Here is a 116,148-nt window from a genome sequence, read left to right as displayed (position 1 = left end):
TTTAGCCTCCACACTGTGGCTGGCATTTCCTGTGCTTCTGTTTGATTCCTGATTGGTTACAGCACCCGCGTCTTCCTGGCATTTCAAAGCATGGAAAGAGAACATTTGCCATATTTAGTGACACTTTCTCTGTAACTTTAGAGAATCTAATTTCAGAAGATTCGCCCTTTTAAAAAGGCAAATGTGAAACTATCCAAAAAGGGAATAAAACTCAGGGTAGATGCTGAAGAATAAGAGGTTGCAACTGTTGAGATGAAAATTTAGAGATCAATGCTAAGCTTGGAAGTGGGGACATAAAAAACAATGAAAATTGCAGTAAAATAGTGTCAACTGCTACAGCTTCAGATGAACAGAGGTTTGCAGGGAAGTAAAGCTCAAAACAGTGAAAAGGGCTACTATCTGAACTAAAATCAGGGAAGCCACATCCTACTTGCTAGGGCAAGATAACATCCTTATAACAATATTAACAAAAGGAAAAGGATCTCCAGGCTTATTGGAAAGGATTTTCTTTTGAAGAAGGTACAGGTTGAGTATTTCTTATCTGAAATGCTTGAGAACAGAAGTGTTTGGGATTTCTGATATTTTTGGATTTTGGAATATTTGCATTATGTCCTTACCAGTTGAGAGTCCCTAATATGAAAGTCCAATATCTGAAATGCTCCAGTGAGCATTTCCTTTGAGCATTGTGTTGGTGCTTAAAAGTTGCAGATTTTCAGATTTCAGATGCTCAACCTGTATTTGTTTAGGTGAAAAAATGCTTCAGAAACTCTGAACCTGTTTCACTGAGCTCGTATACCTATGATCAGATATATTCCTTAGGATAGCCACTGTCAATAACTGGGGAAACTATAGAAAATATAAGAGTTGCCAAAAGAATGGGGAATGGGCAAACACTGTAATTTTGAAGAGTAAATTCTGGGATGTTTGACAACAACCCTTATAATACTAGATGTTGATAATATTTGGGGGACAATGTAATGGGCAGCTGGACCACTTAGGTTCCTAAGAAGAAGTCATATCAAAATAGCTGCATTCCTTTATTTTGATACAAATGGGGAATTCTAAGATATAATTAATATCTTGCTTTCTGCACAATATCAATTTGACAAGATTTCTCATTTTTGTAAGATGGTGACAGCATTATAGTAGAATAGGAGCTTGTGACAAGCCGATTTAGTAAACCTGGAATCTCATCCCTGAAGAGTGTCTTGTGGAGAATATGTGTATGTTTGTTATCAACCATAATAAAATAAACATATCACCCAACTAAAATAGAAAATTACCATCTCCTCCTCCAGAGGTAACTATTATCTCGAATCTTGGGTTTATTGTTTTGTTTATAGTTTTAGCACATGAGTATTTTTTTCCTAAACCTGATTACCTTCCTTGGTTTTGAGCTAAGGATGGTGTCTATAAAGATGCTTTGTATGAGTGGGTCTGATATTCAGCTATTGCATTCTGATGTGTAATGAATGCTAAATACTGAAATGTTTCCATACTGGTTGGTAAGTAGTAACTAGGAAAAGTAGTTAAAAAAAAAAAAAAAAACCCTAGTTAATCATACAAGTTCCAGTACATGTTATTTCTCCCAGAAACCACACATGACACTCTGATACCAATGCATTTCTGGTGTGGGCTCTGGGGACAAAGCTTTAAGAAAGGCTTACTGTTATATAATAATTTACTATTATTTATTTCAGGTGTTGGTGAATCCTCTGGTTTTATAAATTCTTGGGTGGGAGAGGCCCCTGGCAATCAAACTGAGGGAGACATACTCTGTCTCCCCCCAAAAAATGCCTCACCCTGCTCAAGGGTCGGGGGGCAAAGCCGGGTCTGGGCTCTGGAAGTGGCTGGGGAGACTGGAAGGGGGCATGGGCCCTGGGCCCTTCAGTGGTTTTCAATTTTTTCAATTTTTTTAAAGAGACAGGGTCTTGCTCTGTCACCCACGCTGGAGTGCAGTGGTTTGATCATAGCTCCCTGCAGCCTCAAACTCTTGGGCTCAAGTGATCCTCTTGCCTCAGTCTCCTGAGTAGCTGGGACTACAGGCATGCACTACCAGGCCCAGGTAAGTTATTTTTATTTTTTGTAGAGACAGAGTCTCACTATGTTGCCCAGGCTGATCTTGAACTCCTGGCTTCAAGCAATCCTCCCACCTTGGTGCTGGGATTAGAGGTATGAGCCACTGCACCTGGCCCCAAGTTTTGCTTTTTGGGGGTAACTTATTCTGTGGTGGAGAGTGGTCTGCCTTGTGTATTTGAAGAGGTGTGAGGAAAGGGACTTTACCCAGAAGAGAATGTTCTCCTGCAAGTGATAGCACAACTCGTGCTATGTTCTCCCCCTTCGCTTGGGTGGTCTCCAGACAGGAGTATCACATTAGTCTGCCCTCTTCACCTCCACAAGTCCACCTTTCCCCTCACTTACCTGGGCAGACCAAGCCACTTTGACTCAGGGCGAGCAGAAGCCCTGGCAGACTTGTCTAGTGTTTCTATTCTCTCCTCTTTCCCCTTCTGCCTTGTCCTGCATCATAACTGGCATCCAGCCAGTCAGTGGTGGTTTCCTCATTGGCCAGTGTGGGGGACACAGTGTGGGTGTGGAATGAGACAGACAAAAACCATAAGCTCGCTCCCAGTTCTGGCAAACCAAGATCAGCAATCCTCACCCATCTCACTCCCTCTTCCTCCCTTCCTCCACTCTTTTCTGTGGCTGGGAGCACCTGCCACTGGTCTTGGCATGTAGCCAGCACCCAGATGGTGCAGTGTTGTCTGATGAGGCTAAGAGGTGAGATGGGGATCAGCTGCATGTCCACTCTGTTCAGGTGCCAGACAGCACCTTAGTAAGCTAATAACTATGTATCGAAAGGGGGAGTCATTGGAAGAGTTTGCAGTTCCCTGTGTTGAATATAGGGGTGTCATTTACCTGGTGACAGGCCATACCTAACAAAAGTTATACCAACCTATTTGTTTAAATAAATGATTTGAAAATTATTAGCAATTGATGAATGACTTATGCTTTTATCACTTGATAAGTTTTTATTACATAGTTTAAAGAATAAAAGGAATTTTACCTGTTCATTTGTACATTGATTTATATATTTATGTATTTATATTTAGTAACATCCCACTTATCAAACATTTTGAATATTCCATTGTGTTTTGATTGCTTTTTCATTCAACGTTGTTTCTAAGCTTTATCCATGTCTATGCATAGTTCATTTTACTGCATCTAATAGTCCATTAAGTATATAATTTATCCATCCTCTTGATGGATTATTTCCTGAGTTTTGCTGGTAAAAACAATGCTGCTTATGCACATCCATGTGCATGTGTACTGATATGAGTGTTTCTCTAAAGTCTGTACCTACCAGTGGAGTTGGTAGGTTATGAGTTATATTACTTTTCAATTTTAAAAGATAATGCCACATCTTCCTCCCAAAATTATTGTAATATTTTTACATACCTATAAGCATTGTATAAGGGTTACTCATATTCCAAATCCTAGCCGACATTTAGGAGTCAGATTTCAATCTTTGTCAGGTCAAAGGATATATAATAAAAGAGCATTTCATTGTAGTCTTAATTTGTGTTGCCCTGATTATTATGTTGAGCCTCTTTTCATGTTTACGGTATGTTTTTCCTTCTTGTGGAAAGCCTGTTTTTGTCTTTATCCATTTTCTTTTTTGGTTAGTTGTCTTTCCATTTTAATTCATGGGAATTCTTGTGAATGGGATGTTAATTGTGTTAGTTATCTCTTACTGTGTAATAGAGCAGGCTGATATTGGTTCAGAGTTTCTCATGAGGTTGCATTCATCTCAAGGCTCTGACTGGGGCTGGAGATCCACTTCCAAGATCATTCAAGTGGTTGTTGGGAAGCCCCAGTTCCTTGCTGGCTGTTGACCAGAGGCTTCAGTTCCTTGGCATGTGGACCTCTCCATTAGGGTGCTCACAAGGTGGCATCTTGCTTCCCCCAGGACTCAAGGGGCAAGCTGCAGTCTTTTAACTTAGTCTCACACATGACATATGTAACGTACCAATACTTCTGCCCTGTGCTCTTGGTTGCAGACCAACTGTGGTACAATGTGGGAAGGGACAACATGAATGTGAGCAGCAGGAGGCAGGGAACGTTGGTGGCTATCTTGGAAGCTGCCCTACCATACTAATCCTTTATCAACAGTTTTGCATGTTGCTAATATCTCTGTTTTTTCAGTTTGTCTGTTGTTTTTTGATGAATAGAAGTTCATTTTAATGCAGATTAATCATTTCATAATTAATACTTTTTCTAAGAAATTCTTAATTGAGTCAAAGAAAAAAAGGTATTCTGTTTTTTCTTCTAAAAGTATTAGAGTTTTGCCTTTCACACAGGTTCTTAATTCATTTAGATTTTATTTTGGTGTATGATACGAGATAAAGAACCATTTTTTTCTCTTTCATTTGCTTAACCAAATGTTTAAGAATTATTTATTTTAAAAAGTCATCCTTTCTCCCATGATTAGCAGTATCACTGTTATATATTAAGTTTCTATTGACAGTTTAATTACTGTAGCTTAATAATGAGCTTTTATATCTGGTAGGAACCACCAACCTGGGACCACTGTAAATCAATTTCTTGGTTTGGGGTTTTATAAATTTTACTCCAGACCTATATGAGGACAGGCCTGTGACTGCAGATCCTCACCAAAGACTATCATCGTGACATTTATTTTCTTCTTGGTGCTGTATGTGAAGACAGGCATGTTTCCTGGCAACCTCCATTTGCTGGCTGGCAGATTTTTTTCCTGCCTGTTCTCAGGGACCCTTTAAGGGTTCCTGCTTAAGAGAGGCATTTCATGTTCAGCTCCCCCAAGACAGCAGAGTCTCTCATTCACTGAGGTGATATCAGTATTTGTCTCTAGGTCTACCCAGGTTTCTAAGTTCTTGCACAGAGTTGATTTAAATTTTCTGTACCTTTGGTGGTGGGGGGGGGAGGATTTCCCTCCTTTCATTCTATCAAGATTGTGCATTGAAAGATATGTTTATTAAAATTTATTCAGGATTTAGTTATAGTGAGAGGGCTTTCTAAGAGGATTTGAACCACTGTTATTGCCAGACGTAGAAGTGTGCTTTGGGTCTTCTCAACAAATAAAAAATAACAATGTGATGGTGCCTTTAAAAATTGGGCAGGGGCCTTGTGATTCTAGGCCACATTAATGGAAATACAGCGTCCAGAATTTGAAACTAGTATTATTTCCGTTGTATTAAACAACTGCAGTGAGAGTCTCATACTTAGTTCTAGTAGGCATATTAAAGATGACAACAGTAGGGTGATGGTTAGGATATAGTGGGACTTCTATAACCAATAAGTTGCATTTTTTCAAAGGCTATTTAACATTGTGGAGAAATTTTTGCAGCCTGTATGAGAAAAGATGGATATAAAATTTGGCATGGTCCCAATATTAATATTTAAAAGAAGAATAAACAAATTGCTAAGTGTTTGACAGTTGGTGGCAGGGTGATAGAATATTTTAAAGTCTTCCATGTTTTCTATAACAGGAAAAAATTGAGGAGGATATTGATAAACTGGAAGTATCCCCTTTGCTAAGTCGGAAACCTAGAAAGCTTGTTGTTATGCTTATCAGCTAGAAAACAGGTGATTAATTTGAAATACATGAAGCGATGTCAGGAAATATAATAGTGACTAACATCTGGGTGCTCAGTTTTGTACAAGGTGCTGTGCTGCACATGGGACTCAGTGAGGTGAACTTAGCCAGAGCCCAGCTGCTGGTAGGCTCCATAGCTTGAGTCGGATCCCAGGTCCTCTGGAGCCATTACGATCTTGTATCACCATTCTGTCTCCTAAACTAGAAACCTTTTCATACCACTTTCATTCGTTTTGGTTTACTATCAGGATATAGTAGTGGCTAGGGAAGAGCGTGCCTGTCTTAGGAAGCTAGGAGGTAGAATTATTGTACTTTTCAATGAGTTTTATATTAAAGAGACTGGCTACAACTGTTTGACAAAAAAAGATATATTTTCATTCATGACTATTTACATTTTTCATATTTATTTGAAGAATATCATACAACTGATACCTTCTGAAATGTTTCATGCTTTTCTTTTAAACTCTTCTATTTACACTTATCTGACATGGAATTAAAACTAAAATGGTCAAATGCCATAATAGAAAGCAACCAGCCAACACAGCTAGGTCTTCTCTTAAATTAGCTGATCAACATTAGCAACTGTTACCTTAATAATAAATTATCATTCATTTAAAAATCAGTAGTAATTTTAAACAATCCATAAATAAGTATGCTCTGTGCAATTTACATGTTTAATATCCTGTGGATACTAAAAGCTTGTATGTTGTCAGATTTGTACGTTATTACTTTATCAAATGATAAGCTTTCCCAGAGAAGAAACGGGAGACGCTTGAAATAATATCCTAAGGTTCTTTGGCGAGTCATCAAAGCTCTGCCTGCTTTACAGGAGGAGGTTCCAGTTTACGTGAGAGCGCAGTTAAAATCTGGTTGAATTTCTCATATCTCTCTGTCTGATTGACTTGTGCACCTTTGCTGCCCCATAGCAATCGCATTTGAAATTCAGTCTTGAAGATTTCACTCATTTCTTCATCTGGTTGAAAACCTAATCAAAACAAAACCACCAAAAAAGTTAACTTCAGTTCTGCCTAAAAACATAGTGTTAAAAATGTGCTTGTTTAAAGTCAGATCAAAATGAACTTCATCTTCTCTCAGAACTTTGAAAACTGCCTCCAAAGAAAAATGCAGGATCTCCTCTATATAAGGGAGGGCAGAGCCCCACCCTCAAGGACCTGAGCACCTTCAGTGAACAGGTACACTCACTAAAACATGACAGGGTGAAATTCCTGTGTACAAGCCATTCTGGGCGGTAGTGCTGCAGGAAGGAAGGAGTGTTCATGTTACCTTGTTTTTTTCATTTGTTTTTAACAACTTTACATGCCATATGATTCACCTACTTTAGCTGTGTAGTTTATAATAGAAAATTTGTACAGTTGCCCAACCAGTTTTTGAACACTTCCATCACCCTAGTACCTCTTTGCAGTCAATCCTGGCTCCTACCCCAGACCCCAGCCAACTACTGATCTGCTTTCTGTTGCTACTATTTTGCCTTTTCTAGAAATCTGACATAAACGGAATCATCCAATATGGACTTTAAATGTCTGACTTCTTTTCACTTAGCATGTTTTTGAGATGGTTCCGTATATTGCATGTTATCAATGATTCATTTTTATTGCTGAGTAGTCAGTTAATGGACATACCACCTTTTGTTTATTCACTCACCAATGGATGGACATTTGGATTGTTTCCAGTTTCTGGCTACTATGAATAATGTTGTGAACATTTATGTGGACATGTTTTTATTTCTCTAGGAGTAGAACCATTGGATCATATGGTAAGTATATGTTTGCTTTTAAAGAAACCATCAAACTCTACTCCAAAATGGCTGTATCATTTTATATTCACACCAGCAATATACAAAGATTCCAATTTCACCACATGCTGCCAACCTTTAGTTTTGTCATTCTTGTTAAATGTAGCCATTTCTAGATAGTATGTGGTAGTATCTCATGGTGGTTTAAGTTTACAATTTCCTAATGATTGATGCTTTGAACATCTTTTCATGTAGTTGTCATTTGTATATCTTCTATGATGTGTCTGTTTAGATTTCTCTATTTAGTCTCTTGAGTTGTAAGAGAGTTCCTTATATATTCTAGATATAAATCCTTAGACATATGTTTAGCAAATATTTTCGCCTACTCTGTCTTGCCTTTTCACTGTCTTACTGGTATATTTTTGAAGAGCAAAAGTTTAAAATTTTATCAGTGTTCTCTGTTATGGTTCATGCTTTTTGTGTCCTAATCTTAACTCAAGGGCACAAAGAAGTTTTCTTGTATTTTCTTATAGGAGCTTTATACTTTAGCTCTTAACATTTTGGGTCTGTGATCCATTTTTGGATTACTAATTGTGTGTAGTATGTATGAGAAGGATCAAGATTCATTTTTTTTGTATAAGGATATCCAACAGTTCCAGAACCATTTGTTCAAAGACTATACTTTATTCAGTAAATTACCTTGGCACCTTTTTCAAAAATCAGTTGACAGCCATATGTCACAGCCTATTTCTTGACTCTCATCTGGTCTACTTAAGTCCAAAGATGCTTATCAGAGAAGGGGGAAGCCTCTAGGCCTGCAGTCCCCAACTGGGCCACACAGCAGGAGGTGAGTGGCAGGAGAGGGAAGCTTCATCTGTATTTACAGCCGCTCCCCATCACTGGCATCACCGCCTGAGCTCTGCCTCCTGTCAGATCAGCCGCAGCATTAGATTCTCATAGGAGTGTGAACCCTACTGTAAAATGCACATGTGAGGGATCTAGGTTGCACGCTCCTTATGAGAATCTAATGCCTGATGATCTGAGGTGGAGCTGAGGCGGTGATGTTAGTGCTGAAGACCGGCTGCAAATATAGGTTATCATTAGAGAGGTTTGACTGCACAGCAACCATCATAAATCAATTGCTTGCAGACTCATATCAACACCCTTATCCGTGAGTGGCAAGTAACAATTAAGGTGCATCTGGTGGCAGGCTTTAAGTCAGAATCTGACACTTATTTCAGTCTGTATGTGGCCCGCCTGTTATTTACCACTTCTGTCCATGCCTCTTTCCCACACTGCGCGTTTGTCTCAGTCACAGTGTTGGTAAGCCCACAAGCTAACCCTAGTAAAAATGAGTAAAAAACAAACATTGCTGGAGAGCCTCTTTGAAAAGGGGGAAGGATCCACTGATGAGACAGCAGAAGACTCTAAGACTGCCAACAAAATTAAAGCTGCATTTAAAAGAAAATACCAACAGTCCTACTTAAATTTACAGGTTCATTGCAACAGATGATTCACGTTCTCCAAGCCCACTTTGCATAATATGTGGCAACCAGCTATCAACAAAGCCCTGAAATCTTCAAAACTGCCTCACCACTTGGAGACCAAGCACCCTGCATTGAAAGACAAGCCTTTGGAGTTTTTCAAAAGAAAAAAACATGAACATGAAGAACAGAAGCAATTACTGAAGGCCACCACTTCATCAAATGTGTCTGCACTGAGAGCATCACTCGTAGTGGCTCACGGCATTGCCAACGCTAAGAAGCCCTTTGCTATTGGTGAAGAGTTGATCCTGCCTGCTGCTAAGGACATTTGCTGTGAACTTTTAGGAGAGGCTGCAGTTCAAAAGGAGACACATGTGAGCCACAGTTGTTAGGATTAATGAGTCACTGTGGTGCACAATCCAGGTTGATGCGTCTACCTTTGTTGACAACAAGGCAACAATGCTTGTTTTTGTGCGATGTATTTTTCACGAGGATATGTGATGTGCGCTTTTGTTGCCAACTGACACCACAGTTGCAGAACTACTCAAGTCCTTGAATGATTACATATCAGGAAAACTGAATTGGTCATTTTGTATCAGTATATGCACAGACGAGTGGCTGCCATGACTGGACAGCTTTCTGGTTTCACTACTAGGGTCAAGGAGGTCGATTCTGAACGTCAGTCTATGCACCGTGACATCCATAGAGAAATGCTGGCTAGCCAAAGAATGTCACCTGAACTAAACATTTTACAGGATGTGACGAAAATTATCAGCCACATTAAAATACATGCCCTTAACTCACATCTCTTCGCGTAGCTCTGTGAGGAGATGGACATGGGACACACGTCTTCTTCTATACGCAGAAGTGAGATGCTTTCTAAAGCTAGATCACTAGTTTTTGATTTATGAGAGCCACTCCAGAGATTTCTTTTAGAAAACCAGTCACCACTGGCAGCACATTTCAGTGACACAAAATATGTTGCAAAACTTGCTTAGTTGCGTGATGTATTCAACCAGCTCAACAAACTCAATTTGTCACTTCAAGGGAGAACAACTGTGTTCCTGTCAGCAAAGTGGCTGCATTCAAAGCCAAACTGGACTTATGGGGGTGATGAATGAACACTGGGATTTTTGATATGTTTCAAACATTAGCAGAGATTTTGAAAGAGACTGAGCCAGGGCCTTCTTTCTCCCAGCTGGTGCATGATCACCTATCTCAGCTTTCAAAAGAGTTGGAGCATTACTGCCCAACCACTAAAGACCCCCAACCTGGGAATGCATGGATCTGTGACCCATTTGAACTGACTTTGTTGGTGCTAGAAGAGGATCAACTGCTTGAGATCGCAAATGATGGTGGCCTTAAAAGTATGCTTGAGACAATTTTAAATCTCTATACATTCTGGATTAAAGTCAAGGTGGAAGATCCTGAGATTGCTACAAAGATACTGAAAAGCCTGCTTCCATTTCTAACATCCTATTTTTGTGAAGCAGGGTTTTCTCCAGTGACAGCAACCAAAATGATATTATGGAGTAGACTGGACATAAGCAACACACTCCCATCACTCCCAGATGGGACCATCTAGTTGCAGGAAAATAACCTCAGGGTTCCCACTGATTCTGCATTACATTATGTATTATAATGTAATAATAGAAATAAAGTACACAATAAATGTAATACACTTGAATCATCCTGAAACCTCCAGCCCCCATCCGTGGAAAAAGTGCCTTCCATAAAACCAGTCCCTGGTGCCAAAAAGGTGGGCTCTGCTGCTGTAGGCAAAGAGTCATGTGGTTTTCATCCTTTATTATTGCTGGAGTGATTGGCTTTGTCATTTAATATATTCCTACCATCTAGATCACAGGATCCTGGTTGTGGAAAGGACAATAGAAGTCTTTTCTTCCTAATGATGTCAGAATATCCTTGATGATGGATAAACCAAAGGCCAATTAATGACTTTCATTCACTCAGGTAACCTGCTTTGAGCCTGTGCCCTGGGCTGGGCACTGGTGAAAACGCTGGTGTAGTCACTGTCACTTTTAGCAGTGGGAACTTGCTATGTACACTTGTGGCAGGATCAACTGAAAAATTCCATCGGCTACCTTTAAAGTGATTTGCTGTAGAACAGCTTAAGGCACACTTTCCTCAAAACCCATCCTGATATATTGGCTTATGCAACATCCAGCGTAATATAGTCATTGGCTTTGCATAAGTACATACTCTAATATCTGTTGAACTGTGTGTTTTTATTGTTTGCGTCCCACATTGCCATCGCTGGGGACCTTTTTTGAAGGAAAAAGGAAATAGGTATGTGGTGCATAGACCTACAGCAGACACAGTGCCAACCATTCGGTCCCACAGTCTGGTTCTGAAGCGGCAAATTTCTTCTAGAATGAAATGAATAGGCCTCTCCCGCCCCACATAGTTGTTAACCTTGTGGATCAAACTGTGGGCCCTTGAAGAATTTTTTAAATTATCTAGTGAGTAAGAGAAAACAGTCATCCCTAATGACTGCATTGGCAAAGCCCTGTCTGGCACTTGCTTCCTAAATGGTCCTTCTGCCAGCAAGCCTCCCAGCCTTCCAGCACACGGACACCAGGTAGTTTACTTCAAAACATAAATCTGACCCTGTGATGCCCTTCCCTGGTTAAACTCTTCACTGGCTCTTCCTCAGCCACGGGCCGACATGGGAGCCCTGCAGCTGTGCCCACTTCCCTCTGCAGCCTAGGTGGCCGTTCCTTAGGTCATAATTTGCACTAATCCAAACCCAAGTCCTTGTATTTCCCACTTTTCTTAAGCTCTTTCAGTGGCTTTGCTTGTGTCGTACCTTCTGAGTGTAATTTCCATCCCTTTCCATCTCTGTTTTCTGGGTAACTACTATTGTTCCTTAACAATCAGTGGAGGTGTTTTCTGGGAAATTGTCCCTCGTAGCTTCCTCTTTCCCTGCATCTCTGACCAATTCAGTTCCTTAAGTGCTTCCATGGTACGTGCTGCACTAACACCGTGTGCTGAAACACCTGAAACAGCCTCTAAGCGCCGTGAGGACATCCAGTTCGCATGGTTCTGTGCTCACCACGTCTGTGATAAATGTTCATGAAACTAACTGAAGCAGCTGCTCTCTGTTACCACAGTCCTGACACAAAAGGTCAGTTTACGCAACACTCTGCCCAACACTCCGCAGAATGTGTCTGAGACTAAAAGCAGGGCGCTTACTTCCCAGTGTGACTGGGAAGGAACAGGACCGCAGGTAAATGAAGTCTAGATAAAACTCCACCTCCTCATCTCAGCCCACCACCTTTCCTAATCTTGCCAATTAGAGGTACTAATTTTATTCCATACCACTGACACAACAGAACACTTAAGAAAGGAGAAACAGGACACTTGAGTCATTTTTGCATTTAGAGGGAGTAAGGATCAGTCATACAAAATGGAATTCCTAAGCATTATTCTTTCCTCCTTGGTCTTTTTTTAATTAAGGACATCCATGGTCTTTCATGCCTTCATTTCAGTTACTACACAGAGTAGACAGCTTCCCAAACCCAGTCCTCACCTGCCAGGATCCTCTCGGCATTCACCCGGTAGCTGTCCGCAGCCTCCGCCATGAATCGGGCTGTTGCCAGATGGTTCAGCATGATTTCACAGCTTTGGTCATTTTTTTCCCACATGTCAGTTCCTTCAAAAGTGACATCCTGGCGCTCCATTAAGGTCACAAGGGGCATCAGCAGTGGGACTGACACATTGCTTGGGGGAACACATGCGGACTCTGAAGAACAAGGAGTAAAATTTTCCATAACCTATTTTTTTCAAAGTTAAGCACACGGTGGTGACTTGTAGCCTGCATCTTGTTGTAGCTACTGTAGACCTTCTACAAGCGATGCTGTCATCTGATAAAAGTCCTGAGAACATCAGCACTTCTGCAGATAACTCAGGGCCTCATAATCTGCCCTGTTAAATGCTTGACAAAAGGGCCAGATAGGACCTAGTCACTTACCGCCCCCCACGGGCACCCCGGGCTCGCCCTGCCTGCCATGCTCACCTCTGCCTTCGTGCAGGAGTTTGCTGAAGGGCTTGAGCTGTTTCTCGTAGAGGATGGCGGTCTGGGTGTACTGGTGCCGCAGGGCAGTCCACGTTTTTTCTAACCTTGTGATCTGGAAGAAAGAAAAGTATTATCTTTTTGGAAAAGACTTTTTAAATTACCTTTTTGCAGCCACGCACGGTGGCTCATGCCTATAATCCTAGCACTTTGAGATTGCTTGAGGCCAGGAGTTCAAGACCAGCCTGAGCAAGAGTGAGACCCCATCTCCACTAAAAATAGAAAAACCACCCAGGCATGGTGGTGTGCACCTATAGTCCCACTACTAGGGAGGCTGAGGCAGGAGAATTGCTCGAGCCCAGAAGTTTGAGGTTGCTGTGAGCTATGATGACACCACTGTGCTCTAGGCAGGGTCTCCAAAAAGAAAAAAAAATTACCATTTCGCTTAAATTTTGGAACAGGTAATAGATGCACATGGCAAAAGAGAATACCAAGAAAAGGTAATCTCCCAGCGTACCCCTTTCTGTACTGCTCTCATGGCTCCTCCCAGTGACAACCCTTTGTGTGTGTGTGTATGTGTGTATGTGTGTGTGTGTATGCACACACCCCTTTTAAAAATAAATACATGCATATATACAACATATATTTTTCAGTTCCTTGCTTGGAAATCATTCCATATAGAACAGCCTTATTTTGTTAAACCTCTGCATAATATTCTACCATACAGAGACACTATAATTTAACTGGTCTGTAGATAAGAGTTTTAAATATATTTTGCTATTACTAAATTACCTCATAAGGATTTTGTAAATGTATATAAGTGTGAAAATATCTGGAGGATAAATTTCCAGAAGTGGAACTTCTGGGCCAAAGAGTACACATATTTTAATTTTGACAGGTGTTGGCAACTCTGCAGCACAGAGGTGGCACCAGCGTGAGGATGTAGGAACGTGATGTAAAGCATTTTAACGTTGTTTGTACAAAATGCCTGAGACACACAGAGGATTGCCCAGACCATATGATGCCATTACTCATTTCTATTCATTTCTTTTGGAATAAGTTAGGCAACACCAGCATATGCCGCTGACTGACTGTCCTAGGATAAATGGTCCCCCACTCACACCACAGCACCAGAAGCCTATGTGTCAAATTTTCTACATGAAACAAGGAAGCGCACTAGTATTTAGGGAATGAGAGCCAACTTTGTGTCAAGCATTTGAAGGATTTCATTTAATCTTCACAAAGCCCCAAAAGGCAAGTATTTTGGCCTCATTTTACAGATCAGAAAACAGAAGAGATTATGTAACCTGCCTGAGGTTTCCCATCCCAGCTGGTAAGTGACAGAGCTGAGATTCATTTCCTTGGCCTCTAAGAGCTCCCATGGATTCCAAGAGGAAGGCAAGAAGGGTCAGCTCCAGCGGGTTTGCTGGGAAGAAAAGGCTGTGGCTGGTCGTCCTCTGGCCACCCGCATGCTGCCCTCTCTTCTCAGAAAACCCTTCTTCCCTCCCCCTCCCTGGAGCATCCGCCCTTCTGGAGGAAGCCCTGCGTCTGGGTTAGGTTCACCTCCTGGGTGCTTCTCTCTGGAGACTAGAAGCTGAGAAGAACAGGTGGCATACGTGGCTGTGGGATCAGCACAGGTTTGGATGGCGACACAGTGACGTGTGACTGTCCTCTGGGGTTTTCCCCAGGTATGCCACTCCCCGCCCCTCGCCCCCTGCTCACCTCGAGGCCCTGAATACCCCAGAGGACTGTGTCACCTCACTGCTGAGACTCCAGAAGGGAACAGTCTGGCCCTGCTGGTGGGCCAGACCAGGCACGTGGAGGGGGTGGTCTGGGATAAGTCCCTAAACGCTGAGTTCGACGTCACAGCAACCACGTGATCCCACAGAACGTCCCCTTTATCATTCTCAGAGGGAGCTCTGGGCTGGGGGCTTTACACACAGCCTGGCCTGTTGGCTCAGCTGTCCAAATTCTAGGCAGTATTAGATGAGAGGAAATAAACATGATGCAGTTAAAAACACCCAAATGAAAAAATAGCAGGATGCTTTGCTCTGTGAGGCCTGCTGGATTGAAAATCCAGGTTTTCAGGTTTGACACCCTGAAAAACCCCTGTCAAAGCAGATAAATTCAAATGCCCAGTTTCAGAAACTCTAATGAGGGGGTTATATGGCAGGTGGGTCAGGAATTTGTTAACAGGAGTCTGTTTTAGGTGACCTGTGATAAACTAATCTAAGGATTCTCTGAGATAAGCTCCCCAAATGTCTCATTTTCCCAGTCATTATCCCAAACTGCCCACATTCCTGGTGGCCCAGGTGGAAGCAGTCTCCTATACACATATTTTAGCCAGATGTCTCACCTCGATTGGTTCTCCAGGAACACTGATTGTTCGTGAGGACGACACTTATTATTGTACATCAAAGAGAAAACACGGACTGTCAGCAATTATCCACTCTTTTTAAAAGCAGAGCCAAAATACTTAGGACCCTGCTCTTGGTTGCCCCTTCATCGAAGCAGCTTTCACTAAGATTCAGTTTACTTTCGAGACTGACTAAAATGGCCTGTGACTTGCTAAGCATGGTATGTGGATCCCTTTGCAGAACATCAAGTACACGCAGGTCCGAGGGGCTGTACAAAGCAAGTGGAAATTTACCTGTGGCATCTCCAGGGCTTTCATGACTGCTGAGAAAGAATAGAGGTCCCCCATGGAATCTTTCAGTTCCACTGCCACCTGGACGATCCTGTTGAGTGTGGCCGCTCGGTCCTCCAAAGTGCCCGTGCAGCCCAGGACGTCCACTGCAATGCCGATGGCCATCGTGTTGTGTCTGAGAGGGAGGAGATCAGTGGTCAGGCCCAGGGCCAACGGGACTAGAAGAAAATGAAACCAAATTGGCCAGAACAGGACTGGTTTTGCATGATTTGTTGCTTGCTCTGAAATGTGCTGGCCGCAGACACTCCGGATGGCCAATCTCAACAGAGAGACTACCCCTAGCAGCTGACTGCGGCAGGGGCCAGGCTAGGCCGCAGAGGGTGCACTATGCAGTCAAAAAACAAGATGTCCCAGGACAGGGCCAAGTTCAACCATGCACAGAGAGGTGTGAAGAGAGCCCTGGGATTGAGATGCTCAGAGGTTCATGTAGCTCCTTGTACTCCCCACCATGAGAGGGCCAAGGAGACAGCAGATGACCCCAACACACACCCTGGGAATCCCTTCCTCAGGGAAGCCTGGGACCACCTCCAGTGAGCCCCCTGGACTTGGGAATGGAAGGGGCAGAAAAGTGGGAGGATATGTTTGATCCAAGAAGATGACACAGGCATCAGAACAAAGGAAGGAAAGAGGAGCTAAGAATGGTGTTTTGCAGCCCCAGTCAAGAGGCCAGGGAGGAACAGAGATGTGGACAAGACTGAACAGCTGATAATGGGCAAGAATTAGCCCATAAAGGTCAGACTCTAAATAAAATCTTATTTCCCCCAACAATCGTCCCTTTTGTCATCCTGAGCTACATGGGTCAACCCCAGACCCAGAACAGGAAGCAGGGTGATCTTATCCCCCCACGACAATGGGACTAACATGAATGGGGTCAATATGGCAGGAAGCACAGACTGTGACCTCCTTTCCTTCCCTCCGTAAATCAGGGCCCAGGAGTTGACTGCAATGGACCAGAAATGCCTCTGTTACATTGCATCCAGCTCTGGTACAAGTGCTGGAGGCGAAGCCCCCAGTTCATGGCTAGGGTTGATAAAATACAACAAGCTTTGGAAGTCCAGGGCCATGTTGTCCTGGACGTTCAGAGCTCAGGATGCGACTCCGTGGCCGCGGTCTCCCTGTGCCCAGGTGTGTTGGTCTTTCCCTTGCTCTCCTTGAGCAAAGGGCAGCAGTGATTCAGCTAGTGCCCAGCGTGACTCATTGCTCTAATGTTTGTTAAATAAGTAACGAGCTCTGCGTCTGAGAGTGATTGTACATATACGTATGCATGGTGTTCACTTGCAGTGTTATTTAAGGCTCCACTCCTTAGTTTCTTCATCTGTCAAAGGAGAGCAAGTGTGAGAAACAGACTGTGTATGGGCGTAAAAATAACTCAAGTGTCTGGCGCAGGCAGGCACCCACTACATAGTAGTTGTTGCCACAGTCTCTGCGTACATCTCTTCCTCTGTGCCTTGGTCCATTTGAGGCATTTGTTTATATCTATTTCCCATTTCTCCATTTGTCTCCTTTCTCTGATTTCTTGTTTTTCTCAATTAATGTATCTAAACATAGACCTAAAGTATATTCTTATTATTTGCATCTTTAAAGAGTTTTGTTGATCTGCAAAGTGTTAACATTGAGTAGAACATTTTAGATGTTTCTTTTATTTATTTTTTTTAGACAGAGTGTCGCTTTGTTGCCCAGGCTAGAGTGAGTGCCGTGGCATCAGCCTAACTCACAGCAACCTCAAACTCCTGGGCTTAAGCGATCCTACTGCCTCAGCCTCCTGTGTAGCTGGGACTACAGGCATGCGCCACCATGCCCAGCTAATTTTTTCTATATATATTTTTAGTTGGCCAGATAATTTTTCTATTTTTAGTAGAGACAGGGTCTCGCTCTTGCTCAGGCTGGTCTTGAACTCCTGACCTCGAGCGATCCACCTGCCTTGGCCTCCCAGAGTGCTAGGATTACAGGCGTGAGCCACCGCGCCCGGCCTAGATGTTTCTTTTAACTAGTAAACTAACTTCCCACACTGTATTCAATTGATTGTTTATTCAGTGTTTTCTTCCCCTGTGTTTTAGTTTTACTGGCCCTTAATAGCCAGTAATAAAAGGCAGGTTCTCTACCCCTTTAAGACCTAGTGTTGTATCAGTGGTTATCTAATGGTTACATCCACTCACGCAGCCAACATTTGCCTGAAACCTCCGGGGGACACCACTGCGGGAAGAACTCGGGATGGCAAGTGTGTAGCAAGAGCTCCAGGGGTTGGCAACCAGAGACGCTCAAATGTTACATGAAGGACATTTCCAGCTTGGTAGGCCTGGAATGGGTGAAGTGGTAAATTAAAAACTAAGGGTAATTTTGTATTTGATTCCTAAATGCAAAAAGGTGATATCATTTGACACTTCAGGACCCCTATAACCTTGGCCTTAATTTAGTAAATACATTGTAATTAATAAAAGTACTCCCCAGGCTCTAGTAGGCAGATCGCACAAGGCAGCCTTGGACAAGAAGCAAGCTAAGGAGCAAGATCCTAGCCGAGTGGCAATCAAGAGGAGAAAGAAATGGATGTTGACAGGAGTGAAAATAGCCAAGAGAGACGCCCCAAACCTGCTGCCCCACCTAGGCCCAGGACGCACGTCCCAGCACACCTAGTGATGCTCATGAAATAAGGCTCAGATTCATTAGGCCTGGAACCCGGGGAGTTTTCAGGCTTAGACGTCTCACATGAGAAATGGAAGTGTGGCAGCACAGCTCACCTCTGTGCACAGGGGAAGCGAGTGGAACTGCAAGGCCAGGCCCTGGGGGAGAAGGGGACACCCAGAGAGCGAGGCTTGAACCTACAAAAGTCTCTCCAGGAAAAGCAGAGAAATTCAGAAGTGGGATCTATAATCTCCCAAAGGCCTCCAACAATGGCTGTGCCTGAACAAAGCCAGCACAGGCCACTTGTCCACCTCCTGCCCCACACGCTTCAACCCAGCACCCTGGGTGTGCTCTATGGGATGCAGCTCGAGGCCGGTAACCTCGAGAGCAGCTGCCTCTGTCCCTCCAAGATCATTTGAAATGCTTTCCAGGGCTGACATTTTAGGACTGCACTGTCCACTCGCCACATGTGGCTATTTACACTTAAAATAGTAAATACTAACTAAAAAACGTCCCTCAATTACACTGGCCACATTGCAGGTGCCCATGAGCCACAGGTGGCTGGTGGCCACTGCAATGGCCAGCGCAGACAGGAACATTTCTGTCATCACAGGAAGTTGTGCTGAACACACAGTGACCTAGGACACTATGGAAAGCCACACACAGGCAGTCAGGGCAACCGGGACATTAGTTGGAAAAAAACAGAAAATTTAAGATAACAAGATAGTTGTACCCCAATCAACTTTTTTTATGCATCAACAAGGCTAGTTTTTGTGGTGATATGAGAATCTAGTCTAGCACTTCTTTTCTTAAAAGCATGCCTGACTCTTGTTTCTAATGTCCAAACATCCCACGTTCACGCCTGTGCATTCCAGTGGACTCCCAGGCCCTGGCTTTTCACGAGAAGAGGGCAGCGGGCCGGGTGCCGTCATCCCCTGGCCTCTGCCTCCCCATTTGTCCAATCCTCAAAGAAAACATTGTTTAGACTCTGTTCTTTCCCACAAACTCCCACTTAGTTCCTCAACTGTAAACTCCAGAGAGACAAACCAGCGGCTCACTGAGGCAGGGCTGTAGGAGTAGGAGACCCGGGGACATCCCAGGTGCCCTGGCTGCCTGCAGCGCCCAGCTCCACCCCGAGCCGGCAGGACCTGTGACTTCCCCTCGCACAGGTCAACCAAGCCAGTGGCTTCAGGCAAGTCTGCTCTCCCCATCCGCCCCTCCAGGCGCAGGGACAGGAACGTGTTCTTCGTGCCTGACTTGGGCTGCGCTGTTCCCTGTGCGGCCCAGGAACTCTGGCTCAGGCTTCTGGGCAGAGTGGCCTGGGCCGCACACCCTGAGGCCAGGCTACTTGCGGCTGCTCTGACCCCGCAAGCAGTGGGAAGGGTCAGAAACGCAGAGGGCAGCACTGCTCACCTTTCGATGATGTCCAGACGCAGCTGGTGTCCGTGAGGCAAGGTGATGAGCTCCAGCCCCGAGCTCACGCCCATGTTCCTCCTCATCTCTTCAGAGACTTCAAGTATCCTAGCAACCTGTCGGAACCAAAGGCGAAACACACCAGATGAGGAGGTGGGCTTGCCTGAACCAAGGCAGCCCGCGAAAGGAAATGCACTCAGCCGGGGCAGCGTGGATGTGCTTTACTTGCCGCATTTCCCCAGGAGCAGCAGCAGCCGACAATATGGTTCTTACGCGATATCCAGGACGTGTGAACACACACACTAGAATATAAAACCTAGGGTAAAAGGAGGACTGGGGGGAAACACCTAGACTGGTCTGCAGAACCTGCAGATTTGTTAAGTGTTTCTGCTTGGCCAGAGAACAGTTCAGTCCTTTGAGCTTTTGCCTGACACCGGCGGGACCCCGCAGTGACATTTTGCTGCCAACAGCAGGGCTGCGTGTGTGCGGAGCCAACCGATCCCCTACAGCGGAGAGGCAGAGTCTCGTCCAAGCTCCCTCTGCTGTGGGCTTTGCCATTCATGTTCTCACTTAACAGCCCCAGCTGGCGGCTGGTCCCCCTAATTACACCTCCCCAGGGCTCAGTAAATGCCACTGTATGTCTGGAAACTATTAAAAACGTGTATAGTGACTTGAAACCTGAGGTCTCAAACACACCCACTTCTCCTCCTGAGAGGTTTGCCTTAAAGAAAATCTTTCTTTGTCCCAGGCCAGCTCTCATCCCATCTCAATTTTAGTATATAGTCACAGTTTCTTGGAATCAGGGATTACTTGACCATTTATAGTTACTTATTACTTGTTATGTAGAAATGTGACAACTGAGTCAGTGTGTCTCTAAAATGGGGCTGACGACGCCTCACAGCACAATGACGTACCAACAGTGCAACCAGCAGGTACGGTGGGTCCAGCCAAGCCTGACCGCATGGCAGGCATGGGACAGTTCCTGCTCTGGTGGACTTGTCCTTGACCACAATTATCCCAGGCATGTGAGCTGTGCAGATGTCTTCATAATAGGCCACGAGAAACATCCGGAAGTTTAGCCTATATTATTAACCCCTTGACTTCAGTGGTGAGCAAAGGAACTACTGTCAACCCTGAGAGGACGAGCCTGTGGCCCCGGCTATCCGCCACCAGATGCCAGAGCAGGACGCAGGGTTCATGCTGTGCTCACACAGGCGCCCCAGGATGAGGCGTTCCAGCACGTTTGCAGTCCACATCTTGGCTATCCCAGCTCTGCTGGATCTCCGGACTCGCCCATCCCTCCTCACCCTACCCCCTCAGAAGGTGCTGTGCTGACCCACGGGAGCTCCTCCCAGCTGCCAAGGGACCTTCCAAACTGCAGTGAGAACGCCTGGCTACATTGCTGGTTCTGCTGCCCTTAGCACAGAGGACTCAGGCCTGCACCTCATTTGACTATAAAGGGCTCCAGAGGCAGGAACCTGCCTAGAAGCAGAGACTTAAACAAACACTAGAGGAAAGACCTGCCAGGCCCTCCCACACCCCACCCCGACCCCACCTTCCACGCACACGGTCTGAATCTTCTGTGAACCTACCCACTCCCTGTGGCTTCTGACATCTGAGTCTCTGTGCCTGTGTGCTGCCTTCCAAGTGCTTTCTTCGGCCTTCATCTGGCCAAACAGCTTCCAAACTCATCTGAGGGGCCCCCACCCCCTCTCCACCTTCCCCTCCAGCTCCTGTGCCTTCCCCTGCAGGGCATGTCCCAGCCGTTCCAGTGCCTTGTCCCTCCCCACCCGCCCCCACCAGACACAGGCACCTCCAGGGCAGATACCATGAGCCGGCCTGGCATACAGTAGGCACTCGATCAAGGCCAAATACAGAATGCTAGTAAACACTCGGGGCTCACTCTGGACCAGGCAAGGTGCCCAGGCCTTTTCACATATTATCTCATTTAGTCCTCTTTGACCACCTGGGTGGTCAGAATTCCTCAGAGATTCCTTATAGATGGGGGGAGGGGGAGAGAGAGGCCAGGCAGCTCGAGTGGCAGGGCCAGGCCTTCACTGCTGGGCCCCACGTCCAGCTACGGGCAAAGACAAGCAGGTGGGAGGACAGCCATACTCCAGACGCTGCAAGTGAGGCCAGGGCAGCGCCCATTTGCAGGGTGGGAGGGGCTCAGGGGCTCCTAACCGGGCTTTGGGGGCGGGGGCTGGACACTGCTGGGCAGGCCGTCTGGAGGGCTCTCAGGACCACCCGCTGTCCTGATGGCGTTCCTGGGTGCCAGCCCGCAGGGGTGGGAACCAGCACGTGGGGCCCAGATGCTACCCAGCGCCTGCTCTCAGCTCCTGGGTGGCCCCGTCCGGGCTGCCCCTGCTTTTGGGGCAGGAAACAACAGGTCTTGTCTTATTTTGCTCTTATAGGCACCGGTTGTACCTACTTGGAAGTCAGTGGTTCCAGGAGGAGAATAAGGAAATGGTGGAAGACTTGGGAGGGAAGAAAGAGGGAGGGCTAAACGCAGCCCTGCCCTGGGGCTGGGTGGGCAGAGTCCAGGCTGGCTCCTGCTTCTGGCTCTGCCTGGGTGCCTGGGACGCCATCCAGCCCTGGCCCAGGGGTGTCTGAAGGCAGATGTGGGAGTGAGGCCCCACCAGGAGGTCGACACGCACCACAGCAAGAAGGAGGGCAGACTGCACATTCTTCGTGTGAGAACAGACTCGGGGTTTAGTTTCATGGCTACCAAAGGTGGTGGGAAGGTTCTAGGCCTCCTGCAGAGAGTGGCAGGCATCTCTCCTCCTTCTAGACGATTGGTCAAGGCCATAGGAAGACGGATCCATCCCCCCTGGGAATTGGGCTGTTCTGTAAACCCAGGCCCCTGGGCGCTTCCTCTATGGAGAAGCCAGGCAGGTTCATGCCAGGCCAGAAGCCCACTCCTGGCCTGTGGGACATGGTTCCACTCTCACATCCAGCGCCCAGTGTGGCTGACTTACTAGAACAGAAATCCTCAATCCTCTTACCTCCCAAACAGGTTTAGCTCGCTTTAAAGTGAGTTAAGGATTTAACTCAGCAAATCATCTGGCCACCTACCAGCGAGCACTGCCCAAGGACCTCCAGCCAAATTGTGAACACGCCCTTTTTCTCCCAGTGCACCTGCTTCCTGGCTCTCCTCTCATGGCCTGCCCAGCCGAGGTGTGGCGGTGTGGATGTCCCCTCCCCCCAGGCCTGAGCAGTGAGGGACATTAGTTACTGAGTCATCTCTCAAGCCCTGTTTTCAGCAAGGGCCTTGTTTACCCCTAAGATGGCCAGCAACAGGGCTGTTTTGAGGAAACTTTGATTAACTTCCCTACTCCCCAGAGTACTCAGAGACTGGATTTCTTGCCTCAAATTCATGACTCAGGAAGGAAAAGCCAGTTCCTAAATAAGCCCTAACCTTTGAAGCTAACTGACTTTACTGAGCTATGAATGAAAAAGAGCTTCAAATCTGTCATTCAAATGCCCAGGTACCAGCCTCTTTCTGCTGAGGAGAGCAGCTAAGTCCAGCCCAGCCTAAGATACCTGTTGTCTAGAATGCAGTTGACCCTGCTTATCTGTGGGTTCAGAAACTGTGGGTTCAACCAACCCTGGCTTGAAAATATTTCAAAAAAATTACGTCAGTACTGAACATGTACACTTTTTCCTTGTCATTCATTATTCCCTAAACAATGTGGTATAACGACTATTTACAAAGCACTTACCCTGTATCAGTATCATAGGTAATCCAGAGATGATTTAAAGTATATGAGAAGATATGCATAGGTTATATGCAAATACTGCACCATTTTATCTAAGGCACTTGAGCATTGTGGATGTTGGTATCTGCTGGAGGTCCTACCACGAATCCCCCATGGATACCGAGGGACAGTGTTTCTCTCTGAAGGGTGAGGTGGTTGGGGACCACCAGTGAACAAAAGCCACCCGTATCTAAAAGAGATACTTCCTATCAAAAATGATGATGATGTAAACATATTTATTTAGTCACATGAAAAAACAGTCATGAAATGTTTAATCAAAGATTCAGGGTTTGGAATAGTCTGTATAGACTAGTGCCATTTCTGTAAAACAAACATTATACATGCAATTATTTACATGTATCTATTTGCAGAGCAAATGATAATGTAATGTTTTTGCATACACTAAATGTTGACAATGGTGATCACCAGGACACTGGATTTTGTGTGATTTTTTTTTCTTTTAATTTGTGTTTTATATTTTTTTAAATTAAGAAAGTATTATAAAAAAATCAAGGTAACTTTAAAAATGTTTATTTGTACTAAGGACCATTTTAGTAACAAAATAACTATATAATGTATGTAAGTATGATGTATAGTGCATAATGAAATAAAAATAACCAAGGTTCTGCTGCTCTAGAAACTACGTTTTCATCTACGCCCTCCTCTCCTGTGGCTTTGGCGCTACCAGTTCTCAGGGAGTTGAGGCCAGGGGAGGAGGAGGATTCTGTAGCAGCTGCTGACACAGCGGGGGTGGGGGTGGCCCCGGCAGCAGCTGCCACCCTCTGTCCAAGGTGAGTTTTACAAGCTTCCTGCCCGGGCAAAGGTTGCCCTGACTTGTGGTTCCCACCCCTTCAATAAATCCCCACACCAGTGTTATCATCAGACTTTTCCCATGAGCAAAGCACTTAAAGGGTAAGGCAGAATGAGGCCAGACAGGACCCCCCTTCCAAAACTTCAAAAGCCAGAATAAAACCCGCCTCCCGAGCTCTTACCTTGCAGTCCGTGCTCAGCATGTGCTGGGCAATGACCCTGGGGTCGCTGTTGGTGAACAGTTCTTTTGCACGTTTCAGCATTGCTGTTTCCAGGGGCTTGTTCTCAGCAGGAAGGAGCTTTGACTCAAAGTCGTTGGGCCTGAACGAGGAGACAGTCTCCAGGACGGGCTTCATGAACTTGCCCTCGTTCTCCTTGTCTGTCTGTGCTGCCCAAGGTTCCCACGGTCTCGCCCCGTCATCGCCATCAAGGATCGAGTAGTTGATGCCAGAGTTCCGGGGGCCCGGCGCCCCGTTCTGCTTGGCCGTCAGCAGTTCGGGATGGCTGCCCTGGGCACACGAGGGCAGCCTTGCTCCCCGGTCACAGCCTGCGGCAAAGGCTGGGTTCAGTTCACAGTAGTTGGCCTCCGAGTTGAGCCAGGCGGGCGGAGACGAGGGAGCTTTGAGGAAGGGCACCTTGCAGGGCTTTGGGGGTGGCTTCGGGCACAGCTGGCTGTCCGATCCCCGCAGTGCCTCCCCCGGCCTGGCATCCGAGGAGACCCTCCGAACCACCGCCGGGCTCAGAGTGGGCTCGCTGCCCGTCCTGAACACGGGCGAGCTAGGGCAGGGGCTTGCGTCCACGCCCGGGGACTGCGAGGGCAGCTTACAGCCTGTGGGGAATAAGAGAAGGTCAGAGAGAGCACAGCTGTGTGGAGAACACAAAACAAACAAAACTAGAGTGACAGCTCCCCAGCCCTCCATTCATGCCCTTGGGTTTCAATTTTCATTCCCAAAAGAAAACTCAGTGTGACTGCCCCACACCCAATCTCGGTGAGGGCGAGGCGGCCCACCCCACACTTCTGGGGGCAATTCTCAATCCCAGGGATTGCCCACAGCTCGGAGGGCAGTGAGTAAAGTAATCTTGCCCTAAGAAACAGAAATCATTAGCCACACAGCATAAAGGGCCCTGAGTCACTCTCAAGCCAGGGTGGAGCCCAGCCAGCTTTAAACGAAGAGCTAGGGACACAGGAAAGGACAAGAGGACGTTGCAATAACCCACATCGAAGCAGTTTACAAAGGGGTATTAGGAAAATCACTTTGTGGTCCCAAGAAAGGTTATGAAAATAATGACAAACAATGCCATGTCCTACTAATGTAAGCGCGTACTAGGTTTCCCTACACCCCGGGCCTTGTCACTCTTCTGGCCTCGAAAGGAGAATGGAGAAGATCTGCCAAAAGCCCTGGGATTGACGCCCGCCAGCCTCTGCCCAGGAAGGGGACTAAGGGAGTGGGCTCATTTGTCATGAAGGCCCCAGTTATCGAATGGGCTTAAAATCAGAAAGCCTGGACTCAAATGCTAGGCGTCTCTGGACATTAGCCTCTCTGTGCCTCAGCTTCCTCAGCTGCAAAACGGGGATAATCCTGCCCACCTTGAAAGCTTGCTATGAGGCGTAGCAGCCAGCATCCATAAAGCATTTGGCTCAGTGCTTTGCAACTGGCTCTTGTCCTGCAAACCACTTCCCCTCCAGGCTGCAGGCACGGAGCCTCATGTCAGCTTCAAGTTAGACAGATGACTAGACTGAGCAGGGCAACCCCTTGAAGGAAATCGGGATCATGAGCCACCCTCCTCCCTGAAAGTCCCCAGGGACATACCGATCGGCAGGTAACTTTCCGACTGGTGGGCTTTGAGGGATAAGGCTCGTCGGTCCTGCATGTGATCCAGGCAGGCTGGCTGGCTCCCGCTCTTCTCTTTATTTCTGAAGCAACAGACAAATGGGACAGAAAAATCATTAAATCATAAAACCTTTAGATAACATCATGGAAAGAAGAAAGAAAGAAAGAAAAGAAAGAAAGAGAACTGCTCAGAATGAGAGCGCTCCAGCATACCCTAACAGCAACGGAACGTCGGCTGGAGGAGGACATTACTGAGGGGGCGTGTGCGCCAGCCCCGTGCCCATGCCCAGTGCAGCAAGTCCTAGGATGCCTCCTCTGAGCCTTCCCATCCTGTTTAACAGAGCAGGGTAAAAGTTTTACTGTACCCTTGGGAAAATCTGAGGAATTGGAATGTGTACTTTTAACAGAGCCTAAAATTACTTACAGACCCAGGGGAATGACTTGTTTAACTAACATGCATTTTCCACATGCTTTTCAGTGTCACGGTTAGGAAGGAAGCTGTGGGGCAGCTTCTATTTCAGTGCAAATCTCAGCATCTCCCAAATAATCGGCAGGACAGCCGGGGAGGCTGCCATCCCCATCCTCCTGGCAGCGCAGGGGGTCCCCACAGACAGCCCCTGCTGCTGAGCTTGCAGAAGGCACCAGCTGGTCACCAAGCGGCACCTGGGAGGCCCCGTGCGCAGCCACCCAGGGAAGAGGCACAAGGTAATCTTCATACCCTCGCCGTTCCTCCTTCTGTCCCTTTCCAACGCAAACTGAGAATGTCTCTCACCAGCACTGAGCAGCAGAAACTTGTGCTAGAGGAGAAGGCACTGCACCAGCCAAGCTGTAATGAACTTTAATGGCCCTCCCACAAGCACAAAACATTCTTATGTTACAGAAATCACAAAGTTCCTTCCTACCTTTGCAAGCACCAAAGAAAAGACAGATTAAAAAAAACCAAACTCCCAGCAACAGGGAAATTCCAGCAACCTCTCAGAGATAAGGCAAGACAGAGGGCAAATTCCAAAAGGAAATGGCTTCCAAGAAGTGGTATTTAAGCGGTGACCACAGCAATTGATCGGTCAGACTCCAGGAGCCCAGAGCAGCAGGGCCTGGAGCAACCTGGCTGGGAGCACACCTTTGCCCAGGGCCGGCCCAGCCCACCAACCAGCCGGCCCCACGTCAGCGTGGGTGGAGCCGGGCCAGGGCTGACGTCCCTGAGCCACTGAAGGGCAGCGGGGCAGGGCGGTGGGCCGTGGGGTCACCTTTCCTGTTTGGTCCTTCCCCCCACTTAGGCATTCCTGGGCCTGCGGCCGAAGCAGTGACAAGACTCAGGAGGTTCTGCATTCCAAAGGGGAAACAGAAAAGTGGCTCTGTTCCGTCTGTCTTGTTGACTTAGAGACTTTCTTCATCCTTTTTTCATTTCTTATCTTAAAAAAAAAATTAGTTTCTAAACCAGGATCACTGAGGGCAGACTAGGAGGCCTTCCTCCCAGCGGCTCTGCAGGGCTGCCAGCTGCGCTGTCACTCTGTTCATGACGACAACTCCCTGCTTCGAGCCTTCAGGAGCCAACCCCACTCCCCGAGCAAACAGAGGAAAGGTGCCCCTTTGATGTTTTAAGGGATCTTATGTCCAATGTTATTACTACGGAAATGAGGATTGCTAAATATCGGGTCTTGCCGACTGCCCTGAGTCTCATGTTCTCCTCCCCTCCGATGACAACTGTGACTCTTAGCACTTACCTAGCACCCACTAGGTGCTTGCACCATCCTGAGCACTTTGCACATATTAAATCATTTTACTCTCACAAGCCCCGGCCCGGAAAGGTTAAATTGCTTGCTCGTGGTCAAACAGTCGGCCGCCCCGGCCTCCAGGTCCACACCCCGATGCTGATGCGAGCCGCAGCCCCCAGGTACCACACAGCTGCCATCTGCATCACTCACTGAGTCCTGCATTTCGCTTCTGAATTTTTGCAGTATAGAAATTACAGTTTATGACATTTCCTTATGGTCCAGAAAGAAAACCAATGAGTGGATAAAACACATTGGTTTATGCATATAAGCCCAGAAGCCGGGGAGCCGGAGAGGGGCTGGGGCTGGTCTATGCCCCCCATGCCTGTCTCCTCCCTGCTGTCCCTTCCCGGCACAGCAGGTAATACACACATGGACTCTGAGCTCCACGAGAGGCAGGTCCTATACACCACAGGACGCCAACCCTGACGTTTGACAGCAGGGCACCTCGGCTCAGTGGTGTTTTGAGCCCCTGATTTTCCATCTAGTTCTCTGAGTTCTTCTCCCCCCTTTCCTGAGGTTCAGACTACAGCTGCCACACTCTCTGCGTCTCCTGTCTTAGAAACTCACCTGTTCTCACTGAGTCAACTACTCTTTCCACGTGGACCACACCCTAATCTAAGACTTTAGCCCTAAACCCCTCCTGGGCTCCCACACGGCTGCTGAATGCCGGCACTCAGCAAGCCCTCAGTCACATCTCAGGTGGAACAATTGGTTTTTCCTCCAAAGTCCCCTGTCCTAGTCACTCTGTGGTCTCCGACTTGCCCACACAGAGGAGTCTCTGCTTCCCGATCTCTGGACTCTGGCTCCGCCCCACTCTCGCCTCCTGGTCTCTCTTCTCCCTCCCTGCTCACCCCTTGCTCATCGCTGTCCAGTTCAGTTCTTAGGACACCCTGCTCACTACATCGAGTCTCTGCAGCTCCCTCAAAGCCCTTAGCCTGGCATTAAGGCCGCCCTGTGGTCTGGCTAGGGCTACTCTGGAAGCCTCCGCAGCCGGCTGCTTGTACAGAGCCTCTGCTCCAGCCCAACTTACTCATTCCCAGCTCTTCTGCCCTTGTCTGTCTCACGCTTCTGCCCACACTGTGACTCCGGCCTGCAACACCCTCCCCTTTGCAGCATCGACCCAAATTTCCCCCCCGAATCCTAGCCCTGCAGCCCTCTCCGTCAGCCCGGCCTGTCCCCTCCCTCGGCTCCTGCACCATTTGTTCCTGGCACAACCCAGTTGGGATCTAACTGTGACAGCCACCCCACTAACGGTAGGCATCCCTACAAACATCTTTTATTTCTCTGTTCCAGGGTGAACCCCTCACCTGCCTAGCTAAGCTTGGGCACCCCCAAGCACCTCTCGTGGGCCTGACACCACCTGCGGAGCTCCCGACCCACCTGAGGAGGTTTCCCCTGGGCAAGCTCTGCTCTCGGGCCTGGGCACTGCCCATGGTGAAGCTCAGCCTCTTGGTCACATCTGGCCTTCCCTCGGCGAGGCTGCCCTCCCAGGCCCGGCCCGGGGAGGTGCCGTAACGCTCCTCCAGGCACCGCAGGGGCACCGTCCTGTTGATGGGCTGGAAGATGATGGCGCCGCTCTGCTGGGAGATGGGCCGGCGGTTGCCCACGTAGCAGCGCACCAGGCCGGGGATGGAGTCGAAGCTCTCCATCTCGAACTGGTACTGCACGCGGCTGTAGGCCTCGCTGAGCCGCAGAACCGTGCGGTGGATCTTGAAGTGCTGAGCGAGGTTCTTCCACTGACAGGTCAGGACAAAGTTCCCAGGGCTGGACAGAGAGTCTCGCACCAGAAAGTCGCCATCTCGCTGCACGAGGTTTTCGGACACCTTTGGGACAAAATGGTGAGTGAGGAGCAGAAAACGAAAACTCAAGCTCCTTTTAAAGGCTTATTGCTGCCAACAGAAGACAATGCTATTACGGCTCTTCTTCAGTAGGCTCTTTAGTTTTTCAAAGGTCAACTTGGTAGCAGATCTAATCGTTCATTCAAGAACTACTCACTGACCCCCCACGACGTGCCAGGCGCCACTGCAGGCACTGCAGGCCACAGTGACCTCATGGAGCTCCCATTTTTAGTGGAAAGCTTCTATTTTAGTGAAGATAAACAAACAATAGCTATAGTGTGTCCGACGTTGTAAAGTTAAGGAAAAACTAAATCAGGAAGAGAGATCGTGTTTGGGAGGGGATGAGGGCTGGCCTTTAAAATAGCATGGTCAGGGAGGTGTCCAGAGAAGATGATGTTTATACAGACTTGAAGGATGTAAAGTGACAGAAAATAAGAGATGAGAAAATGTGTACCTGGAGGGTCTGAGTTTCCTCCCCAAGAAGTGGAGTGAGAAGGAAGGTGTTTGTTGGTAGGATGCCAGAAGGCACCCTCGGAGCCCCCTCCAGGCCCAGCCAGTGGGAAGGAGGAGCCCCATGCAAGACTGTGGAACCAGAGACGTGTGTGGATTCTGGACACACCAATTCCTGTATAGAAGGACTAAAACAAAGGCAGGCTGGAGTGCCTCATCTCACAGTTAATATATTTGCAAAGCACTAGTACAGTGCCTGGAATGCAGTAGATGCTCAAAAACAGTTAACTGTGATGATGGTGATGCTTATAGTAAAAGGAGAATTCAGGCCAGGCTTGGTGGCTCACGCCTGTAATCTTAGCACTTTGGGAGGCTGAGGCAGGAGGATTGCTTGAGGCCAGGAGTTCAAGACCAGCCTGAGCAAGAGTGAGATCCTATCTCTACAAAAAGTAGAAAAATTAGCTGGGTGTGGTGGTGCTCACCTGTAGTCCCAACTAGTTGGGAGGCTGAGGCAGGAGGATCACTTGAGCCCAGGAGTTTGAGGTTGCAGTGAGCTATGATGACATCACTGCACTCTTAGCTGGGACAACAGAGTGAGCCTCTGTCTCAAAAAACAAACAAACAAAAACCCTAAACTACCCCCCACTTCCCGCCAAGAAAAAGAAAAAAAAAAGGAGAATTTACACCGTGGTGTAGCCTAGTGGTTCCTGGGGCCGGCCTGGGTTTGCATCCTGGCTCAGCCGTCTGACTTTGCACAAGTTACATAATCTCTTTGCAGCTCAGTTACACCATCTGTAAAACGGGGATAATATTACCTACAGAGTGGCTATAAAGATTTAAGGGGGTAAAGTGTGAGCTGTAACTATCATTATTATGGTTACAGTGTTCAGTTATCCAGTCTGGAGTGATTTATTGCTGAAAATTTATACTCAGGGCAAATGGTAAACAAATTTTATGATCACATTAAGGAGAAGGATGGTAGTGACAGTCATCAGTTTTATAATCTCTTACAATTTTTTCTGGGACCTTCCAATATTTGACCAATAGTATACTTCTGTTAGCTTAAAATAGAAGGCTATCATAGTTACTTTAAAATTATATCTTTGCTTTAACAATGTTTTCACACAGAAATTCCATTTCTTGGAGTTGAGCCTGTGAAAACAATTATAGGCATGAACATAATAGTTATCTTAAAGGATGCTGGTCAGAGTGTTAGAAACACCCTCACATGTCCAATAAATTGTGGTGCATGGATACCATGGGCATATGTACAATGCAGGCTGGCACAGAAGAATACTTTATAGCAGGTGAAAACTCCCAGGACATATTAAATGAATAGAGTAGGCTACAGAAAAAGTACATGCAGTACGGGCCACACTTGATTTAGGAAACTCTGGGAGGAAACACGTATTAACATGTTCACAGTGGTTATCTCCAGGAGGCAGAATTACGGATGAAAGTTTAATTTTCTTCTTTTTGTTCTCTATATTTTCTACAATCAATTTTAAACTTAAAAAAAAGTCAGAATAAGAATTATTTCTTTGAACACATGGAGAAATCTGCTACACTGAAGAAATAATAATAATAATTCACAACATGATGCCCTTCCCCTCACCCCCTGCCCACACACTTCCTGTCATGTTGTCCTTGGTTAATGATTGGCCAGATCAGGTTTATGATAAAAATCCAAGGGAAATTCTTTACCTCAATTCTGTAGATTTATTCTATTTTTCAATTTTTATAGTATTAAGTAAAAAAACATTATTCCTGGCAATCACCCAAATGGCAATCACACAGAGTATATGCCAGGCCACGAGTCTCTGGGTCACAGGCCCTGGTGGGGAAAGGACGGATGGAGTGAGTGACTGCGGCCCATGAGGGCAGAGGCAGCCTTGCTGGTCGGGGCCACCTGCCCCTGTGACACCCTGTCTTCTCCCGAAGTTAAGCCACTGCCTTAAAAGGGACGCCAGTTCCAAAGGTATGAGGCTGCAGGCAGCTGGCCAAGAGTTCAATTACCTGAACCACAGCCTGACCTCGTACTTCAGGTCGCTGCTGCCTCCTGCCGACTGCGGGACACTGGCTTTCCCTCCACCCACTTACGGGGCACGCGGAAGCACTGAGTTCCTGACCTCAGTTCTTCCAAAGGTCTCCTTAGAGACGGTCTACGTTAAGTCACTTCATAGTATTTGTTTTTGGCTAAACAGGAGCTCAGAGTGGGACCGTGCAGGGTCATCAGTCTGGGCACTGCCTGAGGGCAGGCGGGTGTGTGCTGCAGGGGACGAGACCAGTACCTGTCGGGGGATGCGGCCATGGTACCAGGCGTGGCTGCGCAGGTCCTCGCCGCTCAGCAGCAGCTCCTCCTCCAGCTCCTTCTTCAGCCTCTCAGGGGTCCTGTCCATGACGTGCCTCTCCTTGGAGAACTGCAACACAGGGTGGACAGTGAGCTCACCCTGCGGGCCCGGCCAGGCCATGCCAGCGGGAGACACGCCCGCCTTGCCGCTTTGCTCTAATCGAACCAGTGCATGCCGAAAGCTGCGCTCAGATAGGGGAGCCTGGATAATGATTACAATTAGCTGTGACCTTTCATTTCTCTGGCTACAAGTACATAATACAATTTTCACCTGCACATGGGGACCCTGATAGGAGAGTCTACTCAGGAAGCAGTTACCTGGGCAAGAGGGGCCGGGGAGAGATGTGCGAGGCAGTGAGACCCATAGGGAAGGCTGCTCTTCCCGGGGGAAGTGGGGGGAGCTTCCCCATTCTGCTCCGTAACTGCCCCAGCACAGAGCCGGGAAGGGCAGAGTTCCTGCCTGGCCTTAGATCCTGGGCCTCTGCGGCAGGGAGGCCCTGGGTACAGTCCTTGGGCTGGTAGCAGTGGCCCTGAGTTCTTTGCTGCTAGCAAACTCAAATTCAGGAATTGAGTTAGTCTGTAGAAAGCTTTAGAGCAATTAGAGCAATTTTACGTCTCTTGAATCTAAAAATACAAGTCTGAGTTTGCATTTTCCATGTCTTCCTTATTTCATTTTTCTAATATTTCATTTTTATGACAGATTGGAAATTGAAACTGAACAACAAAAAAACCCAACTGGTCCTTCTCCCAAGATAGTTTGAGAATCACTGGTCTAGAGCATTACACAGTGGCCATGGCGGGGCATTCTGGGTGGGCATAACCCAGGCCCACTTACGACACGTGAACTGAAGCTGGACACCTGCCCAGTCCCCAGCACACACCAGGCTCAGGGACTGCTCGCTGAAGGTCACATGAGCAGGAGAAGGCTGTGTTCTTGTGGTTTTCCCAGTTCCCCAGCTTGCCCTCCAAACGCCCACAGGAGCCACAAAAGTACTCCTTATCAGACTGCTTTGCACCTCAGCAAGGAAAAAGCCCCAAATCCTTCACCAAAGAAAACAAAAACAGACTTGGGATTTTAGGGCGGGATTCTTACCCTCTAGTGTCCCTGCACACATTGGCCCATGAGGGGCCCTGGCTGAAGAATGACTCTGGGGCTGATCTCTAGGTGGGGCTCCAGCTTACTGTTTGCTTGTCCCCGCTCCTCTTCCCATCCCTCTCCTTGCTGGGCAGGTGCTCAGGAGTGTTTGAAGAACGGAATTTGCATCAAAGAGACGCTGGTGCTGGCTGTCATGACATCCGGGGGCTTTAGATGGGGATGTCCAACACGCCTGCTCCCACCATTACTTACGTACAGCCACACCTGAATGTGGGCTGTCAACCCAGTCACACTCATTGTCCATGTCTTGTCCGTTTGCCTCCCTCTAGACTCTAAGTTTCATGAGAACAGAAATCCATCTACCTTTTTCCCCACTGCCCTCAATCAGTGCCTGAAAATATTAGTATCAGGCACTTCGTATTTACTAAGTGAACAAATACCCCAGGATGCGGAAGGTCGATGACTTCTCTTAGCTGTGGAGGTTCTCCCCTTCTCTGTCAAATCATCTGAAGCCCTGCGTTGGCTGGGCGTGTGGCCACATGACTAAATTCTGGCCAGGAAGGGTAAACTGCAGTGTCGGTGAGACTTCTGAGGGGAGATGTGATGGCTGGAGCTTCGGTACCGTCCTGGACCTCGAGGAGGAAGCCACACCCGAGGAGGGGCGGGCGGGAGGCGGGAACCAGGCTGGGTCCCTGAGCACTGTGGGGCCAGCACAGCCCTGGATCGCTGGCCTCCAGGCCTTCTATGCGATCTCCTTTCTCACTGAAGCCTGTGATTTGGGGTGTTCCTGCCAGAGGCGGCTGAGCTGATCTTAGCCGAAACTGTGGCCAGAGCCCCTGTGTAGCCGCCCTGGCAGGTGGTCTGTGTGCCCCGCCTATGCCCCTCGTGCTGCCCCCTGGGCCCACTTCTTGGTCTGAGCTTTGAAAACGTAGAGGTCTTAAAACATACAGCAGGTCTTATGTAATTCTTCACTGAAAATGCATTTGCTCTTATCCAAGAAGCCATTTCCATATTTACGTTTTCTTTCCTCCTGATGCCCCGATGCCAGACCACACCTTCCCCTTCCCCACCCCTTGCTCAGCACTGCTCATGACAACAAGGGGTATTTTTTTTTTTTTAGCGTTTTATATGCATGAATCTTTCATTTCAGGTTTGGAGATAATACTGTTTTATACTCGATACTGAAAATATAAAATCAGCTATCTTGTTACTTCTGTCCTAACTCCTTAGATAAAACAGGAAAATCCTGAATAGTTGCTCTTTCACGCTGCAGACCTGGCGAGGGGCTGTTGGGGAGTCGGGGTACTGACTGTAGGGAGGCACCCAGGGAGGGGAGGAAAGGAGGTTAGTAAGAGCTAGCGAGGCTTCCAGATAATCTGGGACGGAAGACCAGACTTCAGAGAACATGCCCTTAAGGTCTTGCATAATTTGTGAAGAGCCTGGAGGTTACACAACTGCCTAGACTTGTATTTTAAAAGGGAAGGAGGGAGAGAGGAAGGGAGAGAAAGAGGGAGGGAGGAGTGGAAGGGAGGGAAGAAGATTCGGTGAAAAAGTGATGGCCAAAGGGCTTTCTACTTCCAGCCAGTGAGGGCTGGTCTTGGCACAGTGAAAGGAGTGAGGCGTGTGACATGGGCAACATCTTCCAACAATAAAGACAGCAATTCAAGAGAGTCACAAAGGGTCACCTCATGATTCAATAGTGGCTATTTTGGGTGTGGGTGCCTCCTAGAACTTTCGCATACTGTTTTAATCACATATATTAACACAAGTTCTGTTTTTCCCAGCTGCCTGTATTTTATGAGACCTTGACCTTATAACAACTATCATTTTGCCTCTATGGATAAGTATTTGGATGAGCTGTAAACCTCATGGTTGGTGAGAAGTGACCATATAAGAAACTGTGGCAAAATGTATCCATTTGTATCTTTGAGAGCACTGTAATTGACATTTGTGCTTCTTTAGGACCAGAAAAGAGATTCCTGTTTCACCCAACTGGCCACATGTCTATGACATTTGGCAGAATTCTACTGGCTTCGCCCAAACAGCCTGAATTCTTGGTGACAGTGCACCCTTCTGCTTCTCTGCTGGCATATGAGAAGAATTTGGTTTCTTTTTTGAGACAGGGTCTCACTCTGTTGCCCAGGCTGGAGTGCAGTGGCATGAGTGTAGCTAACTACAGCCTCAAACTCCTGGGATCAGGTAATACTACCACCTCAGCCTCCTGAGTAGCTGGGACTACAGGCGTGTGCCACCATGCCCAGATTAATTTTATTTTTTGTAAAGATGGGGTCTATGTTGCCCAGGCTGATCTCCAACCCCTGGCCTCAAGCAATCCTCCCACCTAGTCTCCCAGACTGCTGGGAATAGAGATGAGAGCCAACACACCTGGCTAGGAATTTCAATTTTCCCCTGAAATGCAACCATCTTGGTCATGGCCTAAGCTAGTTTTTAGGTCTTGGCTACAAAGAAAATTCTAGTAATTTAAGGTAATACAAAGTACTTCTGCCCTCAGCAAACATTTCATCCCATTTGTGCAGCTATCAGTGTCCTGTGATTGATCTAAATTCTTTGTTTTTCGAGACAGAGTCTCACTCTGTCGTACTGGGTAGAGTGCAGTGGTATCAGCCTAGCTCACAGCAACCTCAAACTCCTGGGCTCAAGCAAACCTCCTGCCTCAGCCTCCTGAGTAGTTGGGACTACAGGCACATGCCACCATGCCCAGCTAATTTTTCTATTTTTTTGTAGAGATGTGGTCTCACTCTTGCTCAGGCTGGTTCTGAACTCCTGAGCTCAAGCGATCCTCCTGCCTCAGCCTCCCAGAGTGCTAGGATTACAGGTATGAGACAGTGCACCTGGCCGATTAACCTAAATTCGAATTGATTTTACCAATGCCCTAAGAACCTCTTGCCTTCTTTAGGCTACACTTCTGAGGTAAGAGTAGAAGAGATACACATTGCATTCGCTCGTATAACATTCATGTGCAACTGTTATTTGCATAGCCCAGAATTGTGCATGAGAAGAGACACAATAAGGGGCCAGGCCCCAGTGTTCCAACTGCTTCCAATCTTGGGAAAATGAAGAGGAACAAGCACATCGTTCAGATCCATCCCGCTCCAATAGTCTTTTCTCCTAGTTCTATTTTCGAGCTCCCTCACGTTTGTTTCTGTAGCCGTCTTCTGAATTCAATGTACCTCAAAGACTGGACCCAAGTCACCCTCAATCCCTCCAAGTGCATGGGCGGCAGGCGCTGGGACGCCCAGAGCAAGTACCACAGCTGTGCTCTCTCAGAAAGTGGCCCTGTGGACTGTGTGTTCCTCAACTGCCAGGCAGAAGGAGACAGCAAGCAAACTCATGCATAATTAGGCTCTCACACAAATGCTATGAACATTAAGAACGATCACATTATATGGCAGGACAACTTTTTCTCCCAGATCAAATTCTCTATTTGCCCCTGAATTTGAACCTCATTACTCCTAGAAGGCATGTCTAATTCTTGTTTCCCCAGGTTCTTGTCTTGAGGGGAAGGAGGTGACGTCCAGGGAAGCGGGAGAGACAGGGTCAGGTTTTCGCTGCCTCAGCACAGGCTCCCGCCATCCTGAGCGCCACCCCACACGGCAGCTGTGGGCTCAACCTCCGGAGGGAAGGAAGCTGCCCGGCTTTGGATCAAGAACATTTTCTGCCCACGGGTCTTGCCAACTTCTTTCCAGTGACCAAATCCACCCACAGCCTCTAAGAGACAAAGATGCAGGCAGAACCCATATCTTCTACCCCAAGGCTTGCCTGAACGTGACCCACCAGGGATCTCAGAGTATTCCTTTCTGGGGGAGGGGGGAAGTCAGAAGAGGTGCCATGTTCGTAAGTAAAAAGCATCCCTTGAGCAGGAAAGAAAGAAAAGAAGCAGGGGAGGGTGAGTAACTGCTGCACCACGGTTACCCACTCACAGGCTCCACTTCTAAACTTTCATCTGAGCCCCCGTCATTAGCACCGGGGTCTGAGACATAGGTAAACTGATAACACGGAGAATGCAGGGGGTGGATGAGGCTCACACTCGTCCAACCACACTGAAGTTAGAAAATTCCTAAGTTACTATAATTGATGCTTTTTGTGGAAATCTGAGTCTAGCTACATCTTTCCTATCTCTAGCATTTTAATAACTCCATCATCAACAGGTGTTACAGCAGTGTTTAAGAGCCACCTCAATCTACGGGCCTATGTCAATGGCCTTGAGCAAGTAACATTGACTCTCTTTAGATCCTCAGGCTCCCAGTCTGCAAAATGGGTATAATATGTCATGAGATACTAATAAGGATTAAATGGGTTGGTATCTGTAAATCACTTAGAACATACCCTGGCACATAGCACTAACTGTAACTGTCGTTATAGACACATATCAGGATGCTACTACTCTGGTTCTATAATACAAGCAGACTTCATGTTCAAGGTCTGACGCAGGAGGTGCAGGAAGGCTGGTATTTGGGAGCGAAGCAGTTAAGGAAAGCAGCCTCGTGCTCACTTGAGTGCCTGGCGGCCACCTGCCACAGGTTTCTTCAGTCCTCACTCACTGCCCGCCACCCCAGCACTCTGGCTGGTCATGCGGAGGGGCCTGGTCCTAGCTTGCTGGGGCCAGCTCCGAAAATCACACATACCACTCTGAATCTGGAAAGAACATCTCTGCAGCCCCACAGGCCTCTGCAAGTCCGGTCTTGACAGGCTGGAATAGCCAGAGCCCCGGAGATGATTGGAAAACACATTCTGGAGGCGCAGAGCCAGCTCCGCGGACGTGCTGGGAACCTCGATTAACACGGAAACCCACATTTCAACAGCTCTCTGAGGAAGAAAAAGCCGTTCTGGCCTGGGAGGACCGGAGCTTGGGGTCTCCTGCGTGAGCACCAGAGCCTGCATTTCAAATCAGCACAACAATGGGGCCTGGACTCGCGGGAGATCTCAGTTCCTGAGAAGGGAGGAGGGAGGGGTGCACTTGTGCATCTGTCAGAAACTCCCAGAGGAAGCTGCAGGACACTCATTTGCATGCAGGACACCACAGAATTAGAAAAAGATGGCATCTACATTATAATTAATGTTTATTTTACTCTATCCCTGCCTGTAAGAAAAGATTCCCAGTTCACAGGATGTTATTAAATAAGTTGTGCAGATCACCAGGAAAGACCCAGGCAGGCACGGCGGTGGAAAGGGACGACTGCAGAGGCTGGGACCGTCACTATGACTGAGCAGTGTGCCCAGCACTGGGCTGCGGCAGGGGAAGGATGCCCTGGTCCCTGCCCTCAAGGAGGGCACAGTCGCCCTGCAGACCACACGCAAAGACACGGTTTAACACAGCGGAGCTCTGGAGACGGAATGCCGGCCCAGCGACCCCCGCCCCTCCCAGCTCTGTAGCCAGGGCAAGTTCCTCAACCTCCTTGTCCTGTGCTTTCCTCCTGTGCCAAAGTGAGCACAGTCATGTGGCCCCGGGTGTGTTCTGGGAACAGCTTCACAGGGTGGGGAAGAGGAAGGAGGGTCTGTGGAATCAGGGTTAGATCTTGAGGATGAAACTTAAGGAGAGAGTCAGGAGGGGTATTTGGGGTATTTGAATGAAGAGAGACAAAAAGAGCTGGGCTTGGTTGGATGGAGGTTCTGCCTGGGGAGGAGGGCGTGAAGCATGCGAAGGTGGGGCAATGGGTATGTTCTATATATATATGTTCTCTATATATCCAGAACCCCCTCTGCTTCCCAGGAGAGCCCCATCTCCACTTCAAGCATGTGGTTCAGACCCGCCTTCCTGACCATCACTGGGTGGCCCAGGGGCGGGCCCCAGACCCAAGCTGGCCCAGGCGGAGTTCTTCCTGGGATTTTCCTAAGTGGAGCTGAGTGAAGAGGACACTCTGTCCCATTCTGGTGAAAACATCGTGAGACTCAAATATGGGAGTTGCTTCAGCCCCCTTTTTCCTGCTTGGTGGATCAAGTGGGCTGAGAGAATGAAATCAGAACCAAAGAGAAGAGGAGCAAGAGATGGAAGGTGTCCCCTGGCATGTACATCCTTTGTGACTTAAACTAGTATGAACTGGATCCCTGTCACTTGTGACCAACACAGTCCTGATCCAGGAAGGCAGGAATCAGCCCAGGGGAGCCTGACAATGGGGACAGAGGGTTTAGACCGTGACACTCCAGATAGTGAGTCACTGACAATCTCTGCCCAGGAAGAGATTTTAGATGCTTTTAGAGAGATCAATCTGGCTGCAGTGTGCTGAATGGGCTGGATGGGGCCGGGCCTGGAGGCACAAGGCGGTTGGAGTCTTTTGAAATGTGCTGATGATGAAGGAATTTCCATTCCCAGCCCTTAGGGTTGGGGCCTGGTAGGGACATTTACCAGAATCCACTTCAGGGCTCAGATGTCGATACTGATAAACTGAACTCACACCGTCTGCGACATCTGCTCTTCACCTCTGTTCCCAGGTGCTGGCATCTCCTTTGCCCTCATTGCCCAAACTAGAACCCTCAGAATCGGCTTCCATCCATCAAGAAATTCCTGATTCTACCTCTTACCAATCCCCACGCTAATCCCCACAATCAGATTACTGTTCTGTTCCCCTAGAACTCCCGAAATAGTCTTCTAATGATTTCCCTACGTCCAGTCTCTGGTCCTACAACCTGCCACCTACAATGTCACCAGACTTAGCATATTACCCTAGGCTCTGAGATTTTACTCCAGGGGTGCCCTAGCTAAAGCTGACATGAAATCCAGAGTCTCTTTCAGCCTCCCCACCAAAAAAAAAAAAAAAAAAAAAAAAAAATCAATGGGCTTCTAATGTCTAGTTTTCACTCTTGCCAGAGCTCAGGCCTGTTCTCTAAGGGCCACAGACCCCCACCCTGCCCTGTCCCCCCAGATCCCTGAGCTTTGTAGCCCCAGAGAGCTGACCCATGCCCCTGCCACACACTGAGCCTGCATGCACACGATTCAGCTCTGAACTTGCCAGGAGGCCCCGCTCACGAGAGAGCTGTGCATGCAAACGTGAGGCAGCCCTGTGGGCCCCCAGAGATAACTGTCAGAGACATGACTGGTGGGAAAGATGGGCAAAGCGGGGCCCACAAGTCAGCAGATTGGGGGCATTAAAATTATCAGGATATTATTTGGGTCTTTGGGCTGCCCTGAGACCTAGAGAAAGACTGGTTATGCTTCCAAGGGCTACAGATCAAATCCAAAGCCTTCTTCGTAAGACAGGTGATGCCCTTCTCCACCTGGGCCCAAGCTAACTTGCTAATGTGTCCTGACACAGGGCCCCAGTTACAGGGACCTCCCACGGCTCCCGGAACACACCATCCCTTTTGTCTCTCCTCCATTCCCTGTTGTGTGGTCCGGCAGACAGCGACACATCTGCAGAGATGCAGACTGTGCAGCCTGGCTGGAGTCCAGCCCGGGGACTGGGGTGCAGCCGGGGGGGCAGTTAGACAAGGCAGGCAGGGGCCTTGAAGGCCGACCAGAGGCCGTGCTTTATTTGCCTTTGGCTCCCAAAGCCTAGCCCAGTGCCTGGCACACAGCAGGTGCCCAGTAAACACTTATTGACTGGAACCACATTTACTTACTTGCCCTTCATCTAGCAGCTTCCTCGTCACTGGGTATGGAGAAGAGGAGAGAGCTTGGAAGGTGGTCAGCGACAAGTGAGCTTGGGCATGTTTCCAGACCTCTCTGAGCTTGTTTCTGTATGCACGGGGGCAGGGGTAACAATTCCCACCTCACAGGACTATATGACCTAACGCACATAAAGCACCTGGTCCCCTGCCTGGCACACAGTGGACACTTGCTTGAAACAGTGTGGAATTTGAACCCTCTTTCAAAGATCGCTTTTAGCAGAAAAATGGAAAGTTATTTCACTAGAGAATTTTTTTTAAAAGTTTATAAAATCTGTCAAAGTTTTAGAGCTATCTGGCCTTTGAGACTTTAGTTGTAATGGAATAACTAAGCTAGAAGTTGGAACAGTCAATGTCTACTTAGGCACAGGTGTTTATTCTCTTTATTTCAGTTCAAAGTCAATAGTTATTGGGGTTTTGAGTAGCACTAAATGGTTCCATGGATGCAGAGTGAAGCTGACCTGCTGTCGCCTGGCGTCAAGCACTTTGTAGGTAAATATCTCAATATTAACAAGTCCATGCAGCTAGCTCTAGGTGGTTCACATAGCCACAAGTCCACAGGTGACAGAGCCCAGCATGTGAGTACAAGAAAGTTTTACGTTTGCAAGAGGCTGAGAGGTCCTTGTACTTTCATTATGTCTCCTTCAGGGCCTTAGACACTTAGTTGTTGATAAATTTTTTGCTGAATTTTAAAAATTGAGATGATTTTCTAGTCATTTACTTATTCTAAAATCAAGGCTGGAAACTAACTTGCTTGGATGAAGAAAACGAAGACGGGAATGTTTGCGTGAAAGGAGGAGGAGGGGAAGATGGAGAATGAGAAGGTAGCAGGCTGCTGGGCTGTTACAGTCTAGTTAGGAGTGTCAGGCCACGACGCCCAGAATGCCTCCAGGGCTCTCACACGAAAGCTTCCTTTCTTCAGCCTTGGAACAGTTTATTAGATTGAGGGAGAAGTCAACAACAGCCCAGGCCTCTTATCAAATTGTATAAAACAACTCCACTGGTCAGGTTTTTCCAGAAATCTTACCAAGAAACTATGATCACAGACAAATTACAAGTCTGACCAGAGTTCGAGATCACAGTGTAGAATTGGTCTAATTTCTAAGCAAAGCCCACGTCTTCCAATGACTCAGGGTGCGAAGGCATCCGGTGGCCCATGCTGGGACGATGCGAGGGTCCAAAAAGACAGACGCTCATCTCAAATCCACTGAATTCTGGCAAGACCTGTGATGACACGAGTCCTGGGTCACCACTGTCCCTAACAAATGTTGTAAACATATAAAGAAACTGAACCCCCCAAAAGTGTACTTTTGATAAACACAACACAAAGCCCTTTGAAGCCTCACTCTGAAGGAAGTTGCAACATTTGGCATCATCTTGCCACCTAAAAATGAAGTTCTTTGGAGAATTCAGAAACTCAGCCCCTTTGAATCGCTGCCTTGTGTTAAATTTCAAGCAGTGGCCAAGTTTATAACTGAATTCCAAAGTATATAAAGGACTTTTAAAGACCCAACTGGTATTTTCACAATTGAAAATGTGCATAAATTAATCATTAACCCCCCAAATGAAAAAGTCCCAATTACTTCCACCACTCTAAACCCTGCCTGTAGCCAAAAGATAAAAATTCAGTTTCCCACAAATTTGAAGCCCAGTAACTTTTAGTATAAACCCTCAGATGTTTTTAATCTGAGTTAGAAGAGAAGGAACAGGGGTGGCGTTTGTGGCAATTCTAAAGCTTTGTGATGAAACAATTAGTACATTGGTTCTGTTTCACCTTTAATGGACATTAGCTGGCTTTGTGGCATACCTAAAAATATTTTATTATAATCCCAAAATAAATGAAGAAAGGTTTGAATCCACCAATTCCACTTTTCCAACTGGGGTGCTAGAATTGTTTCTTATGCTAATCACTGTGATTAAAGCCAAAGCCTTCACTTAAATAAACAATTAACTTTGTAAATAAAAGTCCAAAGAGGGGAGAAAAATCAAATTCAAATTTTATAACCCCTGTTTCATACACAAAACCAAATGGGAGCACAGGCACCGGCATTTCTGCCCAGCCTACCCGAGGGCCCCACGGCGGCCAGGCCAGCAGTCCAGGAGGGCACAGCACAGTGGCACTGCCTCCGCGGGGAGCCTGCATACAGAGCCGCTGTAGATTCGGGTAGTGATTGCAACAGTTGCCCGGCAGAAGGCAACAAAGTGTCTTGAGGAAAGCACGCCTTGTTCTAACGCACACAAAGGCACTCTATGGGCTAGCAGAGGGAGGCCCTGGGTGTGTTCTGTGGCCTCTCTGCCGTTTAGGTGCTGGGCTCTTGACAGATGAGGACCTCCGGCATCACTTGAGCCCCTGCCTCCTTCAAATACCGCAAAGCAGGCTTTGTAGCCTGACCCACACATACTTCACCCTGGTGGTCACAGTTCTGCAGAAAGTCAGGAGGTCAATTTTAAAGCAAGAGTTTGACAGTCACTGCAACACTGTGTCTTCGATCACACCCAAGGACTTCCTGGACGCTGCCGCGCCACCCGGCCCGAGTGGAGGGAGGCGCAGACATAGTGGAAGGAGGACGTCGCGTCCTGAAAGCAGTCACAGCCTTTTTGAGGAGACAGCGCATTTGAGGAGAACGTACGGCAATAAACGATGGGTGTCACTGCTGACATTCTTAGTGCTCTCTGTCTCATCTGGGGTCAGCAAGGGGTCTGGCCCCTTCTTGGAAAGGAATCAGTAGCAAGGAGATTCCATAAAAATCTCAGTAAGTTTTGGCATTCTGAAACACTTCAGTGAATTTGATGCTAATGTTTAAGTACCTTGATGATATAAATTTCTCTTTTCCATATCCTAGAAAGAATCTCATATTTAGCAAAGATTCTGCAGATGGGTTTTGATGCCATTTTACCATTTTATAATTAGACCTGTGTAATTTATCACACTATAGGCCAGATTCCCACTCCAGTGCCATTAAAAACTGATTTGCAATTTGCTGTTAAATTAAAATGCTTCATTTTCTTACTGTATGTGATTTTCCTCTTCACAGATGAATGATGATACAAGGGCCATCAGACTCTAGTGCAGACAGGAAAATACCTGTCAAAATCCCTAGAGAGCCCAAATCCAAGAGATTTCATTTTATTCATTATCAAACCTTATCAAACTCTTATCAAAAGAGGATCAGAAGCCATGAATAGGAATTATGAAGAGGATATCTGTGGAATTCCTTGCTTATCAAGGGTCTAAGAAATTCCCATTAAAATTCTGCTATCCATGTGTGCAAACTAAAAAGACTAATTTAATTTTAATTTGTGCAGATTGGAGTCTTAAAGCAGAACACGCTGTAAGCAGGCAGCAGTAACCTGATCCTCCATGCCAAACTAATTACATTAGAATCATTGCAGTCGGTGCCCATGGATCCTTTGATGTTAAACTCTTGTTACCTCTGATCCCCAGTCATTCTCTGGGCAAGGTCTCTTTCACACATTCCCATCCTGCCGGATCAAGGAACTATTGCTTTTGAAGTTCAGTTTTATTTTGATGGAACACCAAGGGACTGCAAATTATTTCTCACTGAAGACGACTGATTTTGGTCTGAAAACTTCAGGAGGAATTCTAAGCTTGACAGAATGCAGCACACTTAACACCAACAAATGTGGCTTCTTTTCTTCACAAAGGTTACCCACACACTGGTGAAACTGCTTAATGCATGCATTTCACCATGAGATCTCCTTCCCCCCCTGCCTGACCCCAGTGAGTTTGCCCACCATGTTTCCGACCCCTCTGACCAAGCATTATTTACCTACAGGCTCATCAAATCTCAGCTCCAAGGGGTGAGGTGGGGGGTGTCTCACCTTCCCCTGTTAATAGCTAAACTGAAACATGATGTGATTTCCAATAGGCCATTTATTAACATCTTGCCCCGCTGAATGCCCTAAGTTCCTGGCGTGGCCCACAGAGGAGCACACATCCAAATCACCCCCACGAGGCAGCCCTGCATTCTGACTCCTCTCAACAAGAAACTGGATGTGCCACACTGAAGATGAAGGCCAAAGGTCACTGGTCCCACTTAATCACTTACTGGACTGACAAAATGAAGGGCTTCAAAATAAAAGCTAAATACCCATCCTACCTACAAACCCCCCCCCCCTCTAAACCACTCTGGTCCCTTTAACCACATCCTCAAGTGACTTCCAATAATACTTCTCTCATTCTCACAGGGTTGACACATGGGTTAAACGAAATAATGCAAGTGAAATATTAATCATTGAGTCTGGCAGCAAGATTACATGCAGTAATAGTAGTGCTTTGTTAGCATCTACAGAGAATGAAACAAACAGAGATTGCCCTGGCTAAGGCAGACCCTAATAAAAGGGTTTGAAAACCAGCTCACCAGAGTTTAGAATGCAAGGAGAGCCAAGCCAGGAATCTTGACCACTGGTAATTGAACCTTGTTAATTCAACATCTTAATGCAAATTGTGAGTGATTTAGAACATAGCTGTTCACCAAAATAGATGTCCTATTTGCTCTTCAATAAGAATGTCAGAAAATCAAAATCAGCTTATTCAAATACTATCCTTTTCTTTATTCATTTTGAATGAAGGAGATACTACTGAACCAATAAAATGCACTGTAGTCAAAAGACGTTAGGAGATATAATTGGAAAGAAAAACAAGATATATCAAAGACACAGAGGAAAAACCAAAGATTCAGATAGTCTTCCAGCATGGGGTATGGAATAAATAACTTTCAAATTCCTTCTCTCCCAAACAGTACCATGACTAACAACTGTCTTAGAACTCTGCTCTTGGACAAAGTGTCAGTGCTAAGTACATAGTAGGCTTGCAGTGAAACTAAACGATTCATCACAAGATGGGTTCTGGCTAAATATCAACTCCACCACTTTCAATACACAACTCACAGTTCACTTGAAAGGTATATTTCTCCCAGAGGAGCTGACAGCATTTGACACCCATGTATCTTGTTTAACATGCTTTGCTTTTTTTTGAGACAGGGTCTTTCTCTGTTGCCCAGGCTGGAGTGCAGCGGCATCACTATAGCTCACTGTAACCTCAAACTCCTGGGCTCAAGTGATCCTCCTGACTCAGCCTCCTGAGCAGTGAGCAGTGGGGACTACAGGCGTGTGCTACCATGCCCGGCTAAATTAAAAAATTTTTTTTGTAGAGATGGGCAGCGAGCAGTGGGGACTACAGGCATGTGCTACCATGCCCGGCTAAATTTAAAAAAATTTTTTGTAGAGATGGGATCTTGCTATTGCCCAAGCTGATCTTGAACTCCTGACCTCAAGCCATTCTCCCACCTCAATCCTCCCACCTCAGTCTCCCAAAGTGCTAGGATTACAGGTGTAACCCAGTGCAACCGGCCTAACAAATGTTTTGAAAATGCAAATACCATGCTAAACATCATGGAAAGGGACATGACACTCAATACAATACAAAGCAGATCTCCTGAATCCAAGCAATGTTCCTAGGAGCAAACAGCTAACAAGAATGTTTACACAGGAGAAAACATGACCAAGGCCCTGTGTTTTCATGACTTGCTCAGACTTAGAGTTAGGATTTGATTGAAAACTAGAATCCAAGTCTCTCAAAGTATATAAAGAACTGGAAATGTTTGGCCTGTACAGAAGGGACTTAAGGGGAAGATGAGGGTTGTGCTGAAATATCTGAAGGGTTGGGCTGTTACTGTTCCAAGAGGACAGGTCAAGTATTCTTGGTTCAACTCCCTAGAGAAACTAATCCAGAATCCTTCGTATCCTATTTCTAGGTGCCCATTTATACCAACTGATTTAGACTCAGAATAGACACGCTCACAGTCTGGAGGGGAAAATGTGCATCAGAAGGGCTACTATGCCCATTTGACTGCAGAACAAGGTGGACATTGCAGATGCACAGATTTCGACTCAAATGAGATGGGACCTCCTAGCAATTCGACTTGTTCCAATATGGGAATGCATTGCCTTAAGGACACAGTACACTTCCATCTCTAGAGATGTCAAATAGAAGGGTAATGACTCCTATGAAGATTTAGGGGACTGGATGGCTAGTAGGGAAGCTACTGTAGAATTCCAAGCAAGAGACGATGAGGCCCGAATCAATATAATGGTGGTAGGGACAGAAAAGAAGACACAGATGAGAGCGACAATTAGGAGGTAGCACCATGAAGTCTTACTACTTGGTTACATGTGGAAAATGAATAGGAGGAAGAGGCACAGGTGTTCCAGAAAGATGGCTGAGCCACCAACACCAATACAGAAGCATGAGGGCAGGTTTGTGGAAGAAGATGAAGAGCTGGGACTGCTGGGCCATCTGCGTGGAGCTGCTCACTAGGCCGTGGGGCCGGGTGCTGTGGGGACAGGCTGACTGGAGACACAGGGTGGCAATCCTCAGTATGGAGGGGCATCTTATCCCGACTCCCCCTGAGTGATGCGATATAGCACGAGAAGAGGGCTTTTTAAGAGGCAGACTAGAAAGAGAAACCCAAGAAGACAGAGGAGGACTGCCAGGAAGGACCCAGGAGAACAGACAGAGGGCCGGGTCCTGGAGGTGGAGGGAGCAGAGTTTCAGGAAGGAATGGTCAACAGTGCCAAGTGCAGGTGGCTGACGGAGCACACGGGGCTGAGCAGCCAGACGGCAGTGAGGAAGGAAAGACTGTGTTAACCAGCCTGGGGGTGGGGGCACATAGGGACCAGGAAGGGAGACATGGAAACGAGGGTGATTTTCAGGATGGGAATGACCAGAGCACGTTCATCAGCTGAGGACAGTGTGGGAGAGAGAGAGACTGAAGGTCCCCGGGAAGAGGAGAGACTCACGGAGAGTCCTTGAGGAGGGGCGGTCATGGGCCCAGGTGGCAGGCTGGCCCCGGTTGGGGAGACGGACGCTCCGTCCTTGGAGGCTGGAGGAAGAAGCAAGGGACACTGATATGGATGTGGCTGAAGCTGTAGCTCGTGGGGCAGTGGTGGGGATGGGAAAGATCATGCTGATGGTGGCCTTAACTGCTGCTGTGAAGTGAGACACAAGATCTTGTCGTGAGTGTTAAAAAGGCCAAGGCTTGAAGAGAAGGTAGAGGAAGGGAAATGGGAGTGAGCTGAACAAGGACAAGCAGAACTGCTGGGAGGCTTCCAGGGCCCAGCCGAGGACACTACATGAGTTAGGAAGGATGCTGTCAGTGTTCCTCAAACTCATCCTGCATAGAGACCAACCCCTCACCCTCACCCCACTCCCCATCTCAACTGCTCACTGGCTCCTACTGCCCCTAGAAAAAAGTCTGACCTCTTCCTAGACACAGGCCCTGCATGCTGGTCCCCACCCACCACTCGAGGCTCATCTCCTTCCACCCCTCAGCTTCAGCCTGAAGTTCCCGAATGCTCTTTCCCTCTCCCGTGCCTTTTCTTCCTGTAGCTGCTACTGTGCTACCTCCTCCAGGAAGTCCTTGACCCGGGGCTGGGTTAAATACATCTCACAGCTGGCTGTGCTTCCTTCTGCCTTTGCACCTCAGTGCATGTGCTAGGGGCGAGGCAGGGAAGGGGGACGAACAGATGCCTTCCAGCTGGGAGGCTGGTTCGGTTCCTCAAATCCCATCTTACTGAGAAGCCAGATGCTAGCTCGGCAGTCCTTTCTATATAACTACTTTTATAAACGCACCCACGTACCTAGAGCAGACACTGGGCAGAGGAGTTCTCCATACAAACTAAAAGACTGGTCTTAGCTCCTTCATAAGCTAGAATTATAAGCTGTAACATTCTCATGGCCAGAGCCAGATTCCAACAGGGGCTCCTGGGCTGTGGACGTGCACTGGAAATCCAGGTGAGGACAGAGGTGACGCAGTGGCGTCCAACCTCACGAGCCACTCCTTTCCTTCCCAACCAGGACAGCCTGAGACTCCTCTGCTGTCTCTGGGGACCCCCAAAATACCCATCAGCTAAAAGGCTCCCGAGCTATCCTTGACAACATCTTCCCACCCGTGGCAGACCTGGCTCCTCTGGGCACTGCTGGCCCCTCACATCGGCTGTGCAGAGAGACCTCTGTGGTCTGGGCACGACGACCCTCCAGCGTGTCCCCTAGTGTTTAGCACGGCCAATCTCTGCAGTCCAGGAGGTGCTGAGTCGGCTAACAGAATTTTCCCAGGATCCCAGTCCAGTCTCTGCTTCCTGCTCAGGTCTCTCCAACAAAAACAAGTCCTCGGCCAGGATCTAAGCTCCGGGGTCGGTTGGGGAAGGGGGCATTGGGACACAGCCTCTGTCAAGCACATCCTCCCCCTGATGCTGAAACCAGATCCCTGCAGCTCCCAGATGCCAATGGAATGCATTTAAGTCTCTCAAAAAGAGCTGCGCTGGACTTCGGGGGGCTGGAGGCATACATGAGCAACCAGCAGCCGCCATGAGGAGGGGCGAGTCACTTGGAAAGACGTTCTCCATGGGGCTTTTTCCACCTTGCACAGCTTGTGCTGAGGGTACATCCATCCCCCGGCAAAGGCGACTCAGGCCTTTGTCAAAGCAGGGATGTGTTGCTGGTCCCCGAGCTGTCACAGTAACAGACAGACCAAAGGATCGGCCACAGGGGAGATGAGCGAGAGCGCTGCTGCGCCGCAGGCTCCCCAGGACGGACAGACAGACCGCTCCACAGGAAACCCAGCTCCGGGGGCGCACTCTAGGATGGGCAGACGTGACGCCTCGGGCTACAATGTGGATTCAGTGAGGCTCCGAATACTTTTTTCAGGGTAAGGGAAATGGTTTAAAGCAAAACAAAACATAACCGCAACAGCAACAACATGATTTAAGATCTTCCCACTATATGGCACTTCCTGGCAGCACAGTACAAGCTTAACATCCACTGCTCATCAGAGACACGAGGGGCCAGAAGCGGAAGGTTTGTCCCTGGTGCCGGCCCCAGAAAGGTGACCCATTGTGCTTCCTATCAAATTTCCTCTGCAGTTCGCTGGGTACCGCAAGGTGGTCCTGTCACCAGCTGCCCCTGCTGACTCTCCGCTTCTGGGCTGGAGCTTCCCTGCCCACACCTGGCCGCCCCACAGCTCTGTGCTTTTGTGCCTGCTCCGCCCTCTACCCGGGATGCCATTTCCTCTCCCTCCATGGGCAACTTCTACTAATTCTTCCAGACTCCCCCAGGAGGCCTTCCCTGGTCCTCCTGGCTCCAGCCCAGGCTATGCCAGGCAAGTGCCCCTGGGGGGCCATAGAACCCTCTGGAGAGAGCACCACCAAATCAGCAATACAGGATGGCTTCATTCAGTCGTTGATAAATCTCTGTTGAATGCCCAGCAAGCATGGAATTGCAGCGCATCTCCCTAGTCAGACCCCAAACTCCTTCAGCTCAGGGACTGGGTCTCACCTGTTGGATCCCCAGCACCTGGCAAAGGCCAGATACATCTGAGGCACCACAATCAGGGCCTAAGCTGAACTGAGGATGTGACCAGGATGAAAGTCCATGTGGAAATCTGCCTCAAACATCTGTTAACTCCTAGTAAGGGAGGCCTGGCTGGTGGGATTATTTCTAACTCCTCAGCCTGGACCCCAAAGTCCTCTGTTACTTTCCTGAGTGTGGCACCCACTACACTTCCTGGGAACCTACTGCTCTGAGCAGGCCTGGCCCCTGGCGCTTCTGCCAATGCCAGTGTCTTTTTTATCTTCCAGCTATGGGTCTGCTGCTCCCCTAGACTGGAATGCCTTCCTCATACCATCCTCTCCTTTGTCTACCCAAACCCTGTAAAAAAAACAAGAAAAATTTTAAAAGGTTCTATAAAAACCAGTCCAACATCCTCCTTCCCTGAAGCTCTCCTAAAAACTGAGGCTCACACTGTTCTCTTCCAACAGAACGGCAAAATAAAGTACAAAGGTTTACAATTTCATCTTGTTTCAGGTTTCGATTGTCTTAATATGGTATAGCAGAAAGAACACTGGGCTTGCGCCCAGAAAAATCTGATTTCTATTCCTGGTTCCCCACAAAATCATTCTGGGCAGGTTGTTTCTCTGAGCCTCAGTTTATCCTCTGTGGAAAGAATAAACTACTGTGGGCCAAGGGGTGTGCGCCTGTATTCCCAGCTACTTGGGAGGCTAAAGTGGGAGAATTGCTTGAGTTCAAATCCAGCCTGGGCAATATAGTGAGACTCCATCTCTAAAAAAAGAAATTTTTTTTTTTTTAAAAAGGTAAACTATTGCCCTGCTCAACTCATAGAGCTTGTTTTAAGACTCCAATGAGACAATATGTGAAAGAAACCAGAGACTGGAAAGCCTTTTGCAAATGTAATGAAATGATACTATGACCTCGTGTTCTTGTGGTAAGTCCTCTGAAGACAGGAACCATGTCTCAATTGTCATTTATCACCCACCTCCACCCCAATCCCACCCCACCTAACGGAGTGTTTATGCACGGATGGGGCTACAGTCAACATGCAGGGACTTCCACACTTGAGTATGTCTATTAATGTCACGTATCTGGAATATCTTCGTTTCAAGCTTCTTCCCATTGGGCTTATGCAAAATATACTTTCCTTTTTTCCCCAGAGAAAAGACTCAGTGGTCTTTTTATGAAATGACTCTCTACTGGGAACCCCTTTAGGGTGTTAAAGTCATGACCCTTAACGTGGCTGGAACATCTCATATTTGGCCTCAACTCTATGAGGGCCAGCAATGTATGCATATCTCTGATCCTTGCTCTCCACTTTTTGGCTTCCCATTTAATTCATCTCCAGGATCTTTGCATAAGTCCCTAGGAGGCCCCTAAATACATCCTAAATTCCGTAAGACCTCTGCAAATAAGACCATACTCCCTGCAAGCACCAGTGTATAATTGGTCTCCTATGTAATGAAGGAGCTTTGATATTTTTAGTTTTCTTCCCATACAACAAACACTATTAATAACATCCTACTTTCTCCAGAGATGATATGGATTAGACCAAATAGGAAGTTACCATGGCTACCACAGTGTTATTTTTGGTATGAGAAATTCGTGCCAAGAGAAGCAGCATACATGGTCAAGAACTAGAGCTTTATTTCCTCTTAGCTATCAGGCAATCAATCCCAATTTAATTTTGAAACTCTAATTGCAACGGAAACTAATTATGAGCAGCAAGATCTGGAACCCCTAATTAAAGTGGGAGTCAATAAAGCAATTCGGCATCATCATTGGGGCAACATTGGCAGGATGAGGGAGAAAGTACGAGCAGATTTCTTTCCCAAGTAACAGACTAAGCAAAACAGAACAGGGAAACTCATCTTGAGGGTGCAGTTGGGGAACCCTAGGCTGGGACTGAGGCTCCAGTTTCCGGTGCGTGAGCAGATCAGGTCCTTTCTCTGTGCCACGAAGACTGCAACAAACTGGGGTAGGGAGGAAAGGAAGGCACTTCCACCACCAGTCAACCTCCAAGACTGGCCACGGTAGACAGGTTGAGAAGGGATAAGCTGAATGATGGGAGTTCAACTAACTGTGCACATTCTGGGGCCCTTACTACATACCACGCAGGCCTTGGGGCCATAACTGCCGACGCACTGGGGTATCCAAACAGAATCTCATCCCTCAGACCCAAATACTGATGGGCTGGTTCCTCACATACCAAATGCTGAGTTGCACTTTTCTGAATTAGCAGAAGTTGGCTTATGGAAGGACTTCTATTAGAGTGAAAACCTACTGCCAATCCCTGAAGTGCACCATTCCCTTTGGGACCTCCTGGTCTATCTTTGACAGCTTTAAAATACTGTTAATGGCATGACTTCATCTGCCCCGTGCTAGAACGATCCATATTCAGGCCAGCGACCACACGGTCCTCGCATCCCTCCTCTGGGCTCCAGGACAGAAAGGGGCTCTTAAGTCAGGAGGCGAACACTTTTAACCCATGATTACTCATCCTCCATCAAATTTCTTGACAAAGTGGCAAAAATGAACTTTGCTGGATGATTGAACTTTGCTGGTCTCAACACTCCAACCAGAGGAAGCCCACTCTCTTTTCATTCAGAGTCTATTTTTCTGCAGAGGGGTCTTTCTCCCAGGAACAGGTAGTTTTCCTGAGTTATTTTTTTTAAGCACACTGAGAAGAGAGCAGCGCAACATCACAAGCCTGTTCAGCCTTTTCAAAGGCAATGAACAAGCCAGTCCCTCAGGAGAGGGAGCTCTGCTGCAGGGTGGGAAGAATTCCTTGAGAGCTTTCAGACTCCTGTTTCCCAGGAATAACCGAGGTCCACAGTCAGGCTGGGGCCAACACGCTTTTTTTCCAAGGCAGGCAAACCCCAAGATCGATGAAAGCCTATATTAATTTTAATTCTTAGTGCATCACAGCCAGGCAACATAGAACACAGCCCTCATCTTGAATTAGTCAAAGGAGGTTCTCCGGATATTTTCATCAAAATAGAGTATTGACATATTACACAAAGCCTTTGGCATCGCTGTCTCGTAACAAAGGTTAAAACGTGAGCAGTGAAAAAGACAGCTCTGAACCCTGAAATATTTTGAAGGCTGGCTGCAATTTGAAAGATGTTTTTTGGTGTCTGTACGTGACGTACCTTACTGACATATCATGGACCAGCAGGTTAAGCAGAGAAGGGGGCTTGGCTGCCTCACTTTCATTACAAACGAGGGAAGAGAGACAGAAACAAAGAGAGAAAGATCGCTCTGTCTTATTGAGCTACTCTGGTGTAAAATTTCAGCCCAAGGAAACTGGAAGTGTCCTGAAAAACAGCTTCGTCCCAAAACAGACAAGGAGCCCTGTTCGGCCGCTGGATTCTGCTCCCAGGGGAGGGACACCACTAGGAACTCATGGACAAGCATCAGTCAAAGCAGCCACCTCTGTCCTTACATCCAGCGAGCTGCAAACCTTTTCTAGTGCCCTTTAGAAAACTAACGCTTTCAGGAACCCCCAAAAGATTTAATATGTACCTTATCTCCAAACCACACCTACCTTGACTCCAATGAAAGACTTGCGGTGATAGAAGCAGCACAGAGCTGCCGAGACAGCGTGGAAAGCATTGCATTCCTTAGGCATCTTTCGGTCTTCGGTCCCAGGGACCACACACTTTCCTTAGGGTTAAAAGAAAAGAGGCTTTGGGGACGTTAGAGCCCCAGCCTCACGCAGCAGCTGTGCTGCTCCTGCTCGCAGTCCGCAGTCCGTGGCGGGGCAGGCAGTCAGCTCCTTCTCCCAGGCCAGTCTGGGACTTTCCCCTCTGCCGAAGCCAATACGATCCACTCACTCAATCCTGGCAGGCTAGTGTCCAGCCTGCCATGCACACAGTGCCAGAAATTCTCATGTGACCAGACTTGCTTTCTGATGAAATTCTAACCCCTCTTAGAAAAGGCCTTGGGCTTTAGCTGTCCCCCTCAATTTAGAGACCCAGCAGAAATCATTAAGCCCCCAGGCAACCTTTCCTTCTTGGGGTTGAACAGCACCATGCAATCTGCTTCCAATGGCTTTGTCTGTTTGCTTGTCACCCCAACACCCAGGGGTTTAGGGAAGCAGAGCAAGTTGTACATACCACACCACCTTGTTATGAGACAGAGACTCTTTTGAGAAAAGGAGGTGGCTTAAAAGTGACCAGGGTATGACTTTCCTAGGAGCAATTCCAGATGTCCTAAGTAACTCAGGCAGGATCCCTGTCCTCACTCTCCCACGCCCACCTCCAGAGCTGTTTATTTTTAATTAGGATGCTCCTGGCAGCCAGTTTGCAGCTGATAACGTTGGCACAGCCATCACTATTGGCAACACAATATTGCCTTTTGGTGTTTAATTAGCAAGTCTGTCAGCAAACACCCTGAGCGCCCTATGCCCTCCCCACCTGACTGCGCAGTCTGTTGGGAGGACAGGACTGCGTGTGGCTCTGACACAACTGCTTGTCCTACGCCCCTGCTTCACTTTCAATACTTCACTTTAATTGTCCACTTTGCCAAACCTAGACCTGGCATGCAACCCTTGCATCCAATGTGTCCAAGTGAGGCCTTCCTAGATCCCCTTCAGTGCGAGGTGTTTACACCCCACAAGAGCCTCAAAATACCTTTGAGGGAAGCTATTGCTTTTCTTCTTTCATTCAAGTTATAGTGGATGCTCAACAATTCTGTTTTTTTTTTTGTTTTTTATCTGTTTGTTTTTTAAAATCAAATCTAGGTTTCTGCCTGTAGCTCTTCCTCTCCTACTGTTTCAAATATTAACTTTTTGTGGCTTCGGCCATTCAAAAATGGAATGTGTCCTGAAGCTTTCTAAAACTTCACACAGGCAGAAACTTGTAATGAGGAAGAAATAGAACCTATTCGGTCCAGAAAGGAACAATACCAGATGAGGCATGTGGGAGGTATGAGAAATATCCAATGGATCAGTGTCAAATCCTCAGGAGGCCTTGGCCTTTGGACTAGGTCAAGTCTGCCTGTAAAAACAGGGAACTGTTTGCAGTGAATAGGGACAGACGCCACAGATCTCACGCCACTGGAGGGCAGAGGCTCGGCCTCCCGAACATGCCAAACGTGGGGATGGAGCCACTCAGGCTCCGTCCCCACAGAAACAACTGGAGAGCTGCCTTCCTCTCTGCTCCTTCAATGGGTGTCCTCCCTTGCTCCCCCTCGTGACTCTGGAGGTCAGGTCTGGAGTCCTGGCACTCCTGGGCAGCCCACTCGGGCACCTGGAAGCAAGCACACCAAGGTGCTAGAACTCAAAGTGGCTGTTGAGCTGGAAGAGCCTTGAAGATCGCCCAGTCAGTGGGTCAGTACTGTCCGCCAAGGTCCACGGACTGTGCCTCTGAGGGAGCACTTCCTGGCTCACCCGTGTTTCTATTAGATGGGGTTCAAAGGGTGAGTCCACGTGAGCAGCCTGGGCCCATCCCCCCAGTTCTGTGGAGATGACTCATCAATCAGGACATTAGCCACCAGGGAAAGGGCAGAGTTTTCACCTGCTATTGCCCTTTGGCAGAAAGTAACACTCCTTCAGGCTAAAAAACTCCCCCAAGAAGCTAGAAAAACACCATCCCAGCTCCTGGAAAAGGGAAGAGAGCAGTTCCTTAAATCCTCCCAGAAATTCAGTCAGATCAGTCGGTCAAGAGTCTCTGAATTTCAGATATCCTTCCCCCAGAAATTGTGAATGAAAACTCATTCTTAAAAGTAAATATGCAAATAACTCAGACATGTAAAGTACATAGAATTATGTGGTAACGTGATCCAGAGCCAGGGTAAAAACAAAAGACATTCAGATCACTGTAGAATCACAGCTCTTGTCACCTGAGGCTTTCCCTGTTTGCTCTAAGAAATATCTCCAAAATGCCCAAAGAATTCATTCCAACAGGATTAAAGAATAGGCCAATCTTATTAGGTAACTATTTCCTAAGCACCTTTTATTTTTGTTCTACACCAAAAATAATGTCTGAAGCAGCACTCAAACGTTTTAATCAATTTTCTCTCACATTGGGCAAGCAGAGAGACAAAAATAACATGTTGTTATCGCAACTAAAGATGATAATTGCATGAATTTGCAAAGTGCCCTTCACTGACTTGTTATGCTTTTAAATGTCTCCTGCTCACACTGATCAATTCCCCCACATTCTCCCCACAATGATGATTCTATTCTAGTTACAAAGAAACAGAGGATCAGAATGGTGCGTCACTCAGCAGAGAACAAAGGAGCAGAAACTCCAGCCCATGGCTGCAGAACCTGGTATCTGATCATATGGAAAAATAAATAAGAGGGTTTCTTTTAATGTCTTGCAATTAAACCTGTTATTCACGCAGCCCCATGAAAATGCTGTGACCTGGAGCAGTGGGTCACTTTCTGATAATTTGGTACATGGGATTTGGGACCAATCAAATTTGGATTCCGAGTTTTCTAAACACCATGCCCTTCTAGGGACAAGGGATGATGTCCAGTGAAATCCCAGGGACTGAGGAAGGGAAGGAGCGGCCCAGCAAGGCAGCACAGGGCTCTGGAAAGTGCTCTCCAGTGCCCCCCTCTGGCCACCTGGGAGGCTCGCTCCTCTGCACCACCGCAAACACCTGTGAAGGAGGCCAGGGCTGGGCGGCCAGGTGGACCCTGAATCCCTATTACTTCAGGTAAAATGTTGCCTCCCCAGTCCGGGAAGGGGATTAAAGCAGGTCAGGGAAGGGCCCCAGCACAAGCATTTCCCTCGATGCCAGTTTTTCCTTGGACAGCCCTAATACTAACCTGCCCTACTTAGTAACCATGGAAACAGGGGCTGCCTGCCAGCCATATTCAACAGACACAGGCTTCCTGTTGGCAGCAGCCCTTCGCTGAGAAGTCAGAGAGAGCGAGTGCAGAGTGCCTTTCCCAAAGTGCTGCGGTCCCCGCTAGAAGATCAGGCCCCCAGTGAGGTAGACCCTCTCTCTGACAGGGCATGGGACAGGGGCAGGGGGCAGACAGCAGGAGAAAGATATGCCTACCACATGTCTGCTTTTCTGTTTCAGGGCAACTGGGTAACAAATACTGCCTGTAGCCCCAAAACCCTCCCCAAAGCCACCCCAGAATCAGGGCACCAGGCCTTACACCGAGGTACCCAGGGTCACTGTCAAGTAGCCCTGTGGGCAGTGACTCTACCCATGGCCAGAGGGCACTGGGGCAGAGGCCGCAAGGCCCACAGTGAACAGACACGAAACATCAAGTTGCAGGGAGGGGCACCAACCGTCCTGATCAAAACAGCTCAAAACCTCTTGTGGCAGCTAGTGAGATTCTCCATCCCACCCCCTCTCCTCCAAAGATCAATGCTTTTTGCTTCCACTAACCCCCAGTGACCTGGCTCTCAGTAAACAAAGAGCTTTAATGAGCTAGGGAGTGGGGCTGACAAAACCACCTCCATTTCTCCTGACACCCTAGAAACGGGGCAAAGATTAGCCTGGACCTGCCCAGCCTGGCACCAGCCTAACATCACAGCGAGGATGCCCCCCGAGGGCCCAGCTCCCTGGATAGCAGATGGCAGGTGCCTGGGAACTCCTGGGCAGAAAAAGTGTGAGGTTTTATCAGAAGCCCCACTCCCAAGGCTTCTCCAGGCACCTGCCCTGTCTCTGATTCTGAAAAATAAGCCAGGAGCTCATGCATCTGCAAGACACACTTTCAGACAAAGAGCAAGAAGGCTTGAGTGGGGAGAGCTGGGAGACCAGGGAGGGAAGGAGAGAGGGCTTTGGGCAAGACGTCACCTCCTCTTCCGGCCAGGCTAAGCAGCTACAGAAGCTGCCAAAGACAGTTCAACACATTTCCCTACATGCAAATCCAATTGATTTCTTGCTCCAAAGGGAATGTAAGCTGCACTTGATGAGAGGAGGGTGGGCAATGCTGGCCGAGCTCTCTGGGCCCCTTTGTGCACTGCTGTGGTCAAGACGTTCACTTGCCCTGGTGCACACAGAGGGTGCATTTAGGAGTATCTGCTATAGACAACTCAGTCTGACAGTTTCCCCAGATTCCTCAAGGGGATGAAAGAGTATGGCTGTTAAATGGTCTCTGTCCGGAAGTGGTATTGATCTGCATAGAACACAAACAAAGAGACTAAGTACAGTCTTCACAAACAGATTTCTCTCTCCTGGGCCTTATGTCTCCCTTTACAAATTTCTGTTTCTCTAGCTAGCTATTAAAATTGCAGAACTGAATAATGTGAAGCAAAATTAGGCAGCCTGCCCTGGTTTTGCTTTCTCACACTGTCACATGCAAGCCCATTCCCTACACCCCCACCGATACCACCTATTCGCTGGCTATCACTCCTGAAATCCCACATTACACAAGCTCAATTTTCTGTTTTTTGGCATTTAGGAAAAATTAAAAGAACATGCACAGGTATAATCCCAGCCTCTCAATCAGTAGACTCAGCCTACCTGGCAGTCTTGGCCTTCTTTGAGATTCCGTGAAAGCCATGGGGCCCTCCCTCTAGAGCAAAAGGCACACACTTGCAAAGCTTTACATAAAATTTCAAACAAATCCTCATATTCTTGTATTCCCTGAAGCCTGTCCATACACCCCTGGAGTCTTACCCATCTGAGACGAGTTGCCACCTGCTTCCCGAGCTTCCTGCACTACACCTACTATGCAGGCTTCACACCCAGAGCAGTCATTTATTTCTCCTGTCACCTCAGTTCCTGGGTTTTCTTTGCTGTACATTTCTCTCTTTCCTCTTCCTTCCACTTTTGAGAAGCATGAGCTATGTAAGTAACTAATAGGCAATGTCCACAAAAGCCCCGCGGAGCCGCTCCCACACGAAGCGTTGCAGAGATGGGCCGGGGGCATCTGCAAGGCCCTCAGGAAGCCTCACCAGCCAGGAGCAGCTGCCTCTCCCATCTGCCCTGACACTCGTTCTCCCGTCTCACGAGCACCTCCACAAACTGGCATCTTCCAAAACTGAGCTGTGAGACAGACATCTGCATGTCTCCAAAATGGGTCTGGAACATACCCTGGGGGTAGGACAGTAGAGGGAGAGCCAGGGAGGGTTCAAGTCTTTGCTGGACCACTAGCTAGCTGGGTGACCTTGGGGAATTAACTTCTCTGAGTCTCAGTTTCCTCCCTAAACTTACCAGGTTATTGCGAGCATCAAGTGAGAAGACACATAAAGAAAGAACCTGGCACCCAACACATAGTAGGCACTCAGCAAATGCGAGCTTCCATCCCCCTTTGAAGGGAGGGACCACACACCCTGTCTCCCCTGCTGCTCCTGCAGCGCACAGGACCACCCAGAGGCTGGGCTACAGGAGCCACGCCTTGGGCCACCGACCACTGACTGCATCCCAGCTCGTATACTTAGGAAACTCTTGAACCTTAAAAGCCAGGGAATTATAAGCAGATGTTTTAGAGGTTTTTAGCCTTAAAATATATTTTAGCCTTTAAATTTAAAAACTGCATATTAAAATTACACATACGGTTTTAATCACACTTGCTCAGACGTCTCAGATGATTTTCTACTCCAGAGTCTTTGTCATTTCAGGAGTTAACAGGCAGCGTGTACATGCCCAGCTTCTGCCCACTTGGCCCTCACCCAGAGGACTCTTGGGTTTATCCACGACTACCCAAGCTCTTGATGTAAGTAAGACTCTGTCAGAGCCAATCTGACTGGGGATCCTGCTGTCCCCTCCCCCATGGGGCCTGGGTGGCACCCTTCCTTTGGTACCAAGCTGGCTGCAGAATTGGAGTCAGCCCGTGTCCTGGCTGGATGCCCTGCAGAATCCTCGCTCTCCCAGCCTGCCTCCTTCTCCAGTCCAGCCCTGGGACTAGATCTTTCACTGTGTGTTTGGTGCACCCAGAGAACCACCCCCCAAATGCCTGACTCCCTCATACTTTGCTGGCCCACATTACTGGGTTATCTGACACCAACCATTTCTAAAACTAGAACTATGCCTGGTATGGCTCCTTGGGTGCTGTGCTCCTCTGCCCAGCTGCCCTCTCTAGACTCTCTGTCTGGGCCACCCCCCCCACCTCCATCAGATACTGCTTCTGCCTGGACCTCCTCCTATCAAACCCCTAATGGCAGGAATGTGCCAAAGTCACAGTGCAATCTTCCAAAGCCACCCCACCATCTCCACTTAGAAAGGCTGAGTGGATGCCTGAGTGGATGGACCAGCCCCAGGAAGGCAGGCAGGAAGCTGGGGTGGAGTCAGGCTAACCCCACCCATTCCAGCCTTGATAGAAAATGGGCTTATTAATCCCCTCTCCTCTGTTGTCAAGCAAATTCCAGCCACCTGAGCTAAATATTTCAGTGGGAAAATATTCCTTTTCCAAGGTCATAAGCTGATCCTGGGCATTATCACCTGAGGGACATCGTGGATGATTCTGTATCCTGCCAAAGTAGCTACGAGAATCAGTCTAGCCTAGGAGCTCTTACCCTGGGGGTGGACTGAGACTTCCATGAACTGATGTAAATTGCACACAAACTGTTGTGTATCTGTTCACTGAGGAGAAGGGTCATTACTTTTACCAAATTCTCAAAGATTTATGTAACCTAAAAATTCCTACTGATCCAGAAAGACTTTCAGGCTAGCAGGGGGGGAAGTGAGAATATCCTGATGGTGACAGACGTGAGTGAGGACAAACACAGCGCCCGGCTGGCTGGGTACCTTGGACACAGTCGGCCTTGGCAGGGCTGTGGTTGGAAAGCGGAGGGTATAGACAGCCTTGAGGCAAGCAGTGTCACCGTTCCTTACAGCTGTTGGCATAGCTTTACCCGCCTGTGAAAGCAGGGAAACCCCTCACTCAGCTGGGAAGGGCCTTGTTTGCATATAATACTTGGCACAGCAAACGTGGAACAGCTACAAGTTTGATTGTCAGCAACCCCTCCTTGCCACAGACTTCAGGGATACGCTCAGGAAGACCGTGGCAGTCACAGACATCTTTGCACATCACTCGCCCCGTGTGCAAGGCCTGCAGGAGCCAGCTTTTCTAAAGAGAACTTTTACCATGGCGTCTCATTGAATACTCGCTCTAGGAGATGGGTATTACTATCTCTCTTTTACATGTGGGATCAAACAGCTCTTAGAGTTAATAATTAAAACAACATGACGCAGAATGGCTGGCTCTATCTGATGTGATAATGGAAGCATGGATAACACCTGGTTGCCAGGAGTGCTTTATCTTGTGCAAATCCAAAAGGCAGCCCTCCCTCCAACCAAGGGAAAGATATTCTTGGCAACACTGGCAGCAGTTCTCATCTGAAATATCCCCTATCAGAGATCCTAGTCCACTTACAACTGACAGGAAGGGCAGGGCATGTTCGGATGGACGCTGAGGTCAGAATCTGAGAAGATCCAGAAGGCAACAAAGCCCCATCACACAAGGTGTTGACTGGAGACTAAGGGACTGCCTTTGTCGTCCATGGAAACATAAACTGTGTCCCTTTACATGGAAAGGCCAACTCGGGGTTCTGTTGATGGAAAGGACCGTACTGATCAGCCAGTTTCTTCACTTCCTGAGCTGGTCAGCTGCCAAGCACAATGTTGCCTGCAGAAGCGACATCCAGATGGTCAATGTCTGCCCATCCCGGTGCCCAAGATGGGGACAATGGATTCCTTTGCCAGTGGCTCAAGGACAATACAATCCCTGGCCTTGCAGTGTGTACCCAAGTGGGTGGAAGGGCTGGATGGAGGAAGGGAGAGTTAGTGGAGAGAGCAGCAAAACCCATCTGGATAATTCTCCAGGAATACCACGTGGAACATGTGGGAATCTTTCCAAGGCCAAACTATAGATCATGGGGGGACCTGCACCCCTGTACCCTCTGCCCCCAACCTATAACTTCTCTGTAACAGCTGTAACAATTAAACTGGGAGGCAATGAGTATCCAGCACATAAATAAACCAGGAGGGAGATCAACTAGATACAGACAGGCACAGGACTTGCCAAGATTAAGAAAAAATACATATATATATTTCGCAAAACCTAGCATTCATGCACCAGCATCTTATATAAGTACCCTGAGTAGGCAGAGGTAATTAGAAATATAGCCTAATATACTTCTAATCCTGAAAATCTAGGGGGGAAATGATATAAATTGCAGATGGTGGTTATTTAAAAGCTTTACTGGAAAGCATGTGTATTCATTCTTAAAATAGACGTGTGAGCCAATCAGAATACTGAACACTGAATGGGCCAGGAGTGGACATGTGACCTACATGAAACCAATCAAAGTCCTTCCCTGGGATTTTTCACACTAGAGCTGAGGGAGAGATCCCTTTTCCCCTTAGACCATACGCTTTAAGACTATAAGCCTGGAGCAGCCTAGAGCCAGGTGCCCCCATTGTATGGAGACGCTGATTGGAGAGAATGTAGCCAATGTGCTGAGAGAAGCAGATGCAAGAGACTGAGAGTCCTAAAGATGTTTTCCTTCCCAGGAGTCATCAACTCAGGCTACTCCACCCCTACCCTTCCCACTGGTAAATTTCTTAGCTCACATCATTAGAGTTTATAGGCTCACCTTATCAGTGTGAAATTAAAACTTGAGATCAAGGTGTAACAGACAGTGCTGGACTCTACTAGAGATCACATGTATAAGATGTGATCTCTATATCTGAGAAATGCTAAAAAGGAGCCAACATAAACATGTTACATGAAAACTTGCATATAATACACCCAAATAATAGGGTTGTACACTCATGTGTCAGCAATGGGTGGAAATTAATGATGTTTTGCAGCCTACGCCAGGGACTTCCATGAAAGAACTGAGTTGTCTTGACTTTTCAAGGATAAAGAAGACATGAATTTGCCTCTAGGAAAAGAGAGAGGGATTCATGGAGTTGGAATGTCCTGTGCACTGGTGTAGGTGTGAGTTTTGCTCCCACGCCCAGCACCTCTCCTAGGCTAGGGGAAACCACTAACAACTGCACATTCGACCTTGCTGATGTGGCAACAGCACCACCTTAAGCTCCCGGAGAATGTTTCCAAAAGACCATCCTGTTACGCGGAAAGCCATAGGACCTGATTCAGAGGTACCGGTCAAGACACTCCTTTACGGAAACCAGGTGAACTTTACCAGGTCCAATCACTTGGGAGGGCAACTCTCATGACTTCTTTCTAGGTCAAAGGACAGGAAATTTACATCATCCCCAAATTATATTCAAATCTTCTCAAATTTGCTCCTTAGACAGCCCTTAGGTAGACACAGCCTGGAAACTTCAGAGCCCTGGTTCTCAGTCTGTGTGGCCCCACAGGGGTTTCCTTCTCCCTTTGCTCTGCTCTGTTTACTCCAGTAAGGAACCCTGGCTCCAACCCTGTCCTCCAGCGTCTGGCTACTGAAGCGCTCATTACAATGACCAGTGTCCTTGTCGACTAGCTTCAGGACCCATGTCTTATTCATTGTCATCATCCCAATGCCCAGCACGATGCCTGAGCATGGCAGGGGCCCAGTGAGCATTTGAAGATAGCACAGGGATTCTCTCCCCGGGGTCCACAAACACCTTGGAAGTTAGATGCACACTAAGTGTATATGCATGGTTCTTATTCATCATATTTTCAAAAAGGTAGGGACCTTCTTCCCCCCAAAATCGTTATGAACCACATAGGCATGAGGCACGACATGCCCCACTGAGGCTGTGCTCCTCGCTCGGGGGACCAGCCCTGCCAACCTCTGGCTGGTTCCCACCTGAGCCCTAAGAGTTATCTTACTCTCTCAAACTGTGCACTACTTGGGATCCCAAACTGCGAGGGGCTCCCAGAGTGCACTAATTCCCAACTGATACCACCTGTGCTCTGCTCAAGTCATTCTAAAGCCAGGAGATCAGAGAACTTGACCCTGTTCTGCCCAGGCTCTTGCAGGTAAACACCATGGGAATTCGGGAGTAGGAGTGGGGAGGGGACTGAGCCAGGATGGACTCAGCTAGACCACACAGACCCCTTCGAAAAACACCCACCTGGGCCTGGGAAAAATAAGAATCCAATTGGAGACTAGTGGCCACAGGAAACAGTTCATCAGCTTCATCATTTTTTCTGCACAAAAAGCTCTTTTTAGAGTGTGAATGGGGGCTTTATATAGTAAGTTCTGATCCACAGGCTAATAAATATGTGAAATGGCCTCTCAGACCAGGTCCCTGCAGCCTGGACACTGAGGTCATTCAAGAAACAATTAGATGCCATCTGGAGAGAGCTGGGACTCGAAAGGAAATTGCCTCCAAGGGCCAAACAGCATGTTCTCATTCCCAGGGTCTGACACATCCTTATCTTCATTCACATAAAGGCCGGGATGGAGCTCGGCCAGCTAATCCACACTGGGAGCACAGAGTGAGCAAACGCTGCGGCAATTAATAAAAGCTTAAGGATCAAGAGAATGCCCGTTTTCAGCCTGCACCAAGTAAACTTATCCCTCAAATGAATTTATCCCTTGACTACACTTTCACATCCAAGCAGAGCATCTTTGCCACAAACCCAGCCTTGGCCTCACCAAGCTTTGGGTTTTCACAGTTTTAATATAAAGCAATTAGAGCAGATCGGCAACTGCCTCTGACCCGGCTCTCTACAGCACACAGCGAGCAGTGGCTCAGTTATGTTAGACAGACTTAGTCGTTCCCAGAGTTCCACCATCCACTCAGTTGTAAGGAACAGGCCCACAACTGAGAACCCTTACTTCTAGGATTGATTCTCAATTTTTTCTTACTTTTAAATTAAAATTTAATGTCTTTTCTATATGAACAATCAATCTCTTTAACTGTAAACGCAATTTTGGGGCAAGCAGGGTTTCAAAATAAACCTAGGTCAAGGAAAAAAATGGATTTAGATAGCAGGAGAGGATTATGTGTGTCTTAGGTGTTTCTGCAGCTTTTAGGCCCTTAAGTATTGGGGGACCCTCTGGTATGGTGGGGCGTGAAGTGTCCTCTGCAGGCCCACAGCAGTCTTTCAAGGAGTCCAAGGGTCAAAACCTATTTTCACAATATAGAGGCATTTTTCTTTTGCCTGTTTCACTGGGTTGACATTTACAGTGATGGCACAAAAGCAACGATGGGTTAACTCCTGGTGCCTTAGCACAAAGCAAGGCAGAGCCACCAAACCGTTCCAGTGGGCACTGCACTCTCGACCCCCACAGTATGTAAGAAAAAACAGCCAGTTCCACCTAAGAAGTCCTCGATGAAGCAGTGAGTATTCACTGTATTAAATCTCGTCCCTGGAGTACACGTCTCTTTAATATTCTGCATGATGCACTGGGAAGTACACAGAAAGCCCTTCTGCTGCATACCCAAGCACTGTGGCCATCTGAAGGAAAAGCAATTGTGTGATTGACTCGGGAGCTGAACTAGCTGCTTTTCCCTGGAGTACCATTCTAACTTCAAAGAATGTCTGACAAACTCGGTTATTCAGACTTGGGTATTTATTTGGCAGCCATTTTCTGAAAAATGAACAAAGTGAGCCTGTTACTTCAAGGAAAACAACTGACAGTATTTGTTGCCAATGATAAAATGTAAGCTTTCAACTGAAAATTAGAATTTGGGAAAACTCGTATTTACCACCATGTGTTTGACAGCTTTCCAATACTTTAATGACTTTTTGATGAGATCAGTGGGCACATTAATGAATGTGGGTTTTGCTGTTATATAGTGAAATACATTAGCATTTGCAAGTAACTCAATCATAAAAATTCTATTAGAGAAAATTTGAAAACTAAGAGAAAACAACAAACAAAAAATCCCCTCTTAGTTGCCAGGAAGTTTTATTTTGACCTAGTATGTGACTCTTAATCATTCCACCCCTAGGTTTTTATCTCAGGAAACCTCTTGCACAAATGCACACCGAGCCCTCTCAGCTGATGGCAACACCACCCTTCCTGCACACACCAGACTCCTCTTTTCTCCCACCTCACGTCCAATCCACCGGGAAACCCTGACAGCTCTACCTGAGCAGCACACACCTGGAATTCCCCTTCTTCACCACCCCCACTGCTAGCACAGGTCCAAACTACCAACACCTCTCACCTGGACAATGGCAGTGGCCTCCCCGTGGTCTCCCTGCTTCCACCCCCATCCTCTGCAGTCCCATAGCAACACGGAAGCCAAAGTGAACCTGACACAGCTCCCCATCTCACTCCATGAAAAGCAAAGTCCTTGCCCTGACATACAGGCCCTGTTGCAACCAGCATTATCCGCCGCCGTTACCCTCACACAGCTCCTACCATTCCACCATCAGCTCAAATTCACTCCCTCCAGTCCTCTGGCCTCCTCATTCCTCAATGGAAGAGTTGGGCTCTGGCTTCACAGCCTTGCCCTTGCTACTTGCTCTTCCCCTTAGACATCACAGCTCACTTGCTCTTCCACTCAAAAGTCACCTTCTTGGTGAGGCCTTTCCTGGCCACCCTGTCTAAAATTTAATGTCCCTTTACCCCAACATTTCATAGTGTTTTTCCCTGATGAATCAGCTCTGCTTGGCACTCATCGTTAGCTATCATGATTGACTTGGTTGTCTTTCTTATTGTCTTCCCACTCCTCCACCCCCACAATATAAGCTCCACAGGGGCAGGGGCATTGTTTTGTTCACTGCTGTATACTCAGCCCCTAGAACAATGACTAGCACGTGTTAGATACACAATAAATATTTGTTAAATGACTACATACTTACTACAAAACCATTTTTAACAGCAGAACATTAGAAAAACCCAAATGTCAGCAGGGAAATGGTTAAATAGAACTGTATTTCATACAATGGAATATTGGACAGTCATTCAAAAGAAGGAGGTGAATCCATATATTTAACAGTGAATGATGTCCAATGAAAAAAGCAAGTTGCAAAGCAATAGGTAGTTAGATCCTATTTTGGCAATAAATAAATAAAATTCTTCTCTTAATTTGATCACCCTCAAGAACATCTGAAGCTTCCTCACTCTTTTCCCATTCGAGAAATACGGAGTCCCTACTGCTTCCCCCAAGCTCTTCCTGCTGCCCTGTCTTGCTGCATCCGCCTGGCACCCACTGTCCTACAGATGTGGGGTCTTCCCCATTGATCGCAAACGTGTTGATATCTGTCTTCTGCCTCACCTAACACCAGCTTCCTTCCTGCCAAGCTGCCAGTTTTTTCAGTTATCAAATCACAACTCAAATACAAGTTCTTCTAAGGAAACTTCTTGGTTGCCACTGGTAAATCTTCAAGCCAAATGCCAAGCCCGTACCTCAAAATCTACATACAGCATCACAGCATTTTAGTTCTTTGTTTAAGAACATTCGACAATTAATTCTAATAGTAAAATGCCTTGACAATTTTAATCCGCCTTATATGAAGCTAATAAAAAAACCCTGCCTATTTATGTATTGTAAACACAGCCCTTCTTTCTGAAGTTGAGATACAATGTCATGACACACTATCACATTTAAAAGCTCCCAGAGTATTTAGAAATGCAACTGTAGCCAATGCTAAACTGTTGTGACATTTGATTACCACTAGAGGACAGAGTTTAACAGCAAATGATTCCAAAGCTCAAAATCATGGCCTGCCCTTTTGGTGTTACTGGGTCCCCATAGTGGGTAACAAGATCTCCTACAGAGTAGATAGGTCTGAGCCATAGAGGTTGCCAAAACTACACTTTTAAAAGCTGTGTATATCTCTACCCAAATATGTGAGCATGCAAGGTGACAACAGTGATCCCAGTTTTTATCCTGTACCAGGCTGGCAAGAGAAGGTTGACTGAGGTTAGGTTTGGGAACCTCCTTGCTGTCTTGAAATTAAAAACGTTGAAGAATTTCTGGCAAATTTTTAGAGATGTCGGTGTTACTTGCTTTAGGAGATGAAACAATCTTTGGAACAACTTCATTCCCCCTTCCCTCAATTTAAATGCACTTTGCTTCTGGTTGTATGTGGTCAGACAGTCGCTAAATATTTATTAAGAGGAAAACAAAAGGTCCTTGTCCTCAGAACTCACTTTCTAGTGAGAAGTTGTTTTTTTTTTTTTTTTAAATAAACAAAATTTGGGACAGTGCTATGAGGATAACAAACAGTAATGAGATAGTGACTGGGGGCTGCTTCCAGAGGCTGTAAAATCTGAGTCACGATGAACCAGCCACACTGACAGCTGGAGTAATAGTCATTAAACTAGTATTTACTGAGTGCTAACTATAAGCCAGGGACCGTGCTAAGAACTTTACATACACTAACTCATTTAATTCCCAAATTCTCCCATTTACTCTTAAGGAAATTGAACTCCAAAGAATTTTAGTAACTTGTAAAGGTCAAACAACCAAGAAATGGCTAAGACAGGGCTTTGGATCTGTGTTAGTTTCCTAGGACTGCTGTGACCAACCACCACAAACTTGGTGATTCAAAACAGAAGTTTATTCTCTCACAGGCCTGGAGGCTAGAGGTTGAAATCCAATTGTCAGCAGGGCTGTGCTGGCTCTGAAGGCTGCAGGGGAGGGTCCTTCCTTGCCTCTTCCTTCTGGCGACTGCTGGCAATCCCTGGCATTCCCTGGCTTGTAGACTCATCCCTCTAATCTCTCCCTCTGTTGTCACATGGCGTTCTCCCTGCGTGTCTGTGTCTCTGTGTCCAAACTCCCTTCTTCTAAAGACACCAGTCATTGGATTAGGACCCATCCTAATCCAGTATGACCTCATCCTAGCATGACTGTATCTGCAAAGACTCTTTCCAGTAAGGTTACATTCACAGGTACCAGGGGTTTGGACTTCAACATATCTTTTTGGAGAACACAATTCTCCAAAAATTCCACAACAGCATCCTAGCACCCTACAGTCAATTCTTGCTTGCCTATTGGTCTTCCAATCTCTTTGCCACCTTTTAAATAGTTTGGGGTCTCAGAAAAATCTTCTTCCTTGAGCCAGGAAGGATAGTGCCTCAACTTCAAGGCTAATGCCTGCAGCACAGAATACAATTCACACAGAATGTGAATCTGGCCTTATTTCCACTCACCATGCCAGACCAGGAGCCTTCAAGCACTTCCAGAGAGCAGCTCCAGGGTTTGTTTGGCCTTGTCTCAAACCATCAAGTTCAGAAGGCCCAGGGAGAATTCACTTCTCTATGACTTGAGACACAAAGTCATTTCAAGCTGCACTGGCATGGCAATGTCTGCTCTGAGGAGTCATCCAGACAAGTCCCAGGCAGAAGCAGCTGGGGTTCTATCCCACGTACCTGTTCATCTAACAGAGCGGAAGATGCCAGAACTAGGCAGCAGACAGATGTTGCTCAGGGCCTAAAAGCACCCCCAGAGGATGCTGAGATACACTCAAATTCTGTATAATGCTGAAGCAGCAGTGTCTGTCTCAGATCACAAAACTTGTACAAGGACTCACTGCTTTGTCATTAGGCAAGATGAAAGTGATGTCAGAGATGCAAGGTTGCATCACAGAAGTGTCAGCATGAAAAGACAGAATTTTTTGTTGAAAGCCTGCTATATGTGATATTTTGGGGGAGGCAAAACAGGAATAGTGTAGGTGCAAACAGTCTAGAGCAGAGGTCAGCAAATCTTTTCTGTAAAGGATTCTGTTAGGCTTTGCGGGCTGTACTGTCACAACTACAGATAGTCCCAATTTAACAATGGTTCAATTTATGATTTTTTGACTTTATGATGGTGCAAAAATGATACTCATTCAGTAGAAACCATACTTTGAATTTTGATCTTTTCCTGGGCTAGCCATATGTGGTATGATATTCTCTTGTGATACTGGGCAGCTAGTAGGGGTTAGGACTGCAGTATATCTCTTTGGGGAACACAATTCAACCCTCAGCAGCATCCCAGCACCCACTCCAAACTATACAACTGTTCTGCTCAGAAAAACCTGAGCCGTAGCCCCCAGTTAGCCCCCAATCACAAAGGTAAACAACCGGTACCTCACAGTGTGCTGTGTGGCCAGATAATTGTGCCCACCTGTTAGCTAATGGAACTGTTCCCAGGATGTCACAAGGTGGGCTGGGCTAAGCTATGAAGTTCAGTAGGTTAGATGTATTAAATGCATTTTCAACTTAAGATATTTTCAACTTATGATGTGTTTATCAGGGTATAACCCCATGGTAAGTGGAGAAGCATCTGTACTCAACCCCACCATTTAGTGTACAAACAGCCATAGGCAATACATAAACAAACAGGCATGGCTGTGCTCCAATGAAACTTGATGCACAATGAAATCTGAATTTTATATAATTTGCCACTCTTCTTTTAACTTTTTAAAAACGATTTTAAAATATACAATCCATTTTTAGCTTGTGGCCATATAAAAACAGGCAGTGGGCCACATTTGGTCTTGATCTATAGTTTGCTGACCCCCTGGTCTAAAGATATCCTCAAATGTTCGTGAATTAATATAATGTCATCGTGGTAGCAAGATTTCCAAATGGAAATCTCCTTTACTAAAATAGTTACTGGTTTCTGGCAAGATGCCAGGCACCAGTGTGGCCCCTGGAATTGCCCCTGGCTTCCTCTCCCTCACCTGCACCATTTAAGTCCTGCCAGGATCTGTCACTTCCCCAATGAAATGGGTCTAATTCTATCTCTAAAAGGCCTCAACCACTTGGCCTGACTTTCCATTCCCACTGCCGCTATCTTACCTTAGGCTCTCGATAACACTCTCCTCCTAGTCTGACTTTACCAAACAATTATGAACACATGGTATATGCTCAAAAATATCTGCTAAATGAGCCGCTGTAGTAAAAAATCTATAGGCTCAGCACTTGCTCCATCTGATCAGGGATCTGGCTGTCTCAAAACAGAAAACTTCCCTTACTTAGGGAACAGTACTTAAGGGCTAAAATATAAGGCTTTAGCTTGCTTTTTATAACAAAATCAAGCTTTTGAGTATAATTTGCATTCAGTTAAGAGTCACCATTTTTAGTACAATTTTATGAGCTTTGACAAATGTCCACAGTCAGGTAACAACCACCACAATCAAGGTATTTCTATTGCTGTCACCCAAAAAGTTTCTTTGTGCAGCTGACCTCTGCCCCCTAACCCTTTTCAATCATTGATTTGTTTTCTGTCACTGTAAGTTTTGCCTTTTCCAGAATGTCATACAAATGTAATTATACAGTATGTATATGTAGCCTTTTGAGACTGTCTACTTTCTAAGTTTTTTGTTGTCGTTGTTGAGACAGAGTCTTGCTCTGTCACCCTGGCTAGAGTACAGCGGCGTCATCATAACTGACTGCAATCTCAAACTCCTGGGCTCCAGTGGTCCTCTTGCCCCAGCCTCCCGAGTAGCTGGGACTACAAGTGCGTGCCATGATGCCCGGCTAATTTTTCTGTTTTTAGTAGAGATGGAGTATCCCTCTTGCTCAGACTGGTCTCAAACTCCTGGCCTCAAGTGATCCTCCTGCCTCGGCCTCCCAGAGTGCTAGGATTGCAGGCGTGAGCCACCGCCCCAGCTGAGACTGTCTACTTTCACTCAGTGTAATGTATGTGAGATTCATGCATGTTTTGTGAATATCGATAGTCTATTCCTTTTTACAGCTGAATGGTATGCATTGTACGGGTGCACTACAGTTTGTTCACCAGGTGAAGGACATTTGGGTTGTTTCCAGTTTTTCTCAGTTATGAATAACATCACTATAAACACATACATACAGACTTTTATATGGGCATGTGTTTCATGATAAGGTTTATTTTATAGCAGTGGCCACACTTTCATAGACCTGAGGGATCTATGAATGAGGAACTGGCCTCCACCCCATTCTTCTGTCTCTCCGCCCTGCCTCAGCATTTTTTAAAAATTGCAGTGACACTAAGCCTTCCAAGAATATCGCAGAGAGTGTTTTGGGGCACAGAGGAAGAAGTTGGATGGGAGCTCCCAGTCGTTCCCCTGCAAGGGGCCCCCCCAGAGCGAGCCAGGGCTACTCCACATTCATCGCTGGCTGTGTTTGATCTCTGGTCCCACAGGGGACAGCGCTGGCTCTGCTGATGTGCACACTCAGGCAAAAACCTGCAGAGCCAGCCAATCGGCCCATTATTGGGTTCATATAACTTGTTAAAATCTCACGGAATGTACAGCGTGCCATTGTTTTTGTAAGTCCCTTTCATGACTTTGTGAGCTGGCTAATTCAGTGCAGACTGGCCTGTTTTCCTGCTGGAAGAAAAGGCTTTCCCCAAAGACAGCTATTTAACCGTGACCATAGCTGCAGCCATCTTGAGCACAAAGGGGAGCTGAAGCCATGCCGCCCCTTCTCCCGCCACGGTCTCAACAGCCAGGGAACTTTCTGGTGCTGGAACTCACATAATTCCTCCTCGTTTAATCTGCTGCGTGACCTAATGAATCCCCAGAGGCTACCCAGTCTGAAAAGTCAGCAGACCTAGAAGACCCTTTGGGAAGCATTTTTGGAGCATTAACCCCACAGAGGACTGCTCTCTAAGTCTCTCTGAAGGGAGAAGCGGGAGGGCTGTGGTCCCTGAGCAGGATGTCAGTGCCTGTCCCATCCTTTCCTGCTCCTAACCTGCACAGCGAGCTCAGAGAGTGCAAGTCATTTCATTAAAGCTCACAGTGGGTCTAACAAGAATCTACCAAGGCTGACTACAAAAGAAAGAGGATATTTGTTCACCGGGAACCTGGCCAGGAACAAAAGGCTGCATTCCATCCTGACACTTGCTCACTGCGGCCGGCCGCCTGGAGAGCAGCCTTTGTCCACAGGCCAGCAGCATGCTGCTTACAGCCAGCCCGCCACAAACAGCACTTGCCCGCTCAGGGCCAATTTGAAAAAACAGGCATCTTGAGTTTTCTTTTCTACTTTGCTACATTTTCCAATTTATCTTTTTTAAGGACAATTTATTTTAAAATTAAAAATCTATAATAAACATTTCTTCTAAAAGGAAAATCACCCAGCTCTTCCCAGCCAATCACTTCCTCCCCTAAAAAAAGACACTTTAAACCACCCTCCAAAAAGAGACTCTTCACTAAAATAACTGTAGGGCTTAAAGTAACTAGTCTTCAGCCTAAAAGGAAGATGGTAGAAAGGGGAAGGAGACTGGCAACAATATAAATTTATAAAATTTAGTGCAAGGGTTGGGGGCAACTCCTGAAGCTTAAAGAAGTAGCTCTAGGGTAAAAAAAAAAATGAAAAGAATGATAAATGAGTGAAAATAAAAGCAGATTTCATAGTTTCAAAAGGGATTATAAAAGTGAAACATAATGGATCACAAAGCAACTGCAGTGCAGGATTGTTGGAGGTAAACCTGCAATCTTATAAAGCAACATGATGGGTGGGAAATTATTATCTGTCACGTCCTTGACCTTGATGCCTGAGATACAACATGAAATGCTACCCTTGTTCCAATCAATATGGCAATTTTATAATCAAGAGTGATAGTATAATTAAGAACTCCTTACTACTTCCTAAAAAATCTTCCCCTCCAGCCTATTACAAGCATAGAAACTCCTGAAAACGTTCAGCTAGAAGGAGCATTAGTTTACCCTAAGGTTTTCTAGCTGTGGGAAAGATGGAACCCACAGAGAGGTGGTAAGTCCAAGGTCATAACGCTAATTAGAACCAGCGTGTGGACCCAGCTCCCCTCCCTGGGGGATTCCTAGGGGTCGGTAACTTGAAGTGTCTGTTGGAATGCTATCTGGGAAGGGTAACACGCTGAGCTACTACCATTTATTAACATTTTAGCACAACTTATTTTGGCAAATTTTCTGAGCAATTACTTGATACAGGTCGAAGAAACTGGACACAGAGTAAATACATTTTAACGGGGGTAAAAATACGGCCAAATGCAACGGGGGCAGTGAGTAGGTAGAGCAGTACAGAAAACAAAACTCTACTTCACAATTTTGCCTAAGGTTATTGGCTCTAAAAACTATTTCCTCCTATTAAAAAAAAAAATGTTGGTTTTATCTAGGGTAAGGTATGCTAAGTACGCAGAGGAAAATTCCAAAGCTGTACATCACTAACCAAAGTCACTAACTACGTGGTAAGCAGCAGAAAGAAGGTAGAGGTTTCCAGCTTTCCAATCTGGAAGAAATAGTCCTTCAGATACAGTGACAGAGAATCAGTTACATCTGATTACAAGAAAGGACCTTATGATCATACAAAAGAGTTAAAAACAGAACTTCAAGATGATCACATTTTGAGCTACTGTGGACAAAAAAAATATTGTGAGGTGAGGAGAGGTCTAGGAAAACAAGTAAACAGTAGGGGAAAAAAACCTCTCCTTTCGAAGGGCCACGATTAAAGAGACAGAAACAGTGAGGAGTGAGATCCCCAAATCCCTGGGCTACTTTGGGTCTGCTATTTATTTTCCTATCACATCCAAACATAGAACTGAGCCTTTAGGGTCTTGGTGCTGTTGTGGGGCCCAGCAAGAGGCCAGCCTGCTGGACAAGGTAGAAGCTCCACCAGACAGCCCTGGGGCTCCCAGCCTTGCACATTTCCCTCCATTCCCCACTCCGGAGAACTACTCGTAGCTAAGCAACCAGAGACCAGTTCCCTTTCAGGCCTTATTAATGCGCTACAGCACAAATGGTACAGGACGGTGAGCTAGGAGGACACGGAATACAAACAGGGCAGAATGCTATTTTGGAGTCTTTCTCCAGCTAGCTCTCTCCTGCTATGACACTCAAGTCCCATCCTTGTGGGTCAGCCTCAGCGCCATGACTCCCCCCACCCCCACCCCAGGATGCGGGAGGCAGTCCCAGCCAGAGCTGACTCTTCCATCTGGGTTCAGGGAAATGGGGGTGTGTGGAACGGCTGGAAATTCTCCCAGTGGGGAGGAGAGCAGCACTTAAAGACACAGAGGGAGGCCTGGGACTGCAGCTATGTCAGGACTGGCTGCTGTCCACAGCTGGGTGCTTCCACTGCCCAGACGAGGAGACTCAGGCAGGGATCAGCTCGCTCCCCATTCTGGGGTCACAATGAATCCCTAGAAATTTGACATTTTGACTCGTTTTTTTCAGCCAATGAATCTGACCCTACCAGAAGGGCCCTTCATGATGCAACATTCTTCGCATAAAATTTCTACTTTTTTCAATGCCAAGAGGCATTAAGGGAACCAGAGGACTGTAGGGAAGAAATATCTCAAAATCAAGGGGGCCAAACTGCACCCCATTTTATCTAGAACTCTTCTCTACTGGTTCGACAGTGCTTTCCCCTCTCCCATCCATGCTCTCTGGTCTAAAGAGGGAGGAAACGCCAAAGCTCTGGCGGAAGGTACGGGTGCACAAAGCTGTGCCCAGCCTAAGCACTCGGAAACTGAGGTGCTGCCCTTGTAATAGTGAAGACGGAATGTGGCTCCCAAGGAGGCAAGCTCTTTAAAACCTAACGCATGCCACAATTCCTCCTAAAAGGTAATAACATATGTTATCATAAATCCAAGAAACTAAGTGTGATAATCAGACTTCTCTCTTCCATAGGAGGATTTAATTACAGGTCTCAAAAATAAAATAAAATAAATATACACACCCAAAAAATAGAAGGCATGGCAGGGGGACAGAGGGAAGAAGTGAAAGATATCTTTTCTTTCAGCTCAGAAGGAAAATATAGTTCAGAAGGATTGAATATTTAGAGCATTGACTGCCAGCCCCTCTGGAAAGTAACATATTACTGCTTGGTCCCAGATTAGCCACTGAGCAAGAGGGTGGCTGTTGGAAAGGAGAGGACAGCTCATAAAATCTCAGGGGGCCTTCAGTCCTCCACCGAAGGTAAACATGGGTCTGTAATTCCTCATCTACTGTTCCAAAATCCAGAAAACTCTGAAAACTAACATTTAAAAAAGTAGCTCATTGGGCAGCAAAACTAATCCAATCTCATTTGGTGGCAAAATGTAACGTGAACTACAGAAAATCATTTGTCATCTATTTATCCCTCTTACTGTGAATATTCATGTTACTGTGGAAATAATGTTAGATTATGGGGTGCTGACCCTAGACCTCTTTGAGGATATTACATATATGCATCATATTGTCTTTCTTAAAAAAGACTCTGAATTTTAAAATACATCTGGCTCCAAGGGCCAGACAAAGGGAAAAAGACTGTAGTCCTGCAACAGGATGACGTGAGACCCATACCAAATTTACCAGTGGCTTAAGAGAGTCAAATTTCCTACTGGTTGTTTCAGGCAATCTAGCCAGCTTTCCATACAAACCTGACTACAGCTTTTTTGGCAACACTGCATTAGAAAGGGGCAATCTATTACACTAGGTTGGGACTACATGTTAAATCCTGGTTTCCTACCTTCACGTATTCCAGAGTTGGGTCCATAGAATGTGGATCCCTGAAAAGAGAAAATGTAAATATGAGAACAATTGGGAATAACACATTCGTACATTAAGAAAAATGTTATTTTTACTTTACCAACATTATTTCATTTAAGTTATTAGGCTAGGCTCCAGGCAGACATGGATTTGTTTCATGGTGGGTGGCGGGTGGGAGATACCACCGTGATATCAGTCTAGAAGTTCCACAGGCTTCCCTGTCAAATTCAGGCCCCAGAACGTTAGACTATTTATGTGTAGGAATTCTGGATTCACTGGAGCATAAAAACTGAAAGTCTGAAGCAAAGAGCTTGGAGGGCAGAGGTGGGAGGCAAGTAGGACCGCATGCGGGAGCCTGTGGCACTTTCAAACACTGATGGTGCCTAGGATCGTTCCCAAAGGTTCCCACCAGGCAGGGGTGCCCAGCCCACCCTGACAGGAAGAAAACAGAGGCTGCCCAAGGTTGGCAGCAGCGCCCGGGTGATGGAGGGAGTGGAGCCTTTCTCTCTCACTGCTGGCTCTGTCACCCACCTGCCCGCTCCTGGAGTAAACCTGAGCAATTCGTCCTAATTTCCTTTGTCCCCCAGTGTCCTTATTCCACCATCTAACCGCTGCTCTTATGTCTATCATAATAATGCATCGGGATTAACTAGACAATTAAAAGTAAACACCGGTGGGTAGCACTGAGGAGGGCGACTTATTAGGAAAGGAAAAGATCTGACTAAGGCAAAAGGAGCAGAAGGGAGCAGGAAAGCTAATGTTTTCAAGGCTTGCAGGGTTAAAGTGAGGTACCCCCCACCCTGACTGTGACAAGACAGCTCCTTGAGAGACTTAAACTTCAAAAACTCAACCCATTCCCACGGAGAGATGCAATCATTTAAAAAGGACAGAATGGCTCCGAAGACAGCGAGGCTCGTGTCCCCTCTGAAGGGGGCTCCTCGGCCTCTACGGACAGACACGCCCGTCAGAAGGCCAGGGATCACGCGGAGAGCAGTCACCTCTGGAGGGCTGGACTGCTTCTCTGGCTTTAGGGACAGCTGCCAGGGACGGGAGACCGGAGCACTCTTGCACAAGAACAGGAAGGCCACAGCCCAGGGCACAAGCAGTCCTGACCCCACAGGTCAGGGACACAATCCATCTCATGATGGAAATGGACCCAAACCCCATGCCATCCTCGGACTGGTTTGTCCGTTCGGGGCTGTGCACGGGACGCCTGCGCAGAGGCAGGCTGGCGTCCAAGATTCTCCTCTGCAGACAGATTCAGTTGTGAAAAGAATCCCTTTGTAGGGCCAAAGGATTGGAGAACAGCTTAAGCTTGCAGTCCCTGAGTGCACTCCCATCAAAGAGGATTATAAATCGGTCTTTCTAAGCCTTCAAACCAGGCCTACTTTTTGCCTTCAAGCTGGTGTTCGTTTCATCAGGCATCTTTTCCCGAAGCAGAAAGGAGTCTGTCTGCTGCAACAGGTCGCCCTCCTGTCCCGGCCTTTGTAGTATCAGTGCCATGCTCACTCCCTCGTGTGCACACGCTCATGTCATCAGGCTTTGGGACCGTGGAACCGCCCTCCTAGTGACTCAAAACTCTGTCAGCAGCATTTTGGCTGTGACAGAGTTTAAGTTCCTAAACCCCTGGTTTTCTACTGAATTAACATTTTAGGCTTAAAGGCATTGTCTGGCCTAGTGATCTGGCCCTGGGAGTACAGAAAAATGTTAGAACCACTGAAATGCTGTTTTTCATCTTCATGTTTCTATTTTTATGTACGTTTTAAAATGTACTTTATATGCATACATATGTCTTAACACATGGATAAATATATAGGTACCTACTGTCCAAATTGAAGATTCTCAAACCTTTTGGTCTTAGGATCCCTTTAACACTCTAAATCATTAAGGACCCCAAAGAACTTTTGTTTATGTGGGTTATATCTACTGAGTATTGACGTTAGAAATTAAAACTGAGAAATTTTCAAGATATTAATTCTATTTTAAAAACCATTTACATGTTTATACAACATCTAAATGAAAAATAGATGTTTTTCATGACAAAAATTTAGTGAGAAGAGTGACATTGTTTTACATTTTTAAAAATCTTTTTAATATCTATCTTAGAAGAAGACCGCTGAATTCTCCTATCTACTTCTGCATTCAAGATGTTGTGTATTTCTTGGCTGAAATAAATGAAAAAATCCATCCTCACACAGATATGCAATTGGAAAAGAAAAGGGTATTTGAATAGACTTTCAGATAATTATGGATATTCTTCTTTGATGCCATACCAAAAGTCGACAAGTGATAGTTCCTGAAAGGTTAGTTGTAATATAGAATCTAAAACTTATTTTTTACTCTTTTGTGTATATCTTGCACTTCGAATGAACATTTATCCATGTTTGATTCTGTAACCAGTGTTCTGGAAAATACGGGTTTACTGACTTATGCAGATCTTCCAAATTTTGACCCATTTCAATATAATAAAAAAACCTTACATTTGTTAATATCACCACTGATCTCATCAGAGCAGTTATTAGGTACAGCGTCCTTCAGTATCCATGTGGGCTTGGTTCTAGGACCCCCTCTTCTGTCCCCACTCCAAGGATAGCAAAAATCCACAGATGCTCAAATCCCTTATATAAAATGGTGTCATATTTGCATAGAATGTACCCACATCCTTCCATATATTATACTTTAAGTCATCTTTAGATTACTTATAATACCTCATACAATGTAAATGCCATGTAAACAGTTGTTATGCTGTATTGTTTAGGAAATAATGCAAGAAAAAAGTCTGTACATGTTTAGTACAGACAAAACCATCCTTTTTTTTCCCCTAGATATTTTCAATCTGTAGTTGGTTGAATCCACGAATGAGGAGCCCAATAACAGAAGTCTGACTGTATGAGGAACTATCAAGTTCACGGTGAAAAATACAAGCTTTTCAAAATTCTAATTTTTACTTGGAAGCTTGGATTTTTTTCATTGGCAATTAACACTGTCAATTATTTTCCTAGAGCTTCATTTCATTCATTTTTGGGAAAATATCAAATACCAATACCATATAGTCATGATCTGTGATTTTAACTCTCTCTTTTTAGGCATGTCACATGTCATTATTTTAGTAATTTTGTTTACAATTGTGCCTAGGAATTTTTGCCTTAACCATCAGATTTGGTTGTAAAATCCTTTTCCTTTTACCTTTTGAAAGTTGAAACCTTCTTCTCTTCCTTTCTCTAGAAATGCCTAAGAAAACTCACTGCAGTCCATGAGCTGGTTCTCTCAGGAGAAACCTCCAGCTCTGTCAGGGAGCAGGTGGGACAACAACATGCTGTGCCTGGCTGTTCCTGAGGCAGCACTGGCTGCAGTTAGCAGTGTCCCCACATACAGATGGGGTCACCTTGAAGCAGGTGGCCTGTGTTTTCCCCTCAGCTTTGCTGTCTCAGTTAGAGCAACCTCTTAATTGTATTTTTCTTGTACTCTTTAATTTTTCCTTTCTGGTTCCTTGAGTCAGGGGGTTGAGAAGACAACTTTGAAAGACAAGGTGTTTAAGAACGCTTTTCAAGCATGTAACATATCATGAAAAAAGTGGCTAGTTTAGTTACAATCCAAGCACATAATAAGAGCTTTTCCTCCCACATGACCATCTTACTTTGGTATGCAGCAGAAGTATTTGATATCTACTTACTATTGTTACACAAAATATTAAAAAGATGTATATTCAAGAGTTGAGATTTAATATGAATTTTTTTTTTACCTTTTCATCAAAGACATTCTTAAGAGAAACTAATTTGTTTTAAAAGAACTGTGAGAGCACAGAAGTGAGGAAACGCAATAACTAGCAGCACAGTTTGGTGGCACTGCTTTGCTTTGCACCGAGGAACAGCAATTTCATCCACTATTGCTTTTGCACCATCAGTGCAAATGTTGACACAGTGAAAAAGGCAAATAACATCTTAGTGTCATCATAAAAATAATTTAGTTAGACCTTACAAATCCCCTAACAAGGCCTCAGGGACTCCTAAGGGTCTACAGATCGTATTTTGAAAGCCACTGTTCTAAATAAATAAGTATACATACGTTAGCTGTAGGCTCAAATATTTTTACCAAAACACGTACAATCAATGGATGCAATACCAAAAGCTCAGGCTACAGAGGCAAAAATATTATAATAAATAAATGGGACTACATCAAACTAAAAAGCTTCTGCACAGCAAAAGAAACAATTAACAAAATGGAATGGTAGCCTAGGGACCCCACATTATATAAGGGGTTATAGTATCTAAAATGTATAAAGAACTTATATAACGCAATAGCAGAAAAACAAACAATCCAACTAAATATGGGCAAAAAAATCCAAACAGACATTTCTTCAAACAAGACATAAAAATAGGCAACAGGTGTGTGAAAAGGAGCTCAACATCCTTAATCATGAGGAAAATGCAAATGAAAACCACTATGAGATGTTAACTCACACCTGTTAGGATGGCTATTATCAAAAATCAAAAGACAACAAATGTTTGTGAGGGTACAGAGAAAAGGGAACCCTTGGACACTGTTAATGGGAATGTAGATTGGTACAGCCATTAGGGAAAACAGCAAGGGTGTTTCTAAAGACCCCAGATGAATGGAACTACCTTATGACCCAAGGAGATGAAATCAGCACCTTGTAAAGATATCTGCACTCTCACGTTCACTACAGCATTATTCACAATAGCCAAGATACGGAAACAACTAAGTGTCCATTGACGGACGAGTGGATACAGAACTGTGGTGCAGTCAAGACTCTGGAGACCCCCTTTCTCAAAGTGTCTGTCATTTTTCTTCACCTCTCACTGATTACTAGTTTGCTGACAACAGGGGTACAGTAATCGACACACACGTTTGCTCTTTGTCCTTCAAAATCTTCCCCCTTCTTGCCTGATTCAACACATCTGCAGCATCTATCATTTCCTTACCACCTTGAACTTGTTCTCCCACTACTTTCATTTATCTTAATAGTACTTTCAACACTTGTGATATGTATCACACAGTACCTTCTGCACCCAAAAGCGTCTGTTAATGTTCCCAGGAGTTCTTAAAATCAAGTACAAATTCAGCAACTACTATGTAATGGCTGAGACCAAAACAATCACCAAACTCTCTGATGGAGCCAGGGACAGATTTGTCCTGCTAACTTGCAACATCCCTAAGTTGAAACTTCCTAAGTGAAAGGGCTTTGATGTTTCTCATTCTAAATTTAATGAACTGGCATTTTAATTAAGCACAGAAAAGGACCCCAGATGAATGACTTAAAAGTATAATCTACAAGTACCATGGCAGAACAATGCTTGTTTTCCAGAAGCCAAGAATTTATCTATTTAATATAAATGACTTCTTTCTAAAGTTGCACTGTCCAATATGATAGTCACTGGTCACAGTGACTATTTAAATTAAAGCTAAATGAAATTAAAAACTCAGTTCCTCAGTTGCCCCAGTCACATTGCAAGTGTTCAATAGCCACATGTGGTGAGCAGCTATCGTATTGCACAATTCAATGACAGAACATTTCCAACACTGCAAAAAGTTCTATCGGACAGCGATGTTTTAGAGAAAACAGTTCTAAATAGAAGATCATTTTGCTTCCACAAAGACTCTCACTTTGCTACTCTTGGTTATGATTAGTGAACAAAATACCGAAGGAGATTTAAGGTGCTCTCACATACAGGGTTGCCCTAAACAATGGCATCAGAGGCCAGCAGTATGACAAAGTTCCTATATATTATTTTCTTGAAATGTATCTTTTCTTTTTCACTTGAAACTCTGAAATATTTTGATGCCAGTGGACTATTTCTTTTTCTTTTTGTTTTCAGAAAGAGTTTCACTCTGTTGCCTGGGCTACAGTGCCGTGGCGTCAGCCTAGCTCACAGCAACCTCAAACTTCTGGGCTAAAGCAACCCTACTGCTTCAGCCTCCCAAGGAGCTGGGACTACAGGCATGTGCCACCATGACTGGCTAATTTCTTCTACATATTTTTAGTTGTCCGGTTAATTTCTTTCTATTTTTCAGAAGAGACGGGGTCTCGCTCTTGCTCAGACTGGTCTTGAACTCCTGACCTCAAGCGATCCTCCCGCCTCCTTGGCCTCCCAGAGTGCTAGGATTACAGGCGTGAGCCACTGCGCCCGGCCCAGTAGACAGACTATTTCTATATGTGAAAAGTAACATGAGTCATTCAAACACTGCATTCAATGAATGATTCAAATCTGGCAAAATCATACAAAAAGCTACCCAAAGCCATTCCCTTGAAGTGTCTGCAATAACAGTAATGCTTTTGAGGTCAGGGTTGTAGTTCTGCTTTAGTAGGAGGCATAGTGGGATGGAGGAGAGAGGTGTCATGTGTACAATTACATGGTTTGAACTTGATCTCTCTCCAAAAGCCACTCCCGGTAAGTGGAGGTTGCACATTTAAAAAATGAAAAGGGATGGTCTTTTTAATGAGGCTTGACTGAAATAGAGAACTCAAAAGGAGACTTGAAAACTAAGGTCTTAAATAGAAGAGATGAATATAATAAAAAAAAAGAAAGAAGAAAATAAACAATTTTCTGTTAATTGGCCAAAGAGGTTTGGGGTTGGTTTTCCCAGCTATCTCTCCTATAAACCATCAGTGAGTGCTTGCTTAGATTTCTGTCCTACTTGTGATTGCAACTTCCTAATTCATAATAGTACTTCCAGTGTCCTGATAGCAGAGCTGAGGACCAGCTATTTGGAAACTCCAAATTACACAAGAAGCCTCGTTTTCCTTTCCTCCCTGAGAAGGTCAGCTGTCCCCCCAGCCCAGCTAAGACTGCCTGTCCCAGCAGGGGGTCTAGGTCCAACCTCCTCCAGGAAGCCCTCTCTGAGGAACTCTCAGAGGGCAAGGAACACCATCCCTGGCCCCAACGAACCAGGTAGAAAAAATTAAGGAGCACGAGAAAAATATAATAACTAGGTGAGAAGACTGAGAACAGGAACAGCCAACTGCTGGAGGCCAAGGGCCCTGGGCTAAGGGAGGACACAGACTGCTCGGCACCTCCTGGGTTCCTTCTCTTCTGCCAAGAGAAGTGTGTTCCAGTAGAGGGTCAAACAGGAGCACAGAGGAGTTCACCCTGGGTGCACGGGGGACATCTCGGGTGCCCGTGTCTCTGGATGGAGGAGCAGGGTTGTGGAGACAGCACAGGCCACCTGCCTTGATGTGACCCCATCGCTGCGTGGGGACGCTGCACAGCGCCTGGCCTGGCCAACACTGTTATCCCACCTGCTCCCCAAGAGAGCTGGAGGTTTAGCCTGAGAGAACCAGCTCAGGGAGTGCAGCAAGTTTCCGTGGGCATCTCCAGAGAAAGGGAGAGGGAATGTTCCAGCTTTCAAAAGGTGAAAGGAAATAAATAAATAGTACATGACTGAAAAAAACAGTGGTGAAAGGGAAAAGATTTGACAACTAAATCTGGTGAAAACAGCAGATGAATGACATGTTGAGCACATAAAAAAAAGAGTTACAATCACAAATCTGACTATATTTCCTTTTGGGATATGATGAATAGACTAGTAGGTCTAAGGAATGCTATAATTAAATTGTATCTGGATTTCAGCAAAGTCATGACATTGCTATGACCAAACAACTTACAGGACCCCAAGTTATTTAGTATTCCATAAGGTAGATTAGTTTTAAACTGAACAACCAACATCCCTCCCAAAAAATAAACAACAATAATAAACAAACCACTCATTGCCTAGAAAGGTCCTTATTAGCCAGAAGTGCTCCAAGCTCCCATTTTGTTCAGACTATTATGATACCTTAGATGAGAACCTTGATGTATGGTGATCAAATTCATGTGACATGCACTCTAGCGAGGGACTGTGAGCACAGGCTATGAGGCCAGACTACCGGGGTTCAAACACTGCCTCTACTATTTATTACTGTGTGAAACTGGACATAGTCCACCATGTGAACACAACCTCTCTACGTCTCAGTTTTGTCATCTGCAAAATGGGAATAATAATAGGAATAATAGTGTTTGTATCATATGATGGTTGTGGAAACAGAATGAAGGTGAAATTAACTTACCAGAATATTTAAAACAGTGCCTGGCATATAGTAAGTAATATATGGGCATATATTAAGTACGCTAAGTGTGAGCTGTGTATTAAATAACATCAATTAGGTCTCCCCCAATGCCCCCCCAACCAAATAATTTAGGTAGTGGGCAAAATCTAACCAGATGAAATAGAACAGGGATAAATTTTGAACTTCTAATTTAAAAATTCCATTTTTGCAAGTAGAAGGTAGGAAAGATGTGAAATTTAGTTGACCAAATTTAACTGTGAAGTAGCATCATTATCAAAGATGCTAATGGAACCCTAGGCTACACTGACAGAAGATTAAAAACCAGAATGAGGCTGGGCCTGATTGCTCACGCCTGTAATCCCAGCACTTTGCAAGGCCAAGGCAGGAGAATCACTTGAGGCCAGGAGTTGAAGACCAACCTGGACAACATAGTGAGACCCCGTCTCTACAAAACATAGAAAAATTATCCAGGTGCAGTGGTGCATGCCTGTAGTCCCAGCTACTTGGGAGGCTGAGGCAGGAGGATTGCTTGAGTCCAGGAGTTTGAGGCTACAGTGAGTGATGATGATGCCACTGCACTCCAGCCTGGGCAACAGAGCTAGACCCTGTCTCAAGACAAAAACAAAAATAAAAACAAAAACAAAAACAAAACCACCAGAATGAAAGGAGGTAGGAGCCGTTTGTCAGAGCACATGTGGAATATGCACTTACACTCTGAAACATTGGATCTCCAGGACAGGTCCAGAAAACCAGCAACAAGGACAGACAGAGAGGGTATTGAAACCACATGACATGGGGAAGAACTGAAAGGAAAAGGAACATTTAGCCTGGGAAAGAGTGGCTTGTCGCCTGATTGTCATCCAACAGCTTAGGGTTTCTGCAAGGAAGAAAGGGCAAATGTTCTGTGTAGGCAGGCCGGGAGGGGACCTATAGAAGGGAAGACTTTAGCCCCCCTTAGGGAAGTGCTTTCCAACAACTAACACCTCTTAAAAGGGATGAACTGCCTTTGTAAGACGCACATGAAGGTCAATGGTCATCTGTTGATGGGAGGGCAGGACGGCCCTCTGTCCAGGCTGCTGTAAAAAGCTAGGGTGTGAGAGCAGAGACTGTATCTGTCTTTTAAAAACAAAACAAAACATTTATTGAGCGCTTGCTTTGTGCCAAAGCGATTTACATAAATTGGAAGATTTCATCCTCAGAATACTGTGAAGGAGGTGGGACTATGCCCAATTCGCAGATGACAAATCAGAGGACACCCAGCTAAGAAGGTGAGCAGCTGGGGTTTGAGCCAGGTGCTCTGCCTAACTGCATTACACCGAATGTCCAGCACAGTGACAGCAAATCGTCAGGCTCTCAGGAACGTTGGTTGATGGATGCAATTAGATGTACAGTTGCTCATTTAACAATGAGCTATGAAAAGGCACAGATAAGTTGCCAGGTAATGACCTCCCACTCTGGCCTTAACCCCACTCCCCTCTCCATCCCTTTCATAAAAAGTGAAGCCCAGAGAAGCCATAGTAAAGTCTCCCAAACCCATGTCAACACTGATGTCACTAGGCCTGTGGAAGAAATTAGCACTGGGTCCCCAGTGCTGATAACATGGTAACATGTTAGCAGGAACAAACCAGAGGCACTCTCTGGAAGTAAGACTAAAAAAAAAAAAATTCAGGCAAACCACTCAGAGAATTTTCTACAGAGATATTTGGTACTTTCCACAGACACATTTTGCCTTTCATCTAAAAGGCCTGAGAGCAAAGAAAAGAATAAAACTGAAGTCCCCTCTTGGGCCTGCCCCCAAATGAACTCTGCAAGGCCTGCTGAGGGAGCCTTGTTCACTCTGTCATGAGAGCAAAGGGGAATCCAAGCATTTCAGATACCAGCTTCAGTGCTCCAAGGCGTCCCTCGTGTATCCTCGTATTCTTCTCTTTCTTTTTTTTTTTTAAAGAGGCAAGGGAAGGAACAGAAGGACAGTATCATAAAACCAAGTTAATGTATTACAAATCCAAAAGCTTTCAAAATCAATGCCTTGATCCAAATTAAAATTCTATTTAAATGCAGAAGTGCCATGTCACCTCCTTTCTCAGCCAGCCACCCGAGCCCAGCTAACCAGAAAGAAGACATTCTCCACGTACGAACTCCCTTCCCGGTGAGCTAGAAAACATAGCGGTTGGCCCTACAGCCCCGGCCTCTAGTTTGAAATAGAATATCCAATTATTCATACAGCAACAGTCCTTGAACCACAGATTTATATTCTCCAAGAGAGATCACTAGAAAACAAACAGAGAAACTTGGCAATATAAATGAAAAGGTTTTTTAAAAATATAATATTGTTTGGCTTATGTCAATTATGAATCCTCACCCTTGTGAGCCCATGCTGTGTGCATCTCTGCTTACAGCGAGGGTCCGGCAGGCACACTGCCCCACTGCGGACCGTCCACAGAGACGGCAGCAGGGTGAAACCGGACTCTTGCTATTTTGCATTTAAGTTGATTAAGTTTAAATAACATCGCTGTGTCTGTTCTGGCTAAATCATTCTTTCCAGTGTCCCACTTTTTAAAGTTCAAATGTTAGGAACGTTGAGTCACAGAAATGATATATTTACTATTATAGTTTGTTTCTCATCAGTAACCAGATTGATAATTTCCTCCCTCTTAACAAGACACTTGATCCATAAGTGTTTGCTATTTTGAGTTAAGGGGTTCTCCTTTAAAACAAAATTTCACTAATACAGACTTTCCTTTTTGAGTAGTTGGAATACGGATGGGGAAGGAAGGTCACTATGTCTTAAATTATAGAATGTTTTAAATGAATGTTTATTTCTTTAAATATTATAGAATTAATAGCTAACAGTGTTGTCAAACAAATATCCTTTTAGATATAACATAAAATGGAATGGTTTGTAATAAGATCATTATTTCATGCGGAAGAGGAAGGCGAGAAACTAGATGCAACTGTGACAGACTGAATTGGATGAAGGCTTCCCGTAAACTCCCTGCACATTGGTCATTTGCAGAATTGGCACCTCATCTGTGCACATGGCATGGTGTCTTCATTTCAGTTCATTGTACTGTGTGTTTATCTGTACATGGTCTCTCCCTTTACAAGGTGAACTCTCCAAGAGTAATGACAGTCTACTTCACACCCAGCATCTCCCATGGTTCTTGTATTCATTCCACAAATGTCATCAAGCATCTACATATGCCACATACTAGCCTAGACCATGGAAACTCAGGAACCAAAGAGAGAGTCCCTGCTGCCAGAGGTTGCAGGCGAGTGGGGAAGACAGGCTGGGGAGAGGGTGCCGGCAGGTGGGGAACACTGTGGAGGGGCCTGTGGGCAACTTCTGAGCTAAATTGTGAGGGCAGAGTGGGGACCTGTTTTGGTGAAGAAGCTAGGGGGTAGGTGGTGACGAGAAACACCTGGGCAATGGGAGAAGCACGTGCAAAGATACAGGGGCACGAGACAACATGGCACATGTGGGGGACTGCAAGCTGTTCAGGAATCAATGCCACCTCAGTCCAGGCCACCATCACCTCTCACTGGACCCTGCTTCATCTGAGTTCCAAAATCTGCTCTCCCCTCAGCAGCCAGAGTGATCCTTCCTTAGACTGTGCCCCCCTCATCAGAACCAAACCCTCAAGTCCTCACTAGGGCCTGCAAGCCTGGTGGGCATGACCCCACCCAGCTCTCCGAGCACGAGGGCTGTCTGACACAAGGGATCCCGCGGCCGGAGCGATGCTGTAAGAGGGCCCATGAGAAGGCCCACGGCACAGAACCGCAGATGGTCTCCAGGAGATGGGAGCCACCCTCGCTGACAGCCAGGAAACAGGGACCTCAGTCCTACAACTGCAAGGAACTAAATTCTGCCAATTACCCGAATGAGCATGGAGGCAGATTCTTCCCCAGAGCTGACATCTTGCATGTGAGATACCCTGAACTGAGACCCCAGCTGAGCTACGCCAGACTTCTGACCTACGAAACTGTGGGGTGGTGAATGCGTGTGAAGTTGCCAAGGTTTTGTTACACAGCAATAGAAAACTAATACACCCACTGTCTATTCCACTCTTCCATCCCAGCCACCATGACTTTTTCTTCTGTAGCTCAAACATGCCAAGCCTGCCCCTGGCTCAGTGCCTTGGCATGCACTGTTCTTGCCCCAGATGCTCAGGGGCTCAGCCCCTCACACCATTCAGGTCTCTGCTCAAACGTGTCCTCAGGGACCTTCCTTAATCGTTCTCTCTAGCTTAGCACCACTACCACCCTCTATCCCCTTATCTGTCTTAATATTTTCCCATCGTCTCTGATATTGTAGCAGATATTTATTTGCTCAGGTCTGTCTTTCCCCTGGAATACAATCCTCCAAGGGTGGGGCTCTGTCTGCTTTATTCACCTCGGTGTCTCCGGTGCTCCGTTCCTGGCAGCTGCCCAGTGGCATCTGCCGGATTAACAAAGAAGAGGACTAACAGAAGCGCAGGGTTAGGGGAGGCCTGGGACGGTGAGGGGCTGGGACAGGAGATGGGGAGGAGGCCCAGCCAGACCATACATGGCTTGTGAGACACGAGAGCACATATACATGTTATCATGAAAGCAAGGGGATTTGTCGAAGGATCTTAAGCTGAAAAATAACCACAGATTTGTGTTTTTTAAAAAGTCCCCCTGCAGCAGCATGGAAAGTAGATTAGTTGGGGGGCAAGATGGAGCTGGAAAGACCAAAGGAGTTGTTGGTGTCATCTGGGTGAGAGATGAGACTTGGGAGGCGGAGGGGATGGTGTACAGACTTAAGAAATTCTCCCAAGGGAGAACAGGACTGGTAAATGACTGGCCTTGGCGGGTCAAAGGGAAGGGGGAAGGACACTCACCGGATTCTTTCCAAGGGGACTAAGTAGATGGTGCCTGGCACATGGCAGGCGCTGGATACATTTGTCAAGAATGAATTAGCAAGCCCCTTTGCCCCTAAGCACTACCCTAGACTAACTTCTAAGGCTATCAGGATCTGAATTAATTAGACTTCCTCTCATTATCACCCATTTTCCATGGTTAGCAGTATGGATATCTGCTGCCACTCAGCTACTGAATGTCTCCAACAAGGTCTCCTTCCCTCTCAACTAACAAGTAAGCTACTCTCAGGAGGGTCTTTTACATCCCTCAAATCATGGACACAAAAATCTTTCCCCAAAAGTACAATGAAACATAAAAAACATTTAAGGGATCCCTTCACACCAACAAAAATAGTTAACTCATGAAGGAAAAGCAAAGAACAACAAAACAAAGTAGCCATGCAGAAACTAGTTAAGAATGCCCGATTTTACAGAACCTTTTGTTCTTTTCCACCACCCCTGCCTGCGGAGCGGCCACTGCTTACTTGTCTTTCCACTGGACCATAAGCTCCAGGAGGGCAGCGGCTACTTCTATCTTGCTCACCATGTATACTGAGCCCTTAGAACAGTACTTGTCACATAGCAGCCATTTAATAAACAAGGGCAAGTATGGACAAATAAAAATGTAAACCATAGGCTGGGCACAGTGGCTCATGCCTGTAATCCCAGCACTTTGGGAGGCTGAGGGAGAAGTATCACTTGAGCCCAGGAGTTTGAGATCAGCCTGGACAACATAGCAAGACCCAATTTTTTTACAAAAAAAGTTTAAAAATTAGCTGGGTACAGCAGCTAGTGCCTGTAATTCCAGCTACCTGAGAGGCTGAGGCAGGAGGACTACTTGAGCCCCAGGAGTTCTGGTCTGGGCAACAGAGAAAGACCTTGTCTCTATTTAAAAACAAAAAGGTACATGTATACACACCACAAATAACCAACCTCAGAAAATTAGAAATTTCCACCATGGGACTTTCATTTGCTCAATACGATAAACGAGATATTCTGAAAACCAAATGACAGTTAGATTATAGCTATATTTTCAAATACATTGTTGAATTCACAAGAAAATTAAATTCTCGAGAAATGCACACACATATACAAAACAGATACAGAAACAGAGAACAAATCAAGAATATAAAACATAAACAACAACAACAACAAAAGAAAGCAGGGAAGACAAGCTCTGCGTCCATAAAAATGAGCAGCTTGCCCTGAAAGCCTGCAGAACGCCTGAACCATCAAGCCACCAAAAAAGAAAGAATGTGCTAAAATCAAAACAAAACATGCTCTAACAAATGGAACCAAGAAGGAAACCTGTTGTCTCCACTACAAATTCTGATGGGAAAAATAATGGCATTAATAAAGTTTCCCCTAAGAATTTGTAACACAGGTCTTCATGTTGGTTGGGAATTCAAATTTATATGACCTGTTTTGACAGAGAAATCCAAAACTGAGAAATTAAAGTATCTGGGTTGGTGGCTCCCACTAGCAAGAGAAGAATGTACATCTTTTTTGGAGGAAAATTTGCTCAACGAAATGATGTTCAGGATATCCACAAATTTGATTATAAATTTCCTTTCAGAAATAACCATATATAATGGGAAACAAGCTCCATAATGAGTAAAGTCAGCAGAAATAACAACAGATTGAGATACCCAAAGACTTCAGATATTAGAATATCAGATACAGGCTATAAAATAATGACGCATGATACATTTTTTTAAAAGATGAACTCAAATGTGATCTAAGAATAAACAGGCAGATATAAAAATATAATTTCTCAAAATAAAAAACTATTAATATAATCAATTAAAATATAAAACTCAGTGGCTAAGTTAAATGACAAATGAGACATGACTGAAGAAAATATTCAGGAATTAAAACAAAGATGTAAGGAAATTACACAGAACATAGTACGGAGAGAAAAGGCAATGGAAAATATGAGAGAGACACTGAAAGTAGAACGAGAAGGCCTAAGTATTACACATTTAACCAGAGCTCTAGAAGGAGAAAATTGAGAGAAAGGGCAAAAGCAATGGTTAAAGAAAAAAGGATGGGAAATCTTGAAAATTAATGAAAGATACCAGTCCCCAGACTCAGGCACACCAATGAATCTCAAGCAGTAGAAACCAAAAATAAATTCACCTGGACACATTGTAATGAAACTACAGACCGTCACAGATAAAGTCCTAAAAGCAGGCAAAGAGCAAAGAAAGGCTGCCCCCAGAGCATGACAATCAGAATGACAGATTTTTATCAGCCAAAAGGGAAAATGAGGCGCTCAAAATTTTGCGCCCAGCAAAACCATCAAGAACGAGGGTGAACAAAGACAATTTTAGACAGACAAAAACAGAGAATACCCTTCAGGAAGAAGGAAAAGGAAGCCAGAAGTAAAGCCCAAGACTTATGAATGAATGATGGACAAAGAAATGTGTAAGTAACTCCAAACCAGCATTGATGATATAAAACAAGAAGGATGTCTAATTTGTGGAGTTTAGAATAAGACAAATTACTACCTCGCACCTATTAGGATGGCTACTAACAAAAAACGGAGAATACCAAGCGTTGGTGGAGATGTAGAAAAATCAGTATCCTTGTATGTTGTTGGTGGGAACATAAAATGGTACAGTTGCTGCAGAAAACAGTATGGTGTTTCCTCCAAAAATTGCAAACAGAATTACCATATAATCCAGCAATTCCACTGCTGGGTATGTACCCCAAAGAACTGAAAGTAGGGTCTAAAAGACATATTTTATACTCATGTTCATAGCAGCATTATTCACAAAAGCCAAAAGGTGGACACAACCCAAGTGCCCACTGACAGATGAATGGACCAGCAAAATGAGTTACATACATACATGCAATGGAATATTATTCAGTCTTAGAAAGGAAGGAAATTCTGACACATGCTGCAATATGGATCAACCTTGCTTGACATTACGCTAAGTGAAATAAGCCAGTCATAAAAGAACAAATAGACATATGGTTCTGCTTATATGCGGCACCTAGAGGAGTCAAGTTCACAGAGACAGAAAGCAGACTGGCGCTACCTGTGACCCAGGGGGAGGGGAAATGAGTTGCTGTTTAATGGCACAGAGATCAGTTTTGCAAGATGAAGAGAGTTCTGGACATTGTTTGTATAACGATGTCAATATAGTTATTAACACCACTGAACTGTATACTTAAAAATGGTTAAGATGGTAAATTTGATGTGAGGTATATTTTACCACAATTAAAAATTATTTTAAAATAAAAGAAATAAAGACAAACTAAAATACAGGGCAACAATGGTATAAAAACCAAGAGGAGGGTGACCAGAGTTAGCATTCTAAGGTCCTTATATTGCTCAAAAAGAAATAAACATATTGTTTTACTTTATGTTTTATAAAGTAATACAAAGGTATTTTATTTTATTTTATTTTATTTTTTTTGTTGAGACACAGTCTCACTCTGTTGCCCGGGCTAGAGTGAGTGCCGTGGTGTCAGCCTAGCTCACAGCAACCTCAAACTCCTGGGCTTAAGCGATCCTTCTGCCTCAGCCTCCCAAGTAGCTGGGACTACAGACATGCGCCACCATGCCCGGCTAATTTTTTTTTTTTGTATATATATTTTTAGTTGGCCAGATAATTTGTTTCTATTTTTAGTAGAGACGGGGGTCTCACTCTTGCTCAGGCTGGTCTCGAACTCCTGACCTCGAGCGATCCACCCGCCTCGGCCTCCCAGAGTGCTAGGATTACAGGCGTGAGCCACTGCGCCCGGCCCAAAGGTATTTTAAAAGTAACCACCAAGCTGCCTATAGCCCTCACTGTGAATACTTGGGAGGATGAGCCGCGAGAATTTGGTTGAGCCGGGGAGTTGGGGCTTGCAGTGAGTTGTGATCACACCACTGCACTCCGTCTGGAAGACAGAGCAAGACTCTGTTTCAAAAAAAGAAAAAAAAAAAAAGTAACCATTAAATGAATAAGAGTATTTTTAAAAAGACAATTCAAAATAAGGTGATAACAAAAATGCATAAATTTTTTAAAAATATAGTACAGAATTACAGAATAAGCAGCAGATATAAACTCAAATATATCACTAAACACAACTGTAACTAGTAATTACAAGACAGATTTTCAGAATATAGGATACAGTTAAAGTGGTATTTTAAAGGAAATATATAGCTTTAAATGCTTATTTTTAGAAAAGACTGAAAATTAAGAGTTCAGTTTAAGTTAAAACACAACAAATGAAGAAAAACAGAACAATGGAGTAGAAATTAAATAAAAACAATAATACAACTGGGGAGAAACAAAGCTTGGTTCTATAGGAGGCCTAATAAAATAAACCTCTGACAGATACAATCTGTTAGGGTGTGGGGGGGCGGGGACAGAAAAGGCTCAAACAGTATAGAAATGAAAAGGGGGCATAATCATAGATATGAGAGCATAATAAGAGAATACTGTAAACATCTTTATGTCAAATTTGAAAGTTTATGAAAAATGAACAAATTTCTAGAAAAATAACTCCAAAACAGACTCAAACAAAATCAACAAAGTCCTATAACTCTTAAAAAAAATGTGAATTAGTAGTTCAGTGTCTTCCCACAAAGAAAACATTAGGCCTAGATGGTTTTACTATTCAGCAAGTTCTGCCAAACTTTGGAACTGTTACTTGAAAATTATACAAATTCCTTCAGAGACTTGAAAAAGAACACATTATAATTTTGATACCAAAAGCAAAGTCAGTAAAAGAAAAGTATAGGCTAATCTCACACATGAATAGATATGAAGAAATCCTAAACAAAATACTGACAAACCAAATCCAAGAATGTATTAAAAAATACATCATAATCAAATTAGGTTTATTCCGGGAATTTAGAGCCAGTTTAACATGAGAAAATCTATTAATACAATTCACTACATTCACAAATTAAAAGAGAAAAATAATTTTGGGCGTCTAATTGATGAAAAACATTTGGGAAAAAAATCATTTTTTCATGATTTTGGGGGTAAAAAGCTTAAACTAGACATGAAGAGAACTTCCTCAACCTGACAAGGGGTATCTATCAAAAACGTGAGCAGACATCATTCTTAATGGTGAAATGTCAGAAGCATAACTATAATCAATTAATCAGAAAGACCAACTTGCCCACTGTTAGTGCTTCTGTTCACCACTGTCCTGGAGGTCTTAGCCCATATGGTTAAATAAGCAACAAAAGGTATAAGGACTGGAAAAGGGAGAATAGAACTATAATGATTCACAAATGATGATGATCCACATAGAACACATAAAGCATCTACACAGAGCTTATAAGGAAGTCGAGCAAGGTTCCTGGATCTGAAAGCACTATACAAAAATCTTAGATTTAAAACTTAGGTCAGGGACTAGAAAGAAGGCTTATATATCTGAAAGGGAGTTCTTGCTTTGTGAGTGTTTATTCATCATGAATGAACTTATTCCTAGAACACTTACCTGAAATGTCATACAACAAGATTTAAGACAAGTGTGCCCAGTAGGCTGAGTCTCCCTGTTTACCTGAAGTAGTGGGGCCCAGCAGGAACAAACACTCCAGCCTTGGGGTCTATTCGTCTACCATTTTTAACCAACCCATGCATCGGGGTATGGCACACAATCAGGAAAAGTGAACCCAACTGGAGAAAGTCTGCCCTCCATAGGCAACCTGGTGGCTTCGGCCCATGTGCACATGGACATGGCCTCAGAATCTAGTGGCTTCACCTCTTGTTCTCCAGCATGAAGCTCCAACATCTCAAAATCTTAGTTGGGGAGAAGTGGGAATGAAGGGATAGGGGAAAGGAAGAAATAGTAACAGGCTATAAATCTACTAAGATTTTGCATCTACTGGACAATATTCCTTCTACTATAATAGAATTATTAAATATATATTATATAATTATTTAGAATATATAATTATAATAATGTTCTATTAGATAAGATTAATGCATGGGACAGTCTAGAATTCTCATTTTTTTCTTAATTACTTCCCAGAAGACTCAGACCCAAGTAACCTTGGATAGGAGCTCCTTCGTTTTATATTTTATTAGATGATAATCATGCTTCTAAGGTCTTGCCCAACTCACCAGCTTTATCTCCTCACCTTGCACTTCAATAAATCCAAGCTATTTGGAATTCCCTGAATCAACAGGCCTGGAGTCCCCACCTTCTTCCCACTCACTCCCACCTTCTCTGACCATTCTTTCTCATCACCACCCCCACAACTCACAGAATTAATAACATCTACTCATTACTCCTCTCCTGTGAATTACAAAACTTTATGATAACAGTAATAATTGAATACACTATGTGTGTTCTTGTCTATCTCCCTTATTGGACTATGAGCTCACTGAGAACAGGGACCATACTTTACTCACCTTTCCATCTCCAGGACACACAGTTGTTCAATAAATGTTGGTTAGAATGAATGAACATGTGTGTGTCTGTCTGTCCTCCAATGTGCAGAAGACCTAGACCCCAACCCCGCCTTCCCACCACACTCCATGGGTTCCCAAAGGAAGAACAACGTTGGAAGGAGAGAGGGAACAAGAGAGCAATGTTGTTCTTGGACTGGCCGGCCTCCTCATCAAGAAGATATTTAGCCACAGGCCTGTGACTGAACTGTGATGGCCTCAGACAGAACTCCCTCAACAACGGCATGTCACTGCTGCCAGGCCAGTGCCTGGCTCCCCAGGCCCCACTGAGACCAGATGTTTTCAAAGTGACACTGAGTGGCTGGCTGCTCCTGCTGAAAATGAATCTCTTTGGACATGTTTGAAATGCCAGGGAGGAAGTTAATCAGGGAGATAACCAGGAGGACAGCGTGAGTTTACCACAGGGCCATTTCCATCTATTTACTGGGAAAATGAGAAGAAATAGATGCTTAACATAGGCCTGGCCTGGTGATTGTAGAAATGACATCTTTGGAAAAATACCAGCTAGAGTGTGCTTAGAATAACAGGTTATTTACTGACACTGGGAATCACATTAAGGTCCCAATAAAGAATTATTTTCTTGCTGTAGAAAGGGGACTATTGTGTGTATAGTCTTTGCTGATTTAAAAAGAGATGTGCTTTAAACAGAGAACTATAGCACTTCCAGATGTACACTTTAGAAATATTTCTGGTTCACCACCTTGCAAAATAAATGAGAAGAGATTCACTCTTCCACATCTCAGAGCGTATTTATTGATCTTATTTGTTAAAGTACACTTCACTAGCAGCTGGCAGATAAAGCTGGTGCTTATTGAATATTCTCCTCCCAGGGTTAACACATGACATGAGAAGTTCCTTTTCACTAATACAGAAGAATGTTAGGGAAATTCCTTAATGATTAAACCAACAGATGTGCTTCAGAGCAGGAGAGGTCTAAACAGCAGCTCACTGCTCTGTGGTGGAGAAATTCATCTTCCATTTCTGACGTCTAGAGCTTAAAACAATTCACCAGGCACAACAGCACAGCCATGTGGGACGACCTCCCTTGGTCTGAATATTAAACTTCAATCAATGCTCCTAAAGTCACATTAGCTTCTTTGATAGCCAGAGTATGCTGCTGACTTATTCTGAGGCTATAGTTACCCAAATCCTGGAATATTTTTCATGTGTAGCTAAGCCAAACCTTATCCTCTCACTTTGTCATTTATGTTTTTGGACTCTCTAGTACAAGTCTTTGTCTCTCTCTATAAAGTTTTATCCAATTAGAATTGGTTTGTTTTTCAAAAATACCAAAATCTTCTTTGGGATCTTATCTCTATCATTCTGACATGTTAGGATTTTTTGTTTTTGTTTTTGTTTTGAGACAGAGTCTCACTCTGTTGCCCGGGCTCCAGTGCCGCGGCATCAGCCTAGCTCACAGCAACCTCAAACTCCTGGGCTCAAGCAATCCTCCTGCCTCAGCCTCCTGAGTAGCTGGGACTACAGGCATGCGCCACCATGCCCGGCTGATTTTTTCTATATTTATATTTTTAGTTGTCCAGCTAATTTCTTTGTATTTTTTTTTTTTTTCAGTAGAGGCGGGGTCTCGCTCTTGCTCAGGTCAGTCTCAAACTCCTGAGCTCAAACGATCCACCGGCCTCAGCCTCTCAGAGTGCTAGGATTACAGGAGTTAGCCACCATGCCTGGCCCTGACACATTAGTTATTCCTCCAAGATTTATGTCATCCACATATGTGATCTGTATGCCAATATTATTGTCTAAATGATTTTTTTTAATTGACCAAAATGGGGCTGGAACCATAGTCTCCAGCATGTTTCCTGCACCCTCATCTAGCCTGGGTCTCTCTCAGCCTCGCATAGTGGCAATGACTGACATTTGTACACATGCCTTCTCAACATTCCTCTATGCTTCAACCCAGTAACCCCGGGAGGGAAAGTTAATCTGGTATGACTTGATTTTAGTGAAGCCCTGCTAGCTCCTAATGGTGACTGCTTCCTTTACCAAGTGTTCAAAAGTCATTGTCCTAATAATCTGTTTTGGAATATTTCCTGAGGTCAATGTCAAGCTTATTTTTTAGAATAACTTTATCTCCCTATCTTTTTTAAAAATTAAAATGTTTAATCCACCTGTATTTTTCCTATAGCTCTCCATTATCCCAATATTCCTCCAGCGTCAGAGTGCTGATTTGATGACCTCAGTCTCACACTCCCTCCGTCTTCTTGGACTTTCGGGCTTCACCATATTTAGCAGCAGTAGAGCTTCTTGTCACGGCCTCATCTACTCGGGGCCAGCAATTCTTCCTTCACGTTTGTGCTACCCTTTCCAGCCAGAGAACAGAAGCTCAGCAGTTTGGTTTCTCTCACATCCCCTCCTCTTTGGTCTCATTGTTCCAAACATAACTTCTGAAAGCCCTTTTTGTTGCCCTGAGCATTTTTCACAATCCTCTGCTCACTCTGCACTCTTTCTTTTACAGCCCAGAGCCACCCTCTTTGGTTGTATTACCCGACCTTTCCTGGGTCTAGGTCCAAGGTCAGGGCAGCACAGAGGAGGCAGGCTATGAGGGAAGGGTTATCTAGAGAGTACCATCTGCAATCACCAAGTCAAGGAGAAAAACTAAGGTGATACCTGGAAATATATTAAGGTCATAGGTTAAGAAAAGCAGAACTGCTTGTCAAACTAGTGGAGTGATACCAAGGGCTATACTGTGGATGGGAAGTTAGGTCAGTAGCAAAGAAGGCAAGAGAACAGGTGCTGATAAGGTCAGGTGGTTCAAAATGGGCACCCCTTTCTCCCATGGCTAGGAACTCTGGCCTGCTTTGAATCTCCAGCACTAGCACAAAGCCTGGCACACGGCAGATGTTCAACAGACTTGTGAATTATACATCAAAGTGGCCCTGGCTCATCATACCACATTGGAGGAATCCTTTAAATGAGTAGGCTCAGACTGGAGGCTGTCTTTCATACGCTTCCTCTCCTTAAACAGAAGAGCTACCTGGATGGTCACATACCCCATCCTCCTTTGGAACTGTGCTCAGAGTGTCGTTTTTAGTTGTCCTGAACTGTGTTTCTCTTTTGGAGCCTCTGGCCACAGAATCATGTTTATCATTGCCCTCAACTCTGGGAATCTTTCTTCTTACAGTCCAGTGTAGGCTGCAGATGAGAGCACATTTCCCTCTCTGGCTGTCCCAGATTCTAAGGCCTGGTTACTTCTAAAACGCCTGCTTCTTTCACTTCAACAGCCAATTCCTGCTTCTGTGAGTCAGTGTCTGTCTCATCTGAAAATACAGCAATGTCTGATTACTGTGTTCGTGAATTATATTAAAAGAATGATAATTAAACTGCATTTTCAGGCAGTTTCTCTGATCATGTTAAAATGGCATCATTTAAATATCCCGCATATTACACTATGGCGAGTCTATATAGGAATCCAAGACTAACACAAGGGGTACTGGTTGATAAAAACTCAACCCAGTCATGGGTTAACTTGTGCTCAGCAGAATTCTAGTGACAACATGAAGCTAAAAGCCACTGTTGAAATCTTAACTTGGCAGCAGTCGCTCAAATTGAATAGAGTAAGAACAAGAAAAACCGTATCAAGGCCAGTATGTCTCTTGGCAGGCACAGAGGGTCTGGCACCAGTGAATCATCAGGCTTCAGGCTGTCTAAGCCCAAACACAGCACTTTTGATAAAAGCAGATGCTTTGTTTGGCTGATATCTATCTTCCCTTCCTCTATTCCCACCAATCCCATCCACCGGCCCCCAACCATCCCCTGCCCCCTCCTAAAAGGATGTGTTTATAAAGGTCTCTTCTCAACTAACTCAAAGGCAGACTAAAAATGCTATGGTTCTGAGGTGATGCCCTCAAGCCTCTAAGAGGAAGGGCTTCAGCCAACCAGATACAGGAACATACACCCTTGACCTGCCTTTCAGGGCAGGTGCCCATGCTCAAGGTGGCTGCCTACCCAAACCGTGGAAAAGCAGCCATCATCCCTCAGGCAAAGGCCTGACTGCCACCTGCAGTGACCATGTGCCCGTCTGCCGAGTCATCAGGGAATGTCTGGGACGTTTGAACACCAACCCTGTCCAGACCCCACCTTACCTCTCTGCTGCCAAACTCTCAGCCTCCTCAGCTGACTCCCCGCAATGCACTTTGCTAGGATGCCTCAGGGCTGGATCTCAGGGTCCCTTCCCTTTATTCTGTACACAGATCTCTTGATTTCTCCCTTGGTGACAGCATCCCATTTCCATGGCTTTAATTTCATTTCTATGCAGACTCCTAACTTGATACCTTTAGACCAGACCTCTCTCCAGAGCTCCAGGCTCATAATACCCACTGCCCGGCTGGTTAACACCTCCACCCAGACACGCATACATCGCACAGTTAGCATACCCGAAACAGAAGTCTTGATTCGGCAGTCGACCTTCACCCCACTCCTCTAAGAAAAAACGACCAAACAAATGAAGTCTTGCTCCCCTCTCAAGCTTCCCCATCTCAGTAAATGGCCCTACCCCACACATCCAGCTGTCTGAGCCATGCTTGATGGGACCTCTCCCTCACCCCACCACATATCCAACCCTCGGTAAATTAACAGGCCTGCCTCCACCCGCTCCCTGGGTGCTTACACAACCACCTCCTGCCCGCCCTCTCCACCCTCCTCCCCTTCAATCAGCTCTCCACAGAGAGATGGTGCCACCTTCTTAAAAGTGAATCTGATCATGCCATTCCCTTGCTTAAAACACTTTAAAGGTTTCCCTTTGCCCTACAGAAATAATCTAAACTCCTTACCAAGGTCTAGACCAATGCTATCCAACAGAAGAAACACAATGTGAGCCATGTAGGTGATTTTGAATTTTCTAGTAGCCAGTTAAAAAATGGTGGAGTTAATTTTAATAATATATATTATTGAAGCAACTGTTTCAAAGACATTATCATTTTAATACATAACATAAAATCAATGAAATATTTTATATTCTTTTTATGGAGAATCTTCAAATGTTTCCTCCCCCAGAAAGGCCTTCCCTCCACCAGTCTAAGTAACTCAGGCTCCTCTGATGTTACCTTCCTCAAACTTCCCCACTTTGTAGTTATGTACTGATTGACGCATTTGTCTGAATGCCCCCTAAACTGGGAGCTCTCTAAGGATAGGGGGCTCACATCTACTTCATTGTCCACTGGTACCTAGCACAATGCCTGGCATAAAACAAGCTACTAAATATGCACTGAAGAGTAAACAGCAAAGACACTGACATTAAGTACAAGAACAATCAAGCAAGGGCTTGGGGCCATTTCACTGAAGACAGGCTCCGTTCTGTGTATTGGTACAATGGTGTGCTGGTATTTTAGTACACTGTGTGGCCATTATACCTGTAAACTGTGAGTGCTGGCCAAGACACACCGCCGTAGGGCAGACCCAGAGAGAGGGGCTCCAGCCAGACTCCCTCACCATGCGAGAAATTCTCACTGCACGCACTGAATGTGATCTCAGGTTACACAGCAGGATTATGAGCCTCCCAGCTCCAGCCTTCCAGGAGGAAGGAAGGAAGGAAGAAAGGAAACCAGTCTGAGCTCTTCCTCCATGCCAGTTCCTGTGCCAGGTGCCCTCACATGTGATTGTGTTCGCTCTTTAGAGCCACTCTTGAGGGCCTGGAGATTCAAAAGGTTAAATAACTTATCCAAGGTCACAAAGCTACCAGATGTGGCTGCTGGAATCAGTGTCATGGTCACCAGCAGCTTTTGTTGATAGCCAAGGCCACATCAACATCCCAGCAAAGGTCTTAGTGGCCTTTGGTGTCAGGTGTCCCAGCAGAGTTGAGCAAGAAGAGAATAAACTGCTGGTCACCAGGTGGGAGCTAAGAGCAGGCATGTGAGCTGCTCAATGCAGACTCCCAGAGGGTGCACCAGGCTCCAGTGTGAAAGTCAGAGCGCTGCCAGTCAGTGGAGCTTTCACATTTAGAGACCAGTGAACCTTCACAGCACTCCTCAGAGGGGTTATTTTCACTCCCATTTTGTAGTTTAGAACTTGCTTTAGTTCACACGCCTAAGAAGTGGCAAAAATAGGGATCTGAACTGAGACCTCTGGATTACCTGGCTTATGTCTCTTCTCCTCCTCACAGCAGGAGTAATTTTACTTTTAGTAACCGTATATGCAGGTGAATCTGGAACTACAGACAGCCTACGCTGTAAAGGCTGGAGCAAATATGGACAGTTTCTCAGACCTCCATAACTTGTAAATGACAGCACAATCCTTCAAACAAGACCACTGTATGCTTGTCTCTGGGGCCTCTAAGAAGAGAGAGAGCTTGAAATTCACATCCACTCCTGCAGCCAGTCTCTCTTGAGGACAGACTGGGTAGCAATACCATTACAAAGCCTTGGAGCAGCAGAGTGGCTGTGTCCTGAGCCTCAAGCTGGTCTGGCCACCCAGTCCAGGCTCCCTGAAGACTGTCTCCTTCCAATCAACAATAGCAATGACTTCTTCTGCTTGCAACAAAGACTTCTCCAGCTTGCATATTCTGGCCAGGCTGGGATGGCTCCCAAATCCACATGTGATAAGAACATGAGTAGTAATTTGCAACTACATAGTACCTTCTGTTTACAATGTACTTTAACATATATTGAGGGATGTGAAAAACTCAGAAGACTAAAAAAACCCAACCTTTCCCAAATAGCATGTGGGAGGCCTGAAAAAACATGATTTAAAGCAGGTCTGTCCTGGGGTTTTGGAGGGTGGGGGAAGGAGGCAAGCAGAGATGTTGAGCAGTTCCACTCAACAAGGATTGCATTGTGTAATCCTCTGATCATTTTCTTGGTTGCAGTTTGCAATTGGTTAAAAAAAAATTTCCCCCAGAACAGCTGAGAATGCACAGATCCCAGCCTTTAGTTTCAAATCATCCTTGTCAGTGGAGGATTTAGGACTACCATCAGACAGCTGGTAGACCTGCAGGCACTTCCCATTCTCTTGGCTCCTTTGACCCAGGAACAGCAGGGGACACAGAGGCTGAGCTCACCTCTGACCCAGCTGCTCCAGGCCTCAGGGGCCTCCAGGGGCCATTGGGCTGGGCAGGCACCATGCCTCGGAATTCACTAACCCATCCACAACAGCTGCATTTAAACACCAAGGGGTACTTCAAAATGTTAGTAAAACTCAATTTTAAATTTTAAAAATTAAAAATTCAACCCATGGACCATTACTTTCTAAAGACATTCTTGAACTTGGGCTGTTAAAAAGCCATTGTCACTGTTAAACTCAATAATATACCTTTTATGAAATAGACTCTATTAACCTATTAATTAGATTTCTTAAAACTCTAGATCCAATTTTTCCTCTGTGCATGAAACGTTTCCAATTTGTAGACAGCAGACATGCCCATGTATAAATAAACTGCAGATGTTTGCGTGTGGACCTTCACATTGTAGATCCCTCTGATTAACTTTGAGCTCAGGGCTGGTTTATCTGCATGTCTGCGGGCACATCTTGCTTTGTTAAAGAGAAAGCAGTAGTTCTAGGACTTGGCAATTCTGAAAAGGAACAACTGAAACAATTTTTCAGAAGAGTGAATTGACACAGCCCAGAGTTTAAGTCAGTGTTTTAGAGAAAAGTCTGCATAGGTCCTGGGCCTTACACCTTTGCCTCAACTTTGAAGCTCTGGCACTGTGGAATGGTAGGTTACTTACTGCCCGGGAAAAGGCAGCAGATTTTAACTAGGGATAATTCTGCAGGCTTTCTGGCCACTGTTAGTTAAAACACTTGTGACGAGTCAGCTCCACTCATGCAAACTAATGAAACACCACATTGTCCCACCACATGCTCCCACAGCACAAGCGGCAGAAGGAATTAGGCGCTTGCAGCTGTTCCCGGGAATGCCTGCCTCCACATACCCACAGGCAGGCGGAAGACCTGAACGGTCTCCAAACGCTGATCCCGAAGCTATTGTGGCAATACAGACATCACAACAACAGGAACCAGTCCCCTCTCAGCCCAAGGAAGGTCCCCGATTCAAATACAAACTCATCCTTGAAGATAAATGAATCAAAGGGACATCAGCCGCATGCTAATGTCAGAAGGAAATCCTGTCTGCAGGCCTCTTGGAGAAGCCTGGGGTTGCTTGTAGAACAAAGGCTCCTTCTGTGACATCATGCAGCAGGTTTAAGAGCTGCCTGGCTTCTGGCTCTGGCCACATTTCAAAACCACAAGTACATCCAAGGGCAGCCAAGACAACGACAAAGGCAAGAGATACGGTGTCCAAAAGAGAAGACCAACTCCTCCTTCCAGGCCTATCTTCTTCCTGGCTCTTGGCAGCCAAGGCTCCATTCTCCCCAAAGAGGATGTCCAAGGCACTGGATTCAGAAGGGGACTGATCCCTGTGCAAGAAGATAGATCAGAGGACACCCACAGCTGGTGCCAACGTTCTTGGGGGGCTGTGGAGCACAGTATCTGGGGAGGCCTATAGTACCCTCCGGGTTCTAAGCCTAGCTCAGTCAGGCACTAGGGTATGATCTTAGGTGCCTCAATATCCCACTTTCTCGATTGTAGATGATGATACTGCTGTTCATGATGAAATCTGCTAGTCTCTCACACAGGATTACAATACACAAACAGGATAATTTATAAACATATCCTTTAAGATATTTTAAAACTATAAAGGATAAGAGATATTAATAATGAGGAAGATATGACACATGTGGATATGTCAGCTTAATAGTGCAAATTTTTAGGTCAAAGAGAAGACCTTCTCTCTCGCCGCTGCCTGGGGCATTCCACAGGGTAGATGTTCAAGTACTATTCAATTTAATAAAGATGACTTTTTGGCCAGGCACGGTGGTTCACGCCTGTAATCCTACCACTCTGGGAGGCTGAGGCAGGAGGATTGCTTGAGGTCAGGAGTTTGAAACCAGCCTGAGTAAGAGTGAGACCCCATCTCTACTAAAAATAGAAAAAATTAGCCTGGCATGGTGGTGTGCACCCGTAGTCCCAGCTAGAGCCCAGGAGTTTGAGGTTGCTGTGAGCTAGGCTGACACCACAGCACTCTAGCCTGAGTGACAGAGCAAGACTCTGTCTCAAAAAAAAAAAAAAAAAAAAAAAAAAAAAGCTTTTTAATATTAATAAGCTAAACATAAACTTGCAACAAATCAGAGAACTTCACAAGACAAGGAGGTGCTTGTCTGGAGGGCTTCTCTCCGAGGTAGGTCGGGTACCCAAGAAGAGAGGGCTCTGGGCTCTCCAGGACGGCACCACTACCATGATGCCAACACCCAACACGCTGAGACACCGGGTTTTCAGACCTGACATCTGGGCAAATCACCGTTCACCAAAATTAACCTTTGAATTCACTATGAAAAGAAAAAGGAGGTGAGCTGGAGGGGGCAGTCGGTGTTGCACAGCTCCTTTAAACTGCAGGACCACCTACCATTTCTGTCACTGTATTTCTGTTGTGGCACGTCAGGCAAAACCTCCCTCTCTAGAGCCCTGGGTTCTCACTCACCTACTTGTCCCTGGCTTTCCACTTGTAAAAACTCTGTTTATATCATGGCTGGTTCCATAAAGGAATTGAGGCAGCTCATAATCTTATTAGGAACACTTAAAAGAAAAAAAAAAGAATACAAGGTACTTTGAACTCCTCAAAATTGGGAACGCCTCAAGAGATTTTTAAAAATGTGTTAGGAAAATAAATATATTAATAATACGGGGGGTAGGATGATAGGGCTTTATGACACTTTGACCCAAAACTGTGTGCCTTCTCACTCAGCACAATTTTTGAAGAATATGCATTTGTTACTTCCTGTATTCGTCTTTAACAATAAGATATTTTAAGTTAAGAAGAAAAGATGTGAATTTGGATTAATGTAGCTCTGAATCATAAACAAATCCTAAACCAGCAGTGCTTGTTAAGTCTTCTTCAGCTTGGACTTCAAACTCAGGACTTGTGCCCACCCTCGGATAAGATCTTTTACAGAGATCTGACCTCTGTCCAAGTCTGTTTTCAAATAAAAAAGCTTTGAACTCCTGGCAGGTTGACAGCTTGGATCTTGGGTATTTATCATGAACTTCCTCAAGATAGGAAGGGTGACTCCATTACCACCACCTTCCCCACCCCACTCTGTGGAGTTTCCCCTTGCAAGAGTTGGTACCCAGCCAGGGCCTCAGAACTTCAAGGACTAAGTCTGTGAATTGCCTGTGTCTGGTATATGGCAGATACCTAGCTCAATGCGGAATTTAAGTTAATAAATAAAAAGTGGTCCACAGTAAGCCAGGTGACAGTTGGTTCTGACATCACGTGGTACAGCCTGGCATTTATGCTCATTTTTGTCAGGCCGGAAGTTATGTCTTTGCTGGTCACCTTCTGCATCCTTGCCCAGTAAGTGCCAATGATGCGACATTAACAATCCTGTGCACAGGTATGCACCTCCGTAGTTACCTGTTTCATTAGCAGGCTGCCTGCTAGCTCTCTGAGCTGGGAGGTCACCCACCTAGATTCTGCAGAGCAGGTCCAGGGCCTTCAAAACTCCAAGATATCCTGGGGAACCTTCTAATCTGGTGTCATAAACAGTTCAGGGCTCTCCAGTGCTTCCTAAAGAGAATATCTGGGCCTCCACTTATTTTCTTCTTGTACTACTGCAATTATGAAACTAAAACATTCTGAACTCTTCTTTGCCTAGTGCTCTACCAACATCTATACTATTTTCCTCTCAATTTGCTACACTCCAGCCACAGGCCATAACAGCTTCCTGTTGGGTTTTTCAAACATGCCAAACTTGTTCCCAACTCCAGTTTTTTGCACTCAATTTCCCTATGTCTGGAATACTCTGGAAGGCCCATGGCTGCCTTCTCCCATTATGCAAGTCTTAGCTTAAATATCTCCTCAGACCTCAGATGCCTGTCTACCCTAGCAAAAAAGATGTCACCACCAATAAATCTCCAGCACATTGCTCTATTTCCTCTGTAGTGTTGACTATAATCTGCAATTATCTTATTTACTTGTATTTATTACCTATGTCCCTCACTAAAATATAAACTCTGGGAAGACATTGCTTCAGATGCTCCATTGCTACCCTGTTAGTTCACATATTTCCACCACTCTGTAAAAGGGCAACAGCAAGTTACTGCAATAATTTGGCTGCTAGAATGTCTTTAGTGCTGCACCAGCCCTTCAGTTAAGATAATTAGAAGGACTGGGCAAAATTTTCCTGGTGAAGCCCTGGGGGTTATAAAATCAATGTACTCTAATGAACATACATGCTCAATATATAGATATTAAACAAACTAATGAGCTAGGATCAAAGTGGCTTTCTTTGCTACAAAGTTGGACAAAAAAAGAGGCAACAGAAGAAACTGCCCCATTCTTTACCTGATAGCATCAAAGGTTGCTGATCTTCCCTAACAGGAAAAGGAGTGCACAGTTTCCAAACTAGCTCTGACAAGCAGAAACCAATCATAGCCTTACAATTCCAGAGAAAAAGCATTTACAACCTTAAGGCTCATTTGCCCAGATCCCTGGCATACACAGGGAAAAATCAATTCTTATTAAAAGTGTTCTGAAGCTGACCTGATGGTACACCCACACAAAATTTTATTTCAGCATGTTGACAACTAAATATAAGGAGATACAGGTCCTAATTTATAGACATCCTAACATCTCTATAGAATTGGAAGGATGTAGTTCAGAATCTGATGCTATGATAAAAAAAACACAACAATGTGGGCTTGCTTTTATGTGACTTAATGATACAGGAAAATGGATTTTAAAGCACCCTCAAATACCGATGATGTTAAGAAACGATTAATTTTTTAAGTGTTATGAATTTTTATATTTTGGTTATATATATATATATATATATATATTTTAAAATGAGTCCTTATCTTTGGGAGACACATACCAAAATATTTACAGATAAAGTGAAATGAGATCTGAGATTTGCTTCAAAATAACCAAAGGAGAGGAAGTAGGTGGGAGTACACACAAAATAGGACTGGCCATGAGTTGATAACTGCTAACGCTGGGTGATGGGTCCATGGGAGTTAATTAAACTATTTGCTCGACTTTGTATATGTTTGACATTTTTCCTAATAAACAGACTTTTTAAAAAGCCCTCTAAGACAAATCATTTTCACCCGTGAAATTACAGAAGTTACCTGAAGGAGAAGGTTTCCCCTTTCCAGTCTTGCAGTGGGTTCTCCTGGATGACATCCTGGGTCAGGGGCGAGTTCTGCCGTGGGGACTTGGAGTGGGGGAGGGTGCCCACGTGACTGAAGTTATCAGAGGACCTTATGGGAGGAGGGCCTTTTTTCTTCCGTGGAAGGGTGCCGTGTATGGACACATCCTGATAGGCATCTGTGCGATGCTCAGCGAGAGGGGACTTGCTGCTCAGAAGGTCCATGGATGAGGCCAGGGGGAACTGGTGATTCACCGGCATGTTTCTGGGAAGGCTTGCAAATTTTCCCGCAGCCATGATTCTCGACTCTAAGGGGGAGAGAAAAGAGTGAAGGTATAAATCTAAGGTAATCACAAGAACTGACCTGTTACTTACAAAAGGAAATGGAAATATGCCATACAACAAACAAAAATATTCACAGAGCGTTAAAAGACAACATTTAATGGCATCACTAGTAAAGTCTAAGAGGAAAGGGAAGCTTACTCCTCTTCCTCCTTTTATGATCCCACAGAGGGATTCTCCTGGCTTGGCGGCAAAAACCTAAAGGGCAAACACATCTCAGAGTTGTCAGAAGCACAGGTGACATTTCATTATTTCAGACGACTGAGGCTGACAGAAACGTACAATAAAAAAAAAAATTATTAAGGGAGGACTCATGGTTTTAGGAATGAACTAGAGAGAAAATGTTATAAATTGTTGGATAATTAGCTCATGTATTTCTACCATCCTGTAAATGATAAGAACAGGCGGAGATTACTGGAATTCTTTAGCTGCTAGACTGTCTTCAGTGCCAGACCAGCCCTCAGTTGTGCTACCCAGAGCGATGGGACAGGATTTTTCTGGCAAAGACTTGATGCTTATAAATAAACCAATGTACTCTAATTAACGAAGACAGGCCGGGGTCGGGGGTCAGGAGGTGGGCCGTTCTTCCATACATCAGTGGGCTCGGCTGCAGAGGAAAGCCACTGGGGGCGGGGGCTCCATGGACATTCTCCCCAGAGGGGTCAGGAGCCTGCCTGCCACCAGCAGGGTTAGGCAATGCTCATGGGTGCCTATACAGTCAGGGAGGAAGACAAAGGAAAGGAGAAGAAGGAAAAAAGTGGGGGGAGGCAGCGAGGGAACATGGAAAAAGAAAGGAAAATGGTATGTGAGGTTGTGTGCAGAAGCAGCCCCAACAATTGCTCCCAGCTATGACTACTAGTGGAAATGTTCACCTTGAGCAGAGTCAGTGCTCCGAACCCTAAAAAAGCAAGCTATGGCTTTGACCTAAGCAAAATTATATAACACATTTTTAAGGCCAACATACAGAGGAAAAGAAACAGAAGCCCAAATAAGAATTAGGGCTAGGCCCTGGAGACAGAAGGCTCCAGAATCTGTCCTACGCTAGTAATGACATCAGCCTCTGGTCTGGACAACACCGCGGGACAGCTAAGCCTAACACACTGCCCTTCCCAAGGCTGGGAGGGGGCAGCTGTTTGCTCTGGAGCAGGTTCTGGAGCCCTGCATCCCCACTCCTCACAGACCATCCTTCCCACTGCAGTAGTCCAGGAAGAGCTTTCAGTGAAAATCCTCACTTAATAGCACTACTCAAGAGTCAGTTCCATAAAGGAACTGGGGACTGAGGATGTGGCTGGAAGACAACCAAGAACAATGCAACCCTCCATAAGCTGATAGAGATAGAATCGGGATAAAGACAGTAGAGTGTGCAAAGGAAACACACTGCATGTGCAACAAAACACACATGATCCACTGCTTCCACCTATAATAGAGAGGAGCACACACGTGCTGGGGGTGGGGTAGAAGGAGACCCTTTACTGAAGGCATATAATCCTAACCCTGTTCCCAGTTCTTTGCCAAACCTGGGGCTTGTCTGATCCGTATCTAACTGGGACCACACAGAAGGTCTGGCTCACAGCGGGTGCAGAACAATAGGACTGTGAGTCCTGTGCAGGCCCCTCCTGGTTCTGGCCAGTACCTGGCACACTGTCAGCACCTGCTCAATCTTAATCATTGTTATTAAAAAAAAAAAAAACAAAAAACTCCCTAACCCCCTATTCCGGCCTGACCACCAGGGATGTAAACTGACTAGGATTCCTCTACCCTACATAGACATACACACACACACACACCCCATGCTATGAACTCTTGCTGGTTCAAACTATCTGCACCTTCCTTATTCATAGACAGGCCTGAATAATTTCAAAGAACTCCCTTGTGGGGAGCCCTGTAGCACCCTACAGAACCTCTTCATGTGCACAGGGCCAAGTTGTTGATCAAGCCTCTTTCTAAGATAGTATGATGGGCAAAAGTTACCCTAGTCCTGGTGTCTTTGGCAGCCTGTTTCCTCTCTGCTTATCCAAGCTCTACCTAGATTTCAAGATTGAGTTAAAAGTGCTCTAAAGTACCCTTCATCCAGTTACCGATACCTCAATTTATTCTGATAACAAGGCATGTTTACACCTCCCCTTCTTACCTTCAATTCAACAAACATTTAAGTGCCTTCTTCATATAAGACACTCAGAGAAACAAAGATGCCTAAGCCCCAATTCCTGTGAACTCTAAGAGAATAATATAATTCTTAAATAGAGACCCTTATGCTGGAAGGAACAATTTATTTTGACGAAAGGACTTCAGGAGGATCTCAGAGAGGGTGACAATGGAGACAAAGCATTTTGAAAGCTTGAAATTTGTTGAGAAAAGCATTCCAATAGGATCCTGTAATGGCAGATGCATAAAGGCATGGAAGTGTCCCCACAGGCTCAGGACACTGCAAGCCGTGTGGTGTGGCTGAGTGGAGAGGTCAAGAAGCATTTCCTGAAAGAAGTACAGCTAGGACCAGACTATGGAGCCTTGAAGGTCCTACCAAGGTATCTGAACTTGACTACTTTAAGTGCTAGGGAAGATCTGCAAGGGAGAGACAGAATCCAGTCTGTACCTAGGTAAGTAACCGGTAATTCTGGAGGAATAGAAAGAGTAGGCAGGGAGGTCACCGGACAACCTAAGGAGGAAAAATAAGGAACTCTGACCTGGGGCAGTGGCCTAGGGAAGGGGACAGAGCAAAGAGACATCAGAGCTTGAGGCCTCTGGCTGGGAGGAAGGGGGCTACAGCCACGGGAGGATGGCACAGTGCTGTAACATGCCATGTAGTTTCAGCAGGGAACCCCTGCAGGACCCAAGCTCACCACTGGAGCTGCTGCATGTGAGGAACCAGTGGACAGTTCAGTCAAGAAGGAGCTTAGATACTGCTATGCAGTTAGGAGTGAAGGCAGATGTAGACTTTTAGGAGTCATCAACATAAAGAGAATATTTAAACCAGAGAGTAGATCCCTTAGCTTGTTATTATCAGATGTGATAACAGATGTGAAAGTACCTCTTAAACTGTCAGGAAGCATACAATATCCATGAATTATATCCCTGCTCTCTCTCACTGTGGCTGCTTCAAGCCTAGAAGGACCAAGGCAGGAATGAGTTCTAAAAACATGAAGTGGTGGTTCTCAACCTGGCTGCACATAACAATCCTCTGGGAAGCTTTTAAAATCCTGACACCCAAGCCTCAACCCAGAGCAATGAAATCAGAATATCTGTGTGTAGGACACTGGCATCATCCACAGAGATCCAATGTGGAGGTAGGACTGAGAACCACTAGATTAGCAGGTCTCTTTGGAACAGAGCTATTTATACTCAGAATTGTTTACCTGGGTAACAAAATTAAATGACAATGAATAGGTATCATTTAATCATAGAAGCATTCACTCTTTCTTCTACACAAACTTTTATGGAAGGCCTCCTATGTGGCTGGCACTGTGCTAGGTGTTGGGGACAGTGTCAGATAAGACAGAAGTGGTCCCTGTCCTCATGAGGATGCAGACAATAAGTGATGACCATACATGTTGGTAGTTCATTTTTCCAGATAATGGAAATAGATATTCTTTCATTAAATATACATCCTCTGAGGGCTTTCAGTATACCAGAGCTGCGGATATAATAAATTAGACAAGGTCCTGCTCCCATGAAGCCTACTTTGTGATGGGGAGTCCAACTAACACAAAGAAACACAAATAATATAAACTAGGTGACATCCAAGTTGTAAGCACTCTAAAGAATACAAAACAAGGTGAAATGATAGAAGATACTGGTTGGGGGTAGGGGGACTACTTTACATTAGGGTGGACTGGAAGGCCTCTCTGAAGAGGTTACAATGACACAAAACCTGAATAAAAAAGGAACCACTCAACAAAGACTTCCAGCCAGGGGATCTGGCAGATGTAAAGGCCTTGAGGCAGGAACAAGTGGTTGGAACAGCACCACGGTGAAGGCTAACTTGAAATCTCCAGGCTCTGGCTCCCATATTTTCTCCATTTGGAAATGTTTCTGTCTTGATGTCCCTGGTCATTATATACTTCTTACATACTATTTGACTTTTAAAAATCAAAATGGTATGATTCCGAACCTAGGCTTTGGAGTCTGATATTTACAAGTTCAGATTTCTATTTTGCCTCTGACTTACTAGCTGTATGGCCTGGGACAAATTATTCAACCTGACAGTTTCTCATTTGTAAAAATGAATTAACAATAACTATTTCATGGGATTGTTGTAAAAAATCAAATGTGATTATGTCTACAGGGCCCTTAACATACAACAAACGCTTAGTAAATAGCTGATCTCCTCTAAGCAGGGCAGGAGCCACACTGCCTTGTTTGTCACTGTATCTCTGTTATGGCGAGAGTTCACGAATGAAGTCACTGCTCCTGGGGAAGACTGCAGCTGGAAGGATGAGGAGGGAGATGTTTAAACCCAGAACAATAGATGTAAACACGCCAAGCCAAGTAGGACATGTACAGGGACATATACACAGGCACAACAAGTGAGCCATATGCAGTCATTAAAAGAAAAGCCCGGATGAGACTTTGGCCATCTGACTTCACTTATCTCTACTGTGCAGGAAAACAGACACAGAGCTCTGACCTGGTATAATGCCACATCTTGAAATACATACAAAGGTCAAAGACTCTACGTCTTGATATGAAAACATGAGACCCACATGAACATAAGGGATAAGAGAAGGACAAAATCTACCATAGTCCTGACCCTAGTCAGTGGCTGCACCGTAAAATGCTTGTGAACAGCAGCCCAATTCATTTCCTTTACAAAGATGTCTCAAAGAAACTGATGATCTTGCAACTTGAGGCAGAAATAAGCAGTCCACTTGTTTGGATTTTTCTTTTATTTCCGAAATGGGATATTTTCAAGTTAAATTTGTATATGATTATCTAATGTGGGCTTTAAGAACTTTTTATCGTATTTTAAACTTTGGAAATGTAACCTCCTCAGCTGCCCCATTGTGACCATGACTGAGAATTTACAATTTGGATCTCTGGTATTATATCTTCTCTGGAGAGTCAGACAGGGAGAGGAGATGGAAGAACCACTCACCGCTTAAAATGAAGTTTTGCTTGGGTTTAGGAATTAAAGGTATCTCATTATTTTTGAAGTAAACTTATGAAGTCTAGGCAAATGATTAAAGTATGAATAATTCTTCCACAGATTGTATTTCAAGCAACAACACACTACAGGATTTTAAACGATAAGGTTCTTAAGATTAGCATCTATTTGACAAACAGTTCTTTCTACATGACTAGGAGATTGAGATCTTGGTTAGTCATCCTGGAAATGTCAGGCTTCTCAGCAGCAGTTTGGAGAAAGTTGGAATCGGGGCGGTGGTGAGGGAGCCCTTGGCATGTTAGGGTGTTTACGGCACACTCAGCACGCCCCCTGGCACACCCGTGCACAGGCACTTAGCCTGTGGGCTTCCCAGTTACTCACTGGGCAGCCCCTTCCCACTTGGACCCGCGCCCTGCCGAGCCCCGCCCCCAGCGTTGAGGCCTCGGTCCCTACAAATACCGAGGGGGCCGCGGCTCCCAAACTGACCTTCCCTCGCCCATGTACTTTCCATGGAGAGGTCTGTGTAGCCTTGGGAGATAAGAGTCAAGGTTTAAAAGAATCTCTGCGCTGCTCTACTTTCCATCTCAGCCGGTGGCTTTAAGCGAATGCAGACACGAGATTAGGCAAACGGTTTTTCCCTTTTGCACCTTGCTTCAAGCGCGTTAACACCAAAACCAGAGTTCTCACCCCCAAACCCCCACCACGACCCACCGCCCCACAGAACACGCCACCTTGCCAGCTGCTTCGGAGCCCGCGCGACCTCCTCCCCGATGAGCGTCTACACCTGACCAGACTGTTTTAAAGCGGTGGGAGCCTCAGCGGCTTAAGTGGATAAGGCAAGATGGGCTGCGATCCGAACCCCCTTCCCGTCGAGCCCCCCGCCCCTCCCTTCCCGTGCCTCCCCCTCCCCTCCCGCTGCTCCCCTCCCCGACGCGGAGGGAGCGACACAACCAACTATTCATTCTGCCTCAACAAAGGGAGAGAGGGAGGGAGATGTTGTCAACAGTTACAGGGCAGGCTCCTTCGCTTTCTTTGCAAACTTCCCAAGAGATTAGTGGAGAAACGCGCCTCCTCCGAGCCCAGGGCGTCCAGCAGAGCCCTCTGGGCCCTCGCATCTCCCCCACCGCGGCGGCCTCAGCGGAGAGGGACGGGACGGGGGAGCGGGGACCCGCCGAGCAGCCTGGACGGGCAGGGGTTCCAGCGAGGCCAGCGCCCGGGAAGACACCGCTCGAGAGAGAGCAAATGAGCAGAGATGCTCCCGGCAAATCGCGGGGCGTCTCTCGCTGCGGGCCACGTCCCGGGAGTCCCAGCGCGTTCCGAGGGCGGCGGAGCGCCAGCCCCGTCCCCCCTTCAGCCGCTCCCGCCCCCAGCGCCAAATCTGCCGGGGGGGAAAGACCAACGTGCGCCGGCTCTACTTTCCCCGGAGCCCACCTTTCTCCAACAAACTTGCCAGCCCATCCTCGCTGTGGCGGGCGCTGTGGCCCGGGCGCCCCCGGAGGAACGGCACCCCCGCGGACGCGGGGCGCACGGCGGAGACTCACCTCCCGGCGCGCTCGGGCTCCCCCGCTGCGGCTCAGAGGCGCTGCGCCGCCGGCCTCGCACCGCCCGCGCCGCGGCCGCTCCCGGAGCTGGGGCCGCTCATGGTCCGCGCCGCTCGCCCGCGCGCCCCGCGAATCCCTCTCGGGCTGCGGCCCCGGCCCCGGCCCGGCCCCCGCCCGGGCAACAGCAGGCGCGGCTCTGAGCGGGCGGCGCGCACTCCGTCCCTCAACTGGTGATTTGCGGCTTCGCGGCCCCACCCCGGCGAGCCGATTCGCGCTGCCTGGCGGAACCCCGAGACATTTACATTCGGTGACCTCGCCTGGCCCTCCTGTGCTCGGATTTTAGTTTGGCTCTCCTCCTAGCTCCTCAAGAAGCCAGTCCTCACGTGTAGACCGAGCACTTCCTTTCTGAACCCCTCTCGAGAGACAACCTTGCCTAATCCACTCCTCCCCCTTCCCAGAGTTATTTAATTACCCAGCAGATCTGCTTTGCTCGACTGCAGACACCTGGCTGGCTTTCAGTTTAATGGGCTTTGATGGGACAAAGACCCAGGTAGCCACAAATGAACAAGCCACAGAAACAGGCAAATCAACCACACTTGCATGGACATACTGAAAGCAAAGTGGGAGGTGGAAGTGGCCCTTCGGACTAGATGTTGTGGTGAGTGAAAAATTGGAGCCCATTGGAGGACTTACACTGTCAGATACGACCCATTATAAAACCATAGAAATAGTACAAGGATAGACAAACTGACCAATGGAATAGTGAGTCCAAAACTAAATCTACAATATATGGTCACTTGACTTATGTCAAAGGGGCTACTGTGGTGCATTTGGGGACAAATGGGTCTGTCTTTCCAGTAAATGATGTTGGATCAACTGAATAGTTACATGGGGGGGGAATAATTTTGACCCCTACCTCA

General features: G+C 45.9%; 1 protein-coding gene across 4 annotated transcripts; it reads right to left on the bottom strand.

The window, feature by feature from the left end:
• Positions 1-5,989: 5,989 nt before the first annotated feature.
• BCAR3 (BCAR3 adaptor protein, NSP family member) lies at positions 5,990-115,309 on the bottom strand. 4 transcript variants are annotated; one of them, XM_045547506.1, is made up of 12 exons: positions 115,229-115,309; positions 108,225-108,552; positions 76,709-76,748; positions 32,396-32,524; positions 29,197-29,639; positions 26,021-26,124; positions 24,392-25,038; positions 19,642-19,757; positions 15,553-15,724; positions 12,906-13,017; positions 12,420-12,632; positions 5,990-6,617 (listed from the first exon to the last, which is right to left on the bottom strand). In XM_045547506.1, exons 2-12 carry the CDS (start codon positions 108,539-108,541, stop codon positions 6,439-6,441), a joined length of 2,472 nt encoding a protein of 823 aa, XP_045403462.1. In that variant the 5' UTR covers positions 108,542-108,552; positions 115,229-115,309; the 3' UTR covers positions 5,990-6,438. The 4 variants fall into 4 exon arrangements, with proteins under 4 accessions (XP_045403462.1, XP_045403463.1, XP_045403464.1 ...); XM_045547507.1 differs by lacking the exons at positions 76,709-76,748; positions 108,225-108,552; positions 115,229-115,309 and adding an exon at positions 54,088-54,892; XM_045547508.1 differs by lacking the exons at positions 29,197-29,639; positions 32,396-32,524; positions 76,709-76,748; positions 108,225-108,552; positions 115,229-115,309 and adding an exon at positions 26,944-27,274.
• Positions 115,310-116,148: the final 839 nt, after the last annotated feature.

The sequence above is a fragment of the Lemur catta genome, chromosome 3 (assembly GCF_020740605.2).
Source record: "Lemur catta isolate mLemCat1 chromosome 3, mLemCat1.pri, whole genome shotgun sequence".
Taxonomy (NCBI): domain Eukaryota; kingdom Metazoa; phylum Chordata; class Mammalia; order Primates; family Lemuridae; genus Lemur; species Lemur catta.
This window is presented reverse-complemented; position numbering and strand designations above follow the sequence as displayed.

Bases quoted from the DNA above. Each gene is read 5' to 3' on its own strand.
- BCAR3 (XM_045547506.1), bottom strand. From the start codon at position 108,541: ATGGCTGCGGGAAAATTTGCAAGCCTTCCCAGAAACATGCCGGTGAAT. The intron at 29,640-32,395 runs GTACTGGTCTCG...TTTGTCCCAAAG, and splicing joins ATGGCCGCATCCCCCGACAG to GTGTCCGAAAACCTCGTGCA. The intron at 26,125-29,196 runs GTGGGTCGGGAG...CTGTTGCTTCAG, and splicing joins CCCAGGGGAAACCTCCTCAG to AAATAAAGAGAAGAGCGGGA.